Genomic DNA, 144,179 nt, shown 5'->3' with positions numbered 1-144,179 from the left:
GAAGACAAGTGAAGCTGCAACATTGTACTCCGGTTAAATCAGGGTATAGTAAGCTTGAATTTCAGGATACAGTAAGTTTGAATTTCAAGATAAAACACAAATAAAGTTCAGTATAAATCATCACAGGAGTCTTGCTTCAAAATGCGCATGCAGGATTCTATGTTCGCCTCTGTTTTCGAGTTGCTCGACTAGTTGTGACTAGTTGTCGAGTCATACTGGCAGGGTCGACTCAGCCCAGCGACTGTCGAGCGACTAGTCTCGGCTAGTCACGACTAGTCGTGTTTTCTGGGTTGAGCGACTCAATTTTTTTGGGCCCCATCTGTCATATGTTTTTTACTGTATCAAACCACCCCCTGGAAACCTAGATCGAACATGTTCCCCTCCCCCTGACCGAACCCTCTCCTAGGCAGCCGCCGTCGCCGCCCATGGTTGCTGGCTTGCTGCTCCTCCCCGGGTTGTTGTTATTGCTGGTCTGCTCCTCCCCTCCTCCTCTGGTTGCTGCTACTGGTCCGCTCCTCCCCTCATCCCATGGTTGCTGCTGCTGTTGGTCTGCTCCTCCTCTCCTCCCCTGGTTGCTGCCCTGACCTCCCCTGGTTGCTACTGTACAAATTTCTTACTAATTTGTTCCCTGGATAATTCCAATTCCTTGAGAACATGAATAAAATCAAAATTATCCAGAGGTATATCAACACCCATCATTGATGCTCTAAACATAATCTCCTTAGCTACTTAATTCCCCAACCCTAGCTACTTAATTCTCCAACCCCTTTTCTTGTCCAAAATTCTCCAACCCCTAACCCTAGAACACATCAGAAGGAAATCAAGAGGGGGAAGAGGGGGAAGTGGCTCGGGTGCTCACTGGGGAGGTTGAGGGCGACTTGGGGTAGCCCGAGCTAGTCGAGGCGGCGCGAATTCGGCGTCGAGCAGTGGCAATGGTGGCCGAGGCGGAGGAAATCTGCGGGCGTCCGAGGGCGTCCGAGGAGGCGCGGGGGCGGCGATGGAGATGGAGGCGCGGGGCGGCGTCGACGTGGGGCGGCGACGGAGACGGAGGCACGGGGGCGGCGGCGGTGTGGGGGCGGCGACGGAGACGGAGGCGCGGGGGCGGCGGCGGCGTGGGGGCGGTGACGGAGACGGAGGCGCGGGGACGGCGGTAGCGTGGGGGCGGCGACGGAGACGGAGGCGCGGGGGCGGGGGCGGCGTGGTCGGGGCAGCGGTGGGAATTAGCTAGGGGGCGAGGGAGAGGGAGGAAGGGGATCTGACGAGAGGGAAGGAATTAGCTAGGGGGGAATCTTACTAATGGCGCACCCACCGTCGGTGCGCCATTAGTAATCTTTTTTTTACATAGCAATGGCGCACCAGGCAGAGGTGCGCCATTAGTAATCTTTTTTTACATAGCAATGGTGCACCAGGCAGAGGTGCGCCATTAGTAATCTTTTTTTATATATAGCAATGGCGCACCAGCCAGAGGTGCGCCATAAGTAATTTTTTTTGTTGCATGTAATAATTTTTTAGAAAATGAATATGAATATGAAACAGTAATATTTTTTTTATAAAAACAGTAATAATTGTTGTTTAACAACAATTGTAGTCTACACTTTTTAGTATTATTTTTTTAAATGAAGACGGGAGAGGAGGCGGAGCTCACCGGGGAGCGGGGGAGGGTGCGGGGGGTGCTCGTCGGTGGTGGTGGAGCGGGGGAGGGTGCGGGGGGTGCTCGTCGGTGGTGGTGGAGCGGGGGAGGGTGCGGGTGGGATCGAGATCGAGATGGAGGGGGAATCAAGATCGAGATGGAGGGGGATCAAGATCAAGTGTCCTCATGAATATTCAATATTTTATGATATTGAATATGAAAAAATATCATCAAATTTGAAAAAATATTCATGAATTCAAAAAGTGCCCAAGAAATTTAAAAATATTCATGATATCAAAAAGTGCCCATGAAATACAACAGAGGAATGAAGACTACGATTTAAATACAGTCTATCTTAGCTAGCTATCTGTTCATAATCTTCTTGCCCTTCTTTTTCGCAAATGGAGTTCTTCGGTGGAACGGACGTCCTTTAGGTAGGGTGGTCCTGCTTCTTCTTGTGGTGTATGTTGCTACTTCATCGTCGTCGTCATGTTCGATCTTCGGGTCACCATACTTGTCGAAGTCTTGCTCATTGGCTACTCCATCCATTCCGATGATCTTCCTTTTGCCTCTCCTCATGACAACACGACTGGGCTTTGACGGGTCGGTAATGAAGAAGCATTGGTCCACTTGGGAAGCTAGTACCCATGGCTTATTTTTCGCAGTGACATTTGCACCCGCGGTCTTGGATTTGGCTTCGGGTATAACCATGGTGGTGAAATACTGGTCTTCTTTTAGGACGCTCCTGGCCCATCTGACACGGAACATCGGGACCTTCTCTCCAGCGTAGCCCAGCTCCCAGATCTCCTCGATCCTTCCGTAGTATCTGTCCTTGTCGTTACCGGTGTAGGATTCCATCGTTACCCTAGAGTTCTGATAACCATCGCTCTTCATGTCCTTTTCCTCGGTGTAGAATGTGTAGCCGTTGATATCTTACGCCTCATAGGTCACCAGGTTGTGCTCGGCGCCCTGTGACAAGGCGAATATGAGTTGTTCTTCCGCGGAAGAATCCTCATGTAAAGGGTACGACAGAAGCTTCTGCTTTAATTCGGATGTAACTTTTTGAGTAGATGATTTTTCATATAAAAAACTTTTTCATCCGAGTTCGTACGCAAAAGTTATGCCCAATTTACAAATTCTCGAGGGATTTCGCAAATAAAGTCGAAATTCATATTTGTAAATTTTCACAACAACTAGACCACATATCACATGGGAAACTTATTTTCTTTTATTTTTTTGACATTTCCATCATTTTTGTTTATTTTTTTTAAAACTGAAAAGGCGGTCCACTCCAAAGGTGCGCCATTAGTAGTTTTGAAAAAAATTAACAAAAAAAATTCACTAATGGCTCACCGTGGGAGTGGTGCTCCATTACTTGTTCAACTAGTAATGGCGCACCACTCCCACGGTGCGCCATTAGTAGTTTTGAAAAAAAATTAAAAAAAGTTTTTTTACTAATGGCGCACCGTGGATGTGGTGCGCCATTAGTATTTGGACACTAATGGCGCACCAACACATGGTGCGCCATTAGTATATAGTAATGGCGCACCACATGTCTGGTGCGCCATTAGTGTCAATTCCATCTATAGCCCTTTTCCTAGTAGTGAAGTTATTGATATGTACTTTACTAGTGTTTATAGCAACCCCTTAGTATTTGATACTGGTTTAGTTGCTAAGAGTAGTAACTCGAAACGGGAGTTGCAAAATAAACAGAGACTAGTTAAGGGTGAAGTGACGATGTGTGTTGGAAGTGGTTCCAAGATTGATATGATCATCATCGCAGACTCCCTATACTTTCGGGATTAGTGTCGAACCTAAATAAGTGTTATTTGGTGTTTGCGTTGAGCATGAATATGATTTGATCACGTTTATTGCAATACGGTTATTCCTTTAAGTTAGAGAACAATTGTTGTTCTGTTTACATGAATAAAACCTTCTATGGTCATACACACCAACGAAAATGGTTTGTTGGATCTCGATCATAATGATACACATATTCATAATATTGAAGCCAAAAGATGCAAAGTTAATAATGATAGTGCAACTTATTTGTGGCATTGCCGTTTAGGTCATATTGGTGTAAAGCACATGAAGAAACTCCATACTGATGGACTTTTGGAATCACTTGATTATGAATCACTTGATGCTTGCGAACCATGCCTCATGGGCAAGATGACTAAGACTCCGTTCTCCGGAACAATGGAGTGAGCAACTGACTTATTGGAAATAATACATACTGATGTATGTGGTCCGATGAATGTTAAGGCTCACGGCAAGTATCATTATTTTCTGACCTTCATAGATGATTTGAGCAGATATGGGTATATCTACTTGATGAAACACAAGTCTGAAACATTTGAAAAGTTCAAAGAATTTCAAAGTGAAGTGGAGAATCATCGTAACAAAAATAAAAGTTTCTACGATATGATCGCAGAAGTAAAATATTTGAGTTACGAGTTTGGCCTTCAGTTAAAAACAATGTGAAATAGTTTCACTACTCACGCCACCTAGAACACCACAACATAATGGTGTGTCCAAACGTCATAACCATACTTTATTAGATATGGTGCGATCTATGATGTCTCTTACCGATCTACCACTATCATTTTGGGGTTATGCATTAGAGAGAGCTGCATTCACGTTAAATAGGGCACCATCCAAATCCGTTGAGACAACACCGTATGAACTGTGGTTTGGCGAGAAACCTAAGTTGTCGTTTCTGAAAGTTTGGGGCTGCGATGCTTATGTGAAAAAGCTTCAACCTGATAAGCTCGAACCCAAATCGGAGAAATGTGTCTTCATAGGATAATCGAGGGAGACTGTTGGGTACACCTTCTATCACAGATCCGAAGGCAAGACATTTGTTGCTAAGAATGGATCCTTTCTAGAGAAGGAGTTTCTCTCGAAAGAAGTGAGTGGGAGGAAAGTAGAACTTGATGAGGTAACTGTACCTGCTCCCTTATTGGAAAGTAGTACATCACAGAAACTGGTTTCTGTGACACCTACACCAATTAGTGAGGAAGCTAATGATGATGATCATGAAACTTCAGAACAAGTTACTACTAAACCTCGTAGATCAACCAGAGTAAGATCCACACCAGAGTGGTACGGTAATCCTGTTCTGTAGGTCATGTTACTTCACCATGACGAGCCTACAAACTATGAGGAAGCGATGATGAGCCCAGATTCCGCCAAATGGTTTGAGGCCATGAAATCTGAGATGGGATCCATGTATGAGAACAAAGTATGGACTTTGGTTGACTTGCCCGATGATCGGCAAGCAATTGAGAATAAATGCATCTTCAAGAGGAAGACAGACGCTGGTAGTAGTTTTACTATCTACAAAGCTAGACTTGTCGAAAAAGGTTTTTGGCAAAGTTCAAGGTGTTGACTACGATGAGAGTTTCTCACTCGTATCTATGCTTAAGTATGTCCGAATCGTGTTAGCAATTGCCGCATTTTATGAAATCTGGCAAATGGATAAACAAAACTGCATTCCTTAATGAATTTATTAAAGAAGAGTTGTATATGATGCAACCAGAAGGTTTTGTCAATCCTAAAGGTGCTAACAAAATATGTAAGCTCCAGCGATCCATCTATGGACTGGTGCAAGCATCTCAGAGTTGGAATACACGCTTTGATAAGTTGATCAAAGCATATAGTTTTATACAAACTTGTGGTGAAGCCTGTATTTACAAGAAAGTGAGTGGGAGCACTACAACATTTCTGATAAGTATATGTGAATGACATATTGTTGAAAGGAAATAATGTAGAATTTTTCTGCAAAGCATAAAGGAGTGTTTTGAAATGAGTTTTTCAAAGAAAGACCTCGGTGTAGCTGCTTACATATTGAGCATCAAGATCTATAGAGATAGATCGAGACGCTTGATAAGTTTTTCAATGATTACATACCTTGACAAGATTTTGAAGTAGTTCAAAATGGAACATTCAAAAAGGAGTTCTTGCCTGTGTTACAAGGTGTGAAGTTGAGTAAGACTCAATACCCGACCACGGAAGAAGATAGAGAGAGAATGAAAGTCATTCCCTATGCCTCAGCCATAGGTTCTATAAAGTATGCCATGCTGTGTACCAGACCTATTGTATACCCTGCCCTGAGTTTAGCAAGGGAGTACAATAGTGATTGAGGGAGTCCTGGGTTAGGGGGTGTTCGGATAGTCGGACTATACTTTTAGCCGGACTCCGGGGCTATGAAGATACAAGATTGAAGACTCCGCCCCGTGTCCGGAAGGGACTTTCCTTGGCGTGGAAGGCAAGCTTGGCGATACGGATATGTAGATCTCCTACCATTGTAACCGACTCTATGTAACCCTAACCCTATCCGGTGCCTATATAAACCGGAGGGTTTTAGTCCGTAGGACAACGTAGACATCAACGATCATACCATAGGCTAGCTTCTAGGGTTTAGCCTCTTCGATCTCGTGGTAGATCTACTCTTGTACTACCCATATCATCAATATTAATCAAGCAGGACGTAGGGTTTTACCTCCATCGAGAGGGCTCGAACCTGGGTAAAACTTCGTGTCCCTCTCCTCCTGTTACCATCCGGCCTAGACGCACAGTTCGGGACCCCCTACCCGAGATCCATCGGTTTTGCCACCGACATTGGTGCTTTCATTGAGAGTTCCTCTGTGTCGTCACCGTCAGGATCGATGGCTCCTACGATCATCGATAGCGATGTAGTCCAGGGTGAGACCTTCCTCCCCGGACAGATCTTCGTCTTCGGCGGCTTTGCTCTGCGGGCCAATTCGCTTAGCCATCTGGAGCAGATCGAAAGCTACGCCCCTGGCCATTAGGTCAGATTTGGAAGTTTATACTACATGGCTGACATCCCTGGGGACTTGATCTTCGACGGATTCGAGCCACTGCCGAGCGCGCCGCACTGTCACGACGAGCATGATCCAGCTCTGCCACCGAATAGTGCCCTGGAGGCCGCACCCGCATCGGCTCCGACCCTTAATTCGAAGCCAACTGCGCCGATCGAGGATGGGCGGTTGGACGCCACCCCGGGGACTGCGACCCCAACGGCGATTGAGCCGAACACCAGCCCCATACTCTGCGAGACTCGTGACTCCAAGGAGCCGGACTCCTCTCCGGACTCCGAACCCTCCGCGCCCCTGCCGATCGAATCAGATTGGGCGCCGATCATGGAGTTCACTGCCGCGGACATCTTTCAGCACTCGCCTTTCGGCGATATCTCGAAGTCACTGAAGTCTCTCTCTTTATCAAGAGAGCCCTAGCCGGACTACGGTCAGCAAGGTTAGGGTACGGACGATGAAGAAACTCAAAGCCCACCCACCACCCACTTTGTAGCCACTGTCGACGACTTAACCGACATGCTCGACTTCGACTCCGAAGACATCGACGGTATGGATGCCGATGAAGGAGATGATGAAGAACCAGCGCCTATTATGCCCTGGAAAGCCACCTCGTCATATGACATATACATGGTGGACACCCCAAAAGAGGGAGATGGCGATGGAACAACGGAGGATGACCCCTCCAAGAAACAGCCTAAGAGGCGGCGTCAGCGGCGCCGCTCAAAATCCCGCCAAAACAAATACGATGATTCCAGCACGGGAGATAATAATACTCCGGAAAGTGCCGAAGAAAACCCCCTCCAGCAAGACTTAGCATAGGAGGATGGAGAAACCAGCCCTCATGAGAGAGCGGCAGACAGAGAGGTCGAGGACGATAATTATATGCCGCCCTCCGAAGACGAGGCAAGCCTCGACGACGACGAATTCATCGTGCCAGAGGATCCCGTCGAGCAAGAGCGTTTTCAACGCAGGCTTATAGCCACGGCAAGAAGCCTCAAGAAAAAACAGCAACAGCTTAGAGCTGATCAAGATTTGCTGGTCGACAGATGGACTGAAGTCCTTGCGGCCGAAGAGCATAAACTCAAACGCCCCTCCAAGAGCTACCCAAAGCGCAGGTTGCTACCCCGATTAGAGGAGGAAGCACTTGATGCGGCCGACCGGCCAGCTCGTGGCCGCGACAGAGAGGCCTCCCGGCCCTCCACTCAAGCCGCACCCCGTACCAAGGCACGAGAATATGCGCCGGACTTACAAGACATGTTGGAGGACAAGGCAAGGCAAACATGCTCGATCTACGGATTGCGTGGGTGCCCCATGACTCGAGACGGTAACCGTCACGCCGGCCACAAATTCGGCAGGGACGAACACAGCTCATTGGAGCTACGTCCTGATATCGCCTAGTATAGGGGCGCCGCACACCCACTATGCTTTACGAACGAAATAATGGACCATCAAATCCCCGAGGGTTTCAAACCCGTAAACATCGAATCATGTGATGGCACAACAGATCCTGCGGTATGGATCGAGGATTATCTCCTTCATATCCACATGGCCCGCGGCGACGATTTCCACACCATCAAATACCTCCCACTCAAGCTTAAAGGACCAGCTCGGCATTGGCTTAACAGCTTGCCAATAGGATCAATCATTTGTTGCGAGGACCTGGAAGACGCATTCCTCGACAATTTCCATGGCACTTATGTGCGACCCCCAAACGCCGATGGCCTAAGTCACGTAATTCAGCAGCCATAGGAATCGGCCAGGCAATTCTGGACACGGTTCCTAACAAAGAAAAATCAAATAGTCGACTGTCCGGACGTGAGGCCGTAGCAGCCTTCAAGCACAATATACGTGACGAGTGGCTGGCCCTACACCTTGGACAGGAAAAGCCGAAATCTATGGCAGCACTCACGACACTCATTACCTGCTTTTGCGCGGGAGAAGACAGCCGGCTTGCTCGTACCAACAATATGACCAAGAACCCTGGTAATTCGGACACCAGGGACAATAGTGGCAGGTCCAGTTTGGAGCGCCGCATTAACAGCGACAATGCTAAGGATACGACAGTTAATGCCGGATTCAGAGGCTCTAAATCCGGTTAGCAGAAAAAGCCATTCAAAAGGAATCCTAGGGGCCCGTCCAGTTTGGACCGAATACTCGACCGCTTGTGCCAGATACATGGCACCCCCGAAAAGTCGGCCAATCACACCAACAGGGATTGTTGGGTGTTCAAGCAGGCAGGCAAGTTAAACGCCGAAAATGAAGACAAGGGGCTGCATAGCAATCATGACGAGGAGCCCCGGCCGCCGAACAACAGTGGACAGAAGGGTTTTCCCCCACAAGTGCGGACAGTGAACATGATATACGCAACCCACGTCCCCAAAAGGGAGCGGAAGCGCGCGTTATGGGACGTATACGCGGTAGAGCCAGTCGCCCCAAAGTTCAACCAATGGTCCTCCTGCCCGATCACCTTTGATCGAAGGGACCATCCCACTAGCATCTGTCATGGCGGATTCGCCGCATTGGTCCTAGAGCCAATTATTGACGGATTTCATCTCACTAGAGTCCTTATGGACGGCGGCCGCAGGCTGAACCTGCTTTACCAGGATACAGTGCGGAAAATGGGCATAGATCCCTCGAGGATTAAGCCCACCAAAACGACCTTTAAATGCGTAATACCAGGTGCAGAGGCCAACCGTACAAGCTCAGTCACACTTGAAGTGGTCTTAGGATCTCCAGATAATTTCCGAAGCGAGGAGTTAATCTTCGACATAGTCCCGTTTCGCAGTGGTTATCACGCACTGCTCGGGCGAACCGCATTCGCTAGGTTCAATGCGGTACCGCACTATGCATACCTTAAGCTCACGATGCTAGGCCCTCGAGGAGTAATTACGGTCAATGGAAACACCGAACGCTCCCTCCAAACGGAGGAGCACACGGCGGCCCTTGCAGCGGAAGTACAAAGCAGCCTCTCCAGGCAGTTCTCCAATCCGGCCACTAAATGACCGGACACCGTCAAGCGCGCCCGGAGTAACCTACAACAAGACCGCCTGGCACGATCCGAGCAGGCGTAGCAATGCGTCCCCAACCCCAACCCTCGCAAAAAGGCGATGCCAGTACTTCGCGTACATAGCTACGCTCTAGAGATACCATGGGTACAGGGGGAGGGGCACCATCACGGCACGCCCAAAAATACGGCTTAAACCGTACCAGGGGCTGCCGATTTTTTTTAATTTTCTCTTACTTTTAGGACTCCATCCTTCGGAAGGCCTGTTCGGCAGTTCAATCGCCACACAAACGATGCAAGAACCAGGGAAGCAGACAAGCCATGCCGCAGTACGGAACTCCCAGGTGGTCTCTATCACGAGCAGTATACCTGTTCCGCATACTATTCCGTAGCTTGCCCCTGGAACGGACATGTTAACTAGTCCAACCTTCCACTTATCGCATTATTGGTATCGTTCTGGTTTGATCGCACGCCTTTTTAATAAACAATGCATAGCTTTCGTCTATTTTTGCATTACCTTTTTCTTTATATATGTTCCTTAACGACATGTTGCACCCGTACATGTTGGTACGGCCAAAATACGCCAGGGGCTTTAGTACCCCTCAATATGGTGTGAGAAGTCCGAACACTTTAACAAGTGCGGCACCCCGAACTTATAGCATTATATGCATCGGCTCCGAATCATGTCTTGGGTCAATAGTTGGGTTTGCGCGGCTCCTATGTTTTGGTGCCTTACGATCCGCTATATCGGCTAAGGTAGCACTAGGAGAACCACTGCGATTGTGCCCTAGTTGAGCTGGGTTGAGCACCTCAGTGGAGAAAGCAAAAACTGACTGTCATGATGAAGCGAGAGTTGGTCGCTGTTTGAGAGGTTTTTCGAGTCCCTAAAGACTTATGCCGCTTAGGGAGAGGAGCCGGCTCTGTCTGGCCAAGGCGTGGATAGCGCCCCGAACTCGGTCTTCTGAATACCAGGGGCTTCGCCGAAATTTAAAATTATAGAATTCTATGGCTAAGTGAGAGTGTTCACGCATTATAGTCCGATTGCCTTGTTCGTTGGGCTGAGCGCCTCCCTCGAAGGACCCAAACATGGGAAAAAGGGCGCTCAGGTTTATCCCCGAACACCCCAGCACTAGCGGCACGGGGGCAGAAGCCGACGACTCGCCATCTCTCAGAATTGATAAAAAGCCGCACAGAAGGTAATATTTTAAATTCCAACAGCATTGCTTAGCGCATATAAACACATTTTTAGCGCACAGGACAAAACGAGCAAGTTTCACTCAAAAATTACATCCCTAGAACATTCATCCGCCACAAGGCAGGCACCCTTCAGAACATCCTTATAGTAATTCTCAGGCTTGCGATGCTCTTTCCCCAGCGGTGGCCCGTCCTTCACCACCTTCTCAGCATCCAGCTTGCCCCAGTGCACCTTAGCACGGGCAAGGGCCGTACGGGCACCTACAATGCAGACGAAGCGCTTGATGACTTCGAGCCTTGGGCAGGCCTCGACCAACCGCCGCACCAGCCCGAAATAGCTCCCAGGCAGAGCCCCTCCAGGCCACAGCTGAACAATGAGGCCCTTCATGGCATGTTCGGCCGCCTTGTGGAGCTCGACTAGTTGCTTCAGCTGGTCGCTCAGGGGCACGGGGTGTCCGGCCTCAGTATACTAAGACCAGAACACCTTCTTTGTCAAGCTGCCCTCCTCGGCTCGATAGAATGCGGCGGCATCGGACACACTCTGGGAAATCTGCGAACGCTCCTGGAGAGCTTCGGATTCGGGTAAGTAACAAGTAACTCATGTTTATGTGTTTGCTTTGCATAAAGAATGCCTTACCCGCCGCTATCTTCTTCACCTCATCCAACTCCTGGAGGGTCTTCTGGGATTCGGCCTTGGCAGACTTGGGATTTTCAATAGCCACTGCGAGCTCGGACGCTCGCGTCTTGGAGTCAAGCTCCAAACTCTCATGTTTTTCCATAAGAGCCTGGAGCTGTTGCCGCACCTTGCCAACCTCGGCCTCATACCTCTCCCGCTCGGTGCGCTCCGAGGCCGCTCTCTTCTCGGCCTCGACCAGCGCTTACTTAAGGGTCGCCACTTCAGACGTGGCCCCTAAAATAGCCACGATAATCCTGTCATTCTTTGCAATTGCACCTTTTTATATATATTTAAAAACAAGGTATTTCTTACCTTCATTATCCTCGAGCTGCTTCTTGGCACGCCTGAGCTCTTGCTCGGACCGCTCAAGGTTCTTCTTTAGCGTGTCCACTTCCGCAGTCAGTGCGGCGGACGCACGCAGGGAAGCCTACATATGCATATTGACTCATTTTTGTTAGACTCCTGTGAATTCTATTTGATCCTCTATTCGGCTTTTCTTCCCGAACGCCAAACAAAGCATCAGGTGCTACTGTCTATGCGGTACTATTATTTACACATTCTTTACTTACCTCAAAGCCTATCAAAAGGCTAGTACAAGCTTCAGTCAGTCCGCTCTTGGCGGACTGAACGTTCTGGACCACCGCACTCCTAATAGTGCGGTGCTCCTCGTCGATGGAGGCGCCTTGGAGCGCCTCCAACATATTGTCCGGCGCCTTTGGTTGGACAGGGGCCGTCGGCACGGTGGACTTGCTCCTCTTGGAAGGAGGTCCCCCGCCGGACTCTGGAACCTTTGAAGGTTCCGGAGTGGTGTCCGGCTTAGAGTCGGACTTGGAGCCCTGAGGGGTTTCATCCCCTTTACTCCTGGAGTCCGGGAGGTCGCCTTGCGATGCCTCCAGGACCATCTCCTCCCGGCTTGGAACCTGTTGGGACAACACTTCGGTGTTGTCCATAGGGCGGGGGGAGGAAGCCGTCGGAAGTGAGTTCACATCTGACGAGTCCAGTGAGCCGCTCGACGACGCGTCGAGCCGGTCTTTGGGTGGGCTGCATGAACATATTCGACGTAAGGGAAAGCTATGCAACAAACGAATACTATGAATTACTCTGGTATCTGGATACTTACGATTTTACCAGGGGCTTCGCCCTGGGCTGCCACTCCTCTCCGCCGTCGGCGTCGGTGGAGTAGTCCGGAGGAAGGGTTTTCCCCTTCTTGGACCCTCCGGCCTCCCAGAGAGGGCGGCCTTCCTTTTCTTCTCTCCTCCCGCTGGAGGGGGAGAGTTCTCCCCTTCTTCCTCCTCGTCTTCATGGGAGGAATGCGCCTTGGAACCATCGGATGATGGATCCGACACCTCCTGGCGCCGGGCACTCTTTCGAGTCCCCGCGGCCTTTTTCGTGGCCTTCTTCTCCGGCACCACATATGGTGCCGGAACCAGCAGCTTCGCCAAGCGAGCGTCCGCTAGGCCTTCGGGCAAAGGAGCCGGACAGTTGATCTGCCCGGACATCACCTGCCAATCCTGTCAAAGGTAAGGGAGCTTAGATCCCGCATGGAGTCAAACTATGAAAAACTGATACCCTGTAAAAGGAAAAAAATAGCTTACCGCGAGAGCGTGACGCTGTGCACTGAATCCGCGATCCTCGGTAGCAGATGCGGGAGCCTCGGCGCCTTTGAAAAGCACCTTCCAGGCATCTTCATACGTCGTGTCGAAGAGCCTGCTCAGAGTTTGGTGCCGCGCCGGGTCGAACTCCCACAGGTTGAAAGCCCGTTGTTGACACGGGAGGATCGGGCGGATGAGCATAACCTGGACTACATTGACAGGTTTGAGCTTCTTGTCCGCCAGGGTTTGGATGCATGTTTGGAGTCCGGTCAGCTCTCCTTTTTTACCCCAAGACAGGCCCGTCTCCTTCCAAGAGGTGAGCCGTGTGGGGGGTCCGGATCAAAACTCGGGGCTTGCGACCGATTCGGCGTCGCGTGGCTCGGTGATGTAAAACCACCCCGATTGCCACCCTTCAGGGTCTCCACAAAGGATCCCTCGAGCCATAGGACATTTGCCATCTTGCCCACCATGGCGCCTCCGCACTCCGCCTGGTTGCCGCGCACCACCTTCGGCTTGACGTTGAATGTCTTGAGCCATAGGCCGAAATGGGGGCGGATGCGGAGGAAGGCCTCGTACACGACGATAAACGCCGAGATGTTGAGGACGAAGTTCGGGGCCAGATCGTGGAAATCCAGGCCGTAGTAGAACATGAGCCCCCGGACAAATGGGTGGAGAGGGAAGCCCAGTCCGCGGAGGAAATGGGGGAGGAACACCACCCTTTCATGGGGCCTAGGGGTGGGGATGAGCTGCCCCTTTTCGGGGAGCCGGTACGCGATGTCGTTAGACAGGTATCCGGCCTTTCTCAGCTTTTTGATATGTCCCTCCATGACGGAGGAGACCATCCACTTGCCTCCCGCTCCGGACATGGCTGGAGAGGGTTGAGGTGGGGAGTGCGGAGTTGGGCGCTGGAGCTCGAGTGCGCAAGAATGGATAGGCGAAGGAGGAAGAAGCCGTAGGTGAAAAGCTAGATCCTTATCCCCTTATATGGGTGGACACAACTACATGTCCCCCCAGCCTAGTAAAACTCGCTTATCTCCAAGCGCGTAATCAATGGCGCAGTTGGGTTACCCACGCCCGTATTGATGATAATCCCGGGATTAGGGGACACGATCTCTGCTTTAACAAGACGTGCCGAGGAAACCTCCTCACTTGACGCGCTGAGGTGGGATAATGAAACGACTCGGATAAAGGCTTGGTCGTGGTGTGTCACGCTACGGAATACGTCAGCAGATTAGATTTGTGTAAATATTATTCTCTCTATGGCAATATGTGGAAACTTATTTTGCAAAGCCGGACACTATCTTTGTGTTCAAAATCTTCAATGAAGTACTTGGAGGAGGAACCCGCCTTGCAATGCCGAAGACAATCTGCGCGCCGGACGCGTCGTCATTGAAGCCTGGTTCAGGGGCTACTGAGGGAGTCCTGGGTTAGGGGGTGTTCAGATAGCCGGACTATACCTTCAGCCGGACTCTTGGGCTATGAAGATACAAGATTGAAGACTCTGTCCCGTGTCCGGAAGGGACTTTCCTTAGTGTGGAAGGCAAGCTTGGCGATACGGATATGTAGATCTCCTACCATTGTAACCGACTCTATGTAACCCTAACCCTATCCGGTGTCTATATAAACCGGAGGGTTTTAGTCCGTAGGACAACGTACACATCAACAATCATACCATAGGCTAGCTTCTAGGGTTTAGCCTCTTTGATCTCATGGTAGATCTACTCTTGTGCTACCCATATCATCAATATTAATCAAGCAGGACGTAGGGTTTTACCTCCATCGAGAGGGCCCGAACCTGGGTAAAACTTCGTGTCCCTCGCCTCCTGTTACCATCCGGCCTAGACGCATAGTTCAGGACCCCCTACCCGAGATCCGCCGATTTTGACACCGACAGTGATTTTGGAGTAGATCACTGGACATTGGTCAAAAATTGTGCTTAGTAGAATAAGGATATGTTTCTCGATTATGGAGGTGACAAAAGGTACGTCTTAAAGGGTTACGTCGATGCAAGTTTTGACACTGATCCAGATGACTCAAAGTCTCAATCTGGATACATATTGAAAGTGGGAGCAATTAGCTAGAGTAGCTCCGTGCAGAGCATTGTTGACATAGAAATTTGCAAAATACATATGGATCTGAATGTGGCAGACCCGTTGACTAAACTTCCCTCACAAGCAAAAAATGATCACACCTTACTACTCTTTGGGTATTAATCACATAGCAAGGTGAACTAGATTATTGACTCTAGTAAACCCTTTGGGTGTTGCTCAGATGTTGATGTGAACTATGGGTGTTAATCACATGGTGATGTGAACTATTGGTGATAAATCACATGGCGATGTGAACTAGATTATTGACTCTAGTGCAAGTGGGAGACCGAAGGAAATATGCCCTAGAGGCAATAATAAAGTTATTATTTATTTCCTTATATCATGATAAATGTTTATTATTCATGCTAGAATTGTATTAACCGGAAACATGATACATGTGTGAATACATAGACAAACAGAGTGTCACTAGTATGCCTCTACTTGACTAGCTCGTTGATCAAAGATGGTTATGTTTCCTAGCCATAGACAAAGAGTTGTCATTTGATTAACGGGTCACATCATTAGGAGAATGATGTGATTGACATGACCCATTCCATTAGCTTAGCACCCGATCGTTTAGTATGTTGCTATTGCTTTCTTCATGACTTATACATGTTCCTATGACTATGATATTATGCAACTCCCGTTTACCGGAGGAACACTTTGTGTGCTACCAAACGTCACAACGTAACTGGGTGATTATAAAGGTGCTCTGCAGGTGTCTCCAAAGGTACATGTTGGGTTGGCGTATTTCGAGATTAGGATTTGTCGCTCCGATTGTCGGAGAGGTATCTCTAGGCCCTCTCGGTAATACACATCACTTAAGCCTTGCAAGCAATGCAACTAATAAAGTTAGTTGCAAGATGATGTATTACGGAACGAGTAAAGAGACTTGCTGGTAACGAGATTGAACTAGGTATTGAGATACCGACGACCGAATCTCGGGCAAGTAACATACCGATGACAAAGGGAACAATGTATGTTGTTATGCGGTCTGACCGATAAAGATCTTCATAGAATATGTAGGAGCCAATATGAGAATCCAGGTTCCGCTATTGGTTATTAACCGGAGACGGGTCTCGGTCATGTCTACATTGTTCTCAAACCCGTAGGGTCCGCATGCTTAACGTTACGATGACAGTTTCATTATGAGTTTATATATTTTGATGTACCGAAGGTTGTTCGGAGTCCCGGATATGATCATGGACTTGACGAGGAGTCTTGAAATGGTCGAGACATAAAGATCGATATATTGGATGACTATATTTGGACACCGGAAAGGCTTCGGGTAAGATTGGGACAATACCGGATCACTGGGAGGTTATCGGAACCCCTCGGGAGGTATATGGGCCTTATTGGGCCTTAGTGGAAAGGAGGGGAAAGGCGAAAGGGAGGGGGCGCCCCCCCAAACCCAATCCAAATTGGGAGGGGGGCCTGCCCCCCTTTCCTTCCTCCCTCCTTCCTCTTCCTTCCCTCTCCTACTCCTAATAGGAAAAAGGGGAGTCCTACTCCCGGTGGGAGTTGGACTCCCCCCCTTGGGCACGCCACCCTCCTTTGCCGGCCCCCTCCTCCACTGCTTTATATACGGGGGCAGGGGGCACCCCAGAGACACAACAATTGATCATTGATCTCTTAGCCGTGTGCGGTGCACCCCTCCAACATAATCCTCGATAATATTATAGCAGTGCTTAGGCGAAGCCTTGCGACGGTAGAACATCAAGATCGTCACCACGCCGTCGTGCTGAAGGAACTCATCCCCGACACTTTGCTAGATCGGAGTCAAGGGATCGTCATCGAGCTGAACGTGTGCAAAAACTCGGAGGTGCCGTAGTTTCATTGCTTGATCGGTCGGGCCGTGAAGACGTACGACTACATCAACTGCGTTGTTATAACGCTTCCGCTTCCGGTCTACGAGGGTACGTAGACAACACTCTCCCCTCTTGTTGCTATGCATCACCATGATCTTGCATGTGCGTTGGAAATTTTTTGAAGTTACTACATTCCCCAACATGGCGCACAAGGCAGGGGCTCGAATCCGTCGAGGACCAACTCTCCACGGATATCGGCCGTGTAGTTTAAGCTTCCAAACCTAACCTGATGGCCAGGGGCATAACTCTCGATCTGCTCCAGATGGCCAAGCGAGTTGGCCCGCAGTGCGAAGCCGCCGAATAAAAAGATCTGTTCGGGGAGAAAAGTCTCACCCTGGACTGCATCGCTATCGATGATCGAAGGAGCCATCAAGCCTAATGGCGACGACATAGAGGAACTCTCAATGAAAACACCAATGTCGGTGTCAAAACCGGCGGATCTCGGGTAGGGGGTCCCGAACTATGCGTCTAAGGTGGTTGGTAACAGGAGGCAGGGGACACGATGTTTTACCCAGGTTCGGGCCCTCTTGATGGAGGTAAAACCCTACATCCTGCTTGATTATTCTTGATAATATGAGTACTACAAGAGTTGATCTACCACGAGATCGGAGAGGCTAAACCCTATGGTATGATTGTATGTTGTCCTACAGATGAAAACCCTCTGGTTTATGTAGACACCGGAGGGGGCTAGGGTTACACAAGGTCGGTTACCAAGGAGGAGATATACATATCTATATTGCCTAGCTTGCCTTCCACGCCAAGCAGAGTCCCATCCGGACATGGGACGAAGTCTTCAATCTTATGTCTTCATAGTCCAACAGTCCGGCCAAACGATATAGTCCGGCTGTCCGGAGACCCCCTAATCCAGGACTCCCTAAACGTACATTGTTCCTTACAAGAAACCCCTAAGAGCATGGTTAATAGTATAGCCAGATGCTGGCTATAAGCCAGTGCCATGTCATCTACAGCCCATCTTATAGCCAACATGTACAATAATAGATCAAAAGAGTGTACTACTTTTTTATTTTGTGGCCCACTTCTCATTCTCACAAAGTGCCTAGGAGCACGTGCTAGAGCTGGCTCTTCATGAAGAGCCCGCTTACCTTCTCTCTCCTCTCCTCTTTCCTCCAACTAAGCAGAAATATACTAGTTTATTTCTTATAGCCCGCTGACTCAGCTCTATTGTACTTTCTCTAATAATGCAAGAAACCACTAAAATGCCAAGAAACTACTACCACTTGCATACGTGGCAGACTTAAGATAAGACTACCTTATCAACCATTGTACATGCTCTTACCAACAAAAATCCTCGAGTGACCTCCTACCTCCGGCACGTCCACCTAGTCATCCTTGACCATGGGACGCAGCTACTGCCGGCGGCAGAAGGTGAGGTCAAAATCGCCGGCGGTGCGGAGCCCATGTTGCGGCAGCCCGGATGCCAGCTCCGTCTGGCGCTCGTGGCCGCTAGCTAGCCAAGATAGCTCCGTCCAGCTGCTTGTCTGCAAGGTTTGCTAGCTAGATTGGCACGGCAGCGCGGCGGCTTGCTCGCGCGTGCTGCACTAAGGCCAGCCATCTAGCTCGAGCGAAGGCCAGCACGGCGGCTTGCTCGCTCGTGAGTCACGCTCGGGCCAGCCTGCCAACTCGTGCAGAGGCCAGCGCGGCATCCGGCCCGTCCGGCGGAGCGGCGGCCAACTCCCTCATCACCGGCGCCATCGACGAACACGCATCAGTACTGTTTGAAGTAATGTTTAGGAAAAATAATGATTTGAGGGGGAATGACAGGATAGAAGGTCAGATGTGGGTCCCTCGTGTCAACGGTCAAACAAAATGTGTTGGTATAAGCAGCCTCGTCAGCACGGACATGTGGGCCAACATTGTCATAAATGGGTTTAAACGAACCTAATCGGTAGGAGTACTAGGTAGTTTTTGGCATGGATTAAGAAATTTTGGTTATGTTTTTGCTATTTTTTCTACAATAGATTCTTCCTAGGGCTGGTTGAAAGTGTTAGTTTTTTGTTAAATACTCTACATATTGTAAGTAGGAGTGAAAGTTAAGCTTTGGAAGCCAATAAGCAAGGCTAGTTACATAGTGCATATGTGTACATGATTGAAAGTAAATATCAACCATGAGTGACTATTATCTTGATGGAAAACTCGACACTATGGAATACTAGGAAAAAATGCATGGTTGGAAATACTAGCAATGTTCATGTCCGTTGCAACGAATAATAATTAGAATAATACTTATTCACAAACATGGTACAAAACACTCTAATTTTGATATACATATGTCACTAGAGATACATTATGTTTCAATTAGAATATATTCCTTGGGCTATTTTGGTGAGGTCAGGGAGGGTTGGTTTTAAGATACTAATTATGGGTTTTTCTGCAAATTGGTAGACAAGTGGGATGTTGGTGAGAAAAGGCAACAACTTACCTCACAATCGTTAGATGTAGATCTAATGGTCAGAAACGACGGATGGCAGACACACCAGCATCACCAACTTAGTCTTGTGTAGGAGTACTAGCAAGATCCATGCATTGCACGGAACATCAAGATGCATTTTTTTATAAAACACTTGTTGTGATTGACCCTTGCGGGAGTAATCCCATGTGTAAAAACTAATGATATCTTGAGAAATATGAGATAAGGTGAAGAGGAGTGGGGTGTGGTGGTGGTTGGTGGTCGGACTGAGCGGAGGCATGGGGATTAACGACGCCGGCAACGGCCACCAGGCCAGTTTGTTCTAGAGGCTTCCTTTCTTAATTTCTCAACAATGAGGTTTGTTGGAGATAAGGATGAATGAGGGAAGGCCTTGTCTGCAAATGTGGAGAGGGGTGCGGGTATCTTTTAGTTTAATTTCCGTCCGTCAGATATAGATCGGACGGTCTATATTGCAACATGGCACACGTACCATCATCACCAACTTGGTTTTTATAAGAGAACAAATATAAGTATGGAGATACAAACATATTATTGATACTTGCTTCCGTAAACTAGCATCTACATTCTATTCAACGCCTCAGCATGTGGGGCCTTAGCACAATGACTTCTTGACTGTGTAAAACAAAGATTTTCCTGTCGCCGACAAGGAGGGGCTGACGGTGGCGCACTTTTTGGCTTGCTCTAGTCCTAGTAGTCATACTAGGTGGTCTAAGCATGTGTAGATTTATTCTTTTTCATGTCTCGTGTTTGCCGTACTGCCACGACTGTTGATGAATAGATGGTAAGTTATTCACGGGGAAACCCTTGTTGAGCGTGTTTGAGAGAGAGAGAGAGAGACAGTGTGCGTGTGTGATATGTTAGAGACTGAGGCAATGATAACAGATTCTTTGTGTCTATGTGTGTGGATGATAGAGAGAGACATGTACATGGGGCTTTGTGTTGTGTAACGTGGAGACACATATACATAATTAGAGAGTGAGTGTGAGATACACATGCGGACATGAGGAGAGATGAGGATCCAGATAAATGGGTGTTTGTGCGTGTCTGTGTGTGTTTGTGCACGCATTTGTGTGTGAGAGGGAGAGAGTGTATGTGGAGTAGAGAGACCACTGATGATATAAACCTAGTATAAGGGAAGGGGGAATGGTGTGACATGTGTAGTAGCAAGATAGCACGGGTGCTGGCAGGGGGAGCAGACTATTTGGAAGAGACATCGAGTGTGTCTGTGGGAGAGGGGTGTGACAGCGAGAGAAAGAGAGAGCTAGCGATGGAGAGAGAGAGAGGAAGAGAGGGGGCGAGAGGGGTCATTTGTGTGTTTGTGTCCATAAATGGCGAATAGATAGGGAGACAATGTTGATGTTGTCCGAAATTGGCCTATGAACGGAGACGCAAGGGAAGCAAGTCATCGTGTGTGTGATAGGGACTTCATGAGAGATCTAGAATAGATGGTGTAGAGAACAATGTGCGAAATCGAGAACGATTATACATTAGGGAGCTACGCAAGGAGTCACGCCATATATGTATACAGGGAAGGAGCTGGGGCGGGTCCGCATGTGGGAGAGATAGAAAGAGGAGAGTGGTGCACAAGGAGACAAAGTGTGCTTGTTTGCAGTGGGGGTGGTGTGTGAGGTGAGTGCACGAGAACCACATAACTACGGAGATATTGGGGGCAACGTTTTGTGTGTATGGGAAATATACACTCTACATAGTGCGTGTGCTTGGGTAAGAGAGATAGCGGGAGACCTAGAGAGTGAGGGAAGAGATGTGTGCATGCCCGAGAGACAAAGTGATAGAGACCTATGTTGGGGTCCGGACTTTACAAGAGAGAGGGGTGTTAATGTGCTCGTGTGTTGGTGTTTGGGGGAGAGAACGACTTCTCTATGTGTGTGTGTGTGGTGGGGGGGGGTTGACTTCAGATAAAGAGTAAGGTGTCTATATTTGAGGGACTTTAGCGTAATTGAGATATTGTGCACTCTTGGTTGATCAATTTGTTTCACAGTTTGTACTATGAGATAACGATACTTTTGAACATGTGTGATATACATTGATGTACCAGAATTACAAACCTAAGATTGGAATTTCGGAATTCGACTCCATCATTAGCTTTTGTAATTCATTTAAACGGAGGTACATTTTTTAAGCCGGGATTTCGTGATTTCAAATTCATATATCAAATCTAGAGATATACACATACGGGCATGTTCAAACTTTATAATCATCCACTTTATTCATACACATACACATTTTTGCTTTTGTCATCATATTTAGGATAAACACATTTGGAATTTCATTTGAATTGGACCGTATGATGGTATTTGCTTGTAGTAGCTCAATGATCCATATTTGAATTGAATGGACAATCTAAGTCTCGAGTTGGAGACATTGATTTTCAAAACTTGCACATTTTTTTGAGTGCAAAACAAACAAATTGTCGGCCATGATATCATACACTACAAAAAAATACACTTCCGTGATGATACGTGTTTGTCACAGTAGGTCGCTTTTTTGTCATGCATGTACATCCATGGCAAATTTATGACAGAATCAAGATAGTCATACCTATGCTGTCGTAGAAGTGTTCCATGACATTACCAAAATTATCATCACGGAAGTGTCCACTTCCATGACGATAAATCGCGCGTCACCGAAGTGCTTTCGTCAAGGGTGACCGACACGTGGCATCCACCGTAACGGAATGCCGTTAAGCTATCGGGTCAGGTTTTGGATCCGATAACCCGTTAATAGCCCCGACCAATGGGAAATTTCCACGTGTAAAATTCTTATTGGCCGAACGAAACATGTGTCAGCTCGTCAGTGGGTCAGATAGGCGCCTATGATATGTCGACACATGGCACGGCCCAACAGAGGCCCATTCCTGTGAAAAGGCCGGCCCGTTTGACTTGGTCAAAAGGTGGCGAGCCGGCCCATGGAAAGCCTGTTAACGGCCTATTCGCATATAGCCCATTTACAGCCCGCTAACCCAAGGCCAGTTACGCCCTATCCGAATTAGGCCCAGTAGCATCATCTGGGCCATCCAATACGATTCATGTCCGTTTTCACTTCTGGCCCATGTATGGCCCATGACGTCTTTCGGCCCATATGAGGCCCTTTGTAACTCTTGGCCTATTAACGGCCCGTGGTGAAACTGGCCCGTAATGAACAATGTATCACTTTACACCCATTAACGGCCCGTGGTGAAACTGGCCCGTAATGAATAGTGTATCACTTTATACCCATTAACGGCCCGTTGTTCCGTTGGGCCGTTTCGAGCCCATGTTATCTTTCGGCCTTCTCAGAGCCCATTTATTCTTGGGCTCATTTCCAGCATTCGTTTACTTACAGCCCGTTACTGCCATTTTCTGCTTGTGGGCCAAATTCAGCCCATGGTTACAGTCGGCCCGTTTGTGGTCCGTTAATACGTTGGGCCGTTTTCATAGCGTCATCAAATACGGCCTATTAACGATGGCCCGTTACGGTCGGCCCATGAACAGACGATTCCAACTCTAGCCCATTTACGGCCATAATGCGGCCTGTTATTGGCCCATGTTTGGCCAATCGATCATACGGCCCGTATAAGGACCATTGATGATATGGCCCATAGAAGGCCCATTGTTTCTACGGCCCGTAGAAGGCCTACTGTTTCTACGGCCCGCAGAAGGCCCACTGTTTCTATGGCCCGTAGGAGGCCCAGTGTCACTACAGTAAATATTAGCCCATGGTTATTGTGGCCTAGTTTTAAAAAATAGGTCATTGCAACCACTAGTTAACCACGGAAAAAGAACTGCAATGACTACAAGCAAAGAAATAAACAAAACAACAAGGAAATAAATAAGCAAGCATCTAACGCTAGGCTATCACGGCTATTACACATATTACATCCACTGGGCATCAAAGTTCGCCACCAGTGCAAATATAGGGAACAAAGCAGCATATCATATACACTGGCCGTCAAAATTGGCCACCAGTGCTAATAAACGTGGCAGCAAAACAAGAGCATAACTGATACAACTTCAGAAGAGCTCAAGAAACGTTATCCTGTATCCACCATGCTGGCAATAAGCTTAGCAAGCTGATTAGCTTTGTCCTGTTTGGTGCTAAAATCCTCCAACGCTTGCTGTTGCACCAGAAAGTATGCATCTGAATGCTCCAGGGACTTCCGCAGTCCTTCCGCTTCTTGTCGCAGCACAGCTGATCGATGTCTTTCAGCTTGTAGTTGAGACTCAAGAAACTAAACTGATTCAAACAATGAGTTTGAATAGCTTGTGCAAGCGGTAGTGGCCAGTAACTCCAACACTAAACCAAGACAGGATGTGTCACTATCCTGAACCTTATCTGCGTTACTTCCTTTACCGTTGCTTAATAAGGCACTCTTCCCCAATATTCTGTCAGCATTCTAAAAGAAGAAACAAGCAGACACATAACAAGTTTAGCATGTACTAGTATATGAAACTCATTTCGGTGAACCAGTTCATTAGTAAGGTGGACAGGATTAAACTACCAAGTCTTCTATTGCCAAGTACTAGTACATAATAAAAGCATCAAACAAACATCTATCTATGTCCTATGGTAGCAATGGAATCTTAAATTAGAATAGTTGTTCTTCAGGTCTAGGCACTTGTTCTACATGAACAGAGTACAGTAAGACACAAGAATATAATACTTAAAAATAGAAAATGAGCTCATAGACCTTACCACATTCTTGGTTCGGGACCAGTACAGAACAAGGCGTTCCCAGTCATTGTCCAGTAAATGTGTCTGAGGAGAACGTAAGGGAATTTGATGAGTTTCTTTGCCGGTGAAGTACGTTTTCTTCAGGTAATTCTGATACTGCCACCAAGCATTCTTGAAGATAGCAGAGGTATTAGCACAGGTTACCTCATCCTAAGTTTCCAAATCGGTCCTTCTCTATAGATAAAAATGGGAAAATTTGCTGTATTATAACCATCATGGAGGTAGGATGTATGGGACGAAGCAAAGTAATTGCCATGAATAACATTACTTACACATAACTCCTGGACAAACATCTGCAACTGGCAATTTCCTTCATCTTCAGTATAATATTTGCAAGATGGGAAGATACGCACATACGATTTAACAACATCAAATGCGATAGATGCTAAACTATGACTAGCTGGTTGTGCTTCCTCCACGGGAATAGGCGTACTAACTGGTGGAGTTGGGGTTCGCCGTGATAGCACTGGCCCTTTGGGCACTAGAGCTGCCTTACTAATTGTTCTTGTTTGGGAGCTCTGTGGTGGAGATGGTGCTATGTCAACAGGAACTGGGTTACTATCGGCTGGGGTTGGGGTTAGATTGGGTGAAGCTGATTCTCTGTCCATCGTAGTAGGGGTACAATCTGTGAGAGTTTGGGTTATGTGTGGTAGGGCTGGTTCTTGTGCATGTACAACCGGGGTGCTATCTCCACCAAGAGGTAGCACTTTTTTATTTGAAGACCGTGTTTTTAGTCCGCTAGATTCTGGCATCACCCGCTCCAATTCAAATGGCTGATAAACAGGAAACATAGTTGAATGTACAGACATTGTATGAGAGACAGATGCAATAGATAGTGTGGAAAAAAGAGGGCATGAAATAGTTGACATGTATATTGTTTAACTAAGACGGATAGCATGACATAATTTCACATATATGATGTCTCTTTAAACTGGATAGCATAGCATAACATAATTTAAAGATATGATGAATAACTAAACATGATCGCATGCCATAATTCACCTACATGTTATCTAAGTAATCAAGATCGCATCATTTAATTCACATATGTGATTTATATGCTAAACAGAGGGCATTCGATATGATGTCTGAACAAAGAACATGGTGTTGAATATTGTGTATATGATGTCTAAACTATGCAATGCAAGACACCGTATGCATGATATGAGCAGTATAACCGTGCCAAGTTAGAGCATACACCTCAGTGGGGGAATAGTACTGGTCATGTGTCTCTGAATCCATCTATGAGGAGCTATCGGGACCCAACAAGAAATCTGCTTCGACAGGTAGCACTGTCTGCTCTGAAGGCCTTGTTTTCACTCCAGATTTTTCCATCTCCCACCCAAATGGCTGATTCACAGGAAGAGTAGTTTAATGTACAAACATTGTCGACAAATGGAAATGTAATGAAGAAAAGGATGGGCAAGATATCATTCAAATATATGATGCCTGGTTAAACAGGATGGCATTGCACATTTCACATATATTATGGCTGGCTAAAAGACATGAGGCTGCATAATTCCCATATATGATATAGAAACTAAACACGTGGCATTACAGAACATGTCTAAACTAAGCAGATGACATATATGCTGTCAAAAGTAGGCATTGCAAGGCAACATATGCATGATATGACTAACATCATCATGCCAAGGTAGAGCAAACACCTTGGGGGGTAAATAGGAGTGGTCAGCGGCGTCCGAATCCTCCTTAGAACATATATCTTCCTCTGGATTACAATCTGGAGAGGGTTGGGGAGGGTTTGCCATTGAACCCACCATGGAGCGATGTCTGCATGACATTGTATTGCCGCGCAAAACTCTTCTCTTTTTCTCTACATGTTCAGCATGACTGTGTACAATATCTGACATGCATACGAAAAAAATATGGTGAGATTATGTAAGGAGAACATGCAGAAATTTAGAGTGATGGTAACAACCAGTGGATCGATGTTTTTCCGTTGAAGCAAAATAGCCCTAATGGATCGACGTGAATGTATAGTAATAAGTGATGCAACAAGTGTACAACCTCTTTGCCGTAGCCGTGTCGACCTCAGCATCATTGGGTTGGTCGCTAAAGCAGTTGAGGCAGAGGTGGCTGTCGGAGGTGTGGAGGAAGATCTGAGGAATCTATAGACGGCGTCCAGGGCACTGCTCTGTTGTGATGGATCGTTCTGTCGTTGGAGCAGCTCCGGTGAGCCGTAAGACGTCAAGGCTGAAGCAGCACAAGACAGACATCGTCAATCTCAAGTGGGATTCTAATAGCATCTCCAATAGATGATGTAAAATGGATGTAAAATTAACATCACCAAAACCACCTGACTACAACAGATGAGGTAAGAACTGTTGACTCAACATAACTGTCGAAACTGGAATTTACTGTGGAATCTGAATGCTACTGTCGAAACTGAATGCAATGGTAACAGAGAGGCACTTGACATGTAGTTTAGGGAGGGCCTGCAGTTCATCTTCAACCTGCACCCCCCCTGAGCCGCCAGCCACCACCGGCCGAACCGCCGGGCCCAGTGCCGCCTCGCCGCCCCAAAACAAGTCGCCATCGCCACCCCGGCCAGCCCTCTAGGCCCCCCGCCTCCCCCACCCTGAACCCTAAGATAGATAGTGTGGTACCTCTCCGGCGAGCCCCCGTCCCCGCTGCGGGTGGTGCTTCCTTAACTCCGGCGAGCCCCCGAACCCCTGAAAATCGACTGACCCAAAAGTCGATTCAGTCGACTGAAGTGTGGCTTAATCGAAGCAGAGCAGCAGCACGAGCGAGGGGGAGAGCAGCAGCAACAGCTGGGCGAGCGAGCGATCGAGTGAGAGCCAGAGCAGCAGCAGCAGATCCGGCTGGTATGGACGCCGCCGCCGAAGGGGCCTCGCACTGGGGGAGGGCCGCCGTGGAGATGTCGCCCGCGGCGCCGGCTTCAAGGTAGCCGCTCCATGGGGGTGCGGGATGGAGCACCGTCGGCGCCGGGAGGTCGAGTTAAGGAGAAGGTGCGATGCGATGAGTGTACAACCTCTTTGGCGGCGCCAAGTAGGCCTCGGCTTCGTCCGAGGAGTCAGTGAGGATGTTGCGGTTCCGGTGGAGCAGGTTAAGGCGGCGCTGCGGGGATGGAGGAGCTGTGATAGACGAGGCGATCGTCTGAGTAGCTCCTTGGAGGTGGAGGACGGGGCGGCTGAACCGGCGGGATGGCGAGATGGACGACGGATCCTCATCCGGGGAGGTGGACGAGGGACGTCGAGCAATTGCGGTGGACGACATCGTCGGGGAAGAGGCTCCGGCTGGGCAGCGGTGACGTGGCGGACAGAGGAGGGTGGGGTTTCGCGGCTGGAGCGGAGAGGTTATGGCGGCCTGGGATTTCGAATGGCGAAAAGGGGGCAATGGGAGGGGTGAAGCATGACCTAGGAACGCGCTTTTCGAAAATGTAGGGTGTGTTACAAAAGTACCCCCCACCGATTTGAACTAGTGGCCCTTTCGGCTCAGAGTTAGAAGGGGGATTTCGCGTGTCGGGATTTGGCAGCTGGAGGGAGTTTTCGCGCGCGTTGTAATTTCGGGATAACAAGGTGTGGGTTGTGAAGGTGCCAGTTTTGGGAGCACGATATCTGAATTATCGGGATATAACAAGACGCGGGTTGAATTTTAGGGACAAGCCTAACGTGTAGTAATATTGTACTTGTACGTACCAAATCAATTCGCACTTCTCTCAACCAAAAAGAAAACGAAAAAAATAAAACTATTCACACCACACAAAGAGAGAGTCTTGCCCCGTTTTACTATACAAATGCTATTCAAAGCTACTCCCTCCTTCCATCTATATAGGGCCTAATGCGTTTTTTGATGCTAACTTTGACCAAATATTAGAGCAATGATATATGACATGCAACTTACACAAAGCACACCGTTAAATTCGTCTGTGAAAGGTTCTTTCAGTGATATAATTTTCACATTGTGCGTGTCATGTACTGTTAATCTTGTCAATAGTCAAAGGCGTTCTTAAAAATCTCATTACGCCCTATATAGATGGAAGGAGGGAGTATGAATCCATGTCATGTCCGATTAAATTTTTTCGCTTGCTGTATAATGCATGTAACCTACTCATACCAACATTTTAGTGCATTCCAAATGTCTATACTACCGCTGCAATTCGAACTAAATTTGAATTCGTTTGTCTATTTTAATAAGAATCTACAATCATGATTGTTGCCAACTTCAACCATCATAGTTTCCTTGCTATCCGCCAGATATAAATCAGACGGCCTATAATGCAGGATGGCAGGCACACCATCATCAACAACTCCGTTTTTTATAAGAGTAGAGATAAAATATATTAAATGTAGTATTCCATGTTCATAACCACACCATGTGTATGACCGTTATATATATTCACACATCCGTCGGTTTGAAACACCATGATAAATTCTTCAAATATCCGAATTCGCTTTTTATAATGAAGTATATATGATCTCTAATCATCTTTTACACCCACACAACCATCTTATCTTTGTAGCTAGCGCTAACTTTCTCTTGTGCATGCACACGCCCGCATCCCTCTCACCCTCCCTCAGCATTCTCTAGCTCCATCGCGCAAATTCGTCTTTTCACTTTAGGTCGTTCACCCACGGTGTGTGTAGGCCCCCCAGCTCCTTCTTTACGGCACACATCGATCGATATGCCTCTCTAGCCAGGTGTGCCTAGCACAAACACAGGCCTCCTGTCTTCTCTTGTCACCGTCCATGCCTCACTCCCACCACTCTTTTCATCGTTCTCGTACTCGCACACTCCTCCCCCTCGATATAGTATGCCTCTCGTACCACCTCCTACATGCATCCCTCTATCTCCATCCTACTCCTCGTGCCTCATTTGCTTCTAACACACACATGCATGTATACCGATCGATCTCCCAACATATACCTAGATCGACTTTAACTACCCCCCCATCGATCGACGTACCTCACAAGTTATGTCTCTCCTTTCTCTTACAAAGGGCGATTGATCTTCCTATGTAGTTACGTCTGCTTACCACAGCCACATCGTCCCCCCTCATCATTCGTGCATGCCTCCTGACCCGTCTTTCACACGCATGTGCACAGACAACAAGCAGCCATCTCCTCTCTTATTGATATTGCGGGCGTGCCCTCTGTTTGTCTAGCAAGCCTATCCCACCATTTGTTAGAAGCAACTCCACTACCACCCCCTCCAACACTCTAGCTCTGTCTCTCTCCCAACCTTATTCATCTCCTGCACATATGCATGGGTGCCGATCGATCTCCCTTAATACATGAGGAAGATCGATCTCCTTAATACATGAGGTAGGCCTCTCTCCTCCTCCACACATATACCAGCCATTGTACCTCTATAGTTAATTGGGCCTCCCTCTTCCCCCATCACACACCGATAGTCGAGCGCTGCAGGTAGGTATCCATGCCACAGAGACAAACTGCACATGTCCCATCTCACGTTCCAGTAGGCCATCCACTCTATATCTTTGACGTGGCACACACAAATTCGATGGCACTCTTTATCGATCGCGCACGCACACACACACACACATCATCCCTCTCTTCGATTCTATGGACACCTCAAGCCGATGATACCTCCACTCTCTTCTCGTGGATCGCCCCCTCTATATATATGTTATATCCAGGACTCTATTTCACACACATTGCATATGTTAAATATTTTGATTGACCCCCCCATAAAAAACTCTCAATAACCCACACACTATATCTCTCTAGGGTTGTATCTCTCTCACACTACCCCACGTAGGTGGTGTACGTATACAAGAAGAGAATAGGTGCACCGTGCATGTACTCACGCTTCATGCCCAGCCACACCCGCGCGGGTACACGGTGGAGCTCATTTCTTTACGAAATGGTAGCCCACGTGCTAATTTGAACGCCTGTAGCGGTTGTTTACCTAGGGAGGTCATGTACCACGTGTGCACGAAACAAAGTTCGACTTGACACGTTGCCGCATTATTTTTAAATAAAGTTATAGCGCTCAATGGAACGTACACAGAATATAAAACGATTTTACGGAGGAAAAGATAGTCCGCTCTTCAGAGTATCTCACACAAGGCTCTGGTGCCTCTCTCTCTCTCTCACCATTGGTCACTGATCCGGCTGCATCCCGTCCGCCAGGGGAAAGGGAGTGCGGTGGCCTCTCTCTCTCTCACCGTTGGTCACTGATCTGGCCGCATCCCGTCCGCCGGGGGAAAGGGAGTGCGGTGGCCTTTCTCTCTCTCACCGTTGGTCACTGATCCGGCCGCATCCCGTCCACTGGGGGAAAGGGAGGAAGTGCATCGTTTCTCTGTTCGACGGCGCCGAGGCAGCACGTCCCGATCTGTGGTACACGCCGTTCTCTCTGACCAAGCTCCGGCGCGGCAGGGCCTACGCCACCTGCTCGCAGATTCCGCCTGCTGCCGCTCACCTAGTTACATCCCGACGACCTCCAGGTATCCCCTCCGGCCTTGCTCCACTGCCCGTTTTCCCACGTCGCTGCATGTGGATCTTCCATAGTTCTTTGCCCAAAACATAGCTCGTCCGGCGTACTTTCCATATTGCATTCTCATCCTCACACCGTTTTAGACAAACACAACTGTGTTGTTATCTTCCTTTAGGACAAGGAATATGCTTCTTTTTTGTCGTCGCATGTGTCATCAACTGTTATTGGCCAGTAATTGTTTCCTTTCTACCTCTTTTTTGCAAACAGGGCTATCCATTTCACCTCGTTTCTATTGCGACCTTTTGGTGAACTGCACAAATCACTTTTTTCTTAAGAGTGTTTTGTGCAGTTGTACTAAAATGTCACACGGGCAACGTTTCTACATTTCAGTGCGACTGCACAAAGGGAGATTGGTTTTGCTCTATCCTCCTCATCCAACTCTGAGCGTAATCTTCTCCAACTAGTTAGTCATAAGAGAGACTGCAAAGGTGACCGGCTTCTATTTGTGTGTTTATTGTTTCATCAGCGGTCCTCTATTATTGTAATCACACTTGATATCTTTGGAATAGGGACGCTCAACTCTATTTTAGTGGAACTGCACAAAATGATCGGAATGTTGCATGCTCCAGACAGCTACTTTTCATCCCAACATGCCTTGTTGATTTAGACAGAGCTGGGGGGACGTTGCTGCAAATGAAAGCATGGATCAATTTTAATTTAACACCTTCTCACAACTTTGTCTTCAGTTGTGATGTAATTATTAGCTACGATCTGCTAATAATTGACATGCATTAGCAAGGAAGTTAGTTTTTTATTGTTTCCGAAAGAGCATCGATGGCAAGACACGCGAAACAAAAGCTGAAAGCTCACACCATTGTACAATTTCATGTCGCTGGAAAATTATTTGAATAGTACGTCAATTATGAAAACAAATGATGGAAGCTTGATAGCATTGCTAGAAGCCTTTTCATCATCCGGGTCCATGTGCCATGCACAAAATTATACTCCTTCGTTCCTAAATATTTGTCTTTTTACAAATTTCAAATGGGCATATTTTAGAGTGTAGATTCACTCATTTTGCTTCATGTGTGTACTCCCTCCGTTCCCAAATATTCTATTCGTCTTAACAGATATTTCAACAAGTGACTACATACAGAGCAAAATGAGTGAATCTACACTCTAAAATATGTCTATATACATCCGTATGTGCCAGTCCATTTGAAATCTCTAAGAAGACAAATATTTGAGTAGTCACTCGTTGAAATCTCTAGAAAGACAAATACTCCAGAGTATATTTAAGAACCGAGGGGGTATTGCACAACCGCATGGGAGACTCAGCCCGGTCGTTGCGCCGCATTAATAGTGAGTAATGAGCAGTTAAATCATAAGCCCCACCTTTCCCACTGTAAGTTGCTCTGAAGAAGCAACCATCAATACGCTCTTCTTTGAATCCGCTCATACTACTGCATCCGTCACTGTTTATACAGCGCGCTTCAGAAAAAAGAAAAAAATCAGTGGGACCAAGGCGACTAGCGATCGGCCTGAAAAATAGCATTGGTAGTTATAGCACGTCGTCTATTACTAGAGGGAATCATGCATACACACATGCTTGCAGTGCTTCCACCCCGGGTACACACATGCATGCACTCCGTAGTAGTACAGTACATGGAGAGAAAATTGTGGACTTGATTGCGGTTACCACGCCCTAATTAATTGAGCATTAAACCAAACGCGTCTAAAGTCTCTCTATGGTGGAAATGCATTGAGAGAAATGCATCATAATGAAGTGCGCCCTGTAAACTGTGACGGAGGGTGGAGTAGTATGAAGGTGCAAAACCAAGTACGCGTACTACTGTGCTTGGCTCTTCGCCCCTTCGTGAAGTCAAACAATGATGGTACTCCGCATGTTGGGTACTACAGTATATGCCTCTGGTAATCTGACACCGAATGGACTGATGCATGTCCACCGAGGGTAGGTTGCATTAGTCAAAAGGCCTAAGCGAGCTTCACCTTGTCCTGCAAGCTTCTCCTTGTTCTGCGAGTTGACAGGACACACCAAAAAGTAGTGCTAGTCCATACTCCCTCCTTTCCGGTTAATATGGCTTAATCATTTTTGCGGGTAAATGAGAGAGCTTTATTCATATATAAGAATTCTTAGGACGATCAGCCAAGACACTGGTCACTAGGAAGCGAGGTACCCCGCAAAAAAAGAAGTAGGAAGCGAGGTGTTTCATGAAGCCAGCTCTCGGCCACATTCAAAGCGTAGCAAGCACGGTTCGCATGAAGTTGCTCCGCAAGGTTTGCTGACCTGTTTACATGCTGAATAGCAAAAAAAGAGGAAATATTACTAAGAGATACAATTTGTAACAGGATATGAGCCAGAATTAAGCGAGAATTGTTGCGAGTGTTCCACGCAATCAACTTCCAATATCAGATGCAAGAACCCTCGAAGAGAACCACATGTGTTGAAGATTGCTTTATAACATTTTAAAATTATAACAAGAGTGCAGACGCTCCTCCATTCGGTTCCTAGTACTAGTATAGTACGTACCTTTATGGGCTATAGTAGTAGTACTAGTAAACTTTGCGCTTGCCTGTTCGGGAAGTCGAACAATAATAGCACTAGTAGTATAGTGTATGCTTCTCGCAATCTGACACCGAATTAACTGTTGCACGTCCACCGCCTGAGTGAGGGAGAGCTTGCATTAGTCAAAAGTTTCTCCTTGTCCTGTGAGCCACCGCGCGCAAGCTTCTCCTGTCCTGCAACCTTCTCCTCATTCGGCAAGTTGACGGGACACAACAAAGTAATGCTAGTCCATGTTGCCTCCTCTCCGGTTAATATGGCTTAATTTCAAACGAGATAAATACACTGTCTGTCACTGTATATTTGTAAAAATACGGTCAGTGGACTTCATAATACGCTCATTGTGCTCAATATATATATATATATATGTATATATATATATATATATATATATCTTCCGGTGTTCATATGGTCACTAGTTCACCCTGACTGAGTATGTGTGTGCATGCACATGTAGGTTGAGCACTTGAGCGTGACCGTGTGTGTTCCGTCGTGTGCTCGGACATGCATGCATTAGGGCGTCGCGCGCGTTTTTGCATCCATGTGTATGTGTGACTGTTGCATACATGTAGGGGGAGTACGTGTAGGGGCCACTAAGGAGCAGTCAAATCACATAGTAAGTTAGTCGGAAGAAGCAACCATCATTTCAATCTTGAATGACACGTACGCAATATAAAATGGTTGATATGGAGAGAAAAAGAAAACCACTATATATACACTAGCAGGAGCCTAAGCTAAAAGCCTGCTTGCTTAGGTTGCTCTCTTCACAAGCATAGAACGACGGGCCTGATCCCGCAGCTGGGGGAAGGGAACAATGTTCTGCGTAGACGCGGTCGACATCGGCGAGGGAGAAAACCCACAGTCGGTGCGTCCCAATCGGGGGTCACCGCGGTATGGGCCGATGCCGCGTCCCAACCGCCCTTCTAGCTACAGCCCGACGTCCCAGGTAGTCCATCTTCCTTTTGGAGCCGGCTTGCTCCACTGCCGTAGCTCCATCTCCATGTCGATCTTTCTCTACTTCTACTGTCTTCTATTTGTGATGAGTTTATGTCTCATGAACTAGTGCCAGTACTATTATTCTAATCACACTTCTTCAATATCTTTGCCCTCAGGGATGCTCAGGTCGATTTTTGTGGAACTGCACAAAAGCATCGTATGACCCGAGGGTGCCAGCCGTCTTTCCTTCCCGACATGGAAAGTGCTATGGAACAAGAGGTACCAGAAGGTGGAGAACCAAAGAGTGATGCTTCTATTGTTGCTGACATTCTCACTAAAGAATCTCCCTCTAGCACATTCCTTCGACAGGTTCTACCTGGCTAGGAAATTAAATCATGTTTAGGGTTTAGGGTTTAAGTCATAGTGACCCCATATGTAGTTTTTCTATCGTACACACTCTCACAACTTTTTTCTTTAGTTGTGAAGTAAAAATTGGCTATGATCTGTGAATCATTGAGATGCATCAGCATGCATGTTAGTTTTCCTTTGTATTTGATGGAATGTTGTAACGGGGCAACCTTGGAATAGGAATGATAATGGAGTGGAAAAGTTTCCGTTTTTCCGGAGAAAAAATGGAAACGGAGAGAAACCAACGTTTCGTTTCATTGGATCGCGCCATCGAGCAAAACCAACGTTTAAATCACGTCTATCATGTTCGTGTCTCACCTTCCTCCACGGCTCGACCCCACATGGTCGCTCGGCATGCCACTCACCGCAAACCGGGTAGTATACCATAACTTTCCCGCCTGCTTGTCGATGCATCGCGCCATGGAGTACTAGCACTACTGGAAGAGATTGACAAGTTGGGGGAGGACAGCTAGCTGTAGCATGGACTCCCAAGAACTTACTACTGGAAGAGATCGCACATGTTGTATCGGCTATTGTGACCTTTGAACATGGAGCAGCCGCGTGCACCCGGAAGCGGCGCGGGCGACGCTCTCTCGGCCGGCGCGCCACAATCAATGCTGGCTCCAGTGAGAGGTCGCGTCCGCTCTGGCCGGGCATGAATGCGGCACTGACCGTTTCCGGCAGGAAGCAAGCGGGTGATGAAGAGGGTTCAGGTTGGTCAGGACCGGCCGTGGCAGTGGCCCGGACTTGCGCAAACAAGAGATGATGTACGTTAATATTTCTACGTATATAATTAACAACGTAAATAATGTGCCAGTTGGACAAATATGATTGGAGATGGAGAGGGAAATGGAATTTTACGTAAACACGGATATGCATGTCTATCTCTATGTGTGTGTGCGCGACGACTCTCGCGACCTGGAAGCAGGGGCGTCTTTTTGGTCGAGTTTTATTTCTTGGTACATTAGAAAATCAGTTTGTCTAATTCACATCTAGATGTTATTTAAGAATATCACATCTAAGTTCCCACAAGTATATAATGTAGCAACAAGAAACAAAAAAAACTAGGAAAAGACCACAAATAGAGTGGACATCAACTTATATGTGACATAACTATGTCACATCTAGATGTGTCCTAGACAGACCCTTAAACAATTGTCCGCTAGTTTCGTTTCTTTTTTCTGGGAACGCGCCTATTCTATTTAAAACCACCACTATGGAAAGATTTTTTTACTCCATTATAGCCTCTTGTTTGATAGAGTTTCTCGTGTCTCGCTCTCTCACCGTCTCCATATCAAAACAAGATGACAGTGTCCACTCTATCTCTCTCCTCACCGGTGGTCACAGATCCGGCCGAATCCCGTCCGCTGCGGGAGGTGAGGAGGTGCAGCGTTGACGTTGTCACCATCAGCGATGGAGGAAGCCGATGCGCACCGTCCTCTCGGAGTCGGTGCTGGCGCGGACAAAGATCCTCCGCGCCCTTGTTCCCTGCTGTCGTGTGGGTAGATCCCGCCCGCCCGCCTAAACGACATCTCACCCACCTGAGGTATAACTTCTTGTACTGGTCCAGCTCCCCAGGTCGCTGCGTGCGGGTTTTTCTTCTATGCGACTACTCCCCAGCTCCCCATGCATAGTAGCTAGGGTTCTTCGGCTGGTCCAACATCACCTAGTAGTACTATTATAGAGGAAATGCCACTCAAAAAGTTTTCCTGATTTATGCCTCGGTGGAGGTATACATGTTGTTTTGACAAAAAGTACATGGTGGTTGTGCGGTCATTGTCCATATGGTGGTAGTACTATCACTGGTTAAATGAAGAAATGCTTTTTTTCTTGGGTATCCTGGTTTAGTTCCCATCAATATAATTATGATGCTTCTGTTTGTTGGTGTACTTTTCATTAATTCTTATTGACAATTGAGATGTCATTGCTAACCCTTTTTTATATTTTTGGAAACAGCGATGCGTGTCTCCATACCCGGGCATGTCTTCCTCAATTTTAGTGGAACTGCACAAAATTGGATGGCCATTGTTGTTCCGCCTCACTGTCCTCTGCCACGTGGTTCTTCCTTCCTCGATCTTGATTACTGAGAAGAAACAGACCACAATGAGGATTTGTCGAACTTCTTAGGTGCCTCACCCAAACTTGATGCCAAATGGATGATGCATCACCATGATGACCTATCGATGCTCATGGTTGCGCCTCATGGTTGCGTCCGCTGGTGAAGCTGATCGATTTTCAACGAAAAACAAGCTGTCTTCCATCAGTGCTCTTTGCTTGTTACGCACAAAGATGATATCCTTCGTCAGTTCACCTTGGTTGCGTTGGAGACACAGTCATCTTTCACGATGGTGCAATTTTTGCAAGGGTTTTATGATAGGTGGGCCCAAAATGTGGCTGGCTCACCTGTCATACAGCCAAAAGAAGGTGCAGTGATGGCACCGGAGCTCAGTCTGTACTACGGTAGTATATATATAAGTGGGAGCATCAGCGCTTGTTCGCTAGGGTTTGCACTCTCCACACGCTCGCCGCACTACATATATGTTACACGCTGGAGGCTCAGCGTTCATTTGCTAGGGTTTGCTATATTCACAGTCTCTCACCCTCTCTTCACTATATCTAAACAAGACTGCGTTGGCCTCTTGTCTCTCTCTCCCCCCTCACAGCTGGAGAAGGAGGCGTCTATATCCCGTCGCACCGGGAAGGGGAGGAGGTGCAGCGTTCACTCTATCGCCTTCGGCGAGGAAGGCAATCCACTGCCGGCTGCGCTGTTCTCTTTCACCCAGCGCCTGTGCGGGAGGAGCCACCGACCCCTTCTTCCTCGCTGTCGTACGTAGTGTGGGCAGATCCGGCCTCCCGCCGCACGCCTTGCCACATCCCGACGACCCTAAGGTATAAGTTTCTTTGAAACCGTCGTTGCTCTAGCTACATGTGGATCTTTTTCGATCTGTAGTCGAATCTAGGTCTTGGTTCAAAGAGGAAAGAAGGGTGCGGTGGGCTGGAGCAAGAATCTAGGACGTGGTTCAATGAGGAAAGGAGGGTCGAAAAGTAGTATAGACTGGCTATCCAGCCGCTTTGTTGGTCAAAAAGGGAAAAGGGGGTAACCCGGTACAACATCTGTAAGGAACCGATCTCTGTTGAAAAGGCAAAGAAACTGGGAGTCGGGTAGTGTGTGCACAACTAGATTTGCTGCCCTCACATAGGAAGAAGGTTCAAAGAGAACAAATATGGGACCAGCGCATATATGCTGCTTGGCTACATACTCTGCGTCACCCATTTATACGTGTGGACGCACATGGTGCTGGCATGTCCCATGCAGCTATTTTGCTGTTGTTAATCTCAGAATTAACTACTGGTCTGTTTTAAAAGTATTTCCCTATTAATATCAATCAATGCAACCATTTTAGAAGTGCTACTGTCCTATACTTTGTTTTCCATCAAGATAAGGTAGATGCTTCTTTTTGTGGCCGCATGTTTCATCCTCCTTTATTGGCCAGTATTGTTTTGTTTTTTGCCTCTTAAAACGGGGATATCTATTCAACTTGTTGCTATAGAAAACTTAAATGTCACACCGGCAACTTGCTTGATTTCTATGCAACTGCACAAAACTTGATTGGATTTCCTATTCGTGTTGGTAGATTCGTATTTTATGTTGGTCGTCTCATGAAAGGTCAGTACAGCCCTTCATCCACATGATTGTGCAGTGTGCTTTGAGATGCTGTGCTACTTGTATTGGTACTGTTTTAAATAAATGATGAACTGAAGCTGTTGTATTGCTGTCTTTTCCCATTAAGTAGTGAACAAAAATGGGACCAACCCAGACATGATGGTTGTTGCTTTTTTACAACAAATTTAGCATCACCCCCTTTATAAGCCAGTAATTGATTCCACTCTCAGAATCAACTACTGAATCTTATTTCAAAACTGCAACACTTGTTAGGGATTGGCAGGATTACCATTTTTGTGGCCGCATGTTTCATCCTCCTTTATTAGCCAGTAATTGATTCCTTTTTTGCCTCTATTTATACAGGGATATCTATTCAACTTGTTGCTAGTGTGACATTTTGCTTCGCTATGCGAAACAGTTTGCTTGATTTCAGTGCAACTGCACAAAACGAGATTGGATTTCCTATTCGTGTTGGCAGATTCATACGTGATCTTGTGTGCGTCATGATAGGTTGGTACTTGCCTTCATCCACATGATCCTGCAGTGTGTTTTGAGATGCCGTGCTACTTGTATTGGTATTGTTTTAAATAAATGATGAATTGAAGCTATTGTATTGCTGTCTTTTCCCATTAAGTAGTGAACAAAAATGGGACCAACCCAGACATGATGCTTGTTACTTTGTTACAACAAATTCAGCATCACCCCCTTTATAAGCTTTGTCGTTCTTTATACATGTTGAAACAAGGCATTGTTAAGATAATGTCTTAGTCAATATGAATGAATCACACTGATGGAGAATTGCTACTCTCCTGCTTTGTTTCCCATTAAGATAAAGTAGATCAGTAGATGCTTTTCTTCTGGGAGTACGAGTCATCAACCGTTATTTCTTAGTAATTGTTTCCCTTATACCTATTGTTGCTTACAGGGATATCAAAATTAAAGCTCGGTTTTAGTCCAACTTCGATTTTAGTTGAACTGCACAAAAGGAGCCAATGTGTAAGGCAAACTGCTGCATTACTGGGTCTAGTTGGTCGTTCCACTTTGCAGAAAGAAGCAGCCACTGTTTGCGCTACATTACAGAAGGAATGACCGAGAAGCTTTACAGAGTATTATTAGACACCGGTGACATGACTAGTCTGTAGAGACCATTGGCAATTTAACAACACATGGAGTGCCTTGGCCAAAAAGTGCCCAAACAAGTACAAAAGCTACGACAGGATTCCACGAGCATCGGCATTACATATTTTGAATGGGAAAAGCTTGTCAAAGTTTAATCATTGATGTTAGCAAGAAGACGTTAGTTTAATATATTGGAATTGGAAAACCTTGTCAAAATTTGCTCATTGATGTTAGCAAGATGAAGACATGCATTTGATATTTTTGAGTGGGACGCCCTTGCCGTGAGCAGCTTTGAGTGTTTTTCCTATTCCTGTGTTCAGTTTAGAACTACATAGTTACTTGCTGAGATATTCCTGTTAAGAGTTTGTTCTGAATATTGTCTATGTAATGCCAGGCCTTGTGTTTGATTGCAAAGTTGAGCTTGGAATGTTGTGGCATGCGGCATCACGAGCTGTTCACCGTGCCTCCTGAGAATAATGCTTCGTATTGTTTTGCATGTCGATCTAATGCAAGCGATTTGCTCGTTAAGAAGATCATCCTTTTCTGTTGTTTCCGTTCTTAAGAAGTTCATCGTCTGATGTTTCATTCATAGCCTATACGACAAGTCGGGTAGGTTAGACGTGAAACCATATGATCTTCCGACCAACTCATGATATTAGGCCGTGATTGGATCGTCGTTTTCCAACCAAAACCGCTTGTAAAAGCGACGCTTGTAAATTAAAGCAGATGGTCTCGGGCGAAGGCGCTTGGTTGGTCGATTTCGACTAGTAAAATATTGGAAGTACTTGACACACGATAAAAACGCTGAACGACACTTGGACGATTGCTAATCCAGCCGTTAGCTATTGTTTCAGCCTTGCCCATGGATGGCATGATACGCACGTCGTGCATGTATCGTCTGGTAATGTCATCCATATAGCAGTGCTCGTAAAATATACACTAGTCTCTCAAATTACACGCGTAACCCGCCAGTTTTACTTACAGACCTCGGGCCCTCGGTTTCATTGCGCCTGTATTTTACGTGTTGTTTCCAAGCACGGCCTTACCGTTTCATGCCGTCTCAGTTTCTCGAAGGTGCTCATAGGTGTCCGATGATCCTGGCTTCCTGAATGAGTAGCGGGCGCTGTATTAGACCATCCATAGGGCCCGCGAGGCCCTCTTCGTTGTCCTTCGAGTTGTTGCGCTCGCCGTGGCGCCGAGCATTGTTAAGATCGTCAACGAAAATGAGGATTCAGGACATGACTTTATTTTGACTGGATGACACTAGGGACCTACTAGGGCCATAGCCGTACGTACGCAAGTGCCTCTTTATTATGTACAACTATATTTTTTTTTGCTTTCTTCTGGTTTCCTGACATCACGGTCCCACACCATTATCAACCTATGTCGTCAATTTGAACGAGAGAATTACACAAGGTGCGGCCGACAGCTGGGACCAAGCAGCTCGAGCAGTATTTGTGTTTTTGAGGCGCGAGCACTGCAGAGTTTTTCTTGGCGATGATTTCGTTGTTGTTCAGAGGAGAGCACGGTATTAACTGGGCGGGCTGTGGCCCGTCTAGCCCAGGCCAAATATCCAGCCCAGATACTAATTTTTTCAAGATGAAAATGGCTAGCCCAGCTATACGTCTTTTTGAGGAATACCCAGGCAAGGTCAACTTGTTATTCTCCGCCCCACTGGGCTGCAAATCTTTCCTAGGAGGGATGCATTAGGCTTAACAGGAAAATGGGCTTTAAAAAATAATAAATGGGATGTAATTATAAAAACTGGGCAGTAACTATAAAAAAATGCACCAAACACGAAAGTAGTTTAAAAATATTATTTATGGATTTTGAAAATCTTAAATTTTCATTGTTGCGCGCGCAATGTTTCATTGGATTTTTATGTAATATAAATTTATATTTAATCTGACTAGAAATTTCGGGATAAAAATATTTCGGAGCCCATCAAAATGTGGGAAATTTTATTGAATTCTGTCTTCAACGGTTGGTTGAAATTATTAATCATTGTCCTAGCTAGAAAATTGGTTGTACTTTTAACAAACTGTAACTGGGATGTTGTAAATTCCTTTAGAATTCCAAAATGGGCTGTACATTCTTACAAAATGCAAATGGGATATAAGTTCTCTACCACACACTTGTGGGCCTACTAAGTGAAGCGTCCCCTAAAAAAATAAGTTGACGCATATGCAAGGCTTTGCCAACTTATTATAGTCAACACACGGTTCTAGCAGCAGTGGCCGTTGGATGTCTATCCAAAGGATGTCGTGCTTCTTCTTCAATCTCGGATATTCTTAGCTTCGGCCGCCCAAAAAATGATTCCTCCCCCTAACATTTCGGGCGCACCATTTCGGAGGCTGACCTGTGGGCCTACTAAGTTGGAGCGTACCAAGGGCTTTGTCAAGTTAGTCAATAATAAACGTTTCTAGCTTCAGTGACCGTACAATGTCCATCCAACGGCCGTAGTGCTTCTTCAACCTCTGGCCTTCTTGGTCCAGCCGCCCAAAGCAGCGCCGGTCGTGCCGCCTGCTCCTGCCTCCCGTGGCCGGCTGTGCTACCGCGGAGGCCTCACCGCCCCCATACTACTCCCACCACTGGCCAGGCCATCCCTCCACTCACCCAGACCCCCGGTTATTCCGCGGCAACGACAGCCTCACACCGCAGCCGAACCAGTGAACCCTCGTACTCCTCTCCGCGCAGGCTTCCACTGTTGCATCTTCCCCGGCTCCGCGTCGTCCCCTTCCTAGGCCTCGCCGTCGTCCAGACCACCGCCCTGGTGCTCCTGGCGCGGCGTGGTCAACGTGGTCAACGACTGACTTCCATCGGAAGAGTACTGTATGTGGAGAGGCTGACAGCTGGGTCCAGGCGGCCGCAAGGAAGTGCCTCCTTATTACGCGCAAAATAATTATTCCTCCACCTTACAGCAGGGACCCACCGGACAGGCCACCTTATTTCACGAAAAAATGCTTCCCCCCTGACTGCTCGGACCCACCGGACGGGCCAGCGTATTTCGCGAAAAAACATTCCCCCTACTGTCAGCTCGGCCCCACCGGAAGTGCCTCCTTATTACGCACAAAAAAATGAATACTCCCCCTACTAGCTGGGACCCACCATGGTGGGAGGCTGACTTGTGGGCCTACTAAGTTGACTGGGAAGGGGGCCTTTGTCAACTTTAGTCAATATGAACGATTCTAGCTCCAATGACCCTACGATGTCCATCCAACGGCCGTAGTGCTTCTTCAACCTCTGGTCTTCTTGTTCCAGCCGCCCAAAGCAGTGCCGGTCGTGCCGCATGCTCCTGCCTCCCGTGGCCGGCTGTGCTGCCTCGGAGGCCTCACCGCCCCCTACTATTCCCCCCGCTGGCCAGGCCCTGCAGCGACGGCAGCCTCACACCGCAGCCGAACGAGTGAACCCTCGTACTCCTCTCCACGCGGGCTTCCACTGCCGCGTCTTCCCCGACTCCCCGTCGTCCCCTTCCTAGGCCTCGCCGTCGTCCACCGCCCTGGTGCTCTCGGTGCGGCGTGGTCAACATGGTCAAGGAATGACTTCCATCGGACGTGGACTGTACATGGAGAGGCTGACAGATGGGTCCACAGCCGCAGCAAGGAAGTGCCTCCTTATTATGTGTAAAATAATTATTCCTCCACCTGACAGCGGGGACCCACTAGATGGGCCACCGTATTTCATGAAAAAAAACGTTTCCCCCTGACTGCTGAGACCCACCAGCTACACCTTCGCACGCAAGGAATTGCGTCCGGGCAAAAAAACAAAACGATTCGCCCCCCTGACTGCTGGGACCCACCAGCTACATCTTCGCACGCAAGGAAGTGTCTGACAGTCGGGACACACCTGGTTGAAGCGTACGTAGCGTTGTCATTCTGGTCGCGAACGTGTATGTACATATATACTGGTCGATGTAGAGGCGCACACGTGTCGTAGTAGAGGCGTGCACGTAGCATGTACACGTACTTACAACGGTCAGGGTGCAAGAAAGAAAATATGGCCACGTATCTGTACATATGCTACGTCTTGAGCTTGCGTTGGTTTTCCTCGAAGAGGAAGGGATGATGCAGCAAAGTAGCGTAAGTATTTCCCTTAGTTTTTGAGAACCAAGGTATCAATCCAGTAGGAGGCAACACTCAAGTCCCTCTGTAGCGACCTGACCCGAATGGATCACGTCTACTGTGCTACGGTGTCATCCCTGGATCAGTAATGCTGACACCACACAGTACATCGAGGTTTTATAGCAGAGTTGCAATCACACACTTATTACATCGATGGCTCAAAAAGAACTTATTACAATAAATATGACTTAAGGCCATATTTTAAAGATAACAGCGGAAGACTTGGAAGATAAATGGGTCCATCAACTCCAGCGGCATCACTGAGTATAGAACCACGACCTAAACGCACCTCAATCGTCGTCTGAAAAGTCTGCAACATTAACGTTGCAGCCCGAAAACGGGTCAGCACATGGAATATGCTGGCAAAGTAACACATAGAGAGTAATGGAATGAAACAGCTATACTACATGCATATATGGCTGGTGGAAAGCTCTATGGTTACAGTTTTGCGTAAAGCCAGTTTTTCCCTACTGCAAAGGAATAAATTTTAATTAACTATCATGGTGGTTGTGAAACATTGAGAATGGTTGACAGCATTCTCAATCCCAATTAAAAATAACTAAAACCCAATAACATTAATTAGAAGTAACATGTTGAGATTCACAATGATATTCAAGTACTAGATACTCAAGTTGTCCATAACCGGGGACACGGCTAATCATGATTAGTTTGTTACTCTGCAGAGGTTGCGCACTTTTCCCCACATGACTCGATCGCCTCCGTTTGTTTTCTCGCACTACATGGTGTTTGAGAAACGGATGACCGAGACATAGTCTTTCAGAAGCACTAGCACCTTACATGTGGGGTAGACCGGTACACCTACATCCCCTACATCTGCTAGTCCACCCCGTAAGAGTTCGCACAACTTAGTCAACTATGCTAGAGCCCATAGTAGCATGTGGCTGCACACGGAAGTTTCTAGCATGAAAGATCTTATGATCCCTTTGAGCCTGGGTGGCGGTCCAAAAAAAACAGGCAAGTCCTGATAGACATCAGGTGCCTCAATCCACCCAGATGTGTGTTTAAGTTGCCACCTTAGATAAACCATTAAAATTATCAATCTCACATCTGTCATGGATATCACTCACCCAATCCACGTCTACTAGCAAAGCATGGCATAATAAGCAAACGTAGAAGTAACTCCCAAAGGTTTGATAATAATACAGGTAATAGGTACTACCTCATCTACTTCCCATCCCACAATTTAATTAGATCCTAATCATGCAATGTGTGAGGATTGATCTAATGCAATAAAACTGGGTTGTAGAAAAGGTATGATCAAAGTGTTACTTGCCTTGCTGATGATCCGCGAGTCCTAGGGTTTCGAAGTAACAAGCGGCGCAATCCGGGTAATCTATCGCAGACAAACAACAAGCATACAATAAGTACTCATCTAATGCACAAGTAAAACTCGAACGAGAGAACGAACCAGGTAGTTCAACTTAAGAACTCCGGTTGCAAAGAAAGAACGAAAAACAAACGGCGGAAGAAAACAACTCGGTTCTAGCAAGTTGAAACTAGGTCAAAATTTTACTGTAACAAAAGCTTGTTCAAGTTGATTAGACGGAACGGCGGTTTCGAGACGAAACTCCAGGCGCTTGAATCACCTGATTCCGATAAACGAGCGGAAAGAAAAAAAAGACTAGGAAGAAGATCGGATCTGAGATCGTGATCGCGGAATAAATCCGACGAAAAGAAAAAGAAGAATGGTTAAATGAACGGATGTTCATTAACCTAGAAGAATCCGGTGATCACGTTCGTTAGGACAAACGGTCCGGCGAACGGTCCAAAGGCAACTAAATCGGAGAAGAAAACGAATCCGATCTAGGGTTTCGGAGAAGAAAACCGATCGAAAAACAGATCTAGAAAACCGGAATGGTTTAGAGAAGAAAAGAATCGGAACGATTAGAAGAAAACGATCCGAGGAAAAGAATAGATGTAGCGCGGGGCTACCTTGGCGAGGTCTCCGGTGAGGGGCTCCGGCGGCGTCGGCGTAGGGCGGCGGCGTGGGCAAGGTGCGGCGGCGGCGCAGGTGTGGGGCGGCGCGGGTGTGGGGCGACGGCGGTAAGGTGCGGCGGTGGCGCGGGGTGTGGGGCGGCGGCGGCAAGGTGCGGCGGCGGCGCGGGTGTGGGGTGGCGGCGCGGGTGAGGCGGCGCGGCGGCGGTGACGCAGGGCGCGGTGTGATGCGGCGCGGCGGCGGTGACGCAGGGCGCGGTGTGGAGGAGAGCTTTGATTTGATGTGTTTTAGAGGGGGGTGCTTGGGTATTTATATTGGGGAGGGGAGGGGTTTACTTGGGGTAGAGGGCAAGGAATTAGAATAGGAGTAGGAAAGATCTAGAAAATAAACGGAAGTAGGACAAAAGTCCTACTAGGATTTCCTAAAAGAAAGAGGCGGCGGCTCCCTGGCGCCTGGCGCCTGCGCACGGGGAGGCTGGGGCGCTAGCGATGGCCTTGGCCTCGGCCGGCTGGTGGCTTGGGCCTTTGGCCCAAGGCGCTGCAGTTTTTTTTTAAATAGTTTCCTCGCATAGAAAAAAAACAAAAAGGGATCTAAACGAACTCCGAAAAATCTAAAGTAAATTTTCCCCGACTCCTAAAATTGAGCCGAACAAAATGAACTTTTCTCCGGACCTAAAATGCAATTTTTGAAAACGCGCATTTTTCCCTATCCAAATAAAATGCAAATAAACACCGGAAAGCAAAATTGATCTATTTATTATATCTTCATTTTTCCTAAATTTCGGAAAGTCATATTATTCCCTCTCTCATATTTTGACACCGGAAAATTTATTGAAGATAAAATAAATAAATCAAATGATCCTATTTTTCAAAATTCGAGAAAACTCTCAAATATGAAAATAATGAAATCTCCAACTCTCTCCGAGGGTCCTTGAGTTGCGTGAAATTTCTAGGATCAACCAAAATGCAAGAAAATATGATATGCATATGATCTAGTGTATAACATTCCAAATTGAAAATTTGGGATGTTACAAACCTACCCCCCTTAAGATGAATCTCGCCCTCGAGATTCGGGTTGGCTAGAAAATAGGTGAGGGTGGTCTTTGAGCAAATCTTCTTCTCTCTCCCAGGTGGCTTCATCCTCTGAATGGTGGTTCCACTGAACTTTCCAAAACTCGATAACCTTACTGCGAGTAACTCTACTGGCAACATCGAGAATCTTGACTGGCTTCTCCTCATATGTTAGGTCATCCTTGAACTGAATCGCTTCTAATGGCACTGTATCTCTTAGCGGTACCTCCGCCATCTCGGCGTGACATTTCTTCAGATGAGAAACATGGAATACATCATGAACTCCTGACAGTCCTTCTGGTAGTTCCAACTTATAAGCGACTTCTCCCATACGTTTCAAGATCTTAAATGGTCCAACGAAACGCGGTGCTCACTTTCCCTTAACTCCAAAGCGCTTAACTCCTCGAAGTGGGGATACTCGAAGGTAAACTCTGTCTCCGGTTTCGTAAACTGTCTCCTTGCGTTTAGAATCTGCATAGCTCTTCTGCCTGGACTGGGCTACCTTGAGCCTATCGCGAATCAACTTAACCTTCCGTTCAGACTCCTTAATCAAATCTGGTCCAAAGAATTGACGGTCTCCAACTTCGTAACATGATAACGGTGTCCTGCACCTCCTTCCGTATAAAGCTTCGAAAGGGGCCATCTTCAAACTGGTTTGGTAACTGTTGTTATAAGAAAACTCCGCATACGGTAAGTTTTCGTCCCAACTTGATCCATAATCTAGTGCACAAGCTCTCAGCATATCTTCCAAAATCTGATTGACTCTCTCGGTCTGTCCATCTGTCTGCGGATGAAAAGCTGTGCTGAACTCTAGTCTGGTTCCTAAAGTTTCATGCAACTGATTCCAAAACTTTGAGGTAAATTGGGTTCCTCTATCTGATACGATACTCCTCGGAACTCCATGCAAACAAACGATTCTAGTCATGTATATCTTTGCCAACTTAGCACTGGTGTAAGTGGTCTTAACTGGAATGAAATGTGCTACCTTCGTCAAACGATCAACTACTACCCATATCGAGTCATATCCGGCTTTTGTCCTGGGTAGCCCTGTGATAAAATCCATGCCTATCTTATCCCACTTTCATTCGGGTATCGGCAGTGGTTGTAACAGTCCTGCTGGCTTTTGATGTTCTACTTTTACTCTCTGACATACGTCACAAACTGCTACATACGCTGCAATATCCTTCTTCATTCTGGTCCACCAGAATGTTTCCTTTAAATCCAAATACATCTTGGTATTCCCTGGGTGAATCGAATATGGTGAATTATGTGCCTCTTGCAAAATCAACTTCCTGATCTCCGGGTCATTGGGCACATAAACACGGTCCTCAAACCATAGGGTATCGTGCTCATCCTCACGAAATCCATTTGCTTTTCCTTCGCTCATTCTCTCTTTTATAGAAGCAATCTCCTTGTCAGATTTCTGAGCTTCTCTGATCTTATCCATCAATGTTGATTGAATCTCCAATGCTGCTACATAGCCTTTCGGAACTATCTCTAAGCTTAGTTCACGAAGGTTTTCTGCTAACTCCTTGGGTATACTTCCCGTCATTATCGTATTGACATGGCTCTTACGGCTCAATGCGTCAGCTACTACATTAGCCTTTCCGGGATGGTAATGCAATCTCATGTCATAGTCCTTGATGAGCTCCAACCATCTCCTCTGTCGGAGGTTCAACTCCTTCTGAGTGAAAATGTACTTCAAACTCTTATGATCCGTGTACACCTCACAATGATTTCCCATGAGGAAATGTCTCCACGTCTTCAATGCATGCACTACGGCTGCTAACTCCAAATCATGCGTGGCATAATTCAACTCATGAGGCTTCAGTTGTCATGAAGCATACGAAACAACTCTCCCTTCCTGCATAAGCACTGCTCCAAGTCCTCGACGTGAAGCGTCGCAATACACCTCATAATCCTTGGTCTGATCTGGCAAAATCAATACCGGTGAGGTAACCAATCGTTTCTTCAACTCCTGGAAACTAGCCTCACACTCCTCAGTCCATTTGAACTTAGTATCCTTCTTCAACAACTCAGTCATAGGCTTCGCAATCTTTGAAAAATTCTCAATAAATTTCCGGTAGTATCCTGCGAGTCCAAGAAAACTCCGGATCTCTCCAACTGTTGTTGGTGCTTCCCATTCGGTTACGGTCTCAACCTTTGTGGGGTCAATTGCTATACCTTCTCCGGATATAACGTGTCCGAGGAATCCAACTTCCTTCAACCAAAACTCACATTTGCTGAATTTGGCATATAACTGATGTTCTCTTAGTTTTTCCAAAACCAAACGCAAATGTTCCTGATGCTCCTCTTCATTCTTTGAATAAACTAGGATGTCATCAATGAACACTACGACGAACTTATCCAAAAACTCCATGAACACTTTGTTCATTAGGTTCATAAAATAGGCAGGTGCGTTAGTCAATCCAAATGACATAACGGTATACTCATACAGTCCATATCTTGTGGTGAATGCTGTCTTAGGTATGTCCTGCTCTCGAATCTTCAACTGATGGTACCCTGATCGCAAATCGATCTTGGAAAACACTTTAGCTCCTTGCAATCGATCAAACAGATCGTTGATCATTGGCAGTGGGTACTTATTCTTGATGGTTACTTCATTCAATCCCCGATAATCTACAACCATCCTTAATGATCCATCCTTCTTTTCCACTAGAAGTACAGGTGATCCCCAAGGTGAGGAACTTGGGCGAATGTAACCTTTATCCAATAACTCCTTAATCTGATTCTTAATTTCCACCAAATCCTTTGTTGGCATCCTATATGGTCGCTTCGATATTGGGCCTGTACCTGGCAATAACTCAATCAAAAACTCAATGTCTCTATCCGGTGGCATGCCTGGTAATTCCTCAGGAAATACATCAGGAAAATTCTTTACCACTGGTACTTCCTCCTGCACAACTCCTGATAAGCAATTCACTTGTGTCCTGTTTGGCACATGCCGGGATACATACTTGATCCTTCTTCCTTCTGGTGTGGTAAGCAAAATTGCCTTACTGGCGCAATCGATGTTTCCTCCATACATCGACAGCCAATCCATACCAAGAATCACATCCAGACCTTGGGATTCCAGAATAATTAAATCCGTTGGGAATACATGCCTTCCTATACTCAATGGTACTTGAAAACATCCTTGTCTGGCCATGTATTCTGCTCCTGGCGAGCTGACTAGCATAGGTGTTTTAAGAATCCTAGTGGGCAGGCTATACTTTTCCACAAATCCCCTTGATATGTATGAATGCGATGCACCAGTATCAAAAAGAACGAGTGCAGTAAATGACTTAACCAAAAACTTACCGATTACTGCATCGGGCTGATCTTCAATCTCCTCCACATTAACGTGGTTCACCTGTCCCCTATTGAAAGGGTTCGGCTTCTTCCCAGAGCTTCCATTGCCATTTCCATTCTAGCCTTCAGGACATTCATTGGCATAATGTCCGGTCTTCGAACACTTGAAACAGGTGACTTGACTCAGGTCTCTCTTGGTTGGGGTTGATGGGGTTGTTCGGTTCTGGCCGTTGCTTCCTCCATTCCCATTACCATTCTTGTGGCCATTATGGTTGTGCGAGCTACCTCCTCCATGGGTGTGCTGAAACTTAAATCCCGGTTTAGGGGTAAAACGGGGCTTCTGCTGGGCTCCAGAGTTATACTTCCCCTGTCCATACTTCCTCTTACGGTTCTCAATCTGCTGTTGCTTCCCTTCAATCATGATGGCACGATCTACCAACTCCTGGTAGTTGTTGAAACTTGCTACCATCAACTGCATGCTTAGTTCATCATTCAATCCTTCCAGAAACTTCTCCTGCTTGGCTGCATCCGTAGCAACGTCATCTGGGGCATAACGGGCTAGCTTACTAAACTCTTCCACATACTGGCCAACAGTCCTTCCTCCTTGGCGTAAGTTGCGAAACTCACGCTTCTTTATGGCCATAGCTCCTGGTGAAACATGGGCAGTGCGGAAAGCTTGCTGAAACTGATCCCATGTGACAGTGTCAACTGGGTAAGTGGCTGTGAAATTCTCCCACCATGCTGCCACGGGTCCGTCAAGCTGGTGTGCGGCAAACTTCACTTTCTCACCATCCGTGCATCCTGCAGTGGTCAACTCCCTTCCTATCTTGCGGAGCCAATCGTCTGCTACTATCGGCTCGGTGCTACTAGAAAACACTGGCGGATTCAGCCTAAGGAAACGGGCTAAGTGGTCAACAGGTGGTGGTGGTGGTGGGTTGTTGTTGTTGTTCTGCTGATTCTGAACTAACATCTGCATCAATTGATTCTGCTGCTAGATCAACTGAGTGAGCTCCGGTGGAAATCCATTGTCACGTCTCGGAGGCATCTGAGGGTTTAGAAAAGACGAGAATTAAGAATAGAGGGGGTCTAAAGGGAAAACACTACCCATATGCACATGAGGCAAAAGCACACAATTCACTTCAATCAATCAAACAAGGGCTTACAAACGGTCTAACTATCGCAAAAGTGCTCGACTATAATGTGTTTACATGGGGAATACTACTACTATCTGGTGGTCATCTAGAAATTTGAACCGGTGGAAGACTCCATGATATCTGCTCCAGCTTCGTCTTCAAAGTCGGGTTCACTTGGATCCGAATCAGTGTCATTGATGATGATGTAGTTGTCCGGACATGCGACGTACTCGTCGTCCTCCTGGGATACTAACTTGCTCTTGAGTTCTTCAATCTCCTGCTTAAGATTGCAATTGTGCCTTGCTAGAGCTACGATCTCGTCCATGTAGTCCTTGCGTGTAGACTTTAGTTCTCCTTCTAGCTCGATGATCCTTGCCTTCGCATTCTTCAACTCTATCATGTCATTGCACATCTGGTTCTCGTGGCGTCGAATGTGCTGGTTTAACTCCTGGATGAAAGATGCAATGGATCTATCTTTCTTGGTCCTGACTAACTCCCATTGTTCATCACGGCGTCCGCAAATCTGGTAGATAGTGTCCTTGAGGTCTTCTTGATAAACTTCTCCAATGCGTCCTATGGTGATATGAGCTGCCATGCTCCTTCCTAGACTCCAGGTTGGTGCATTGAAAACACTATCTATGGGCTTCGTGATTGGCGCGAATGTTCTTCCCGGAACGTGAGCTTGAATCTTCCAGCGCTCCTCTTCAGGCAGAGTGGCGTTGAAGGTTCCCGTGAAGCTTGGTAATCCAATGTTCAGGTACTTGGTGACTTCCTTCAGGTGAAATCCAAATGGTGTGCCTTCATCCGGTTGAGCGTACTTAATCTTCGCGTGCGTCATCCTAATAGAGTAGAAAAGATGAGGAGTTAGAAAATGAGAAGAGAAGGGTGATCTATGGCTTTAACTTAGTGGTCGTGTCCTACAGTCAGCGTGTGCTCTGATACCATCTCTGTAGCGACCTGACCCGAATGGATCACGTCTACTGTGCTACGGTGTCATCCCTGGATCAGTAATGCTGACACCACACAGTACATCGAGGTTTTATAGCAGAGTTGCAACCACACACTTATTACATCGATGGCTCAAAAAGAACTTATTACAATAAATATGACTTAAGGCCATATTTTAAAGATAACAGCGGAAGACTTGGAAGATAAATGGGTCCATCAACTCCAGCGGCATCACTGAGTATAGAACCACGACCTAAACGCACCTCAATCATCGTCTGAAAAGTCTGCAACATTAACGTTGCAGCCCGAAAACGGGTCAGCACATGGAATATGCTGGCAAAGTAACACATAGAGAGTTAATGGAATGAAACAGCTATACTACATGCATATATGGCTGGTGGAAAGCTCTATGGTTACAGTTTTGCATAAAGCCAGTTTTTCCCTACTGCAAAGGAATAAATTTTATTTACTATCATGGTGGTTGTGAAACATTGAGAATGGTTGACAGCATTCTCAATCCCAATTAAAAATAATTAAAACCCAATAACATTAATTAGAGGTAACATGTTGAGATTCACAATGATATTCAAGTACTAGATACTCAAGTTGTCCATAACCGGGGACACGGCTAATCATGATTAGTTTGTTACTCTGCAGAGGTTTGCGCACTTTTCCCCACATGACTCGATCGCCTCCGTTTGTTTTCTCGCACTACATGGTGTTTGAGAAACGGATGACCGAGACATAGTCTTTCAGAAGCACTAGCACCTTACATGTGGGGTAGACCGGTACACCTACATCCCCTACATCTGCTAGTCCACCCCGTAAGAGTTCGCACAACTTATTCAACTATGCTAGAGCCCATAGTAGCATGTGGCTGCACAAGGAAGTTCCTAGCATGAATTATCTTATGATCCCTTTGAGCCTGGGTGGCGGTCCAAAAAAAACAGGCAAGTCCTGATAGACATCAGGTGCCTCAATCCACCCAGATGTGTGTTTATGTTGCCACCTTAAATAAACCATTAAAATTATCATCTCACATCTATCATGGATATCACTCACCCAATCCACGTCTACTAGCATAGCATGGCATAATAAGCAAACGTAGAAGTAACTCCCAAAGGTTTCATAATAATACAGGTAATAGGTACTACCTCATCTACTTCCCATCCCACAATTTAATTAGATCCTAATCATGCAATGTGTGAGGATTGATCTAATGCAATAAAACATGGGTTGTAGAAAAGGTATGATCAAAGTGTTACTTGCCTTGCTGATAATCCGCGAGTCCTAGGGTTTCGAAGTAACAAGCGGCGCAATCCGGGTAATCTATCGCAGACAAACAACAAGCATACAATAAGTACCCATCTAATGCACAGGTAAAACTCGAACAAGAGATCGAACCAGGTAGTTCAACTTAAGAACTCCGGTTGCAAGAAAGAACGAAAAACAAACGGCGGAAGAAAACAACTCGGTTCTAGCAAGTTGAAACTAGGTCAAAATTTTACTGTAACAAAAGCTTGTTCAAGTTGATTAGACGGAACGGCGGTTTCGAGACGAAACTCCAGGCGCTTGAATCACCTGATTCCGATAAACGAGCGGAAAAATAGACTAGGAAGAAGATCAGATCTGAGATCGCGATCGCGGAATAAATCCGACGAAAAGAAAAAGAAGAACGGTTAAACGGACGGACGTTCGTTAACCTAGAAGAATCCGGTGATCACGTTCGTTAGGACGAACGGTCCGGCGAACGGTCCAAAGGCAACTAAATCGGAGAAGAAAACGAATCCGATCTAGGGTTTCGGAGAAGAAAAACCGATCGAAAAACTGATCTAGAAAACCGGAACGGTTTAGAGAAGAAAAGAATCGGAACGATTAGAAGAGAACGATCCGAGGAAAAGAATAGATGTAGCGCGGGGCTACCTTGGCGAGGTCTCCGGTGAACGGGGCTCCGGTGGCGTCGGCGTAGGGCGACGGCGTGGGCAAGGTGCGGCGGCGGCGCGGGTGTGGGGCGGCGGCGGCAAGGTGCGGCGGCGGCGCGGGGTGTGGGGTGGCGGCGCGGATGAGGCGAGGTGCGGCGGCGGCGCGGGGTGTGGGGTGGCGGCGCGGGTGAGGCGGCGCGGCGGCGGTGACACAGGGCGCGGTGTGATGCGGCGCGGCGGCGCAAGGCGCGGTGTGGAGGAGGGCTTTGATTTGATGTGTTTAGAGGGGGGGGTGCTTGGGTATTTATATTGGGGAGGGGAGGGGTTTACTTGGGGTAGAGGGCAAGGATTTAGAATAGGAGCAGGAAAGATCTAGAAAATAAACGGAAGTAGGACAAAAGTCCTACTAGGATTTCCTAAAAGAACGAGGCGGCGGCTCCCTGGCGCCTGGCGCCTGCGCCTGGGAGCGCGGCGGTAGGTGGCTTGGCTTGGGCCTTTGGCCCAAGCCGCTGCTCAAATTTTTTTTAAATAGTTTCCTCGTGCAGAAAAAAAACCAAAAAGGGATCTAAACGAACTCCGAAAAATCTAAAGTAAATTTTCCCCGACTCCTAAAAATGAGCCGAACAAAATGAACTTTTCTCCGGACCTAAAATGCAATTTTTGAAAACGCGCATTTTTCCCTATCCAAATAAAATGCAAATAAACACCGGAAAGCAAAATTGATCTATTTATTATATCTTCATTTTTCCTAAATTTGGGAAAGTCATATTATTCCCTCTCTCATATTTTGACACCGGAAAATTTATTGAAGATAAAATAAATAAATCAAATGATCCTATTTTTCAAAATTCGAGAAAACTCTCAAATATGAAAATAACGAAATCTCCAACTCTCTCCGAGGGTCCTTGAGTTGCGTGAAATTTCTAGGATCAACCAAAATGCAAGAAAATATGATATGCATATGATCTAGTGTATAACATTCCAAATTGAAAATTTGGGATGTTACACCCTCGTACCTGCACAAAACGATAGCTACTTGCAACCAACGCGATTAGGGTTTGTTAATCCCTTCACGGTCACTTATGAGAGTGAGATCTGATAGATATAATATTTTTGGTATTTTTGGTATAAAGATGCAAAGTAAAAAGTAAAAGCAAAAAAAAAGCAAAGCAAGATTAAAGTGATGGAGATTGATATGATGAGAATAGACCCGGGGGCCATAGGTTTCACTAGTGGCTTCTCTCAAGAGCATAAGTATTCTATGGTGGGTGAACAAATTACCACTGAGCAATTGACAGAATTGAGCATAGTTATGAGAATATCTAAGCATGATCATGTATATAGGCATCACGTCCGTGACAAGTAGACCAAAACGATTCTGCATCTACTACTATTACTCCACTCATCAACCGCTATCCAGCATGCATCTAGAGTATTAAGTTAAAAACAGAGTAACGCTTTAAGCAAGATGACATGATTTAGAGAGATAAATTCATGCAATATGAAATAAACCCCATCTTGTTATCCTCGATGGCAACGATGCAATACATGCCTTGCTGCCCCTTCTGTCACTGGGAAAGGACACCGCAAGATTGAACCCAAAGCTAAGCACTTCTCCCATTGCAAGAACTACCAATCTAGTTGGCCAAACCAAACGGATAATTCGAAGAGACCTGCAAAGATAACCAATCATACATAAAAGAATTCAGAGAAGATTCAAATATTATTCATAGATAGACTTGATCATAAAACCACAATTCATCGGTCTCAACAAACACACCGCAAAAAGAAGATTACATCGAATAGATCTCCACAAGAGAGGGGGAGAACTTTGTATTGAGATTCAAAGAGAGAGAAGAAGCCATCTAGCTACTAACTATGGACCCGAAGGTCTGAGGTAAACTACTCACACATCATCAGAGGGGCTAGGATGATGTGGAAGCCCTCCGTGATGACGGCCCTCTCCGGCGGAGCTCCAGAACAGGCTCCAAGATGGGATCTCATGGATACAGAAAGTTGCGGCGGTGGAATTAGGTTTTTGGCTCCTGTTCTGATCATTTGGGGGTACGTATGTATATATAGGAGGAAGAAGTACGTTGGTGGAGCTCCAAAGGGCCCACGAGGCAGGGGGCGCGCCCTAGGTGGGCGCCCCCACCCTCGTGACCGCCTCTTTTGTTCCTTGGCGTAGGGTCCAAGTCTCCTGGATCACGTTCGGTGAGAAAATCACGTTCCCGAAGGTTTTATTCCGTTTGGACTCCGTTTGATATTGTGTTTCTCCGAAACACTGAAATAGGCAAAAAAATAGCAATTCTGGGCTGGGCCTCCGGTTAATAGGTTAGTCCTAAAAATAATATAGAAGTGGAAAATAAAGCCTAATATAGTCCAAAACAGTATATAATATAGCATGGAGCAATCAAAAATTATAGATATGTTGGAGACGTATCAGGCATCCCCAAGCTTAATTCCTGCTCGTCCTGGAGTAGGTAAATGATAAAAAGAGAATTTTTGATGCGTAGTGCTACTTGGCATAATTTCAATGCAAATCTTCTTAATTGTGATATGAATATTCAGATTTTAAAGATTCAAGACAAAAGTTTATATTGACATAAAAATAATAACACTTCAAGCATACTAACAAAGCAATTATGTCTTCTCAAAATAACATGGCCAAAGAAAGTTATCCCTACAAAATCATATAGTCTGGCTATGCTCTATCTTCACCACACAAAGTATGTAAATCATGCACAACCCCGATGACAAGCCAAGCAATTGTTTCACACTCAAACTTTTTCAAAACTTTTTCAATCTTCACGCAATACATGAGCGTTAGCCATGGATATAGCACTATAGGTGGAATAGAATGGTGGTTGTGGAGAAGATAAAAAAGGGGAAGATAGTCTCACATCAACTAGGCGTATCAACGGGATATGGAGATGCCCATCAATAGATATCAATGTGAGTGAGTAGGGATTTCCATGCAACGGATGCACTAGAGCTATAAGTATATGAAAGCTCAAAAAGAAACTAAGTGGGTGTGCATCCAACTTGCTTGCTCATGAAGACCTAGGGCAATTTGAGGAAGCCCATCATTGGAATATACAAGCCAAGTTCTATAATGTAAAATTCCCACTAGTATATGAAAGTGATAACATGAGAGACTCTCTACTATGAAGATCATGGTGCTACTTTGAAGCACAAGTGCGGTAAAAGGATAGTAACATTGTCCCTTCTCTCTTTTTCTATCATTTTTTTATTTGGGCCTTTTCGCTTTTTTTATGGCCTCTTTTTATTTGGGCTTCTTTGGCCTCTTTTTTTATTATTTTATTTTTCGTCCGGAGTCTCATCCCGACTTATGGGGGAATGATAGTCTCCATCATTCTTTCCTCACTGGGACAATGCTCTAATAATGATGATCATCACACGTTTATTTTTCTTACAACTCAACAGTTACAACTCAATACTTAGGACAAAATATGATTCTATATGAATGCCTCCGGCGGTGTACCAGGATATGCAATATGACAATGATGGAGTGTGTCATAATAAACGGAACGGTGGAAAGTTGCATGGCAATATATCTCGGAATTGTTGGAAATATGCCCTAGAGGCAATAATAAAATGGTTATTATTATATTTCTTTGTTCATGATAATTGTCTATTGTTCATGCTATAATTGTGTTATCCGGAAATCATAATACGTGTGTGAATACATAGACCACAACACGTCCCTAGTCGGCCTCTAGTTGACTAGCTCGTTGATCAAAAGATAGTCATGGTTTCCTGACTATGGACATTGGATGTCATTGATAACGGGATCACATCATTAGGAGAATGATGTGATGGACAAGACCCAATCCTAAGCATAGCTCAAAGATCGTGTAGTTCGTTTGCTGTTGCTTTTCCGAATGTCAAGTATCATTTCTTTAGACCATGAGATTCTGCAACTCCCGATACCATAGGAGTGCCTTGGGTGTGCCAAATGTCACAACGTAACTGGGTGACTATAAAGGTACACTACAGGTATCTCCGAAGTGTCTGTTAGGTTGGCACGAATCGAGACTGGGATTTTTCACTCCGTGTGATGGAGAGGTATCTCTGGGCCCACTCGGTAATGCATCATCATAATGAGCTCAATGTGACCAAGTGGTTGATCACGGGATCATGCATTACGGCATGAGTAAAGTGACTTTCCGGTAACAAGATTGAACGAGGTATTGGGATACCGACGATCGAGTCTCGGGCAAGTAACGCACCGATTGACAAAGGGAATTGTATACGGATTGATTGAATCCTCGACCTCGTGGTTCATCCGATGAGATCATCGTGGAGCATGTGGGAGCCAACATGGGTATCCAGATCCCGCTGTTGGTTATTGACCGGAGAGGCGTCTCGGTCATGTCTGCATGTCTCCCGAACCCGTAGGGTCTACACACTTAAGGTTCGGTGACGCTAGGGTTGTAGAGATATTAGTATGCAGTAACCCGAAAGTTTTTCGGAGTCCCGGATGAGATCCCGGACGTCACGAGGAGTTCCGGAATGGTCCGGAGGTAAAGATTTATATATAGGAAGTCCAGTTTCGGCCATCGGGAAGGTTTCGGGGGTCGTCGGTATTATACCGGGACCATTGGAAGGGTCCCGGGGGTCCATCGGGTGGGGCCACCTATCCCGGAGGGCCCCATGGGCTGAATTGGGAGGGGAACAAGCCCCTAGTGGGCTGGTGCGCCCCCCCTTGGGCCTCCCTTGCGCCTAGGGGTGGGGGCACCCCCCACTTGGCTTGGGGGGGAAGCCACCCCTTGGCCGCCGCCCCCTTGGAGATTCATCTCCTAGGGCCGGCGCCCCCCCAAGGCCCCTATATAAAGAGGGGGGAGGGAGGGAAGCCGCACCCCTTGCTCTTGGCGCCTCCCTCTCCCTCCGTAACACCTCTCCTCCCCGCTTGCGCTTGGCGAAGCCCTGCCGGGATCCTGCTGCATCCACCACCACGCTGGCGTGCTGCTGGATCTTCATCAACCTCTCCTTCCCCCATGTTGGATCAAGTTGGAGGAGACGTCTTCCCAACCGTGCGTGTGTTGAACGCGGCGGTGCCATCCGTTCGGTACTAGATCATCGGTGATTTGGATCACGTCGAGTACGACTCCATCAACCCCGTTCTGTTGAAGGCTTCCGCGCGCGATCTACAAGGGTATGTAGATGCACTCCTCTCTCCCTCATTGCTAGATGACTCCATAGATTGATCTTGGTGATGCGTAGAAAATTTTAAAATTCTGCTACGTTCCCCAACAATGGCATCATGAGCTAGGTCTATGCGTAGTTCCTATGCATGAGTAGAACACAAAGCAGTTGTGGGCGTCGATATTGTCAATTTGCTTGCCGTTACTAGTCTTATCTTGATTCTGCGGCATCGTGGGATGAAGCGGCCCGGACCGACCTTACACGTACGCTTACATGAGACTAGTTCCACCGATTGACATGCACTAGTTGCATAAGGTGGATGGCGGGTGTCTGTCTCTCCCACTTTAGTCGGATCAGATTCGATGAAAAGGGTCCTTATGAAGGGTAAATAGAAATTGGCATATCACGTTGTGGTTTTGGCTTAGGTAAGAAACGTTCTTTCTAGAAACCTATAGCAGCCACGTAAAAACTTGCAACAACAATTAGAGGACGTCTAACTTGTTTTTGCAGCATGTGCCCTGTGATGTGATATGGCCAAAAGGATGTGATGATTGATATATGTGATGTATGAGATTGATCATGTTCTTGTAATAGGAATCACGACTTGCATGTCGATGAGTATGACAACCGGCAGGAGCCATAGGAGGTGTCTTTATTTATTTATTTATGACCTGCGTGTCAACATAAACGTCATGTAATTACTTTACTTTATTGCTAAAGCGTTAGCCATAGTAGTAGAAGTAATAGATGACGAGACAACTTCAAGAAGACACGATGATGGAGATCATGATGATGGAGATCATGGTGTCATGTCGGTGACAACGATGATCATGGAGCCCCGAAGATGGAGATCAAAAGGAGCAAATGATATTGGCCATATCATGTCACTATTTGATTGCATGTGATGTTTATCATGTTTTACATCTTATTTGCTTAGAACAACGGTAGCTCAAATAAGATGATCCCTCGTAATAATTTCAAGAAAGTGTTCCCCCTAACTGTGCACCGTTGCGAAGGATCGTTGTTTCGAAGCACCACGTGATGATCGAGTGTGATAGATTCTTCGAATACAACGGGTGTAAGCCAGATTTACACACGCAATACACTTAGGTTGACTTGACGAGCCTAGCATGTACAGACATGGCCTCGGAACACACAAGACCGAAAGGTCGAGCATGAGTCGTATAGAAGATACGATCAACATGAAGATGTTCACCAATGTTGACTACTCCGTCTCACGTGATGATCGGACACGGCCTAGTTAACTCGGATCATGTTACACTTAGATGACTGGAGGGATGTCTATCTGAGTGGGAGTTCATTGAATAATTTGATTAGATGAACTTAATTATCATGAACTTAGTCTAAAATGTTTACAATATGTCTTGTAGATCAAATGGCTCACGTTGTCCTCAACTTCAACGCGTTCCTAGAGAAAACCAAGCTGAAAGATGATGGCAGCAACTATACAGACTGGGTCCGGAACCTGAGGATCATCCTCATAGATGCCAAGAAAGATTATGTCCTGGAAGCACCGCTAGGTAACGCACCTGTCCCAGAGAACCAAGACGTTATGATCGCTTGGCAGTCACGTGCTGATGATTACTCCCTCGTTTAGTGCGGCATGCTTTACAGCTTAGAACCGGGGCTCCAAAAACGTTTTGAGAGACACGGAGCATATGAGATGTTCGAAGAGCTGAAAATGGTTTTCCAAGCTCATGCCCGGGTCAAGAGATATGAAGTCTCTGACAAGTTCTTCAGCTATAAGATGGAGGAAAATAGTTCTGTCAGTGAGCACATACTCAAAATGTCTAGGTTGCATAACCGCTTGACTCAGCTGGGAGTTAATCTCCCGGATGACGCGGTCATTGACAGAATCCTTCAGTCGCTTCCACCGAGCTACAAGAGCTTTGTGATGAACTTCAATATGCAGGGGATGGAAAAGACCATTCCTGAGGTATATTCAATGCTGAAATCAGCAGAGGTGGAAATCAAAAAGGAACATCATGTGTTGATGGTGAATAAAACCACTAAGTTCAAGAAAGGCAAGGGTAAGAAGAACTTCAAGAAGGACGGCAAGGGAGTTGCCGCGCCCGGTAAGCAAGCTGCCGGGAAGAAGCCAAAGAATGGACCCAAGCCTGAGACTGAGTGTTTTTATTGCAAGGGAAGTGGTCACTGGAAGCGGAACTGCCCCAAATACTTAGCGGACAAGAAGGCCGGCAACACTAAAGGTATATGTGATATACATGTAATTGATGTGTACCTTACCAGTACTCGTAGTAGCTCCTATGTATTTGATACCGGTGCGGTTGCTCACATTTGTAACTCAAAGCAGGAGCTGCAGAATAAACGGAGACTGGCGAAGGATGAGGTGACGATGCGCGTCGGGAATGGTTCCAAGGTCGATGTGATCACCGTCGGCACGCTACCTCTACATTTACCTACGGGATTAGTTTTAAACCTCAATAATTGTTATTTAGTGCCAGCTTTGAGCATGAACATTGTATCAGGATCTCGTTTAATTTGAGATGGCTACTCATTTAAATCCGAGAGTAATGGTTGTTCTATTTATATGAGAGATATGTTTTATGGTCATGCTCCGTTGGTGAATGGTTTATTCTTAATGAATCTCGAGCGTAATGTTACACATATTCATAGTGTGAATACCAAAAGATGTAAGGTTGATAATGATAGTCCCACATACTTGTGGCACTGCCGCCTTGGTCACATAGGTGTCAAACGCATGAAGAAGCTCCATGCAGATGGACTTCTGGAGTCTCTTGATTACGAATCATTTGACACGTGCGAACCATGCCTCATGGGTAAAATGACCAAGACTCGGTTCTCAGGACCGATGGAGCGAGCAACCAACTTGTTGGAAATTATACATACTGATGTGTGCAGTCCAATGAGTGTTGAGGCTCGCGGTGGCTATCATTATGTTCTCACCCTCACTGATGACTTGAGTAGTTACGGGTATGTCTACTTAATGAAACACAAGACTGAGACCTTTGAAAAGTTCAAAGAATTTCAGAGCGAGGTTGAGAATCAACGTGACAGAAAAATCAAGTTCTTGCGATCAGATCGTGGGGGAGAATACTTGAGTCACGAATTTGGCACACACTTAAGAAAATGTGGAATAGTTTCACAACTCACGCGGCCTGGAACACCTCAGCGTAATGCTGTGTCCGAACGTCATAATCGCACTCTATTGGATATGGTGCGATCTATGATGTCTCTTACCGATCTACCGCTATCATTTTGGAGCTATGCTTTAGAGACTGTCGCATTCACTTTAAATAGGGCTCCGTCGAAATCTGTTGAGACGACACCGTATGAATTATGGTTTGGGAAGAAACCTAAGCTGTCGTTTCTAAAAGTTTGGGAATGCGATGCTTATGTCAAGAAACTTCAACCTGCAAAGCTCGAACCCAAATCGGAGAAATGCGTCTTCATAGGATACCCTAAAGAAACTATTGGGTATACCTTCTACCTCAGATATGAAGGCAAGATCTTTGTTGCCAAGAATGGGTCCTTTCTAGAGAAAGAGTTTCTCTCGAAAGAAATAAGTGGGAGGAAAGTAGAACTTGATGAAGTATTACCTCTTGAACCGGTTAGTGGCGCAATCAAGAAAATGTTCCTGAGGTGCCTGCACCGACTAGAGAGGAAGTTGATGATGATGATCATGAAACTTCAGATCAAGTTTCTACTGAACTTCGTAGGTCCACAAGGACACGTTCCGCACCAGAGTGGTACGGCAACCCTGTCTTGGAAATCATGTTGTTAGACAACGATGAACCTTCGAACTGTGAAGAAGCGATGGCGGGCTCGGATTCCGACAAATGGCTGGAAGCCATGAAATCCGAGATAGGATCCATGTATGAAAACGAAGTATGGACTTTGACTGACTTGCCCGTTGATCGGTGAGCCAAATAAAATAAATGGATCTTTAAGAAGAAGACAGACGCGGATGGTAACGTAACCATCTATAAAGCTCGGCTTGTCGCTAAGGGTTATCGACAAATTCAAGGGGTTGACTACGATGATACTTTGTCACCCGTAGCGAAGCTGAAGTCCGTCTGAATCATGTTAGCAATTGCCGGATTCTATGATTATGAGATATGGCAAATGGATGTTAAAACGGCATTCCTTAATGGTTTCCTTAAGGAAGAATTGTATATGATGCAGCCGGAAGGTTTTGTCGATCCTAAGAATGCTGACAAGGTGTGCAAGCTCCAACGCTCGATTTATGGGCTGGTGCAAGCATCTCGGAGTTGGAACATTCGTTTTCATGAGATGATCAAAGCGTTTGGGTTTACGCAGACTTATGGAGAAGCCTGCATTTACAAGAAAGTGAGTGGGAGCTCTGTAGCATTTCTCATATTGTATGTGGATGACATACTGTTGATGGGAAATGATATAGAATTCTTGGAAAGCATAAAGGCCTACTTGAACAAGTGTTTTTTAATGAAGGATCTTCGAGAAGTTGCTTATATATTAGGCATAAAGATCTATAGAGATAGATCGAGTCGCCTCGTTGGTCTTTCACGGAGTACATACCTTGAGAAGATATTGAAGAAGTTCAAAATGGATCAGTCAAAGAAGGGGTTCTTGCCTGTATTGCAAGGTACGAGATTGAGCACAGCTCAATGCCCGACCACGGCAGAAGACAGAGAAAAAATGAGTGTCGTCCCCTATGCCTCGGCCATAGGGTCTATCATGTATGCTATGCTGTGTACCAGACCTGATGTAAACCTTGCCGTAAGTTTGGTAGGAAGGTACCAAAGTAATCCCGGCATGGAACACTCGACAGCGGTCAAGAATATCCTGAAGTACCTGAAAAGGACTAAGGATATGTTTCTCGTTTGTGGAGGTGACGAAGAGGTCGTCGTAAAGGGTTACGTCGATGCTAGCTTCGACGCAGATCTGGATGACTCTAAGTCACAAACCGGATATGTGTACATTTTGAATGGTGGGGCAGTAAGCTGGTGCAGTTGCAAGCAAAGCGTTGTGGCGGGATCTACATGTGAAGCGGAGTACATCGCAGCCTCGGAGGCAGCACAAGAAGCAGTCTGGGTGAAGGAGTTCATTACCGACCTAGGAGTCATACCCAATGCGTTAGGCCCGATGACTCTTCTGTGACAACACTGGAGCTATTGCCCTTGCCAAGGAGCCCAGGTTTCACAGGAAGACCAGGCATATCAAGCGTCGCTTCAACTCCATTCGTGAAAGTGTTCAAAATGGAGACATAGAGATTTGTAAAGTACATACGAACCTGAATGTGGCAGATCCGTTGACTAAACCTCTCCCTAGAGCAAAACATGATCAACACCAGAACTGTATGGGTGTTTGATTCATCACAATGTAACTAGACTATTGACTCTAGTGCAAGTGGGAGACTGTTGGAAATATGCCCTAGAGGCAATAATAAAATTGTTATAAGTATATTTCTTTGTTCATGATAATTGTCTATTGTTCATGCTATAATTGTGTTATCCGAAAATCGTAATACGTGTGTGAATACATAGACCACAACAAGTCCCCAGTGAGCCTCTAGTTGACTAGCTCGTTCATCAAAAGATAGTCATGGTTTCCTGACCATGGACATTGGATGTCATTGATAACGGGATCACATCATTAGGAGAATGATGTGATGGACAAGACCCAATCCTAAGCATAGCTCAAAGATCGTGTAGTTCATTTGTTGTTGCTTTTCCGAATGTCAAGTATCATTTCCTTAGACCATGAGATTGTGCAACTCCCGGATACCGTAGGAGTGCCTTGGGTGTGCCAAATGTCACAACGTAACTGGGTGACTATAAAGGTACACTACAGGTATCTCCGAAAGTGTCTGTTGGGTTGGCACGAATCGAGACTGGGATTTGTCACTCCGTATGACGGAGAGGTATCTCTGGGCCCACTCGGTAATGCATCATCATAATGAGCTCAATGTGACCAAGTGGTTGATCACGGGATCATGCATTACGGTGGGTGAACAAATTACTATTGAGCAATTGACAGAATTGAGCATACTTATGAGAATATCTAGGCATGATCATGTATATAGGCATCACGTCCGTGACAAGTAGACCGAAACGATTCTGCATCTACTACTATTACTCCACTCATCGACCGCTATCCAGCATGCATCTAGAGTATTAAGTTAAAGCCAGAGTAACGCTTTAAGCAACATGATATGATTTAGAGAGATAAATTCATGCAATATGAAATAAAGCCCATCTTGTTATCCTCGATGGCAACGATGCAATACGTGCCTTGCTGCCCCTTCTGTCACTAGGAAAGCACACCGCAAGATCAAACCCAAAGCTAAGCACTTCTCCCATGGCAAGAACTACCAATCTAGTTGGCCAAACCAAACGGATAATTCGAAGAGACTTGCAAAGATAACCAATCATACATAAAAGAATTCAAAGAAGATTCAAATATTATTCATAGATAGACTTGATCATAAAACCACAATTCATCGGTCTCAACAAACACACCGCAAAAAGAGGATTACATCGAATAGATCTCCACAAGAGAGGGGGGGAACTTTGTATTGAGATTCAAAGAGAGAGAAGAAGCCATCTAGCTACTAACTATGGACCCGAAGGTCTGAGGTAAACTACTCACACATCATCAGAGGGGCTTGGATGATGTGGAAGCCCTCCGTGATGACGGCCCTCTCCGGCGGAGCTCCAGAACATGCCCCAAGATGGGATCTCGAGGATACAGAAAGTTGCGGCGGTGGAATTAGGTTTTTGGCTCCTGTTCTGATCGTTTGGCGGTACGTATGTATATATAGGAGGAAGAAGTACGTCGGTGGAGCTCCGAAGGTCCCACAAGGCAGGGGGCGCACCCTAGGGGGGGCGCCCCCACCCTCATGACCGCCTCTTTTGTTCCTTGGCGTAGGGTCCAAGTCTCCTGGATCACGTTTGGTGAGAAAATCACGTTCCCGAAGGTTTTATTCCGTTTGGACTCCGTTTGATATTCTGTTTCTCCAAAACACTGAAATAGGCAAAAAAACAGCAATTCTAGGCTGGGCCTCCGATTAATAGGTTAGTCCTAAAAATAATATAAAGGTGGAAAATAAAGCCCAATATAGTCAAAAACAGTAGATAATATAGCATGGAGCTATCAAAAATTATAGATATGTTGGAGACGTATCAGGCATCCCCAAGCTTAATTCCTGCTCGTACTTGAGTAGGTAAATGATAAAAAGAGAATTTTTGATGCGGAGTGCTACTTGGCATAATTTCAATGCAAATCTTCTTAATTGTGATATGAATATTCAGATTTGAAAGATTCAAGACAAAAGTTTATATTGACATAAAAATAATAACACTTCAAGCATACTAACAAAGCAATCATGTCTTCTCAAAATAACATGGCCAAAGAAAGTTATCCCTACAAAATCATATAGTCTGGCTATGCTCTATCTTCACCACACAAAGTATGTAAATCATGCACAACCCCAATGACAAGCCAAGCAATTGTTTCACACTCAAACTTTTTCAAAACTTTTTCAATCTTCACGCAATACATGAGCGTGAGCCATGGATATAGCACTATAGGTGGAATAGAATGGTGGTTGTGGAGAAGACAAAAAAGGGGAAGATAGTCTCACATCAACTAGGCGTATCAACGGGCTATGGAGATGCCCATCAATAGATATCAATGTGAGTGAGTAGGGATTGCCATGCAACGGATGCACTAGAGCTATAATTATATGAAAGCTCAAAAAGAAACTAAGTGGGTGTGCATCCAACTTGCTTGCTCATGAAGACCTAGGGCAATTTGAGGAAGCCCATCATTGGAATATACAAGCCAAGTTCTATAATGTAAAATTCCCACTAGTATATGAAAGTGATAACATGAGAGACTCTCTACTATGAAGATCATGGTGCTACTTTGAAGCACAAGTGTGGTAAAAGGATAGTAACATTGTCCCTTCTCTCTTTTTCTATCATTTTTTTATTTGGGCCTTTTCGCTTTTTTTATGGCCTCTTTTTATTTGGGCTTCTTTGGCCTCTTTTTTTATTATTTTATTTTTCGTCCGGAGTCTCATCCCGACTTATGGGGGAATCATAGTCTCCATCATTCTTTCCTCACTGGGACAATGCTCTAATAATGATGATCATCACACATTTATTTTTCTTACAACTCAACAATTACAACTCAATACTTAGGACAAAATATGACTCTATATGAATGGCTCCGGCGGTGTACCAGGATATGCAATATGACAATGATGGAGTGTGTCATAATAAACGGAACGGTGGAAAGTTGCATGGCAATATATCTCGGAATTGTTGGAAATATGCCCTAGAGGCAATAATAAAATGGTTATTATTATATTTCTTTGTTCATGATAATTGTCTATTGTTCATGTTATAATTGTGTTATCCGGAAATCGTAATACATGTGTGAATACATAGACCACAACACGTCCCTAGTGAGCCTCTAGTTGACTAGCTCGTTGATCAAAAGATAGTCATGGTTTCCTGACTATGGACATTGGATGTCATTGATAACGGGATCACATCATTAGGAGAATGATGTGATGGACAAGACCCAATCCTAAGCATAGCTCAAAGATCGTGTAGTTCGTTTGCTGTTGCTTTTCCGAATGTCAAGTATCATTTCCTTAGACCATGAGATTGTGCAACTCCCGGATACCGTAGGAGTGCCTTGGGTGTGCCAAATGTCACAACGTAACTGGGTGACTATAAAGGTACACTACAGGTATCTCTGAAAGTGTCTGTTGGGTCGGCACGAATCGAGACTGGGATTTGTCACTCCGTATGATGGAGAGGTATCTCTGGGCCCACTCGGTAATGCATCATCATAATGAGCTCAATGTGACCAAGTGGTTGATCACGGGATCATGCATTACGGCATGAGTAAAGTGACTTTCCGGTAACAAGATTGAACGAGGTATTGGGATACCGACGATCGAGTCTCGGGCAAGTAACGCACCGATTGACAAAGGGAATTGTATACGGATTGATTGAATCCTCGACATCGTGGTTCATCCGATGAGATCATCGTGGAGCATGTGGGAGCCAACATGGGTATCCAGATCCCGCTGTTGGTTATTGACCGGAGAGGCGTCTCGGTCATGTCTGCATGTCTCCCGAACCCGTAGGGTCTACACACTTAAGGTTCGGTGACGCTAGGGTTGTAGAGATATTAGTATGCAGTAACCCGAAAGTTGTTCGGAGTCCTGGATGAGATCTCGGACGTCACGAGGAGTTCCGGAATGGTCCGGAGGTAAAGATTTATATATAGGAAGTCCAGTTTCGGCCATCGGGAAGGTTTCGGGGGTCGCCGGTATTGTACCGGGACCACTGGAAGGGTCCCGGGGGTCCACCGGGTGGGGCCACCTATCCCGGAGGGCCCCATGGGCTGAATTGGGAGGGTAACCAGCCCCTAGTCGTCTGGTGCACCCCCCCTTGGGCCTCCCTTGCGCTTAGGGGTGGGGGCGCCCCCACTTGGCTTGGGGGGGAAGCCACCCCTTGGCCGCCGCCCCCTTGGAGATTCATCTCCTAGGGCCGGCGCCCCCCCAAGGCCCCTATATCAAGAGGGGGGAGGGAGGGCAGCCGCACCCCTTGCTCTTGGCACCTCCCTCTCCCTCCGTAACACCTCTCCTCCCCGCTTGCGCTTGGCGAAGCCCTGCCGGGATCCTGCTGCATCCACCACCACGCCGTCGTGCTGCTGGATCTTCATCAACCTCTCCTTCCCCCTTGATGGATCAAGTTGGAGGAGACATCTTCCCAACCATACGTGTGTTGAACGCGGAGGTGCCATCCATTCGGCACTAGGTCATCGGTGATTTGGATCATGTCGAGTACGACTCCATCAACCCTGTTCTCTTGAACGTTTCCGCGCGCGATCTACAAGGGTATGTAGATGCACTCCTCTCTCCCTCGTTTCCAGATGACTCCATAGATTGATCTTGGTGATGCGTAGAAAATTTTAAAATTCTGCTATGTTCCCCAACAGGAATGGCTATGGGAATGCCATAATAGGTAGGTATGGTGGCTGTTTTGAGGAAGGTATATAGTGGGTGTATGATACCGGTGAAAAGTGTGCGGTATTAGAGAGGCTAGCAAAGGTGTAAGGGTGAGAGTGCGTATGATCCATGGACTCAACATTAGTCATAAAGAACTCATATACTTATTGCAAAAATCTAGAAGTTATCAAAGCAAAGTATTACACGCATGCTCCTAGGGGGATAGATTGGTAGGAAAATACCATCGCTCATCCCCGACCGCCACTCATAAGGAAGACAATCAATAAATAAATCATTGTCCGACTTCATCACATAACAGTTCACCATACGTGCATGCTACAGGAATCACAAACTTTAACACAAGTATTCTTTAAATTCACAACTACTCAACTAGCATGACTTTAATATTATCACCTCCATATCTCAAAACAATTATCATGTTTCAATCTTTTCTTAGTATCCAACACACTCAAAAGAAAGTTTCACAAATCTTGAATAGCAAGCATATTATTATTAAGCAAATTACCATGCTAGTAAGAGATTCTCAAAATAATTTAAGTGAAGCATGAGAGATCAATAGTTTCTTTAAAACAAATCCACCACCGTGCTCTAAAAGATCTAAGTGAAGCACATAGAGCAAAATTATAATGCTCAAAAGATATAAGTGAAGCACATAGAGCAAAACTACATAGCTCAAAAGATATAAGTGAAGCACATAGAGTATTCTATCAAATTTTAATTCATGTATGGCTCTCTCAAAAGGTGTGTACAGCAAGGATGATTGTGGCATACTAAGACACAAAGACACAAATAATACAAGACTCTCCAAGCAAAACACATATCATGTTGGTGAATAAAAATATAGGTCCAAGTAAATTACCGATGGAAGTGGACGAAAGAGGGGATGTCTCCCGGGGCAGCCCCAAGATTTGACTTCTTGATGTCCTTGGATTATCTTGGGGGTTCCATGGGAATCACCAAGCTTAGGATCTTGCCACTCCTTGTTCCATAATCCATCACAAGAATTCACCCAAAACTTGAAAACTTCACAACACAAAACTCAAAATAGAAAACTCGTGAGCTCCGTTAGCGAAAGAAAACAAAAGACCACTTCAAGGTACTGTAATGAACTCATTCTTTATTTATATTGTGTTAAACCTACTGTATTCCATCTTCTCTATGGATTATAAACTATTTTACTAGCCATAGATTCATCAAAATAAGCAAACAACACACGAAAAACAGAATCTGTCAAAAACAGAACAGTCTGTAGTAATCTGTAGCTAGCGCAAGATCTGGAACCCCAAAAATTCTAAAATAAATTGCTGGACGTGAGGAATTTATCTATTAATAATATGCAAAAATAATGAACTAAATATCACTCTTATAATAAAAATGACAGCAGTTCTCATTAGCGCTAAAGTTTCTGTTTTTTACAGCAAGTTCAACAAGACTTTTCCCAAGTCTTCCCAACGGTTCTACTTGGCACAAACACTAATTAAACATAAAAAACACAACCAAAACAGAGGCTAAATAATTTATTTATTACTAAGCAGGAGCAAAAAGCAAGGAATAAAAATAAAATTGGGTTGCCTCCCAACAAGCGCTATCGTTTAACGCCCCTAGCTAGGCATAAAAGCGGGGATAGGTCTAGGTATTGCCATCTTTGGTTGGCAATTCTTCGATGAGGCATTTGTTTCCCTTAGGAATTTATTTCTTTCTAGTGATTATTAAACTTTTAGGCAAAAGATCGAAAAATTCATTTGTAGCAATTGGTTCCTTAATGATATCCAAAAGATTGGGATGAATACTTATAGATTTAAGATCCGCAGTTTTCTTAGATGATTCACCCTTATTTTTAGGAACATACATAAGCTTGGCAATTTTAGTAGGAAAACTTGGAGTATTCTTTACGGAAGAAAAAGCGGTTCCCAAGTTTGTAATGATACCCTCAAGTTTATCAATTCTAGTAGAATCTAAGTTCATCTTCTCATTAACTATGGGTTCTTTTTCCTTCATATTTTTCAAAGTCATTCCTACCTTAGATCCATATTGAGTAATTTGATTGTGGATCTTTTTATATAGATTTTCAATTGATTCAATAGTAGCAACTTTATTTTCAATAATTTCAAGTCTTTGCATAACATGCTCCAAAGTTAACATGGTTCCATTAACCAAAAGAGGTGGTGAGCCAAATAAATTTAGCATAGCATTATAAGAATCAAAAGTATGGCTACCCAAGAAGTTCCCTCCGGTAATGGTATCGAGGATATATCTATACCAAGGACTAACACCTACATAAAAATTGTGGAGAAGAACTAAGGTAGATTGTTTCTTGGTAGATCTATTTTGAGCATTGCAAATTCTATACCAAGCATCTTTTAGATTTTCTCCCTCCCTTTGTTTAAAATTTAGAACTTCACTCTCGGGAGACAACGGAGAAGATATGAGACTAGCCATGACGACAAGCAAACAAACTAGCACACAAGCAAACAAGAATAAACGGGCAAAAGAGGCAAATAGAGAGGGAGGATAGAGAGAGAGAGGGCAAATAAAACAGCAAGGTTGAAGTGGGGGAGAGGAAAACGAGAGGCAAATGGCAAATAATGTAATGCGAGAGATAGGGATTGTGATGGGTACTTCGTATGTTGACTTTTTGCATAGACTCCCCGGCAACGGTGCCAGAAATCCTTCTTGCTACGTCTTGAGCTTGCGTTGGTTTTCCCCGAAGACGAAGGGATGATGCAGCAGAGTAGAGTAAGTATTTCCCTCAGTTTTTGAGAACCAAGGTATCAATCCAGTAGGAGGCAACGCTCAAGTCCCTCGTACCTGCACAAAATGATAGCTACTCGCAACCAACGCGATTAGGGGTTGTCAATCCCTTCACGGTCACTTACGAGAGTGAGATCTGATAGATATAATATTTTTGGTATTTTTGGTATAAAGATTCAAAGTAAAAAGTAAAAGAAAAATAAAAAGCAAAGCAAGATTAAAGTGATGGAGATTGATATGATGAGAATAGACCCGGGGGCCATAGGTTTCACTAGTGGCTTCTCTCAAGAGCATAAGTATTCTACGGTGGGTGAACAAATTACTGGTGAGCAATTGAGACAATTGAGCATAGTTATGAGAATATCTAGGCATGATCATGTATATAGGCACCACGTCCGTGATGAGTAGACCGAAACGATTCTTCATCCACTACTATTACTCCACTCATCGATCGCTATCCAGCATGCATCTAGAGTATTAAGTTAAAAACAGAGTAACGCTTTAAGCAAGATGACATTATGTAGAGAGATAAATTCATGCAATATGAAATAAACCCCATCTTGTTATCCTCGATAGCAACGATGCAATACGGGCCTTGTTGCCCTTCTGTCACTAGGAAAGGGCACCGCAAGATCGAACCCAATGCTAAGCACTTATCCCATGGCAAGAACTACCAATCTAGTTGGCCAAACCAAATGGATAATTCAAAGAGACTTGCAAAGATAACCAATCATACATAAAAGAATTCAGAGAAGATTCAAATATTATTCATAGATAGACTTGATCATAAACCCACAATTCATCGGTCTCAATAAACACACCGCAAAAAGAAGATTACATCGAATAGATCTCCACAAGAGAGGGGGAGAACTTTGTATTGAGATTCAAAGAGAGAGAAGAAGCCATCTAACTACTAACTATGGACCCGAAGGTCTGAGGTAAACTACTCACACTTCATCGGAGGGGCTAGGATGATGTAGAAGCCCTCCTGATGACGGCCCTCTCCGGCGGAGCTCCGGAACAGGCCCCAAGATGGGATCTGATGGATACAGAAAGTTGCGGCGGTAGAATTAGGTTTTTGGCTCATGTTCTGATCATTTGGGGGTACGTATGTATATATAGGAGGAAGAAGTATGTCGGTGGAGCTCCGAGGGGCCCACGAGGCAGGGGGCGCACCTTGGGGGGGGCGCCCCCCACCCTCGTTTTGTTCCTTGGCGTAGGGTCCAAGTCTCCTGGATCACGTTCGGTGAGAAAATCACGTTCCCGAAGGTTTTATTCCGTTTGGACTCCGTTTGATATTCTGTTTCTCCGAAACACTGAAATAGGCAAAAAAACAGCAATTTTGGGCTGGGCCTCCGGTTAATAGGTTAGTCCCAAAAATAATATAAAAGTGGAAAATAAAGCCCAATATAGTCCAAAACAGTAGATAATATAGCATGGAGCAATCAAAAATTATAGATACGTTGGAGACGTATCAGGCATCCCCAAGCTTAATTCCTGCTCGTGTACATGGCTGGGTCGGAACAGAGAAACAGCGTCGTCGTCGTGTTCACGCGGAGGCAACGGGATGCGTCGTGTTCATGGGGAGGCAACAGAATGCGTCGTGTTCATCGGGAGGGCTTGGACGGAATAGACGATGGAAACGAGGCCTAGCGTACCGCAGTATGGAGGAAACGACCTTGTGTTCGACTGGCCACGTTTGAAACGGGATCCTGTTCATTGGGAGGGTTGTGGCATACCGCAAAACGAAGGAAACGGACCTCCTACGGTCGAAACGGGGGTCCTGTTGATTGGGAGGGGTGTGGCGTACCACGAAACTGAGGAAACAGACCTCCTACGATCGAAATGGGGGTCCTGTTGATCGGGAGGGGTGTGGCGTATGGCAAAACGGAGGAAACAGACTTGTGTTGGAGCGCTACAGTCGAAACGGGGGTCATGTTCATCAGGAGGGGTGTGGCGTACCGCAAAACGGGACTCCACAGGATACTGTTCATCTCCACCGTCGACCTCCTCCAGCCTCCATGGGCTCCTGTTCATCCAGCCTCCACCGCGCGCTACTCCACCGGTTACTATTCAACCACCCCTCCACCGTCTACTGTTCATCTACTCCTCCACACCACGGGGTCCTATTCAACCACCCCTCCACGGGCACCCCTCCACCGTCTACTGTTCATCCAGCCCTCCACACCACGGGGTCCTGTTCAACCACCCCTCCACCGTCTACTGTTCATCCAGCCCTCCACCACACCACGGGGTCCTGTTCATCCAGAGGCAATGCCACCGCTCACTGTTCATCCAAACCCCCCCTCAACTCTCACTGTTCATCCCATCGATCGGCTTCAGTTAGAAGCAGTATCGAAGGAATCGCTCGATCGGGTTCAGTTAACAGCCATCGATCGATCGCTCGGGTTCAGTAACGCGTAGCCTGCAGTGCAATCGCTCTGGTTCAGTTAGAGCCCAACGCCTTGCTCGGGTTCAGTTAGAGCCAACGCCTCGCACACACGCGCATACGTGTACGAGAGAAACGCGCATCGCTTGGCCCCCGACCTCCCACCATAACTGGGAACTCCCCGAAATTTTCCTCCCCCTTGCTTCTACCATGGTTTTTTCCGTCATGGACAACCCAAATAATGTCATGCAGCTGCGTCTCCGGCCCGCCCAGGACGAAAAGCCCATTTTCTGTCATGATTTTTTGTCATAGAAGTAGGAGCCCACCACATCTATGATGATATCGGGTTTTGTCATAATTATCGTCATAGAAGTGTCATATGTATGACAGAAAAAAATTTCGTTCGGCCCAAAATGTCACGGATGTGTCTTTTTTTGTAGTGTTGATGTGTACCTTACTAGAGCTCGCAGTAGCACCTTGGTATTTGATATTGGTTCTGTTGCCAATATTTGCAACTCGAAACAGGGACTACGGGTTAAGCGAAGACTGGCTCAGGACGAGGTGACGATGCGCGTGGGAAATAGTTCCAAAGTCGATGTGATCGTCGGCGGCACGCTACCTCTACATGTACCTTCGGGATTAGTTTTAGACCTAAATAATTGTTATTTGGTGTCAGCGTTAAGCATGAACATTATATCTGGATCTTGTTTGATGCAAGACGGTTATTCATTTAAATCAGAGAATAATGGTTGCTCTATTTATATGAGTAATATCTTTTATGGTCATGCACCCTTGAAGAGTGGTCTATTTGTATTGAATCTTGACAGTAGTGATACGCATATTCATAATGTTGAAGCCGAAAGATGTAGAGCTGATAATGATAGTGCAACTTATTTGTGGCACTGCCGTTTGGGTCATATTCGTGTAAAGCGCATGAAGAAACTCCATACTAATGTACCTCTGGAATCACTTGATTATGAATCACTTGGTACTTGCGAACCATGCCTCATGGGCAAGATGACTAAAACGCCATTCTCCAGAACAATGGAGCGAGCAACGGATTTGTTGGAAATCATACATACTGATGTATGTGGTCCAATGAATATTGAGGCTCGCGGCGGGTATCGTTATTTTCTCACCTTCATAGATGATTTGAGCGGATATGGGTATATCTACTTAATGAAACATAAGTCTGAAACATTTGAAAAGTTCAAAGAATTTCAGAGTGAAGTGGAAGATCATCGTAACAAGAAAATAAAGTTTCTATGATCTGATCATGGAGGAGAATATATGAGCGACGAGTTTGGTCTACATTTGAAACAATGTGGAATAGTTTCGAAACTCACGCCACCCGGAACACCACAGCGTAATGGTGTGTCCAAACGTCGTAATCGTACTTTACTAGATATGGTGCGATCTATGATGTCTCTTACTGATTTACCGCTATCGTTTTGGGTTTATGCTTTAGAGACGGCTGCATTCACATTAAATAGGACACCATCGAAATCCATTGAGACGATGCCTTATGAACTGTGGTTTCAAGAAACCAAAGTTGGCGTTTCTTAAAGTTTGGGGCTGCGATGCTTATGTGAAAAAACTTCAACCTGATAAGCTCGAACCCAAATTAGAGAAATGTGTCTTCATAGGATAACCAAAGGAGACTGTTGGGTACACCTTCTGTCACAGATCCGAAGGCAAGACATTTGTTGCTAAGAATAGATCCTTTCTAGAGAAGGAGTTTCTCTCGAAAGAAGTGAGTGGGAGGAAAGTAGAACTTGATGAGGTAACTGTACCTTCTCCCTTATTGGAGAGTAGTTCATCACAGAAATCGGTTCCTATGACACCTACACCAATTAGTGAGGAAGCTAATGATGATGATCATGAAACTTCATATCAAGTTACTACTGAACCTCGTAGGTCAACCAGAGTAAGATCCGCACCAGAGTGGTACGGTAATCCAGTTTTGGAGGTCATGTTACTTGACCATGACGGGCCTACGAACTATGAGGAAGCGATGATGAGCCTAGATTCTGCAAAATGGCTTGAAGCCATGAAATCTGAGATGGGATCCATGTATGAGAACAAAGTATGGACTTTGGTTGACATGGCCAATGATCGGCAAGCCATCGAGAATAGATGGATCTTCAAGAAGAAGACTGACGCTGATGGTAACGTTACTGTCTACAAAGCTCGACTTGTCACGAAAGGTTTTCGACAAGTTCAAGGAGTTGACTACGATGAGACCTTCTCACCCGTAGCGATGCTTAAGTCCGTCTGAATCATGTTAGCAATTGCCGCATTTTATGATTATGAAATTTGGCAAATGGATGTAAAGACTGCATTCCTGAATGGATTTCTGGAAGAAGAGTTGTATATGATGCAACCTGAAGGTTTTATCGATCCAAAGAGTACTAACAAAGTGTGCAAGCTCCAGCGATCCATTTATGGACTGGTGCAAGCCTCTCGGAGTTGGAATAAACGTTTTCATAGTGTGATCAAAGCATATGGTTTTATACAGACTTTTGGAGAAGCTTCTATTTACAAGAAAGTGAGTGGGAACTCTGTAGCATTTCTAATATCATATGTAGATGACATATTGTTGATTTGAAATGATATAGAATTTCTGGATAGCATAAAAGGATACTTGAATAAGAGTTTTTCAATGAAAGACCTCGGTGAAGCTGCTTATATATTAGGCATCAAGATCTATAGAGATAGATCAAGACGCTTAATTGGACTTTCACAAAGCACATACCTTGATAAAGTTTTGAAGAAGTTCAAAATGCATCAAGCTAAGAAAGGGTTCTTGCCTGTGTTACAAGGTGTGAAGTTGAGTAAGACTCAATGCCCGACCACTACAGAAGATAGAGAGAAAATGAAAAGTGTTCCCTATGCTTCAGCCATAGGCTCTATCATGTATGCAATGCTATGTACCAGACCTGATGTGTGCCTTGCTATTAGTTTAGCAGGGAGGTACCAAAGTAATCCAGGAGTGGATCACTGAACAGCGGTCAAGAACATCCTAAAGTACCTAAAGAGGACTAAGGATATGTTTCTCATTTATGGAGGTGACAAAGAGCTCGTCGTAAATGGTTACATCGATGCAAGCTTTGACACTGATCCAGACAATTCTAAATCGCAAACCAGATGCGTGTTTATATTGAACGGTGGAGCTGTCAGTTGGTACAGTTCTAAACAAAGCATCATGGCGGGATCTATGTGTGAAGCGGAGTACATAGCTGCTTCGGAAGCAGCAAATGAAGGAGTCTGGATGACGGACTTCATATCCGATCTAGGTGTCATACCTAGTGCATTGGGTCCAATGAAAATCTTTTGTGACAATACTGGTGCAATTTCCTTGGCAAAGGAATCCAGATTTCACAAGAGAACCAAGCACATCAAGAGACGCTTCAATTCGACCAGGGATCAAGTCCAGGTGGGAGACATAGAGATTTGCAAGATACATACGGATCTGAATGTTGCAGACCCATTGACTAAGCCTCTCTCACGATCAAAACATGATCAGCACCAAGGCTCCATGGGTGTTAGAATCATTACTGTTTTAATCTAGATTATTGACTCTAGTGCAAGTGGGAGACTGAAGGAAATATGCCCTAGAGGCAATAATAAAGATATTATTTATTTTCCTTATTTCATGATAAATGTTTATTATTCATGCTAGAATTGTATTAACCAGAAACATAATACATGTGTGAATACATAGACAAACATAGGGTCACTAGTATGCCTCTACTTGACAAGCTCGTTGATCAAAAAAGGTTATGTTTCCTAACCATAGACATGAGTTGTCATTTGATAAATGGCATCACATAATTAGAAGAATGATGTTATTGACTTGACCCATTCCGTTAGCTTAGCACTTGATCATTTTAGTTTACTGCTATTGCTTTCTTCATGACTTATACATGTTCCTATGACTATGAGATTATGCAACTCCCGATTACCGGAGGAACACTTTGTGTGCTACCAAATGTCACAACGTAACTGGGTGATTATAAAGGTGCTCTACAGGTGTCTCCGATGGTGTTCATGGAGTTGGCATAGATCAAGAATAGGATTTGTCACTCCGATTGTCGGAGAGGTATCTCTGGGCCCTCTCGGTAATGCACATCACTATAAGCCTTGCAAGCAATGTGACTAGTGAGTTAGTTGTAGGATGGTGCATTACGGAACGAGTAAAGAGACTTGCCGGTAACGAGATTGAACTAGGTATTGAGATACCGACGATCGAATCTCGGGAAAGTAACATACCAATGACAAAGGGAAAAACGTATGTTGTTATGCGGTTTGACCGATAAAGATCTTCGTAGAATATGTAGGAACCAATATGAGCATCCAGGTTCCGCTATTGTCTATTGACTGGAGACATGTCTCGGTCATGTCTACATAGTTCTTGAACCCGTAGGGTCCACACGCTTAAAGTTCTATGATGATCGGTATTATGAGTTTTTGTGTTTTGATGTACTGAAGGTAGTTCGGAGTCCCGGATATGATCACGGACGTGACGAGGAGTCTCTAAATGGTCGAGATGTAAATATCGATATATTGGATGGCTATGTTCAGACACTGGAAGTGTTTCGGGAGGTTTCGGACATTTACCGGAGTACCAGGGGGTTACCGGAACGTCATGGGGAGTATATTGGGCCTAATGGGCCTTAGTGGGAGAAGAGGAGGGGCGGCCAGGGGCAGCCACATGCCCCCTCCCCCTCTAGTCCAAATTGGACAAGGAGGGGGCGGCGCCCCCCTTTCCTTCTCTTCCTCTCTCACTTCCTTCTCCTCTCCTACTCCTACTAGGAAAAGAGGGAGTCCTACTCCCGGTGGGAGTAGGACTCCCCTCTTGGGCGCCCTCCTCCTTGGCCGGCCACCTCCCCCCTGGCTCCTTTATATACGGGGGCAGGGGGCACCCCATAGACACAACAATTGATCTGTTGATCTCTTAGCTGTGTCTGGTGCACCCTCCACCATAATCCTCCTCGGTTATATCATAGCGGTGCTTAGGCGAAGCCCTGCGTCGGTAGCTTCATCAACATCGTCACCACACCGTCACGCTGATGAAACTCTTCCCCGAGCTCTACTGGATTGTGAGTTCGTGGGACGTCACCGAGCTGAAGGTGTGCTGAACGCAGAGGTGTCGTATGTTCGGTGCTGAGGATCGGTCGATCGTGAAGACGTATGACTACATCAACGGCATTGTTATAACGCTTCCGCTTAATGGTCTACAAGGGTACGTGGACGACACTCTCCCCTCTCGTTGCTATGCATCACCATGATCTTGCATGCGCTTAGGAATTTTTTTTGAAATTACTACGTTTCCCAACAGCGTTGCCTAGCATTTTCACTTTCATGTGGGCCCGTAGTTGAGCAAACCGACAATTGGCAGACCGCACCCCGCCCGCCGCGTTGGAAAATAGAAACAAGGAGGGGAAAATCTAGCTGTAGCATGGAAGCCAAGAAATTTGGTGTCAGATGGCGCTCGTTGATAGAGTAGGAGGACTCTGTACTACTACTCCTACTAGTACGAAGTTTGTACTACAACTAGTACTACCACTAAACAACTACTAGGTACGTGCACGACATAACATCATACGAACAAAAAACAGGAAGATCTTGTTTTGGGTGATTTATCTTTTTTTCAGTCAATGTAGTACTACACTAAATATGATGTGGGGGGCACCCATGAAGCTTATGTGGCTTGGTTGGATGGCTAGGAAAGGCTAGAGAAAAATAAATAGATAATGTGTTTAGAGTGCACTCCACTAAATATATATACTATGGATCCATTGCAATGCACGGGCTGACACATTGGTAGTAGTAAGAAACAAATTCCGGGTTTGGCACGAGTTCGCATTGCGGGAGCACCACAAGGCCTGCCGCAGGAGTTACATTTCCCTCTCGGGGCCCATGAGATCGAGCTTCAGTGGCTTAGTGCACCAGCATATGAGTCATTGACAAGTGGACCTTAAATGCGGTTGGCCCATATGTCATTCTCATGGTGGTGTCGTGGTTCGCGACTCACTCGTTTGAGATGAACCGGTCAGTGGTGGCATGGCCATGGCGAGGGTGCCACAGCTGGGCGTCACGGCGTTACGAGGTGTAGATGGCCACACCAACGGGTACTACCTGTAGTATAGAAGTACCCCAGCTGAGGAGTGATGCCTGGGACGAAATGTGTCACGACCGCTAGATGAAAATTCGATGGTGCGGGAGTACGGATCGGAGCACAGGAGCGGAGCAGGCAAACCGCGTCCAATCGGGTGTGGTTGTGGTAGAAACTTGATGGTCGCCACAGTTCAGCTGGCCCACATGTCATGCACACAAAGGCAGGGAAGCGGTGGGGCCGAGAGGGATGAGGCGCATGTCGGGTGTAACACCCATGATGCGGCTATATCTCCCATGTGCCGGAGCACGACTTAGAGGCATAACCGCATAGTAGGAATGTCGCAAGAGGGATAATCTTTACACATCTGATGTACTGAATAAGAAAGGGATGATGAGTTGGTTTACAATCGCCACTTCACACAATACATAAATATAGCATTACATCATCCAGAATACAATCAAGGTCCGACTACGGAACCAAATAAAGAAAGACAACCCCAAATGCTAGATCCCCGATCGCCCCGGCTGGGCTCCACTACTGATCAACTGGAAACGAAACAACACAACGAACATGATCTTCATCGAGCTCCCAACTGAGCTGGGTTGCGACACCTGCACTGGCATCATCGGCACCTGCAACTGTTTGGAAGTAATCTGTGAGTCACAGGGACTCAGCAATCTCACACCCTCGCGATCAAGACTATTTAAGCTTATGGGTAGGAAAAGGTAGTGAGGTGGAGTTGCAGCAAGCACTAGCATATATGGTGGCTAACTTACGCAAATGAGAGCGAGAATAGAAGCAAGGCACGGTCATGAACTAGAAGTGATCAAGAAGTGATCCTGAAACTATTTACGTTCAAGCATAACACAAGAACCGTGTTCACTTCCCGGACCCCGCCGAGAAGAGACCATCACGGTTACACACGTGGTTGATGCATTTTAATTAAGTTAACTGTCAAGTTCTCTACAACCGGACATTAACAAATTCCCATCTACCCATAACCGCGGGCACGGCTTTCGAAAGTTCATAACCCTGCAGGGGTGTCCCAACTTAGCCCATCACAAGCTCTCACAGTCAACAAAGGATATTCCTTCTCCCGGGAAGACCCGATCAGACTCGGAATCCTGGTTACAAGACATTTCGACAATGGTAAAACAAGACCAGCAAAGCCGCCTGATGTGCCGACAAATCCCGATAGGAGTTGCACGTATCTCGTTCTCAGGGCACACCGGATGGGCAAGACATCGGGTTGGCATAGACCCTGGTTGCCTAGGGGGCGCCGGAAATCGCCCAGTTTGGACCAACACTCAGAGGAGCACTGACCCAGGGGTTTAAAATAAAGATGACCCTTGAGTCTGCAGAACCCAAAGGAAAAAGGCTTAGGTGGAAAATGGTAAAACCAAGGTTGGGCCTTGCTGGAGGAGTTTTATTCAAGGCGAACTGTCAAGGGGTTCCCATTATAACCCAACCGCGTAAGGAACGCAAAATCAAGGAACACAACACCGGTATGACGGAAACTAGGGAGGCAAGAGTGGAACAAAACACCAAGCATAAGGCCGAGCCTTCCACCCTTTGCCAAGTATATAGGTGCATTAAGGTAAACACGATATAATAATGATATCCCAACAAATATCCATGTTCCAACAAGGAACAAACTCCATCTTCACCTGCAACTAGCAACGCTATAAGAGGGGCTGACCAAAGCGATAACATAGCCAAACAACGGTTTGCTAGGAAAGGTGGGTTAGAGGCTTTTCATGGCAATATGATAGGCATGATGTAGCATGTGGTAGGTATCGCGGCATAGCAATAGAGTGAACAACTAGCAAGCAAAGATAGAAGTGATTTCAAGGGTATGGTCATCTTGCCTGCAAAGTTCTCCGAGTTGACGCAAGCTTGATCCTCGTAAGCATACTCAACGGGTTCCTCAATCACGTAATCGTCTCCCGGCTCTACCCAAGGCAAGAACACAAGCAAAGGAAACAACAATCAACCACGGTGCAATGCGCAAGAAACATGATGCAAAACATGGCATGACATGCGGGATGTGATATGCAATGCATATGCGTGCTTTGGAAAGGAAAGATTGAACCAGGCATCAACTTGGCAAACCATGTGTGCCGCTGGAAAGATGAGTTGATTTCGGACGAAATCGATATAAAGATCACCGGAATCGGATGCACGGTTTGCAAATGGCAAGGAAAACAAGAATGGCATAATTCTGCGATTAACAGCACAATGTCATCTAGAATGCAACAAGAAACTAAGCTACTGCGCTCCAACATAGCAACAAGGCACATGCAAGTGTTCTACTCAAGATTCTTGACAAGATATAAACACTAAGCTACGACTAAATCCCACAAAAGCAGGTTCAAACAAGCATGTCAAAAGTGCAAAAGATATCAGCATCACAGACTTGGTGAAAATAACACCATGCCAGGAATTAACATCAGGAAGCAATGTTTAGAGCAAGCTAACAACATGCTACAGGATCAGATCATGGCAAAACAAGGCATGGCATGAATCTACTCAAAGCATATAACAAAAGTCCCTTAAGGACTATAAGTCAAAAAGGATCAGAAGATATGATGGCACCCATGTAAACATAGCAAGTTTCGTTAACAGATTCAGACTTAGCAGAAAACTACACATGGCAACAACAGAAATATGAAGGCATGTTTGCGAGCGCGATTCACTCACCACAAGGCATTGCATGACAAGATAAGCATAGCAATAAAAATAAGACATGTTCATGAAGCTAACCAAAGCAAGAACAAACTCATAGCATGCATGGACCAACTACAACAACCTTGGCAAAATTGATTAACACGTAAACAATCTGCCAGGAACATTTTATAGCAAAAGTAGAGCAAATTGAGTCATGCTAGGTTACTCCATAAATGCAAACAAGGACATGGATGGATAGAGCATAACCATATGTCCAAATCGTCCTTACTGAACATACTCAAAAGAAGCATGGATCTCTCTAAAACAATATGAATACATGGCATAAAAATAACAGTAGGGAAATTACTTAGTGAAATTCTAAGTCCCTGAAATCAGCAATATCACGAGAGCTACTTTGCATGCTTGTGCTAGTCACCACATTGATCGCAAAAATACATGGCATACACCCCTGTAAAGATGGCATGGCATAGCCCAAAACACATGTAGAGCTCATACCTATATGCAGCACACAATAATCATGGCAAAAATGACAAATGCTCATAATTTGATAAGAATCAGCACCTAACATTTTATAGCACTCTTGCATCAACTATTTGGGCATCAATATGGACTCAAACAAGCATGGCACAATGGAACAAAATGAAGAACACATCACGATGAACATTTTGATATATCATGCGTGCGAAACGGAGCTACGGATGAGGAGTTATGATGCGATGAACAGGGCTTGAAAATATGCAAGAAAAATGACTTAGAGGAAAAATCTCACCCTCCGGATCTAGGGTTGACCCGGCACGGATGACGAGGTTCGCCGGATCTTGGGGAGGAGGTGGCCGGAGTTTATGAGGGAGAAGACGAAGAGACGTGGGGATGCCGGATCTAGCGTCGGCGAGAAGGACGGCGAGCTTCGTCGGCGGAGGTGAAAGGGCGTTGACCGGTGAAGCGGTTCGACGGCGGCAGCGGAGGACAGAGCAACGGGTCGGCCGCGGGCAAGCTTGGACGGCGACTGGGCGGTGGAGCTCGTGTGGTGGCTGCGGTGCGGTCGGCGCGCGGCGCGCGGGTGGGGCGGCAGGGCACGGCGAAGGTTGCCCGCGGAGGGCGGTGGTCGGGAGCGCCGGCGAGCAAGTGGACCGGGCGGTGGCGCGGGACTCCGGTGAAGAGCGGCGCAAAGTCCGGCGAAGGCGGCGGCAGGTTCGGGCGGATCGGGCCCGGTTCGGCCCGGCGCGGGCAGGACGCGGGCCTAGCGGGACGCGGTGCGGTGGGAGGAGAGAGAGGGACAGGTGTCGCACCCTGATTGGCGTGGGGCGGCGGCGCTGCTGAGGTGGCGCGCTCCTACTGGCCGGAGCGATGTGGAGGCGGCGGTGGACGTGTCCGGCCGCCGGGCGGACGTGTCCAGCGGTGCGAGGAGGTAGAGGGCTAGGGTTCATCCATGAAATTTTGGGGGTGGTGCAAATATATAGGTAAAGGGAGCTAGGAGAGTCCAAATGAGGTGCAGTTTTTGACCACGCGATCGTGATCGAATGGCCGAGAGGATGGAGGGTGTATGGATGGGTTATTGGGCCACTTTGGAGGGGTGTTGGGCTGCAACACACACGAGGCCTATATGATTTCCGGATTAACCGTTGGAATATCAAACGGACTCCAAATGGCACGAAACTTGATAGGCGGTCTACCAGTGGTGTACCAAGGCCGCTTGGCAAATCTCGGTCCATTCCGATAAATTTTAACACCCGCACACGAAAAGAGGCAAAAGGGGGCACCGGAGGACATAGGAGTGTCATATTGCAAAATGGACAACGGGGAAAATGTTCGGATGCATGAGACGAACACGTATGCAAATGAGATGCACATGATGACATGATATGAAATGCATCACATGAACAAAATGCAAAACGAAGAAAAAACCCAACCACGAGGGAATCTCATAACTTAGAGACAAAAATGGCAGGAGTTGGTATACAAATATGGAAAGTTGTATCCGGGGCGTTACAACACTCCACCACTATGAGAGGATCTCGTCCCGAGATCTAGGATGGCACCGGAGGAAAAGGAAGAGGAAGAAAAGAGGTAAAACTAAGTTGCTTCTTCGACAAATGAGTGAACCCAAAGAACCTTGCGAGGTTGAACAAATTTAAAGAAAGAATACCACGAAGATGAACAAAGTTGAAAACAATCCGTCAGAGAAGAGGAACAAGGAAGAACAAATTCGGATAGCACTCCGGTTGAAAAGAGATGCAAGACTTGAAAAGATGAAAAGAACTTGAGCAGAGGGCACAACACTCTGGTTAAACAAGATAGAGAAGGAAAAGAAAGATGTAATTTGGGCAGCATTCCGACTGTAAATGGAAGTAATTGAGCATGATGCTGACAAAACAAGAAGATGGTTTGAAGAGAGCAACAACACAATGCCTCCGGAAGAAGAAACAATGGAATGAAATGAACGGAGGGAAACAAGATCTTGGGAGAGCACGCTTACAACAAATGCTAGAACGGAGTTGTTGGATTGTCAACAACGAAAAGAGTAAGCTTGTTGTGGGCTTATGGAAAACACGTCGATATCTTGAGGTGAAATTCTACCACTAACAAAAACAATAGATTGGATTGATATCAACAAGGAGACGAGAAACTTATCTTACCGGGAGGATAAATGAAGAACTTAGGTCCTTTATGAGCACCATAAATAGCAACAATCCTTGGGAAAGGCTTTAGGTGAAACATGACACAAGATAACTCCAACGAAGAGATTGGTGGATTTAAAATATCTCATTCTTGACAACATGTGAATCATGAAACACGAGCTCAAATTGTCAAGAATGACATAACACCAGCTCAAAAGATAAGGGAGAAACAATTGCACTCTGGATTGCAAGATGAAGAATGCTTGAGCTCCTCTGAAAATAATCTTGATGAACACTTCGAGAAGGGATTAAATCCTTGATGAGCCGTCAAGTAGAGCCTCCATGAAGAACTCCGGTAATGAAAAGGATGATAGAAAGAAATTGAAGTTGAAAACACAAGGTGAAGCCTTGCGATGATTTAGATGAACCTCCGTGGTGATATAATTGAGAGAGCTTGGAACTCCGGGAAAAGAAAAGATGAAACAAATGAAACCAAGAATTTGATGAGCCTCCGGAATAAGGAATTGAATCATTTGGGTGAAACAGGAATAAGAATTACATTATGCTTATCCATCATCAATTAAATTGATGACCCACATTGGATTTGGCATACTACTTATTCTCGTAGAAACGAATAAGACAGATATAGCGCAAACTTGAGAAGGTCTTTAATGAACCACCGGTAGGATTGGAAAGAATGAATGAATTGATATGATAACCAAGGAAAATAACTCTTGAAGGAACCACCGTAAGAATTAAAAAATGAACGAAGAAAAGATAAAGAAACACCGGGAAGAATTAGAGAACGAATGAAGATACTTGAGAGAATTTGATGCAAGAGAACGAAGAGATCACGAGCTGATTAGAGAAAACTTGAATGATGCACCGGTAAGATTTCGAGAATGAGAGCTGAACGCTGGAATGAATAATTCTTCTGAAATGATGGGCTTCGGAGAATCAAACTGAAAAGACTCCTGAAATGCTCCGGATGGGTGAAAAGAATTCTCACAATCGAAAACAATTATGAGACAATGGCATGAAGCTAGAACCACGAATCTTCAAGAGAACATATATGATTTAAGAGAAACTCTTCTTCGGTCTACAAATCCGAGAATGACGACGAGAACACCAACAAGAATTGTTTAGACACTCTGGTTGAATCAAAAGCAAAGAGGTTCAGCCAACGATGAAAATAATTTGAAAGATCTTGGAGAAATACATATGACTTATGATAATTCATTCTTATGTCAAACTTGGAGAAGAATTTGAGAGTAACTCCGGGAAATAGAAGAGTCAGGTAAGATCCTGGGAAAAGACCTGTGGGTTATGGCCCACTCAAAAGATACACCGTTGAAGAATTTTTTTTAAGAGAGATTGCACCGGTTGAATTAAATGGCCAGAATGAGATAACAGCCTCGAAAGAGCTTGAACGAATACAAAGTGGAAACACGAATCTTCGAGGTATCTTCAGCACTCCAGAACAAATGAATAGAGAGAGGTGAATGATAAAGAGGTGCAACGTCATGGGAAAGCATTTGAAATAATGAAAGAAATATGATCAACACCAAAAACTTGAATTGAGTCCACCGGAGAAGAAAACAAACGAAGAATGATGAACTTGAGGCTCCGTTAGGATCTTCATGAGAATCACCAGGTAAGAACATTGACGGAAAAGAATGGAGAGACTTCACATCCATAAGATGGATACTTGATTAAGAAATCTTAGTCCTCGAAGAAAAAGGGTGGGAGGGCAGGAAAACAAAGGCAACTTGGGATAGATGAAACGAACACCGTTGCAAAGAACTTAGAATTGCTCTCGCGAATGTTGAAAATGATCGGATCTACTTGAAGAGAAGCATCCCAGTTCAGAAGAAATTGAGTTGGAAAACTCGATGAACAAGAAGGATTAGTATTCACATAGGAATATGAGAACACCGCTTAGGAAAGGTATGGAATCAACATTTGACATTGAAGCAACTCAAATACCACAACAAAACAAAAAAAAAGATTTGCTTGCAAATTAAGCCGGAACAAACATATGATAGATCCCATATCGTGTCATGTGTGTGTTGGAAAGATATCCTACGAGCTACTTGAATTCCCACTTATAAACTCCCGAAACTTTCTGGTTATGCAATCAGGTGTTGGGGATACAGGGGAAGCATAATATCTCACCCAAAACTAGCAAATCCTACATCCAGTTGTATCCATCCTTCAACACATAACCAAGAAACCTTCAGAAATCATTTACCTCAACCTTCGAAAAGCATCCCTTATACGAGTTATGGCAATACTCTCGAACTCCCGCCCCAGTACTGGGTGGCGTCGAGGTTATCTCACCAACAACTGCATAAAAGAGATTTTCGATGTGGGCGAACTCAGGTATTCCAGAACTGCAATGATAAAATTGTGACGACAACACCTCGGAGCTCAACTCCCCGGGACACTGCCACAACCCCTAAATGTCAGGAGGCACCAAGAACAATGCTCTCGTCACAAAACCATCGGAACGATTCCAAGATACCCGCGTGATCCTAAAAAAATTGTGAAATTTGAGAAGAGAAGAGTCAAAACTCTACGTTAGGAGGCCTCACCAGAACGACGAAGAGACTGAGGAGTAAAAAGAATCCTACTCTCTGATATATATAACCCTATAAGACTCAAAACATTTTTCTAGACTCAACAACGCCAGCGATTCGATCAAGCAGGGGGTTCCTAAGTCGGGGAAGGCTCTGATTACCAACTTTTAACACCCACGATGCGGCTATATCTCCCACGTGTCGGAGCACGACTTAGAGGCATAACCGCATCGTAGGCATGTCGCAAGAGGGGTAATCTTTACACATCCCATGTGTTGAATAAGAAAGGGATAAAGAGTTGGCTTACAATGGCCACTTCACACAATACATAAATATAGCATTACATCATCCAGAATACAATCAAGGTCCGACTACGGAATCAAATAAAGAAAGACAACCCCAAATGCTAGATCCCTGATCGCCCCGACTGGGCTCCACTACTAATCAACTGGAAACGAAACAACACAACGAACACGATCTCATCGAGCTCCTAACTGGGCTGGGTTGCGACACCTGCACTGGCATCATCAGCACCTGGAAGTAATCTATGAGTCACGGGGACTCAGCAATCTCACACCCTCGCGATCAAGACTATTTTAGCTTATGGGTAGGAAAAGGTAGTGAGGTGGAGCTGCAGCAAGCACTAACATATATGGTGGCTAACTTACGCAAATGAGAGCGAGAATAGAAGCAAGGCACGATCGTGAACTATAAGTGATCAAGAATTGATCCTGAAACTACTTATGTTCAAGCATAACACAAGAACCGTGTTCACTTCCCGGACCCCGCCGAGAAGAGACTATCACGGTTACACACACGGTTGATGCATTTTAATTAAGTTAAGTGTCAAGTTCTCTACAACCGGACATTAACAAATTCCCATCTACCCATAACCGCGAGCACGGCTTTCGAAAGTTCATAACCCTGTAGGGGTGTCCCAACTTAGCCCATCACAAGCTCTCACAGTCAACGAAGGATATTCCTTCTCCCAGGAAGACCCGATCAGACTCGGAATCCCGGTTACAAGACATTTCGACAATGGTAAAACAAGACCAGCAAAGCCGCCCGATGTGCCGACAAATCCCGATAGGAGTCGCACGTATCTCGTCAGGGCACAACGGATGGGCAAGACGTCGGGTTGGCATAGACCCTGGTTGCCCAAGGGGCGCCGGACATCACCCGGTTTGGACCAACACTCAGAGGAGCACTGGCCTGGGTGAGGGAGTCCTGGATTAGGGGGTGTTCGGGTAGCCGGACTATACCTTCAGCCGGACTCTAGGACTATGAAGATACAAGATTGAAGACTTCGTCCCGTGTCCGGATGGGACTTTCCTTGGCGTGGAAGGCAAGTTTGGCGATGCGGATATTCAAGATCTCCTACCATTGTAAGGGACTCTATGTAACCCTAACCCAATCCTGTGTCTATATAAACCAGAGGGTTGTAGTCCGTAGGCAATCAACTCCATATACAACAATCATACCATAGGCTAGCTTCTAGGGTTTAGCCTCCTTGATCTCGTGGTAGATCTACTCTTGTACTACCCCTATCATCAATATTAATCAAGCAGGACGTAGGGTTTTACCTCCATTAAGAGGGCCCGAACCTGGGTAAAACATCGTGTTCCCTGCCTCCTGTTACCATTCGGCCTAGATGCACAGTTCCTCCACTACCCGAGATCCATCGGTTTTGACACCGACATTGGTGCTTTCATTGAGAGTTCCTCTGTGCCGTCACAATCAGGAAGGATGCCTCCTCCCGTCTTTAAAGGCGGCACCGTTGCTAAGGGAGCCTTGGCTGTCGGCCAAACTCTTCGGCTAAGTGGTTTCCTCATGACCGCCTGTTCGGCTGTTGCGCCGACGGTGACCTCTCGGGTCATCAAAAGCAACCTACACGTCGGCTCGGAGCTCGTCGAGCAGCTAGATCCAATAGAGCTCTCTTCCGTAAACGAGCTCTTGGATCGCATCGCCGCCCTGGGGGTCGCTACGGATTACGACCAGGTTGGGCTTAAACCCGATCTAAGAGAAATTAACTCTCCCCAAGTCACCCACCACGTTGCCATGGTAGAGGCGCAGTGCGGCGACCCTTCATCTATTTTAAGGACTAGCTACGTCCGAATTCCCGACTCCTCCAAGCCGAATACCCGCGGAGAGGAGGATGTAACTCAAGACCTGAGCTTAGGATCAGTCAACAGGCTAGATTCGTTGGACAACATCCAAGAATCCGAACATCAGAGTTCGGAAACTCTTCGGCCTCCGATCTTGGATTGGGTGAGGTTTCAGATTCAACGACACCCACCCACCCGAACATAAGCGATCTCTCAGAAATCAGGTAGAGGCCCGAGGAAACAGCTTCCATCGGGGCACGACTGAACCCTGATGTAGACGTCGCACTGCGAGAGTTCCTACGAGAGAACTGGGACATTTTCGCCTGGCACCCTTCAGACATGCCAGGGATCCCACGCAGGCTGGCCGAACACAGCTTAAATATCCTAAAAGGATTCAAACCTGTCAAACAAGCCCTTCGGCGTTTTTCCGAACCCAAGAGACAGGCTATGGGAGAGGAGCTAGCCAAGCTATTGGAGGCCGGATTCATCAGAGACATAAAACATCTGGACTGGCTAGCAAACTTGGTGATGGTACCAAAGAAGGACAAATCCTGGCGCCTGTGTGTCGATTTCAAAGACCTCAACAAGCCTTGCCCAAAGGATCCCTTCCCCCTCCCTCGTATCGATCAAATTATCGATGCCACCGCATGACACAACTCGTTGTGTTTCCTCGACGCATACTCCGGATACCATCAAATCAAGATGGCAGAATTAGACCAAGCCGCAACAGCATTCATCACACCATACGGCCCATTCTGCTTCAACACAATGCCCTTCGGGCTGAAAAACGCCGGCGCAACATATCAGCGCATGATCCAGACATGTCTGGCAAACCAGATCGGCAAAACAGTGGAGGCGTATGTTGATGATGTGGTCGTCAAATCAAGACATGTCGAATCTCTAGTAGACGACTTGAGGCTTACATTCGATAACCTCCGAAAATATGACATCAAGCTCAACCGGGAAAAATGCGTCTTCGGCGTTCCCGCCGGAAAGCTCTTGGCTTCATTGTATCCGGTAGAGGAATTGAAGCAAATCCAGCCAAGATCCGAGCTTTGTCACAATTGGATATCCCAAAGGACCTCAAACAAATACAAAAATTAACCGGATGCGTGGCGGCTTTAAGCCGCTTCATCTCCCGCTTGGGAGAAAAGGCACTACCCCTCTATCGCCTCCTTCGGCGCACCGAACACTTCGAGTGGACGGAGGCTGCCACGTCCGGACTTGATGAAATGAAAGCCATATTGGCAACAAACCCAGTCCTGGCCGCGCTGAACACCGGCGAACCAATGTTATTGTACATTGCAGCAACACATGAAGTTGTCAGCGCAGTGCTCGTTGTCGAGCGAGAAACGGATGGACACAAATTCCCCCTTCAAAGGCCGGTCTACTACGTATCCACTGTCCTCACTCCATGCAAATCACGTTACCTGCATTATCAAAAGATTGCATACGCGGTATTCATGGCATCCCGGAAGCTACGACACTACTTTCAAGAGTGTTCCATAACAGTAGCCTCAGAAGTACCACTCAACGATATTATCAACAACCGCGACGCAACGGGCCGGATTGCAAAATGGGCCATCGAGCTTCTCCCGTTCGATATAACCTATAAGCCACGGCGAGCTATTAAATCGCAAGTTTTGGCCGACTTCGTCGCAGAATGGACGGAGGCCGAGCTCCCTAAAGAGTACGGCACATATTCAAACTGGATTATGCATTTCGACCGCTCCAAAATGTTGGTCGGACTGGGGGCTGGCATCGTCCTGACGTCCCCCACAGGAGACACAGTCCAATATGTGCTCCAAGTCATGTACATGGATTCCAACAATGCAGCCGAATATGAGGCCCTCCTACATAGTCTCCAGATAGCAGTATCCATGGGTATCCAGGGCCTAGAGGTATGCGGGGATTCAAACCTCGCGATATCCCAAATAAATGGAGACTTTGATGCCAAGGACCCAAAAATGGCAGCTTACCGCAACCCCGTCCTAAAAATGTCAGCTCGGTTCGAAGGGCTGGAGTTTCACCATATAGCCTGAGATAACAATCAAGCAGCGGACGTCCTGGCACGCATCGGTGCAAAACGCGATGCAGTCCCCCCCCAACATCTTTTTGGAAAGATTGTTCAAGCCATTTGTAGCATGGGAGGGGGAACCCGCAAATAACAGCCCGGACCTAGCCGCACCACTCGACGCCAAACATTCTGACACAATTGGAGGCTCTGCCAATGAAATTACACCTTCAGCCCACGTAATAATGGCGGTCATCGCCCCGTGGACAGAACCATTCCTAGCCTAACTTACTAGGCAGGAACTCCCGGAGGACCAAAACGAGGCCCGCTGCATAGTGCGGCGATCTAAAGCCTATAGAGTCCATGAGGGAGAGCTTTATAAGAAAAGCACTACCGGAGTCCTTCAAAGGTGCATCTCCAAAGAGGAAGGGCGGAACCTTCTGGCTGAAATTCATGCCGGACTCGGTGGTCACCATGCCGCTGCTCGGTCCCTTGTTAGCAAGGCTTTTCGTACAGGCTTTTATTGGCCGATGGCCCGGGCAGACGCTCAGGACCTAGTCCAACGATGCGCTGGTTGCCAACTTTTTGCCAACCAAAGCCATATGCCACCCATTGCACTCCAAACTATACCCATCACCTGGCCTTTTGCGGTCTGGGGGCTTGACATGGTCAGACCCCTTAAAGGTGGGACCGATAGGAAAAAAAACTTACTGGTCATGGTGGATAAATTCACCAAATGGATAGAAGCCAAGCCTGTTAAAACGGTCGAATCCGGACCTGTGATAGACTTCATATCCGGGGTTGTACACTGTTATGGCGTCCCCCACAGCATCATAACCGATAACGGTACAAACTTTACCGCCGACGAGGTAAAACTCTGGTGCAAAAACATGGGCATCAAGCTCGATTATGCTTCCGTCTATCACCCACAAACCAACGGCCAGGTCGAACATGCAAATGGTCTTATCATGAGCGGCATTAAACCCAGACTGGTGCGGTCCCTCAAGGAATCTAACACGCACTGGGTAGAGGAGCTCGACTCCGTGCTATGGGGGCTGCGGACCACGCCAAATCACACCACCGGATACACACCATTTTTTATGGTGTACGGCGCAGAGGCAGTTCTGCCCTGCGAGATAATTCATGACTCACCTAGAGTGCACATGTACGAAGAAAGAGAAGCCGAGCTCGATCGGCAGGACAACTTGGACGCCCTGGAGGAGGAGCGTGACATGGCAAAAGCCCGTTCCGCATTTTATCAACAGCAGGCCCGAAGATATCAAAGCAGAGAAGTACGGGCCAAAAATTACAATGTTGGCGAACTAGTTCTACGCCTGCCGGATAAGAAAAAGGACAAACTCAAGCCCAAGTGGGAAGGTCCATTCATAATCGACCAAGTCCTGACTGGCGGGGCGTACCGCCTGCGAGATGCGTCGGATAACCGACTCGAGCCGAACCCGTGGAACGCCACCCGTCTCCGAAGATTCTATTCCTAGCGCCGGACTCTGTGTTCGTCTCCTTCCTCTGTCCATTTTTTGCATTTTTCTGTCTTACATTTCTCTCCTTCCCCTCTTTTCTTTTATAGCCCTTAAAGGCTCATCTAGTGACGCGCCACTCGCGCTCATTAAACATGGGGGCTTCTTTAACAGAAGCTTATTTATACGGGCTTCACGCCCAACACATGCGTCAAACTTCCACATGTACCTTTTTCTTCACCATTATATGCATCGATATGACTTAAGTTTTGGCCAAGCTTGGTTGCCTGGCTCCTGTGCTTACCCCTACATTCCCGATTGTTTGGCTAGGCGGTAAAGGGAGCACCTCTGTGATTGTTACTGCCGGGTCAGCCGGATGTGTACCTCAGACTAGGTGAAGCCGAAAGCTAGCGTTCTGAAGGGAATATTCGGTCGGTGAGATAAAAGATGATCTTTTTACTCATTTTATGCGCCCCTAGATGCTTTTTCTGCGTCTTTTTACACAGTCCGGACAAGCACTTTAGGGCATGCCTCCCAGCGAAAGGAACCCCTAACAGAACTATTCTCTCTGGAAGATGTTTCTTACTAACCATATAATATAACATAACTAGTTGGGCACTTGTCTGATAAAGCACTAATGACCCCTACGCCTGGTCTCCACGCATACCACGGTTCTTATATAACCGCTATGGTATTCGGACACACTCCGGACCGTCAGGTCCCGAGGTTGAAGCAAAAAGGTCGGCAACGACAAACGATCTACAATCCGGCTAGAAGGCATTACACATGTCAATTCAAAATTACATAGTCATTCTGACTGATTGTATTCCTCTTCTATACCATCTAACAGGCTGTCTAATTTACAGTCCTGCTGGGAATACTTCGCGGCCAACTCTACTTGGCCGTATACTAAGCTCACAGGGATCTCCTTCCCGTCAGGCCCCACTGGTCCGACCTCGGCCATGTGGTTTGGGTCAGACTTCGTAAAACGGGTCTTCACCATGGCCCAGGCTTCCCTAGTGCCTTGTCGGCAGGCCGATATCTTCCACAACCGGAAGCGCCGCCGAGCTCCCTTCAGCTTCTCCGCAAGCTCTCCAAGGCCCTCGGGCATGGAGTGGGCAGGCCATAAGGCTTGGGCAACACCTCGCATCGCCTGCCGAATTCGCTTGTGCAGTTGCATGAGTTCGGGAAGAAGGTCACCCGTAGAACTGGGCATCTCCTCTGCAGGACGACCTATGAGCATACCTACAGACATTACTCTGTTAGTCGACTTCCTCACCGAACTCTCTTTTTTCAAAGTTCGTTCAAGCACTTACTGAATATGTCGCGTCGAAGCCGTTGATTCTCCCTCGTGGAGTCCGACAGCTGGCCACGAACATCTTTAAGTTCAACGTCCAGCCTGGTGTTGGCATCCTGAAGATGATTCTTCTCTTGCCTCACCTTTGTCAACGTACTCTCACCGGCCTTTAGTCGGTGTAAGAGTTGTTGCTTTTCCGGATCGAGTCCGGCGCCATCTGCAACATGACTTGTCAGATTTGCACCCACACCGCACAATACTAATCTTTCGAAGCGTATCTTACCTGAGGGGGTCTCTTTGGGATCCCTTGCTGCGGCTAGTGTGGCCTCTAGTTGGGCCTTGCACTTTTCCAGCTCCTGGGACAGTACGGTATTCTTCTCTGTAATAACCTGCTTATTAAATGATCCTTAAATCAGTTGCTCTAACTGTTTCAAGTCTCGGGGGCTACTGGTATATCTATATTTGACCAAAATTTCCTTACCCGTATGTCTTTTACATACTGCTCCGTGGCTCTGGCTAAACCATTTTGAGCGGCATGGAGGTACGCATCTCCCGAATTAAAGGCATCTAAAGCCTCTTGGGAGAAACAAGTATCGCGTAGAACTGTCCGGCGACGCCTGTGGTTCATGGCACTCTCCACTTCAGAATTTGTGGCAGACAGCCTGTCCGCATCCTCTGTCGGAGGAGCGTCCGGTGCGCGCCTTGTGCTCGCCTCCGCTTCCTGGCCAGACGTTGGAGCCTGGCTGGTGGGGGCGCGATTGGCCACCTCTCCGGATGTAGTCTGGCGAGGTCTCTTCGTTCTGAAGATAGCACGAATGTTAATATGCCCTGACAGAATAACACCAGGGAAACAGAGGGTGCGCTATACCTTTGCACTGGCATCTCAGTCCGGACTACATTCCTTTTTGCCCCACGGGGTCCTGCGGCCCCTCGTTGGCTAGACGCCGCAGGTTCGGCCTCATGCCTCGGAAATCTCCCCTGCAAAACACGGTTGTCGTCAGAAACACCGAAATACGTGAGAGTGGAATCTCTTTCAAGGGAACAAGACCCCGGTTTCTGTCACCTGGGAGGCCGGGATTAACCCTGGGTAATCCGCCGTAATGGCTACCAAGGTATTGTCCTTGCTTAGCTGATGGAACACCCCGTCGATAAGCTCCACCGATATGTCCGGATCCTCTTCGGAGTCCGGATTGAGGGACTGTTCGGGGTCCTCAGGCTGTGGAGGGCGGTTGCTTATATCCTTTACCTCCTGTCGCAGTTCCTGCATTGAAGTCGTTAGACTACCTATCTAACCATGGGAGTATAAAACAAACGGGCAAGCGCAATTATTTACTTACCCAACTTGGAGGATCATACATACTGAATCCGGCCCGCGGGTTGACGCGGAGGAATTCCTCCTTTTCTCCCTTGTACAAAGAGGATAAGATCATTACTAAGGCGGCGACTGAGGCCGGCCCCTTACGACCATAACGTGTGGCGTCATCCTCCCCGTAGAAATCCCACATGGGGTGGCCTCTATATTGAAGCGGCTGCACCCCCCGCATAATGCATGTGGCCATGACTCCAATCATGGTTAGTCCGGAATGAGCCAACAATCTTATCCGGCCCATCAGGTAAAGGACGTCTCTGTCGCTTTCTCTCTGAGAGCTCCGCGGATGCCAGCTCAAGCGTTTCTTCAATGGAGCACTGTTGAACTCAGGGAGACCGACCCGGATAGGGTCCGGTAGCGGGACGTCATCTATATAAAACCATTCTGAAGGCCAGTCCTCGGACGCCTTCTTTGGGGTTCTGGATAGGTATCCGGTCCCGGCGATGCGCCATACTTCAGCTCCGCCCACTTGGTATATAGACCCCTTTTGAGAACGGGGCACCAGGCAGAATAACCTCTTCCACAGCGCAAAATGAGCCTCAACGCCTAAAAATAGCTCGCAAAGGGCCACGAAACCCGCAATATGCAATACGGAGGCGGGCGTGAGATTGTGCAGCTGGAGGCCGTAGAACTCCAGAAGCCCGCAGAGAAATGGATGAATTGGAAATCCCAGTCCCCTTATTAGATAGGGGACGAGGCACACCCGCTCTCCCTTAGAAGGATTGGGGGTGCTCTCCGCTTGTTTTCCGCCATTGTAGGTGGCGAGACCGGCTCGGACCGGGACCATGTATGCCTGAGGGAGAAATCCCTTGGCCTGAAGCGACACTAACTCGCTATGCGGGATGGTGCAACTCTCCCAGTCCCCGGGCTTGGGACCGGAGGGGCGAGGGGAGGAGCTGCGACGGCTGGTCATGTTGGAATGGACCTTTGCTGGAAGCGCTCTGATGATTACTCGCGGAAAGGAGAAGATGTGGTTTGGACCTAAATCCCCATCCCGTTAAATAGGCGGCTCGTTTATATGGCTATGGGTGTGGATGTAAAAATGCCCCGGCTTTTCGCATTCGTTTGACACGTGGAAGATGGCCATTATTGGGCGTGGAAGCCGAGGAACACTACATTACAAAAAGCGGACATTATTCCTACAGGTACACAAGATTTGGAGAAGAACCCGCCTTGCAATGCCGAACAATCTGCGCGCCGGACTCGTCGTCATTGAAGCCTGGTTCGGGGGCTACTGAGGGAGTCCTGGATTAGGGGGTGTTCGGGTAGCCGGACTATACCTTCAGCCGGACTCCAGGACTATGAAGATACAAGATTGAAGACTTCGTCCCGTGTCCGGATGGGACTTTCCTTGGCGCGGAAGGCAAGTTTGGCGATGCGGATATTCAAGATCTCCTACCATTGTAACCGACTCTATGTAACCCTAACCCTATCCGGTGTCTATATAAACCGGAGGGTCGTAGTCCGTAGGCAATCAACTCCATATACAACAATCATACCATAGGCTAGCTTCTAGGGTTTAGCCTCCTTGATCTCATGGTAGATCTACTCTTGTACTACCCCTATCATCAATATTAATCAAGCAGGACGTAGGGTTTTACCTCCATCAAGAGGGCCCGAACCTGGGTAAAACATCTTGTTCCCTGCCTCCTGTTACCATCCGGCCTAGACGCACAGTTCGGGACCCACTACCCGAGATCCGCCGGTTTTGACACCGACACCGGGGGTTTAAAATAAAGATGACCCTTGAGTCTGCAGAACCCAAGGGAAAAAGGCTTAGGTGGCAAATGGTAAAATCAAGGTTGGTCCTTGCTAGAGGAGTTTTATTCAAGGCGAACTGTCAATGGGTTCCCATTATAACCCAACCGCGAAAGGAATGAAAAATCAAGGAACATAACACCGGTATGATGGAAACTAGGGCGGCAAGAGTGGAACAAAACACCAGGCATAAGACCGAGCCTTCCACCCTTTACCAAGTATATAGGTGCATTCAAGTAAACAATATATAATAATGATATCCCAACAAATATCCATGTTCCAACAAGGAACAAACTCCATCTTCACCTGCAACTAGCAACGCTATAAGAGGGGCTGAACAAAGTGGTAACATAGCCAAACAACGGTTTGCTAGGAAAGGTGGGTTAGAGGCTTGTCATGGCAATATGGGAGGCATGATGTAGCAAGTGGTAGGTATCACAACATAGCAATAGAGCGAACAACTGGCAAGCAAAGATAGAAGTGATTTTGAGAGTATGGTCATCTTGCCTACAAAGTTCTCCGAGTTGACGTAAGCTTGATCCTTGTAAGCGTACTCAACGGGTTCCTTGATCACGTAATCTTCTCCTTGCTCTACACAAGGCAAGAAAACAAGCAAAGGAAACAACAATCAACCATGGTGCAATGCGCAAGCAACATGATGCAAAACATGGCATGACATGTGGGATGTGATATGCATTGCATATGCGTGCTTCGGAAAGGAAAGATTGAACCAGGCATCAACTTGGCAAAACAAGTGTGCTGCTGGAAAGATGAGTTGATTTCAGTCGAAATAGATATAAAGATCACCGGAATCGGATGCACAGTTTGCAAATGGCAAGCAAAACAAGAATGGCATAATTCTGCGATTAACAGCACAATGTCATCTAGAATGCAACAAGAAACTAAGCTACTGCACTCCAACATAGCAACAAGGCACATGGCAGTGTTCTACTCAAGATGCTTGACAAAAGATAAACACTGAGCTATGGCTAAATCACACAAGAGCAGGTTCAAACAAGCATGGCAAAGGTGGAAAAGATATCAGCATCACAAACTTGGTGAAAATAACACCATGCCAGGAATTAACATCAGGAAGCAATTTTTAGAGCAAGCTAACAACATGCTACAGGATCAGATCATGGCAAAACAAGGCATGGCATGAATCTACTCAAAGCATATAACAAAAGTCCCTTAAGGACTATAAGTCAAAAAGGATCAGAAGATATGATGGCACCCATGTAAACATAGCAAGTTTCGTTAACAGATTCAGACTTAGCAGAAAACTAGACATGGCAACAACAGAAATATGAAGGCATGTTTGCGAGCTCGATTCACTCACCACAAGGCATTGCATGACAAGATAAGCATAGCAATAAAAATAAGACATGTTCATGAAGCTAACCAAAGCAAGAACAAACTCATAGCATGCATGGACCAACTACAACAACCTTGGCAAAATTGATTAACACGTAAACAATCTGCCAGGAACATTTTATAGCAAAAGTAGAGCAAAATTGAGTCATGCTAGGTTACTCCATAAATGCAAACAAGGACATGGATGGATAGAGCATAACCATATGTCCAAATCGTCCTTACTGAACATACTCAAAAGAAGCATGGATGTCTCTGAAACAACATGAATACATGGCATAAAAATAACAGTAGGGAAATTACTTAGTGAAATACTAAGTCCCTGAAATCAGCAATATCACGAGAGCTACTTTGCATGCTTGTGCTAGTCACCACACTGATCACAAAAATACATGTCATACACCCCTGTAAAGATGGCATGGCATAGCCTAAAACACATTCAGAGCTCATGCCCATATGCAGCACACAATAATCATGGCAAAAATGACAAATGATCATAATCTGATAAGAATCAACACCTAACATTTTATAGCACTCTTGCATCAACTATTTCGGCATCAATATGGACTCAAACAAGCATGGCACAATGGAACAAAATGAAGAACACATCACGATAAGCATTTTGATATATCATGCATGCAAAACGGAACTACGGATGAGGGGTTATGATGCGATGAACAGGGCTTGAAAATATGCCAGAAAAATGACTTAGAGGGAAAATCTCACCCTCCGGATCTAGGGTTGACCCGGCACGAATGACGAGGTTCGCTAGATCTTGGGGAGGAGGTGGCCGGAGTTGATGAGGGATAAGACGGAGAGACGCGGGGATGCCGGATCTGGCGCCGGCGTAGAGGACGGCGAGCTTCGTCGGCGGAGGTGAAAGGGCGTTGACCGGTGAAGCGGTTCGACGGCGGCAGCGGAGGACAGAGCAACGGGTCGGCCGCGGGCAAGCTTGGACGGCGACTGGGCGGTGGAGCTCGTGTGGTGGCTGCGGTGCGGTCGGCGCGCGGCGCGCGGGTGGGGCGGCAGGGCACGGCGAAGGTTGCCCGCGGAGGGCGGTGGTCGGGAGCGCCGGCGAGCAAGTGGACCGGGCGGTGGCGCGGGAAGGGCGGCGCAAAGTCCGGCGAGGGCGGCGGCGGGTTCGGGCGGATCGGGCCCGGTTCGGCCCGGCGCGGGCCGGACGCGGGCCTGGTAGGCCGCAGCGCGGTGGGAGGAGAGAGAGAGGGACAGGTGTCGCGCCCTGATTGGCGCGGGGCGGCGGCGCTGCTGAGGTGGCGCGCTCCTACCGGCCGGAGCGATGTGGAGGCGGCGGTGGATGTGTCCGGCCGCCGGGCGGACGTGTCCAGCGGCGCGAGGAGGTAGAGGGCTAGGGTTCATCCGTGAAATTTCGGGGGGAGGTGCAAATATATAGGTAGAGGGAGCTAGGAGAGTGCAAATGAGGTGCGGTTTTCGACAACGCAATCGTGATCGAACGGTCGAGAGGATGGAGGGGGTTTGGATGGGTTATTGGTCCACTTTGGAGGGGTGTTGGGCTGCAACACACGAGGCCTATACGATTCCCCGATTAACCGTTGGAGTATCAAACGGACTCCAAATGGCACGAAACTTGACAAACGGTCTACCGGTGGTGTACCAAGGCCGCTTGGCAAATCTCGGTCCATTCGAAGAAAGTTTAACACCCGCACACGAAAAGAGGTAAAAGGGGGCGCCGGAGGACATCAGAGTGTCGGATTGCAAAATGGACAACGGGGAAAATGCTCGGATGCATGAGACGAACACACGTACGTAAATGAGATGCACATGCTGACATGATATGAAATGCATGACATGAACAAAATGCAAAACAAAGAAAAAACCCAACCACGAGGGAATCTCATAACTTAGAGCCGAAAATGGCAAGAGTTGGAATACAAATATGGAAAGTTGTATCTGGGGCATTACATCAGGCGACGTCATGCCGTGGGTTGGAGTGGCGTCGTTGGAATCACGTGTGGCAGTGGTAGAAACATGATGGTCTCCGTGGTTCAACTTCCATGGACAAGTTGTCATGTCTTCTGACACATGCATTGCATACCGCTCACTGCAAGGAGCAGTAGTAGAGAAAACTTGTTCCAAACATACCAATTTTCCGATAAAATTCTAGAGATATCATTAGTTTTTACACATGGGATTACTCCTGCAAGGGTCAATCACAAAAGGTGCTTTGTCAAAAAATGCATCTTGATGTTCGCTGCAATGCACAGACATGTTGCTAGTTATAGAAGAAGCCCACACAGGCATCTTGCCGCAGGGAGTGCCACCGACCCAAACTCAATTTTTTCAGACGCTTAGGTGCACCGGATGCCGTACCACACTACAAAATGTAAAAAAAACTCCATTTTTTTAAAACCTGTTATCTTCAAACCAACCACACTCGTCCCTCACCTCATCAAAACAGCCCGAGGAATATATTTTGAGTCAAGCATGATTTTTTTACTGATATATGTATATCAAAACTAGAGTGTTTATATTTCAAGCCCGTGAACAAGTATTATTCTACTACATTGGATCCATAGCAATGCACGGGCCGGCACATTGGTAGTAGTAGTCTCTATCTGTGCTCTTATAAAAAACAAAGTTGATGATGGTGTGCCAGCCATCCTGCAATATAGGCCGTCCGATTTATATCTGACAGATAAGAAGGAAATTATGGCAATTTTGCAAAAAGAAACCCACACCCCTCTCCACATTTGCAAATAAGGACTTTCCTCATTCATCCTTTTCTCCCAAAAGATAAACTACTCATATAAATGCATCTTGATGTTCCGTGCAATGCACGAGCATCTTGCTAGTCTACTACTCTCATAAAAAACAGAGCTGGTGATGATGGTGTGCCTGCCATCCTGTTATATAGCCCGTCCGATTTATATGTGAAGGATAGGAAGGAAACTATGGCAATTTTGCAAAAAGATACCCACACCCCTCTCCACATTGGCAAATAAGGCCTTCCCTCATTCATCCTTTTCTCTCACAACATAAACTACTCATACAAATGCATCTTGATGTTACGTGCAACGCACTAGGATGTTTCCTTGGGGGTCTCTCCAGCGTGGCGTGGCCGTAGTTGCAAGTTCACGCCCCTTGACATGCCGACGTTGAGGGGCACAAGGATTTTGTCTGGTGAGCAGGTAACTGATGAGGTTTATCACGTAGTAAATGCATTCTAAAGACTACTTCTGTGTCCATTTCCTAATTCTCCTTCTACCCACTATTTCATAGGTAAGGCTTGGTGCCAGTGAATATTGGCTTGCATATGTATGGGAGGGTACCAACATCAATTTGCACAACATTTACAACTGTGACACCGTTCCCGTAGAACCTTTGTCCAACATTGGGATCAACCATGCAACGGGCCACCGCCTGAATTGGCACGATGGAACCACGGTGAGATTGAAGAAGATAGCAATCCTGGGAGCCCCGATAAGGTCGTCCACCAACCAAAATTAGACTCTCATCACGTTGTTCGACATCACGATTGCTTTCATGAACCCTGCACATGGCAGTCAAAGGTGGACCATGGTGTCTGTGGCTGATTTGTTGTCGTACGAATACGAAGACGTTGTGCTCCTTTCTAACGGCATCTTCATGGTGACAAACCAGGGGACTTGTTTCGTATGGGACACATCCTACGGTATACTCCCTCTCTTGCAGTTTATTTGTTTTGAATTTTTTGTCTTATAAGTTTCAAATTCAAATTTAGAGCTCCCCATCACATGTTGAGATTACAATGTCCATTAAATCGTTTCGTGCATCTACTAGTAAGAAAAAAAATCTCGAGTTTGGCACGAGTTCATGCAGTGGTAGCACCACAAGGCCTGGCGCATGAGTTACATTTTCCTCTCGGGGCCCTCGGGACTGAGCTTCAGCACCTTACTACACCTGCCTTTGAGTCAATAACATGTGGACCCGATAGGTGGCTGGTCCACATGTAATGCTCCCGAAGGCAGAGGGGCAGTGGGGCTGAGAGGGGTGAGCTGCAGGTCGGGGGACGTGTGGTGTCATAGGTTTGAGCGGCGTTGTGGGAATCGCGAGTGGCAGTGGATGAAACGTGATGGTAGAAACTTGATGCTCACCGCATTTCAGGTAGCCCACATGTCATGCACACAAAGGCAGAGGGGCGGTGCGACCGAGAGGGGTGAGGCGCATGTCGGGGGACGTGGTGCCGTGGGTTGGAGCGGCGTCGTGGGAATCGTGAGTGGATGTGGATGAAACGTGATGGTCGCCGTAGTTGAACTTCCATGGACAAGTTGTCATGTCTATGGACACATGCATTGCATACCATTCACTAGAAGGGGTAGTAGAGAAAGCTAGGTGGATAAATAGTTCCTTATAATCAAGCGGACCTACGCTGCAACTTGTTTCAAAGACATGCAAACCACCGAAATAGTCCATCTCTATCAATATATACACATAGGAAATATATATTTTTACAAGACAGGAAATAGTTCATCCATCCATAATGCCTTGCTGCTGGTGCAACTTCTTCTTCTTCTTGTTCTCATTTTCTGTGGGAGACGGCTTCGTAGCAAGCTCTCTGGACCTTGCAGCTATCTCAAAACTCACACGGGCATTGAGGGCAACATATTTTATCCACTCGTACGTCAAGGGATAATTCTCCAATCCAGATAACCTTAGTGTCAGCGTCTCGTCACCCTTCTGAAGATTTGTTCCAAGCACAAAATTTGCTATGTCGAATAGGGATGGTGCCGCCTTATCACAATCTTCTACATGAATATTTATTTTGCCTTGTACTTCAGCGATGCTTTTCAAATCAAGGTTGTACGGCTCCAACTTCTGTTTGTCCCCTGCGACGGTTGCCCCACAAAAGTATATGTCCTCCCGAGACAAGACTTCATGGAGCTCACCTGGTATGGAGGGCGCTTGTATGATGTGGTACACCAAGACATCATCTTTGAGGCACGGCTGAAGGACGGCGGCACATTGGATCTTCCCAGTGGCACACTCCGTGTACTCTGCGTCGAGACCGATGACCTTCGTCTCCACCTTTTGGAGGGAGTTGGATACATTGTTGATCCACTTCTAAACAACCCAAGGGTGGTCAGTGACAGTGCCAACTATGCTCAACGAGCCCTCGACAAGGACATGTTGGACGCTAAAAACCTGCATCCCGATCTCTTTAGCCATTTGGAACTGCTGATCGGAGGGCTATGGTTTGGAGAATTAGGATTAGATGGCTAGTCTAACTGAAGAATATGATTATTTAAAGGGGCTTTGGAATTACTCCAGGAGTATGTGAAGAGGTTAAAATAATGTGAATGTAGTGTGGTTTGGATGCAAATGAAGATGAAGGAGAGGTGAAGAAGCCGAGGAAAATTGATTCCCAATGGAGAAGTGTCAGATTCGTGGTTCCACGGACCCATGAGAGGTTCGAACTCTGGGGTGTGTGCGAAGAACTCTTCCTCCCCAGTCTGCCTGCCGACCGATCCCACGGCCTAGCTCGACGAACCTAATGGACAAGAGACATGGTCGTTTACCCAGGTTCGGGCCACCTTGCGGTGTAAAACCCTACTCCTGATTTGTGGTGGATTGGCCTCGAGGGGCTGCAGATAAACTAGTACAAGGGTAGAACCGCCTCAGGAGGAGAGGTGTTCTTGTGCTCGATAAGCTGGTGGGTGAGAGGATGATCTCAATCATCCGCACCCATCTATGGTGGTGGCTAAGTACTACTTATAGTGGCCTTGGTCCTCTTCCCAAATGCCCGGCGGGAAGGGATCCCACAACAGCCAAATTTGAAGGGAGACAACTAGTACATGCTATCCTGACAAAATTAGTCTTCGCCTGCAAAAGCTCTTGGTCGTGATGCCACGGTGGGCTCCGCCATGACCTCCGTCCTGGCGGTCTTTGTCTTCTTGCACTGGAATGGAAACCTTTAGCTGACTCCTCGGGACTCCGCGCCTGCGCTTGCCTCCTTAGCACCAAAGAGGAAACTGGTACACTGCGCCCGCTGGCGCCCGCCTGGCCTTGGTCGTTATGGCTCACGTCATCCGAACCTCGCGAGGTGCACCTTGCATAGATATCTCCGCTCCTCGGGAGCCAGCCTGGGGAAGCCGCCCCCCAGGGAGGTCTTGGTGTCATTTGCCTAACGAGGCTTGGCCCCTCCCGAGGTTCTTGAGTTGTTGATGTTGAAACTGGGCCATACCAGGCCATCGACAGAGCCACGCCGTGGACCGTAGGCAGGCAAGTCTGGGTACCCCCGTTCCCGAAACGCTGGCAGTAGCCCTCGGGCCCAAGTCATGCTCGAACTTGGCTTCAAGGCGAAGCCAAAGGGCATGTCCTGGGCGGTGCGGGTCCGAACCTCTTGCGACCTTGAAGGATGCATGGCACCCGATGGGACATGGGCGCCCCCACTTCCCCATGCAGCCTTGTTAATTGCCGGGCTTGGCGACCAATGTTGCCAACATAGCCCCGCCTTCATTGCGTGCCGTGTGCTCCCTTGGCTCCTTCACTTTCCTGAGAAACAGCAGCTCCCTTCCTGGATCTGACTCCAGCACTGGTCCTCCCCTATCGCTATGGCACCGCGGTTGAAGAAGAAGGGGAAAAGTTGCGCTTCGGTTGAACCTCCGTCAGCCTTCGAGCCCGCCCTCGAGCGGTTGTTGGTGGTCAATCAAGAGGGGCTGGACAAGCTCTGTCCGTTGCTCGCCGGCAATTCTGATGAGTGGAAGGCGATGGTGGTTTGACCTGCTTCCTGGGAAAGGTCGACATGGCAGCCACTAAGATCCCCATCCATCTTCATGCCCTCTTGGCTGGCCTGATCCCCTCTTTCTATGATTTCTACAATGCCATACTCTCGCATTACCAAGTCCACGCGCTGCATCTGGATCCTCAGTCCATCATTCTCCTTGCCATCTTCGCCTTCGTCTGTGTTGCCATGGTGGGCATTGCCCCTTTCATGGCCTTGTTTCGTAATTTCTTCTCGTTTCACCTGGTCAACGCCTGCCAGCGCTCGGGGTGTGTGGCATTCCAGGATGTAGCGGCGACAGCCGGCTCAGGCATCGACTTCAAACTCTCGCCAGCTGTAAGTGGATTCCGGAAGCGGTGGGTGTTTGTTGATGTCGGCGTGCTCAACTCCCTGGTCTTGCTTCCACGGGTGCTGGCCGTACCCAGCTCTGGTTGGGGGCACGTGGAGCTCGTCGACCATCGGCTTGCTCATGTCTGGCGCTGGCTGTCCAAGTTGAAGAAGCTCGGGGTGACGGCACCCATGGTGGTGAAGGAGTTTGTCCCGTGCCGCATTGCTCCGCTTCAACGTGATTCTCGACAAATGTGGGCCTTCACCGGCAGTGGGGACCCCATGAGGCTCCAGGTGTCCGCGCTTCCTCCTGAGAAATTGCGCACGGTGCTCGAGCTCTTGACGGGCGACCCAGCGCCAGCCATGCTTCCGGAGGAGGGCTGCCTCCTGTACTATTGCTCGAATAAGGAGGAGTTCATGAGGCAGATGCCCCATTTTGATGAGTGGGGGCTACGCCCGGCTGTCCTTGAAGGGCCCCGCGAGAACCCCGTCCTCGTGGTCCCTCTGCCCTCCGTCCCTGTGGCAAGCACCCCAGAGGTGGATGCAGGGGCAAGCGACGTCGAGTGCCACCAGGGGTGGCTACTGAAGAGACGACACAGCCTGGCGCTCCTGAGATGGCAGCCCCCGAGGCTCGGTTGAGCTATCCTGATAGGGCGGTGTAGCGACCCGACCCGAATGGATCAAGTCTCTGTGCTTAAGTGTCATCCCTGGATCGGTATGCTAACACACACAGTACTCGAGGATTTATAATAGAGGTAATTCACATGTAAAAGTAACGCAAATACTATTACCTCAATCCAAATAGCGGAAGTAACAAGGTTGTGGATTCCCATCAACACCAACGGCAAAGTTGAGTGTAGAAACCGTAACCCTAACGTATCACTTACTCGTCGTAAGAAATCCTGCAACATGAGACGTAGCAGCCACAAAGGGTCAGTACATTGAATGTACTGACAAATTCACACCATAGAGAGAAATGATGAACAATGGCTATCACTACATGCATATAAGGCTGGTGGAAAAGCTCTATGGTTATAAGGTTTTTGCGAAAAGCCAATTTTTCCCTACTACAAAGGAATAAATTTTTATTTAAATATTATGGTGGTTGTTGAACATTGAGAATGGTTGGCAGCATTCTCAATCCCAATTAAATAACATCATTAAACCCAACAAACTTAATTCAAAGTAACATGATGAGATTCACATGATAATCCAAGTACTAGATACTCAAGATGTCCATAACCGGGGACACGGCTAACCATGATTAGTTTATACACTCTGCAGAGGTTTGCGCACTTTTCCCCACAAGACTCGATCTCCTCCATTGGGATTCTCGCACTACATGGTGTTTGAGAAACGGATGACCAAGACATAGTTTCTCAGAAGCGCTAGCACCTTACGATCGGGTAGACTATTACACCTACTTTCCCCTACATCTGCTAGTCTACCACCGTAAGAGTTCGCACGACTTACTCAACTATGCTAGAGCCCATAGTAGCTTGTGGCTGCACACGGAAGTTTCTAGCATGAATAATCTCATGATCCCTTTGAGCCTGGGTGGCGGTCCATAAAAAAACAGGCAATCGCTGGAATACTCAGGTGCCTAAATAGGCAATCGCTGGAATACCCAGGTGCCTCAATCCACCCAGATGTGTGTTAAGGTTGCCACCTTAAGTTAACCATTAATTAACAATCTCACATCCGTCATGAATACTCTCAAACCCAATCCACGTCTACGAGCATAGCATGGTAATATAAGCATAACGTAATAGTAACCCCCAAGGCTTGAGTGCAGGGCAATAGGTTCCTACCTCATCAACTACTTCCCAATACCCACATGTTATCAATCCTACCCATGCAATGTTTGAGGGTTGAAACTAATGCATAAAAACTGGGTATGAAAAGGGATATGATCAAAGTGTGAACTTGCCTGCAATGTTGGTGAAGATGATTCGCACTCAAAACTCCTGATAGTTCTACTTGTCACACTCCGGTCAATCTATCGTAAGCAAGCAATAGTAAGCACACATAAGCAATCACTCAAAAAAATCAGTAAGAACGAAGAGGACAATTCGGAAAACATCAAAACCAAGAAAATAGCTCTTGTAACATAAATCAATTTCTAATAGTACCAAAATTATATGAATTTGGCCTTATTTGAAAGTTTAGGTCAAGAGCTTCGATTTGCAAAAAGAATCAACTCAAACGGAGCTACGAAGTTTGAATCTAAATCTGATCTAATTCAAATTTTAAAACTTTCAAAAACATGTTTGGGTTAGATTACTGGATAGAGGAGATCATAACGAAGAAGTGGGCATTGGTTTCATTGGATTTGGACTAACGAGTAAAAAGTAGTGATTGTTTTTAGATTAGGGACTAAACTGTAAATAAAACATATACAAAGAAGTCCTTGTCTAAATCTAACAGAAAAAGGAAAAGACTAAAAAGCGAACGTTCGTTTATAAGATCTAAACAGGGACGTTCGCTGTTTAATGAACCAAAAAAACAAATCTAGTCTAGGGTTTTTAAAAAAAACCGAGGTTAAAAGAAAAATCGGATCGGACCAGCGGTTTTATACCGGTTCTGAAGGTTTCGACGATGGCGGCGGTCTCCGGCGAGACAGGACGGCGGCGGCGGCTCGGGTCCGGCCGGGGCGGCGGCTCCGGTCGTCCATGAGGGCGGCGAAGGGGTCGAGGAGGGGCGGCGAGGCGAGGGGGATGGCGGTGTCGGCGGTGGTCAACGGTGACGGGACAGAGCGGGGCGGCGGCGGTGGATCTCGCCGGCGGTGGCGGGATGCGGCGCAAGTGCGGCGGTGCGGTGTGGCAGAGAGGAAAAGGCGGCGGCGGAGCTTATATAGAGGGGGGCGAGGGTTGCGTGGAGGACGGGGCAAGGCGGCGCGGGGGTGGCCGGGTCTGCCACGGCGGCGGTGGACGGCATGCCCGAGCGGGACTTCCGCTCGGGGAAGGAGAGGGGCGACGCGCTGGGCTAGGCCTTGGTCTGGCAGGAGCTGGGCCGGCCCAGTTCGGCGGAGGAGGAAGTTTTTTTTACAAAAAAACATTTTCCACACAAATAAAAACAGAATAAAACAAATATATTATATAGGCATATAATATATCAAAATTTTCAGAAAAAGATTTTCTATAACATGAACATTTTCCTAGCATTAAATAAAATACACACAAATTCTAATAATTCAAACAGTGCTCCTGCTCTAATAAGATCCAATAAAAACCATTTTACAAATACCAAAATTAATTCAAATTTATTTCTCTCCAATTTTCTGTTGTAGGGAATCATGTTACCCTAATTTCCATATATTTTATTTTTGGAGAAAAATAATTTGAATAAAACTCAAATAACCCAAATTGAAAAATAATTTCAAATGGATTTTCAATTTGAGTTTCTTTGAAACTCCCAAGTCATATTTCATATATTTTGAGGAAGTCATATCATCTTCTCTCGTGAAAATCATTGAGTTGCATAAAGTTTCAGAATTTGAAATATTTTCAAATGAAATTCAAATATTTTCAACACCCCTTTTCATTTAAATAAATGGAAGAAGTCATGTCATCTTCTCTCCGTGGTTTTGTGATGAAAAGTATTTGAATTCATGGAGATTAGAAAGCAAAGATGAAAGTTTGGGAAAGTCCTTTTATTCCCTCTCATTTAACTTTCAAAAAGTTCGGATTCACTCACTTTCAGTCAATCAATCACACAACAAGCAAAGAAACAATCAAATCTATCTATTTATTATAACATTCCAAAATTTAGAATTTTGGGATGTTACGAACCTACCACCCTTAAAATGAATCTTGTCCTCGAGATTCGGAGAGGCTAGGAAGAAAAATGTTAGGGTTTGGGGGTCTTCTTAAAATCCATCGATCCTCACAGGTGTCTGGGGTGCTACCACCCTTAGAAGCATGGTAACGGTTCCATCGAAACTCATATACTTCATCCATATTGTTAACAGTGTTGGTCTTCTTAGATCTTCAGGATAATTCCTTATTCGGGCTCTTCCGGTAGTGGCATAACCTTTACCACAATTCATCTGTCCTTTCATCTTGGTAAGGTTCTTCCATGACTGGGTCTTCTTAGCTGACGGGTCTGGCGCCAATACTAAACAACTATCGATATCTCATGATGGTCAACCATTTATGGTTTCTCCTGCTGGAAATGGGTCTGGGTTGATCCTCACCGTATAACCTACGGTGGGCAAAAACGGCCTTGTACAAGGGAAAAATACCTATACCATTCTAAGGCTTAAACAAGGTTTTGATCGTCGTCTCTCTACTATAGGTAAGTCACTCAGATTTACCATCCCATATAGCAAGGCGAATAACAAGAGTAAGTAGGTATGGTGATCAATCCATCCTGCACCCAAATCATTACCTTGTAAATGGTTTAGCGAATCTCGCATTCTAACACTCGGTCATCCTCACAAGCATTGCAGAATTTCTCTTGTCGATGAACCAAGTTTGGATAAATCCATTGATTCTGCAAGCCAAACAAACATCTATCGTTCCTTCACAACTCTCAGGTTTTTGCGTTACTCCTGTAAGATCGTTTGTCGATAAAATCGTAACTTCTTCCAGGGTTCTTTCTTCAGCAAGAATGTGATTGCTTCTTGGCAGGTCCTGGGGCCTGTGGGGTATGGCCCATCTCATCACTTGAAATCCTTGAACTCATCCTCGGGGCAACTAGTCATTATTCCAACATCCAGCTTCCAGCCTCCTAGCATACTTAAATTCCATCCAATTGTACTGTCTTCCTTCCTTCTATTGGCACCAAACTAGGACGTGATTACTCAGACTCATCATGGAATTTCCCTCGATCCATATTTCCAACATCATACCTCCTTTATATCCAATAGTAATTCATCTCTTCATCCTCGTGAGATATCTCTCATACCGAGATAAAAACTTATACTTATGAAGTCCATATTCTACTTCGTGGAACATCATTATCCTTTCCAGGGTCAAGCGTCCTTACAGGGGAATATTTGGCCATCTCTGCATGGCACTTCTTCAACTGGGAAATATGAAACACATCATGAACTCCTGACAGTCCTTCTGGTGACTCCAACTTGTTGGCCACTTCTCCCTTGCGCTCCAAAACTCGGTATGGTCTTACAAATCTCGGGGCTAACTTTCCCTTAACTTCAAATCGTTTAACTCCTCGCAGTGGGGACGAAGACATGCTCTGTCTCCAATCTCATAGATTACCTCCTTGCATTTTTTGAGTATGCATAACTCTTCTGCCTGGACTGAGCTACCTTCAGTCTATATCGAATCAACTTAACATTCTCTTCTGACTCCTTGATCACATTTGGTCCAAATACTGACGGTCTCCAACTTTATCCCACATACTCTTGGCGCATCACACATATCGAGACAAAACTCGTATTCATTTTATCCGAATTCCACTCAGTGGAGTATCCCTATCTTTTCCAGGGGTCAAGGGTTCTTACAGGGTACTACCACCCTTAAAATGCACAAATCTTCCATAGACCATATTTCTCATATCCTCAAAAATGGTCAAAATTCTTCTTCATAGGGTAACAACTCATAAAATCCATATCAGTACCAACGATGCTACTTTATTCATTCTCAAATGATTACAATCTCTCGCTTCTCCATTACATGTCTCAACTCAACACCTCAATATAAAAGAAAATGTTCCCACTTCTACTACTCCATTTCTTTTGTTGCAAACTCAACTATCTAGCACTAGTTTCCTTCTCCTTGGGGCATTCTCTGGCAAAGTGCCCTGCTCCATTACACCTAAAACATATTACTTCTGACAAGTCTCGAGGTTTCCCTTTTGGGCAACTGCTGAGGTAGTGCCCTGACTCCTTGCACCGGTAACAGGTGATATGACTCAGGTCCTTCCTGGAATCCAATCTGCTTCTCTTCCTGGACCTTTTCGTGCCGATCATGGCTTCTATTTCTTGTGGGTCATATTCTACTTCCTCCGTCGGGAATTCTAGGTGTCCTTCTTCTCCACATGAATAGCAAGACTTAGTGCAGGGTTTACTCGGGTCTTCTTTAGGTGTGTCCTCCACCTCTTCCCTCATCACGGGTTCTTCTAAAAAATCTATAAGGGCTCCTTCCTTTAGTTCTTTCTTCTACTGGATGGTTCGTTGTACCATGGGGTAAATGTGACACTGAGTAGGACAGTGGGTAGTCCCTTCACACAAGAAACAAGTAATCTGCCTAGTTGGGCATTCTTCAACTGGGTGACTTCCTTCACAATTAGGGCATTCATCCTTGTGTTCTTTATGGGTGTGTCCTATTTCTCCACAAATCTTGCATGCACAATATTTCTTCATATCCTTTCCATAAGGTTTCAACTTCTGGGACACAAATCGAGACTTTGGCAAGGTCAACTTAAATTCTTTCCAAGTGGTTACTCCTTGCCATCCATTGATGGTTTGGTACATCCTCCACCAAGTAGCGGCACCTCTTTCAAAGCATTGAAGAGCATGTTGGGTCATATCCTTTCCGACTATAGGGTTATTCTTCATGTGATCCTCCATGTTCTGAATCCATTGGTCCGTGTCCAATGGACTTATCGGTCCAGGGAAACATGAGTTTATCTCCATTCGTCCTCTATTGGGTCCATGGGTTTGGGGTGAGATGAGAGAGACAAAGGGGGATGCACACAATCCAAACAAAAGTTTTGAAAAGATAGATTTTTGTTGTGGATGTCTAAAAACATCAAACAAATGACAGCTCACAGCCATCGCATCTAGCGTAAGTGTATAATAGGGGTTTGGTCTTCTAAAGGTCAATAAATCTTTAATGTCGCCAAACTCTTCAAGTCTTGTTCATGCCTCCAATGGCTTCTTCTGATCATGCTTGTCCTTCTAAAATTCTTTTGCTTGATCATCTCTGTTGACGCGAAATCTCTCATGACATCCTTTAATATTTTTGGAGTTGCGGTACAGACTTCCAGGTTTCAACATCCTTGACAGGAACCATGGCACTACGGTCCTTCCGTTCCTGACGAATCTCCTGTATCTCGAGGTTTTGCTCCTCCAACTTGGCTACTTTCAGCTTCTAGGTCCTGAGTTCTTCACGAAATGCTTCCTTGTCTAATATGGCTTCCTGGAGCCCCACTTAAAATTCTTGATGTACTACTCCAGATCCTGGTGATACACCGGCTAAGGTTAAAACTTCATCTTTTGCTGATAGATGCTCCATCAGCCTTCTACCATCCAATCCTTTCGAAGAAATGCATGCTTAGCTCAGCTCGGCGACCATAGTATAAGTAGCGATGACATCACGAATAACCGTGTTTCTGCCCTTGTCATTGTCATGAGCTATCTTCCATAGCTGATATCTCCTGCATTAGGGTTTTCTTGACAGAACTTTGAGTTCTAATGCTCCATGTTCCGGTCTTTCTCTAACACACCTTGATCTCGGGTATTGACAGTTTCCATAGTCTGCCAAGTTCCATAAGGGTAGTCTTCCTAGTCATACTAATCGGGAAATTCTTCAGAGTCTTCAAATTCTCCTAGTCTTTAGAGTCTTCAACAGTTGTAGTTTCCATTATCATAATGTATGGTAAAATCCTCTTCATTCTGTAGTGGTCGTGGTTGTCCGATATCTTGTACTTCTTGGGGTGGTCTCATCCGTCGAATCTTCGAGTGGTCAAAAGGGAAAAGGGGTATGGTCTCATTAAAAGGGAATATTTGAATAAGCTCAGAAGAGAAGAGATGTAAAAGGTCTTTTTGAAAGGGAAAGTTGTAGAGAAAAATCTTTGCTATGGGCTTGCCAGTTTCTAGGGTCACGTCCTACAGTCAACATGTGCTCTGATACCATCTTGTAGCGACCCGACCCGAATGGATCAAGTCTTTGTGCTTAAGTGTCATCCCTGAATCGGTATGCTAACACACACAGTACTCGGGGATTTATAACAGAGGTAATTCACATGTAAAAGTAACGCAAATACTATTACCTCAATCCAAATAGCGGAAGTAACAAGGTTGTGGATTCCCATCAACACCAATGGCAAAGTTGAGTGTAGAAATCGTAACCCTAACGTATCACTTACTCATCATAAGAAATCCTACAACATGAGACGTAGCAGCCACAAAGGGTCAGTACATTGAATGTACTAGCTTCACACCATAGAGAGAAATGATAAACAATGGCTATCACTACATGCATATATGGCTGGTGGAAAAGCTCTATGGTTATAAGGTTTTTGCGAAAAGCCAATTTTTCCCTACTACAAAGGAATAAATTTTTATTTAACTATCATGGTGGTTGTTGAACATTGAGAATGGTTGACAGCATTCTCAATCCCAATTAAATAACATCATCAAACCCAACAAACTTAAATCAAAGTAACATGATGAGATTCACATGATAATCCAAGTACTAGATACTCAAGATGTCCATAACCGGGGACACGGCTAACCATGATTAGTTTATACACTCTACAGAGGTTTGCACACTTTTCCCCACAAGACTCGATCTCCTCCGTTGGGATTCTCTGTAACATCCCAAATTTTTAATTTGGAATGTTATACATTAGATCGTCATGCATATCATATTTTATTTTGCATTTTGGTTGATCCCAGAAATTCTATGCAACTCAATGACCCACGAAGAGAGTTGCGGATTTCATTATTTTCATATTTGAGTTTTCTCAAATTTTGGGAATAGGATCATTTGATTTTATTTATTTTATCATCAGTTGTTTCTATTACAAAAATATGAGAGAGGGAATAAAATGACTTTCCCAAAATAAAGAAATATTGAGGATTTAATAATAAAATCAAATAAGATTTTATTTTGGAGTTTTTCGGTGTTTTATTTGAATTTAGGAAAAATGTGCGTTTTTCAAAATTGCATTTAGGTCCAAAATAAATGTTCACCTTGTGCGTCTTGATTTTAGAAGCCCGCGAAAATTTATTTTGGAATTTTTGGAGTCCGTTTAGTATTTCCTTTTATTTTTCTTCCGAGTGGATAATTTAAAAAAAAGTGCGAACCGACTTAACGGGCCGTGTCCGACCTGGACACCGGCCCGAGAGGGCTTTATAAGCCGAGGCCCAGCCCCGGGGGGAAACCCCAACCTGCCCCAAGCCGCCGCCGTCGCCAGATCCCGCCGCCGAGGTCCGCCGCGCCTCGTTTTCCATGCCGTCGTTTAAAAAAAGATCGGTTTTCATCGGGTTTTTTTAGTTTCTTTTTTTTAAATAGATCGGTTTTTCCGGTTTATTTAAATAGCGAGCGTTCGTCCGTTCGTTCTAGTGAGCGTTCGTCGTTGTTCTTTTTCTCGGACTAAATCCGTGATTTTTCTAATTGCGATTCCTGATCCGATTTTCGTTTCAGTATAACTTTTCGCTCGTTTGTCGGAATCAGGCGATTCAAGCGCCTAGAGATTCGTCTCGAAGCCCTCTATCCGTTTAACCAACTTAAACAAGGTTTTGCTACTGTAAAATTTGCCCTAGATCCAGATTGCTAGAACAAAGTGTTTTCTTTCGCCGTTGGATTTTCGTTGCTTCGTTCGATTTGATTCTTTTTGCCAACCGGAGTTCTTAAGATGAACCTTCTGGTTAGATCTCTTATTTCAGCTTTTCCTGTTCATTAGATGAGTACGTATTGTATGCTTGTTTGTTTATTTGCGATAGAGTACCCGGAGTGCGCCGCCTGTTACTTCGAATCATTAGGTTTCGCGGATCATCAGCAAGGCAAGTAACACTTTGATCATACTTTTCTACTACCCAGTTTTATTGCATTAGATCAATCCGCACACATTGCATGATTAGGAATCTAATTAAATTGTGGGATGGGAAATAGATGAGGTAGTACCTATTACCTGTTAATATCAAACCTTTGGGAGTTACTTCTGTGTTTGCTTATTATGCCATGCTATGCTAGTAGACATGGATTGGGTGAGTGATATCCATGACAGATGTGAGATTGTTAACTAATGGTTTATCTAAGGTGGCAACTTAAACACACATCTGGGTGAATTGAGGCACCTGGGTATTCCAGGACTTGCCTGTTTTCTTTTGGACCGCCACCCAGGCTCAAAGGGATCATGAGACTATTCATACTAGAAACTTCCATGTGCAGCCACAAGCTATTATGGGCTCTAGCATAGTTGACTAAGTCGTGCGAACTCTTACAGTGGTAGACTAGCAGATGCAGGGGATGTAGGTGGTACGGTCTACCCGATCGTAAGGTGCCAGCGCTTCTGAAAGACTATGTCTCGGTCATCCGTCTTCTCAAACACCCTGTAGTGCGAGAAACCAAACAGAGGCGATCGAGTCTTGTGGGGAAAAGCGCGCAAACCTTTGCAGAGTGTAATAAACTAATCATGGTTAGCCGTGTCCCCGGTTATTGACATCTTGAGTATCTAGTACCTGGATTTTCATGTGAATCTCAACATGTTACTCTAAATTAATTTTGTTGGGTTATGTTTAAAGATGATGCTTAATTGGGATTGAGAATGCTGTCAACCATTCTAAATGTTTAACAACTACCATGATAGTTAAATAAATTTATTCCTTTGAAGTAGGGAAAATTGGCTTTACGCAAAACTGTAACCATAGAGCTTTCCACCAGCCAAATATGCATGTAGTATAGCTGTTTCATTCCATTACTCTCTATGTGTTACCTTGCCAGCATATTCCATGTGCTGACCCGTTTCGGGCTGCAACGTTAATGTTGCAGACTTTTCAGATGACGATTAAGGAGTTTTTAGGTCGTGGTTCTATACTCAGTGATGCCGTTGGAGTTGATGGACTCACTTATCTTCCAAGCCTTCCGCTGTTATCGTTATTAGATGGCCTTAAGCCATATTTATTGTAATAAGTTCTCTTTTGAGACACGATGTAATAAGTGTGTGATTGCTACTCTGCTATAAATCCTCCGAGTACTGTGTGGTGTCAGCATTACTGATCCAGGGATGACACCGGAGCACAGAGATCAGACCGTTTGAGGTCTGGTCGCTACAGAGATGGTATCAGAGCACACGCTGACTGCAGGACACGACCACTAAGCTAAAGACCTAGATCACTATTCACTCTCTTCTCTTCTGACCTCTCATCTTTTCTACTCTTTAGGATGGCGGATGCAAGGAACAAGTTCACACAACCGGATGAAGATACACCCTTTGGACGACACTTGAAGGAAGTCACTAGATACCTGAACATAGGAGTACCAAGCTTCACGGGAACCTACAACGCCACTTTACCTGAAGAAGAGCGCTGGATGATTCAAGTTCAAGTTCCAGGAAGGACGTTCATGCCAGTCACTGAGCCCATAGAGTTTTCTTTTGATGCACCAACTTGGAGTCTAGGAAAGAGCATGGCAGCACACATCGCCATGGGACGCATTGGAGAAGTCTACCGCAAGGATCTCAAGGATACTATCTACCAGATTTGTGGGTGCCGAGATGAGCACTAGGAGATGATCAGCACCAGGAAGGATAGATCAATCGCAGGTTTTATCCAGGAGCTAAACCAGCACATTCGACGACAGGAGAACTAGATGTGTGCCGACATGATAGACCTAAAGAAGGCAAAGACTAGAATCAAGGAACTAGAGGAAGAACTCAAGGCTACACGTGAAGATTATGAAGAGGAAATTGAAGTATTGGTGGAGAAGAATGACGACCTAATCAAGAAGATTAGAATATTTATGGGAGGCCCTACACTAGTAGATGAAGACGAAGAACCCCAGGAAATTAGCCTGCAAGACTACATCATCATCGACGGCACCGACTCGGAACCAGATAGCAGCAATGATGACTATGTTGATGAAACTGGAGCAGATATTATGGAGTCAACGACCGAAGAATATTTCTAGTAGACCACCTCATCAGTAGTAGTAGTCCACCATGTAAATATAGTAGTCTGAGCACTTTTGCGATAGATAAATCGATTGTATGCCCTTGTTTGATTGATTGAAGTGAATTGTTTGCTTTTGCCTCATGTGCATATGGATAGTGTTTTCTCTTTAGACCCCCCTCTATTCTTATATCTCATCTTTTCTAAACCCTCAGATGCCTCCGAGACGTGACCCCGGATTTGCCTTTCCACCGGAGCTCACCCAGTTGATCCAGCAACAGAACACATTGATGCAGTTGCTAGTCCAGAATCAGAATCAGGGGAACAACAACAATCCACCACCACCACCACCACCTATTGACCACTTAGCCCGTTTTCTTAGGCTGAATCCGCCGGTGTTTTCCAGTAGCACCCAGCCGATAGTAGCAGATGATTGGCTCCGCAAGACAGCTAGGGAGTTGACCATAGCAGGATGCACAGATGCGGAGAAGGTGAAGTTTGCCGCACATCAGCTAGAAGGACCCGCAGCATCATGGTGGGAGAATTTCACAGCCACTTTCCCTGTCGACACTGTCTCATGGGACCAGTTTCAGCAGGCTTTTCGTACTGCACATGTTTCAGCAGGAGCTATGGCCATGAAAAAGCGTGAGTTTCGCAACTTGCGCCAAGGAGGACGGACAGTTGGCCAGTATGTGGAGGAATTTAGTAAGTTAGCACGTTATGCACCAGATGACATCGCTACGGATGCAGCTAAGCAGGAGAAGTTTCTGGAAGGACTGAATGATGAGTTGAGCATGCAGTTGATGGTAGCAACCTTCAACAACTACCAGGAGTTGGTAGATCGTGCTCTTATGATTGAAGGGAAGCAGCAGCAAATTGAGAATCGCAAGAGGAAGTATGGACAAGGAAAGTACAATTCAGGAGCTCAGCAGAAGCCACATTTTGCCCCTAGTCCGGGAGGACATTTTCAGCATACCCATGGAGGAGGTAGCTCGCACAATCACAATGGCACCAAGAATGGTCATGGCAACGGAGGAAGCAATGGCCAGAACCACACCAACCCATCAACCCCAGCCAAGAAGGACCTAAGCCAAGTCACTTGTTTTAAGTGTCATAAGACCGGACATTATGCCAATGAATGTCCTGAAGGCCAAAATGGCAATGGAAGTTCTGGGAAGAAGCCGAACCCTTTCAACAGGGGATAGGTGAACCACGTTAGCGTGGAGGAGGTTGAAGTTCAGCTTGATGCAGTAATATGTAAGTTTTTGGTTAAGTCATTTACTGCACTCGTTCTTTTTGATACTGGTGCATCACATTCACACATCTCAAGGGGATTTGTGGATAAGTATAACCTACGAACCCAAGCCCTTAGGTCACCCATGTTAGTAACCTCGCCCGGAGCAGAGTATGTGGCTAGTCAATGGTGTGATCGGTTACCATTAAGGATTGGTAACTATGTTTTTCCCTCAGACCTAATAGTATTGGAATCTCAAGGATTGGATGTGATATTAGGCATGGATTGGTTATCAAAGTATGAAGGGAATATTGAATGTGCTAGTAAGTCAATTTTGCTTACCACCCCAGAAGGGAGAAGGATCAAGTATGTATCACGGCATGTGCCAAAGAGGACTCAAGTAAATTGCCTAACACGAGTTGTGCAGGAGGAAGTACCAGTGGTAAGGGATTTCCCTGATGTATTTCCAGAGGAGTTGCCAGGCATGCCATCGGATACAGATATTGAGTTTTTGATTGAGCTATTGCCAGGCACAAGGCCAATATCAAAGATTCCATATAGGATGCCAGCAAAGGATTTGGTGGAAATTAAGAAGCAGATTAAGGAGTTACTGGATAAGGGATATATTCGCCCAAGTTCTTCACCTTGGGGATCGCCAGTACTACTAGTGGAGAAGAAGGATGGATCGTTAAGGATGGTTGTTGATTATCGAGGATTGAATGAAGTAACGATCAAGAACAAGTACCCACTACCAATGGTCAACGATCTGTTTGATCGATTGCAAGGAGCTAAGGTATTTTCCAAGATCGATCTGCGATTAGGATACCACCAGTTGAAGAATCGAGAACAGGATATTCCTAAGACAACTTTTACCACCAGGTATGGGCTGTATGAGTATATCGTTATGTCATTTGGTCTGACTAATGGACCTGCCCATTTTATGAACATGATGAACAAAGTATTTATGGAGTTTTTGGATAAGTTCGTCGTAGTGTTCATTGATGATATCCTGGTTTATTCGAAGAATGAAGAGGGGCATAAAGAGCATTTGCATTTGGTACTTGGAAAGCTCAGAGAACATCAATTATATGCCAAGTTCAACAAATGTGAGTTTTGGTTGAAGGAAGTAGGATTCCTCGGACATGTTATATCTGGAGAAGGTATAGCAGTAGATCCCGCTAAAGTTGAAACCGTGACCAAGTGGGAAGCCCCAACAACAGTTGGAGAGATCCGGAGTTTTCTTGGACTCGCAGGATACTACCGGAGATTTATTGAGAATTTCTCAAAGATTGCGAAGCCTATGATTGAGTTGCTGAAGAAAGATACCAAGTTCATATGGACAGAGGAATGTGAGGCTAGTTTCCAGGAGTTGAAGAAACGTTTGGTTACCTCACCAGTGTTGATTTTGCCAGACCAGACCAAAGATTATGAGGTGTATTGTGACGCTTCACGTCGAGGACTTGGAGCAGTGCTTATGCAGGAAGGGAGAGTTGTTTCATATGCCTCAAGACAACTAAAGCCTCATGAGTTGAATTATGCCACGCATGATTTGGAGTTAGTAGCCGTAGTGCATGCATTGAAGACATGGAGACGTTTCCTCATTGGAAATTATTGTGAGGTGTACACGGATCATAAGAGTTTGAAGTACATTTTCACACAGAAGGAGTTAAATCTCAGACAAAGGAGTTGGTTGGAGCTTATCAAGGATTATGATATGAAATTGCATTATCATCCTGGAAAGGCTAATGTAGCAGCAGACGCATTAAGCCGCAAGAGCCATGTCAATACGTTAATGACGGGAGAAATACCAAGGGAGTTAGCCGAAAATCTTTGTGAACTATGTTTGGAAATAGTTCCGAGAGGCTATGTAGCAGCATTGGAGATTCAGTCAACTTTGATGGATAAAATCAGGGAAACTCAGAAAGCTGACAAAGAGATTGCCGCTATAAAGGAGAAACTGAGCAAAGGAAAAGCTAAAGGATTTCGTGAGGATGAGCACGACACCCTATGCTTTGAAGACCGTGTTTACGTGCCCAATGACCCGGAGATCAGGAAGTTGATTTTGCAAGAGGCACACGACTCACCGTATTCAATTCACCCAGGAAATACCAAGATGTATCTGGATTTGAAGGATATTTTCTGGTGGACCGGAATGAAGAAGGATATTGCGGAGTATGTAGCAGTTTGTGATGTATGTCAGAGAGTAAAGGCAGAGCATCAGAAGCCAGCAGGATTGTTACAACCATTGCCGATACCCGAATGGAAGTGGGATAAGCTAGGCATGGATTTTATCACGGGATTGCCCAGGACTCGTTCAGGCTATGACTCGATTTGGGTTGTAGTTGATCGATTGACGAAAGTAGCTCATTTCATCCCAGTAAAGACCACTTACACCAGTGCTAAGTTGGCAAAGATATAAATGACCAGGATCGTATGTCTGCATGGAGTTCCAAGGAGTATCGTATCAGATAGAGGAACCCAGTTTACCTCAAAGTTCTGGAAGCAGTTGCATGAGACCTTGGGTACCAGGCTAGAATTCAGTACCGCTTTTCATCCACAGACAGATGGACAGACCGAGAGAGTCAATCAGATTTCGGAGGAAATGCTGAGAGCTTGTGCGCTAGATTACGGATCTAGTTCGGACGATAATTTGCCATATGCAAAGTTCTCTTACAACAACAGTTACCAAACCAGTTTGAAGACGGCCCCTTTCGAAGCTTTGTACGGAAGGAGGTGCAGGACACCGTTGTCATGGGACGAAGTTGGAGACCGCCAGTTGTTTGGACCTGACTTGATTAAAGAGTCTAAACAGAAGGTGAAGTTGATTCGTGATAGGCTCAAGGTAGCCCAGTCCAGACAGAAGAGTTATGCAGATTCTAAACGACGGGAGACAGTTTACGAAATCGGAGATAGAGCTTATCTTCAAGTATCTCCACTTCGGGGAACAAAGCATTTTGGAGTTAAAGGGAAGTTAGCGCCACGATTTGTAGGACCATATCGAGTTTTGGAGCGTATGAGAGTAGTGGCCTACAAGTTGGAATTGCCTGAAGGATTGTCAGGAGTTCATGATGTATTCCAAGTTTCCCAGTTGAAGAGATGTCACGCGGAGATGGCTGATATACCGTTGAGAGACACAATGCCTTTGGAAACTATTCAGTTGGATAACGATTTGACGTACGAGGAGAAACCAATTAAGATCCTCGAGTTTGCCAGTCGAGTCACTCGCAGAAAGGCTATCAAGTTTTGCAAAGTTCAGTGGAGCCACCACACGGAGGATGAACCACTTGGGAACGAGAGGAAGATTTGCTCAAAGACCACCCTCACCTATTTTCTAGCCAACCCGAATCTCGAGGGCGAGATTCATCTTAAGGGGGGTAGGTTTGTAACATCCCAAATTTTCAATTTGGAATGTTATACATTAGATCATCATGCATATCATATTTTATTTTGCATTTTGGTTGATCTCAGAAATTCTACGCAACTCAATGACCCACGGAGAGAGTTGGGGATTTCGTTATTTTCATATTTGAGTTTTCTCAAATTTTGGGAATATGATCATTTGATTTTATTTATTTTATCATCAATTATTTCTATTACAAAAATATGAGAGAGGGAATAAAATGACTTTCCCAAAATAAAGAAATATTGAGGATTTAATAATAAAATCAAATAAGATTTTATTTCGGAGTTTTTCGGTGTTTTATTTGAATTTAGGCAAAATGTGCGTTTTTCAAAATTGCATTTAGGTCCCAAATAAATGTTCACCTTGTGCGGCTTGATTTTAGAAGCCCGTGAAAATTTATTTCGGAATTTTTGGAATCCGTTTAGTATTTCTTTTTATTTTTCTTTCGAGCGGAATAATTTAAAAAAAAGTGCAAACCGACTTAACGGGCCGTGTCCAACCTGGACACTGGCCTGGGAGGGCTTTATAAGCCGAGGCCCAGCCCCGGGGGGAAACCCTAAGCCGCCCCAAGCCGCTGCCACCGCCGCACCGCCGCCGTCGTCCGCCGCCGCCGCCGCCGGATCCCGCCGCCGAGGTTCGTCGCGCCTCGTTTTCCTTGCCGTCGTTTAAAAAAAGATCGGTTTTTGTTGGTTTTTTTTGTTTCGGTTTTTTTAAATAGATCGGTTTTTCCAGTTTATTTAAATAGCGAGCGTTCGTCTGTTCGTTCGTTCTACCGAGCATTCGTCGTTTTTCTTTTTCTCGGATTAAATCCGCGATTTTTCTGATCGTGATTCCTGATCCGATTTTCGTTTTAGTATAACTTTTCGCTCGTTTATCGGAATCAGGCGATTCAAGCGCCTAGAGATTCGTCTCGAAACCCTCTATCCGTTTAACCAACTTAAACAAGGTTTTGCTACTGTAAAATTTTCCCTAGATCTAGATTGCTAGAACAAAGTGTTTTCTTTCGCCGTTGGATTTTCGTTGCTTCGTTCGATTTGATTCTTTTTGCCAACCGGAGTTCTTAAGATGAACCTTCTGGTTAGATCTCTTATTTGAGTTTTTCCTGTGCATTAGATGAGTACTTATTGTATGCTTGTTTGTTTGTTTGTGATAGAGTACCCGGAGTGCGACGCCTGTTACTTCGAATCGTTAGGTTTCGCGGATCATCAGCAAGGCAAGTAACACTTTGATCATACTTTTCTACTACCCAGTTTCATTGCATTAGATCAATCCTCACACATTGCATGATTTGGAATCTAATTTAATTGTGGGATGGGAAGTAGATGAGGTAGTACCTATTACCTATTAATATCAAACCTTTGGGAGTTACTTCTGCGTTTGCTTTATTATGCCATGCTATGCTAGTAGACGTGGATTGGGTGAGTGATATCCATGACAGATGTGAGATTGTTAATTAATGGTTTATCTAAGGCGGCAACTTAAACACACATCTGGGTGGATTGAGGCACCTGGGTATTCCAGGACTTGCCTGTTTTCTTTTGGACCGCCACCCAGGCTCAAAGGGATCATGAGACTATTCATACTAGAAACTTCCGTGTGCAGCCACAAGGTATTATGGGCTCTAGCATAGTTGACTAAGTCATGTGAACTCTTAAAGTGGTAGACTAGCAGATGTAGGGGATGTAGGTGGTACGGTCTACCCGATCGTAAGGTGCTAGCGCTTCTGAAAGACTATGTCTCGGTCATCCGTCTTCTCAAACACCCTGTAGTGCGAGAAACCAAACGGAGGCGATCGAGTCTTGTGGGGAAAAGTGCGCAAACCTCTGCAGAGTGTAATAAACTAATCATGGTTAGCCGTGTCCCCGGTTATGGACATCTTGAGTATCTAGTACCTGGATTTTCATGTGAATCTCAACATGTTACTCTAAATTAATTTTGTTGGGTTATGTTTAAAGATGATGATTAATTGGGATTGAGAATGCTGTCAACCATTCTCAATGTTTAACAAGTACCATGATAGTTAAATAAATTTATTCCTTTGAAGTAGGGAAAAATTGGCTTTATGCAAAACTGTAAACATAGAGCTTTCCACCAGCCAAATATGCATGTAGTATAGCTGTTTCATTCCATTACTCTCTATGTGTTACCTTGCCAGCATATTCCATGTGCTGACCCGTTTCGGGCTGCAACGTTAATGTTGCAGACTTTTCAGACGACGATTAAGGAGTTTTCAGGTCGTGGTTCTATACTCAGTGTTGCCGTTGGAGTTGATGGACTCACTTATCTTCCAAGCCTTCCGCTGTTATCGTTATTAGATGGCCTTAAGCCATATTTATTGTAATAAGTTCTCTTTTGAGACACTCGATGTAATAAGTGTGTGATTGCTACTCTGCTATAAATCCTCCGAGTACTGTGTGGTGTCTGCATTACTGATCCAGGGATGACACCGGAGCACAGAGATCAGACCATTTGAGGTCTGGTCGCTACATTCTCGCACTACATGGTGTTTGAGAAACGAATGATCGAGACATAGTTTTTAAGAAGCGCTAGCACCTTATGATCGGGTAGACCGTTACACCTACTTTCCCCTACATCTGCTAGTCTACCACCGTAAGAGTTCGCACGACTTACTCAACTATGCTAGAGCCCATAGTAGCTTGTGGCTGCACACGGAAGTTTCTAGAGTGAATAATCTCATGATCCCTTTGAGCCAGATGTGTGTTAAAGTTTCCACCTTAAGTTAACCATTAATTAACAATATCACATCCGTCATGAATACTCTCAAACCCAATCCACGTATATGAGCATAGCATGGTAATATAAGCATAACGTAATAGTAACTCCCAAGGTTTGAATGTAGGGCAATAGGTTCCTACCTCATCAACTACTTCCCAATACCCACATGTTATCAATCCTACTCATGCAATGTTTGAGGGTTGAAACTAATGCATAAAAACTGGGTATGAAAAGGGATATGATCAAAGTGTGAACTTGCCTGCAATGTTGGTGAAGATGATTCGCACTCAAAACTCCTGATAGTTCTACTTGTCACACTCCGGTCAATCTATCGTAAGCAAGCAATAGTAACCACACATAAGGAATCACTCAAAAAAATCAGTAAGAACGAAGAGGACAATTCGGAAAACATCAAAACCAAGCAAATAGCTCTTGCAACATAAAGCAATTTCTAACAGTACCAAAATGATATGAATTTGGCCTTATCAGAAAGTTTATGTCAAGAGCTTCGATTTGCAAAAAGAATCAACTCAAACGGAGCTACGAAACTCAAGTTATGATCAAAAGATATTCCGCTCGAGTCCGGCCGGGGCGGCGGCTCCTGTTGTCCAGGAGGGCGGCGAAGGGGCGGCGCGGCGAGGCGAGGGGGATGGCGGTGTCAGTGGTGGTCAACGGTGACCATGACGGAGCGGGGCGGCGGCGGTGGATCTCGCGGGCAGTGGCGGGATGCGGCGCAAGTGCGGCGGTGCGGTGCGGCAGAGAGGAAAAGGCGGTGGCAGCGGAGCTTATATAGAGGGGGCGAGGGTTGCATGGAGGAGGGGGCAAGGCGGCGCCGGGGTGGCCGGGTCGGCCACGACGGCGGCGGACGGCGTGCCCGAGCGGGACTTCCGCTCGGGGAAGGAGAGGGGCGACACGCTGGGCTGGGCCTTGGCCTGGCAGGAGCTGGGCCAGCCCAGTTCGGCGGAGGAGGAAGTTTAAAAAAACATTTTCCACACAAATAAAAACAGAATAAAACAAATTATTATATAGGCATATAATATATCAAAATGTTCAGAAAAAGATGTTCTATAACATGAACATTTTCCTAGCATTAAATAAAATACACACAAATTCTAATAATTCAAACAGTGCTCCTGCTCTAATAAGATCCAATAAAAACCATTTTAAAAATACCAAAATTAATTCAAATTTATTTCTCTCCAATTTTCTGTTGTAGGGAATCATGTTACCCTAATTTCCATATATTTTATTTTTGGAGAAAAATAATTTGAATAAAACCCAAATAACCCGAATTGAAAAATAATTTCAAATGGATTTTAAATTTGAGTTTCTTTGAAACTCCCAACTCATATTTCATATATTTTGAAGAAGTCATATCATCTTCTCTCGTGAAAATCATTTAGTTGCATAAAGTTTCAGAATTTGAAATATTTTCAAATGAAATTCAAATATTTTCAACACCCCTTTTCATTTAAATAAATGGAAGAAGTCATGTAGTCTTCTCTCTGGGGTTTTGTGATGAAAAGTATTTGAATTCACGGAGATTAGAAAGCAAAGATGAAAGTTTGGGAAAGTCCTTTTATTCCCTCTCATTTAACTTTCAAAAAGTTCGGATTCACTCACTTTCAGTCAATCAATCACACAACAAGCAAACAAACAATCAAATCTATCTATTTATTATAACATTCCAAAATTTAGAATTTTGGGATGTTACAGGTGGCCGGAGAGCTGGCACGATCCGAGGCTCCCGAAGTCTCCGCCCCCGAAGCTCGAACAAGTAGTCTTGAAGTGGAGGCTGGGGAGCTGGCACAGTCTGGCGCTTCTGAGGTCGCCACCCAAGGGGCCCCGTCGAATGCCCCAGACGCTAACGGTCGCGCCCCGGGCTTCGGCCAGCTTCTCCTGAACCTCGAAGCACTATGTAAGAGGAAAGGGTCTCCATGCTACAGTGGTGATGCCTACCGGCCACTAAAGCAGAGGAAGTACATAGCCATAGACGAGTGAGTACCTTATCTTCGTGAGTTCCTGCGTGTTGTGTCCTTTCCCGATAATGGCTCTTCTGGATCCCTTCAGCTACAGCGGCGAGGTCTCCCGAGGAGCGGCCTCCACAAGTCCTTGGCTCGCTCCTGGTCTCGAGCCTGCCATGCCTTACCACTGCGCGAGGAAAAGGGCATGTCCAAGAGGCGGACACGCCGATGGGGGGTCTTGATCCTGTGTTCATGGCACCCTTCCTTCATGATCCGGCCTGGGGTGTAGAAGGCGTGCCGAGGGCTCCTCCACTGGTCATCATAGGTCGCTGGGTAACCCCAGCACTGGCTTCGTCTTCGAGTAGCAAGGCCATGCCACCCAGCACCTCCACCGAGGCCCGCAAGTGGGCGGGGAAGGCACCGGCCTCCAGCCCCCGCTAGGGGCAGGTAGGCCACCTCAACCTTCCCCAACAACTCCCTACGCGAAGGATGGGATTGGCCATGCACTGGAGCTCGCGTGCGGGCACGGTGTGCTACCTCTTGAGCACTGTGTTGGATTTCCCCGAAGAGGAAGGGATGATGCCGCAAAGTAGCGTAAGTGTTTCCCTCAGTTTTTGAGAACCAAGGTATCAATCCAGTAGGAGGCCACCCTCGAGTCCCTCGTACCTACACAAAAACAATAGCTCAACGGAACCAATGCGCTTAGGGGTTGTCAATCCCTTCACGGTCACTTACGAAAGTGCGATCTGATAGAGATGATAAATAATATTTGTGGTATTTTTGATATCGAGATGAAAAGTAAAAAGTAAAAGCAAAGTAAAAGAGAAGCAATAATAAAGTGATGGTGATTGATATGATGAGAAAGAGACCCGGGGGCCATAGGTTTCACTAGTGGCTTCCCTCAAGAGCGTAAGTATTCTACAGTGGGTGAACAAATTACTATTGAGCAATTGACAGAATTGAGCATAGTTATGAGAATATCTAGGTATGATCATGTATATAGGCATCACGTCCGAGACAAGTAGACCGAAACGATTCTGCATCTACTACTATTACTCCACTCATCGACCGCTATCTAGCATGCATCTAGAGTATTAAGTTAAAAACAGAGTAATGCCTTAAGCAAGATGATATGATGTAGAGGGATAGTTTCATGCAATATGATAAAAACCCCATCTTGTTATCCTCGATGGCAACAATACAATACATGCCTTGCTGCCCCTTCTGTCACTGGGAAAGGACACGGCAAGATTGAACCCAAAGCTAAGCACTTCTCCCATGGCAAGAACAACCAATCTAGTAGGCCAAACCAAACTGATAATTCGAAGAGACTTGCAAAGATAACCAATCATACATAAAAGAATTCAGAGAAGATTCAAATATTATTCATAGATATAATGGATCATAAACCCACAATTCATCGGTCTCAACAAACACACCGCAAAAAGAAGATTACATCGAATAGATCTCCACAAGAGAGGGGGAGAACATTGTATTGAGATCCAAAAAGAGAGAAGAAGCCATCTAGCTACTAGCTATGGACCCGTAGGTCTGAAGTAAACTACTCACACTTCATCGGAGGGGCTTGGATGATGATGTAGAAGCCCTCCGTGATCGATGCCCCCTCCGGCGGAGCTCCGAAACAGGCCCCAAGATGGGATCTCGTGGATACAGAAAGTTGCGGTGGTGGAATTAGGTTTTTGGCTCCTCTTCTGATCGTTTGGGGATACGTGGACATATATGGGAGGAAGAAGTATGTCGGTGGAGCTTCGAGGGGCCCCCAAGGCAGGGGGCGCACCCAAGGGGGGGGCACCCTCCACCCTCGTGACCACATCGTGGCCTTCTTGACGGAGGGTCCAAGTCTCCTGGATCTTATCTGATGAGAAAATCACGTTTCCGAAGGTTTCATTCCGTTTGGACTCCGTTTGATATTCCTTTTCTTCGAAACCCTAAAACGGGCAAAAAACAGCAATTCTGGGTTGGGCCTCCGATTAATAGGTTAGTCCCAAAAATAATTTAAAAGTGGATAATAAAGCCCAATAATGTCTAAATAGTAAATAATATAGCATGGAGCAATCAAAAATTATAGATACGTTGGAGACGTATCAAGCATCCCCAAGCTTAATTTCTGCTCGTCCTCGAGTAGGTAAAGGATAAAACAGAATTTTCGATGCGAAGTGCTACTTGGCATAATTTTAATGTAATTCTTCTTAATTGTGGTATGAATATTCAGATTCGAAAGATTCAAGACAAAAGTTCATATTGACATAAAAATGATAATACTTCAAGCATACTAACTAATCAATTATGTCTTCGCAAAATAACATGGCCAAAGAAAGTTCATCCCTACAAAATAATATAGTTTAGTCATGTTTCATTTTCATCACACAAGAATGCTCTCATCATGCACAACCCTGATGACAAGCCAAGAAATTGTTTCAAACTTTAGTAATCTCAAACCTATAAACTTTCACGCAATATATGAGCGTGAGCCATGGACATAGCACTATGGGTGGAATAGAATAAAATGAAGGGGGGTTATGTGGAGAAGACAAAAAAAAGAAAGTCTCACATCAACGAGGCTAATCAATGGGCTATGGAGATGCCCACTGATTGATGTTAATGCAAGGAGTAGGGATTGCCATGCAACAGATGCACTAGAGCTATAAATGTATGAAATCTCAACAAAAGAAACTAGTGGGTGTGCATCCAACTTGCTTGCTCATGAAGACCTAGGGCACTTGAGGAGGCCCATTGTTGGAATATACAAGCCAAGTTCTATAATGAAAAATTCCCACTAGTATATGAAAGGGATAACATGAGAGACTCTCTACTATGAAGATCATGGTGCTACTTTGAAGCACAAGTGTGGTAAAAGGATAGTAACATTGTCCCTTCTCTCTTTTTTCTCTCATTTTTTTGGGCCTTTTCTTTTTTTATGGCCTTTCTCTCTTTTTTTGGGCCTTCTCTTTTTTATGGCCTTTCTCTATTTTTTATATTCCTCACTTGGGACAATGCTCAAATAATGATGATCATCACACTTCTATTTATTTACAACTCAATGATTACAACTCGATACTAGAACAAAGATGATTCTATATGAATGTCTCCGGTGGTGTACCGGGATATGCAATGATCCAAGAGTGACATGTATGAAAGAATTATGAATGGTGGCTTTGCCACAAATACTATGTCAACTACATGATCATGCTAAGCAATATGACAATGATGAATGTGTCATGATGAACGGAATGATGGAAAGTTGCATGGCAATATATCTCAGAATGGCTATGGAAATTCCATAATAGGTAGGTATGGTGGCTGTTTTGAGGAAGATATAAGGAGGTTTATGCGTGGAAGAGTGTATCATATCACGGGTTTTGGATGCACTGGCGAAGTTTGCACCGACTCTCAATGTGAGAAAGGGCAATGCACGGTACCGAAGAGGCTAGCAAGGATGGAAGGGTGAGAGTGCGTATAATCCATGGACTCAACATTAGTCATAAAGAACTCACATACTTACTGCAAAAATCTACAAGTCATCAAAAACCTCGGCACTACGTGCATGCTCATAGAGGGATAGACTGGTAGGAAAAGACCATCGCTTGTCCCCGACCGCCACTCATAAGGAAGACAATCAAATAACACCTCATGTTTCAAATTTGTTACATAACGTTTACCATACGTGCATGCTTCGGGACTTGCAAACCTCAACACAAGTATTTCTCAGTTTCACAACTACTCAACTAGCATGACTTTGATATTATTACCTCCATATCTCAAAACAATCATCAAGCATCAAACTTTTCTTAGTATTCAACACACTCATACGAAAGTTTTATTATTAATCTTTGCATACCAAGCATATTAGGATTTTAAGAAAATTACCATGATATTAAGACTCTCAAAATAATCTAAGTGAAGCATGAGAGAACAATAGTTTCTATAAAACAAATCCACCACCGTGCTCTAAAAGATATAAGTGAAGCACTAGAGCAAAACTATAAAGCTCAAAAGATATAAGTGAAGCACATAGAGTATTCTATCAAATTCCAAATCATGTATGGCTCTCTAAAAAGGTGTGTACAGCAAGGATTATTGTGGTAAACTAATAATCAAAGACTCAAATCATAAAAGACGCTCCAAGCAAAACACATATCATGTGGTGAATAAAAATATAGCTCCAAGTAAAGTTACCGATAGAAGTAGATGAAAGAGGGGATGCCTTCCGGGGCATCCCCAAGCTTTGGCTTTTAGGTGTCCTTAGATTATCTTGGGGGTGCTATGGGAATCCCCAAGCTTATGCTCTTTCCACTTCTTGTTCCATAATCCATCAAATCTTTACCCAAAACTTGAAAACTTCACAACACAAAACTTAAAGTAGAAAATCTCGTGAGCTCCGTTAGCGAAAGAAAACAAAAGACCACTTCAAGGTACTGTAATGAACTCATTCTTTATTTATATTGGTGTGAAACCTACTGTATTCCAACTTCTCTATGGATTATAAACTATTTTACTAGCCATAGATTCATCAAAATAAGCAAACAACACACGAAAAGCAGAATCTGTCAATAACAGAACAGTCTGTAGTAATCTGTAGCTAGCTCAAGATCTGGAACCCCAAAAATTCTAAAATAAATTTCTGGACGTGAGGAATTTATCTATTAATCATCTTCAAAAAGAATTAACTAAATAGAAATTTCCAAATAAAAATGACAGCAGTTCTCGTGAGCGCTAAAGTTTCTGTTTTTTACAGCAAGTTCAACAAGACTTTCCCCAAGTCTTCCCAACGGTTCTACTTGGCACAAACACTAATTAAAACACACAAAAAACACAACCAAAACAGAGGCTAAATAATTTATTTATTACTAAACAGGAGGAAAAAGCAAGGAATAAAAATAAAATTGGGTTGCCTCCCAACAAGCGCTATCGTTTAACGCCCCTAGCTAGGCATAACAAGCAAGAATAGATCTAGGTATTGCCATCTTTGGTAGGCAATCCATAAGTGGCTCTCATGATAGATTCATATGGTAATTTTATTTTATTTCTAGGGAAGTGTTCCATGCCCTTTTTTAATGGAAATTGAAATCTAATATTCCCTTCCTTCATATCAATAATTGCACCAACCGTTCTAAGGAAAGGTCTACCAAGAATAATAGGGCAAGAAGGATTGCAATCTATATCAAGAACGATAAAATCTACGGGCACATAATTCCTATTTGCAAAAATAATAACATCATTAATTATTCCCATAGTTTTCTTAATAGTGGAATCCGCAAGATGCAAGTTTAGAGAGCAATCATCAAAATCACGGAAATCTAGCAAATCGCACAAAGTTTTGGGAATAGTAGAGACACTAGCACCCAAATCACACAAAGCATAAAACTCATAATTTTTAATTTTAATTTTAATAGTAGGTTCCCACTCATCATAAAGTTTTCTAGGGATAGAAACTTCCAATTCAAGTTTTTCTTCATTAGATTGCATCAAGGCATCAACGATATGTTTAGTAAACACTTTATTTTGACTATAAGCGTGAGGAGATTTTAGCAAGGATTGCAACAAGGAAATACAATCAATCAAAGAGCAATTTTCATAGTTAAATTCCTTGAAATCCATAATAGTGGGTTTAGCAACATCTAGGGTTTTAATTTCTTCGGTCCCACTTTTATCAAATTTAGCATCAAGATCAACAAATTCCGAATTCTTAGAACGCCTTCTAGGTAAAGGTGGATCATATTTAGTCCCATCATTATCAAGATTCATATTGCAAAACAAAGATTTAATAGGGGACACATCAATAACTTTTAGATCTTCATCATTATTTTCATAGGAACTAGAAGAACTGTTGGGGAACGTAGTAATTTCAAAAAATTTCCTACGCACACGCAAGATCATGGTGATGCATAGCAACGAGAGGGGAGAGTGTTGTCTACGTACCCTCGTAGACCGGCAACGGAAGTGTTGACACAACGTAGAGGAAGTAGTCATACGTCTTCCTGATCCGACCGATCCAAGTACCGAACGTACGGCACCTCCGAGTTCTCCACATGTTCAACTCAGTGACGTCCCTCGAGCTCCGATCCAGCCGAGTGTTGAGGGAGAGTTTCATCAGCACACCGGCGTGATGACGGTGATGATGTTATACCGACGCAGGGCTTCGCCTAAGCACCGCTACGATATGACCGAGGTGGAATATGGTGGAAGGGGGCACCTCACACGGTTAAGGAACGATCACGAAGATCAACTTGTGTGTCATGGGGTGCCCCCCTGCCCCCATATATAAAGGAGGGAGGGGGGAGGTGCGGTCGGCCCCTAGGGGTGCGCCTGGAGGAGTCCTACTCCCACGGGTAGTAGGACTCCCCCCACTTGCCTTGTTGGAGAAGGAAAGGGGAAGGGGAAACAGGAAAGGGGGGCACCGCCCCCCTCCTTCCTTGTCCTATTCGGACTAGGGGGGAGGGGGCATGCGGCCTGCCTTGGCCGGCCCTCCTCTTCTCCCTTAGGGCCCATGTAGGCCCATTAACCCCCAGGCGGGTTCCGGTAACCCCCCGGTATTCTGGTAAAATCCCGATTTCACCCGGAATGATTCCGATATCCAAATATAGGCTTCCAATATATCAATCTTTATGTCTCGACCATTTCGAGACTCCTCGTCATGTTCGTGATCACATCCGGGACTCCGAACAACCTTCGGTACATCAAAACACAAAAAACCCTAATTACGATCGTCACTGAACTTTAAGCGTGCGGACCCTACGGGTTCGAGAACTATGTAAACATGACCGAGACACGTCTCCAGTCAATAACCAATAGCGGAACCTGGATGCTCATATTGGTTCCTACATATTCTACGAAGATCTTTATCGGTCAAACCGCATAATAACATACGTTGTTCCCTTTGTCATCGGTATGTTACTTGCCCGAGATTCGATCGTCGGTATTCCAATACCTAGTACAATCTCGTTACCGGCAAGTCTCTTTACTCGTTCCGTAATACATCATTCCGCAACTAACTCATTAGTTGCAATGCTTGCAAGGCTTAAGTGATGTGCATTACCGAGTGGGCCCAGAGATACCTCTCCGACAATCGGAGTGACAAATCCTAATCTCGAAATACGCCAACCCAACAAGTACCTTCGGAGACACCTGTAGAGCACCTTTATAATCACCTAGTTACGTTGTGACGTTTGGTGGCACACAAAGTGTTCCTCCGGTAAACGGGAGTTGCATAATCTCATAGTCATAGGAACATGTATAAGTTATGAAGAAAGCAATAGCAACAAACTAAACGATCAAGTGCTAAGCTAATGGAATGGGTCAAGTCAACACATCATTCTCCTAATGATGTTGCCGGAGTTTCTGATCCACGGGCACCTATGGGACCGGCGGACCGGGTCCCTTTTGGTTCGGCGGGGGGCGGAGGTCGCGCAAAGAGCAGATCGAGGCGAAGCACGCGGGCGGCTGGTCGTGCGAGGGGCAAATCGAGGCGAAGCACGCGAGCGATTTACCCAGGTTCGGGCCGCACGGATGCGTAAAACCCTACTCCTGCTTTGTGGATTGGTATTGATTTCTAGCTCGGGAGCGAGACCGAGCGTGAGTGTGTGGAATAGCTCAACCCCGAGGCTCTCAAAATGGCCGACCCCCCCCCTACGTTGCACACGGGCCTCCTTTTATACTCAAGGGGTTACCGACATAGAGCAACGGGGGCCAAGGGCAAAAATGGAAAGGGTGCCGTGGATAGGCACAGCTAGGTGCTGTAGTAGGCACAACTAGCTGCTACAGTGTTATCATACCTAACCCTGACGGCAGGGGACAAGGGCATTAAATGTCCGTCTGTGTCGCCTAGACAGCACCGAAAGGGACTGCTAGGGACGCCACCGTCTTGCCACGATGGTTGTCTTGTCAGTGCCTGCGTGCCACCGCACGCCCCTAGCTGCACAGCCTCCTGCCACGTGCGCTCGGGAGGGGCCCCGGAGCGACACGTGGGTGGATGTGCTGGAGCGCGGGCGTGGAGTGGGGGCTTGCCGCGGCAAGCGCCTTGCCGCGGCCGTCGACTTGTCGCTTCCGAGAGCTTGTCGCTCACCGGGCCTTGTCGGGGCGCGTAGCGCGCCGCGACAAGTTCCTTGGGATGCCCTGGATGGCCTTCCCGGCAAGCGCCTCTTGCCGGGGCCTTGGGACGCTTCTGATGGCCTTCCCGGCAAGCTCCTCTTGCCGGGGTCTTGCCTTCTTCCCGGCAAGCTCCTCTTGCCGGGGTCTTAGCTTGAGTACTTTGTTCTTGAATGGTCTTCAAAGTAGCCGCGGAGGGTCTTGGCGGTCACCCGGCAAGCCTCCCCGCGGGAATGCTGCGACTGCCCGTGCACGAGTTCGGGGTACTAGGGTACCCCTACTCTAGTACACCGACAGGAGCCCCCGGGCCTGGGCCAGTCACGGTGCCGAGCGCTGTTGGGCCAGGCCCAAAACAGTGCACGGGCACGCGCGGCCTAGGTTATGCCAAATCTTCCTCCGCATCCACCGCGCCCTCCCCCCGAACGGCACACATTGAATGCGGCGTCGTGGGAGAGGTCGTGGGGGTTCCTTCTCTTGAATTGCGGAACGTCTGCCCCCTTCCCCCTTTATAAGCAGGGGAAACAGGGGCAGTTGGGCCACTCGCCCGTTGCCGTTCCCAATCTCAGAAATCTTCGCCGCCCTCTCGCCTCCCCAAAGCAGAGAGAGAGAGAGAGCAGCACTCCGCCCTCTCCCCGCCGCCAGCACCACCAACACCGTCGACCCCCTCCACTGCTTCCGCCATGGCTCCGAAAGCCGACAGGGGGAAGACCGTGAAGACGACCGAGGCGCAGCGGCTCGCGGCGCTGCGGAAGACGCGGGCCGTTTTCCCCCCCCAGGCTCGGCGCGAAGGAGCTGAGGGCGGACTATTCTCTGTTTTGGTCGGCAGAGACGCGCGCGCATCCGCACACAAGGGTTCTCCCCGCCGCCGCCTGTAAGACTGCCCCAAATGGGTATGCCTTCTTCGCGTTGTTCTTCTATTGCGGGCTCTGCCCACCCTTCTCTGATTTCTTCTGCAACATCATGAACACCTATGGATTCCATCTCCTCGACTTCACCCCCAACGCCATTCTGACGATGGCAGTTTTCGCGCATCTCTGCGAAAACTTTGTCGGAGTTCTTCCCAACGTAGCCCTCTTCCGCCATTTCTTCACTCCTCGAGTAGAGAGAGGAGAGCCTCTATCCGGTGGGATCACCTGGATCTCGAGGACCGGCAAGGAGACCTACCTGGAGGGAGAGTTCTGCGGCAAGTGGGAGGAGTGGAGGGCTGATTGGTGCTGGATTGTCGAGGAGAGTCCGCAGCCTTTCACCGCCCGGCGCCAAACCCCGGTGGCACGCGGCGATGACTGGAGCGACCTGGCCCCGGAGGACGACAGGCTGGGGATCGCCGTCACCAGGATCCTGCGCCTCCGGAATGCCGGGCTCACTGTCGGCGCGGTTGGCGCAGACTTCCTCCGCCGCCGCATCGCCCCCCTGCAAGAGCGGGGGAGGCCAACTTGGGAGTTCAAGAACGCGGCAGACATTATGAGGCTGCGGCCGGGCCTCAACTACAACTTCATAGTTCTGGAGCTCCATGCGATGCTGCAGGAGCTGTTCAGGTATGACCCCCAGCATCCCGAGGTGTTCAGGTTGCCGGGGGGCGTCGTACCTTTATGCAACAACTCCGCGCTCGACCGCGTCCGTGCAATGATGCCGGAATGCGACTCGCACGGGATTGTGCCAACTTGGCAGGAGCCTGCCGACGAGGTCGTGCAGCACTTCTTCGACAACTTGGTGGAGGTGGCAATCCGCCCCGACGAGAAGGACGGCCTCACCCGCGACACCACTGACGCGGAGATGGCGCGCATCGCCACCAGGCTAGAGGAGGCTGCGGCAGCCGCAGCCGTGGGCGAGTTTGGGTTCACCACCGCGAAAGCAGACGCGGCAGAAGTGGCGAGCTGTGGCGAGCAAGGGGAGCCTGCCGGCAAGGAGGGGCTTGCCGGGCAAGACGCCGAGCCGGGCGAGCCTGCCAAAGATACGGGCAGCTCGCGGCAAATCGACTCCTCTTCCTCTTTGCCTCCGGACAGCCCACCAAAAGCAGAGCCCCCAACGCCGCCCAAAAGGAGTCTCCGCAAGGTTGGCGATGAGGCGGAGCGGCAAGTGGGTCTACAGTCGCCATGCCGCGTGACGCGCTCGACCACGGCAAACACCGTTGCCGTGGGAGCGCCTCATGCCACGACGGCAACTGGAGCGGGGTCCAGCCGGACCATCGCTTCGGTCCCTGCCGCTTCCCGTGCCGCGCCGACAGCCGGAGCGGGGTCTTCTCAGACCGCCACCACTGCTCCCGCTAAGCGGCCAAGGGAAGCTTCTCCTCCGCCTCCTCGCTCTGGGAGCGCGCCGGGCTTCGATTTCTCCGCGCTGAGCTCCGACGAGGAGGATGAAGAAGAGTAAGCTTCTCTTGCTGCACTTGCATTTCTTCGGTTTTTGCTGTTGTTCTTGTTTCTCAATTGCTTTTCCCTGAACCTGCTCCTTTTTAGGACTCTGGCCCAGAGAGCGGCAAAGAGAGCTAAAGCCCCGGTGGTCATCATCGAGGACGCGCCCACTGCGACAACAGGTGGCGCGCCCGAGACAACATTGCCGGACCTGGCGACTTTCCTCCATGGCAGCCACCAGCGTAAGTGTGTGAACTATTTGCCGCGGTGAGGCGCGCATGGGTACTTGTCTTTGCTGATATCTGCTTGTTGCCTTGCGTAGGAGCAGAGCAGCCTCACCAGGAGCGTCCGGAGACAGCCCCCGGCATGCCATCTGCTTCGACTACGCCGCCCAGGGAAAATTCTCCGGCAAGAGATTCTCCGGCAGGGGGTGGTTCTCCGGCAAGGGGAAGCTCTCCGCCAAGGGACGGCACCAGCATCCCCCCAGCGGCAGAGACCATGGCCACCGAGCCCAGCGCAGGTAATCTTCTTGCTTCAAAACTTCCCTTGGGTTCTTCTTCTTCTGATCTTCTTGAGTTTTTGGTTGGATCTTGTTTGACTCTTCCCCCCTTTGCCGGCCATCAGACCCATCCGCTACAGAGCGGATGGAGACCAAGGTCGCCGCCGAGGACGTAGCCGGTGGTGGCGACGCCGCCGGTGCCGAGGCCGCCAAGGCTGGCGCCGCGGCGGCTGGCGAGGGATCTAGCGATCGTACTGACGGCCCAGAGGTCGCAGGAGCGCCAGGCGCTGCACCGTCCGCCTACCCGTCCACCGAGGCCGCATCACCAAGCACCGAGGAGCCCCAGCCGGGCGTTTACTTGAAGGCCGGCGAAGGCGTCTTCATCAACCTCCCCTGGGCGTCAAGCTCCAGGGCGCCGGTCGAGGGCGAGGTCTTCGACGGGGAAGTGCTTGCCTCCGCGGGGTTGAAGCTGGTCGACGCGCCAAGCAGTAGCAGCGACGAGCCCGAGGAGGAGCAGCTTCTGCGCAGGTTGATGTCGCTCTACCGCGCGCGACAAGCCAAGCTGGAGTCCCGCGAGGCGCTTGTCGCGAAGGCGGGAGCAGACATTGAGAAGCGCGCAAAAGAGCTCGCGGGTTTCCACCGGGAAGCCGTCCGATCCTTGGCAGTGGAGCGGGAGCAGCTCGCCGAGGCGCGGAAGGCCTTTCTCCTCGAGAAGGCCAAAGCCGATGAGCTGCAGCGACTTGCCGCCGTGAAGCTAGCTGCGGAAGAGGGCGAGCAGGCGCAGCGGAAGGTCAACCTCGACGCTCACGAGGAGGAGCTTGCCGCGCGCGAGGAGAAGCTGGGCGGAGCCCTCAAGCAAGCGGAGGACGCTGCCGCCGCTGCCGAGGCCGCCAAAAAGGTGCTGGAGATGAAGGTGGTGCACCTGGAGGCTGACCGCAAAGCATATGGCGAAGAGCTCAGCGCCGCCAAGGACTCCAACGCCGCCCTCGAGTCAAGGCTGGTCGCTTTGACCAAGGTGCTGGACGGCGCCAAGGAGCGGGAGGCGGCCCTGAAGAAGGAGATCGATGCCGACAAGGCGTTGCTGGAGAGTGCTGCCACCACCCAAAACGCCTTTAGGGACACGGTGGAGCACTGGACGGAGAGCCTCGTGAACGCTGCCGGGGACATCGACAAGGAGCTGGCGCAACTGGGGGTGGAGGACTTCGGGTACTCCTCGGATGAGAACCTCCAACCTAGCGCCAAGCTCACTATGTTCTTCCAAGGCGTGGTGACGGCGCTCCAGCGGCTCCGGGATGAGATCCCGAAGCAGCTGGCCAACGAGTCGCGCGAGATCTGTGCGGGAGCCCTGCAGAAGGTGTTGATGAAGGTGGCCTTCCGCAATCCAGGCCTCCGCCTCCACAACGTCCTCAGATCCTTGCCGCCTGATATCGATCAGGAAGAGCTCAAGGCCCTTGTCGCACCCATTGTGGACAAGGTGAGCGGGATCAAGAGGGTTGAGGGCGACCGCGTCGACTAGGCCGCCTGCTTCCTTCTTTACTTGTCGCTGCTAGCTATGTCATAGAAAACATTTATTAGAGCTGCGACAAGCTATTTTGTAATATAACTTTATCTTGGGTAGCCATTGCAATGTTATTCCCTTTACTTGACTGCTCCCTTTCTATGTTTTTACCCTACGCTTTTAGGGAACTTGCCGGTGCAGGCACCCGGGCCGCGAGCGCTGAGCGCGGAACTGGCGGTGCCGCTACCGGCAAGAAACCTTGTCGCAGCCAGCTGCAGCTCACTTAAGTTGCTGAGCGGGGCTCGAAGCAAAGTAAGGGCGCGGCTAGTTAAGCAACTAGCCGCAGCTAACTTACGTTGTTGAGCAGGCTCAAAACAATGCAAGGGCGCGGCTAGTGTAGCAACTAGCCGCAGCTCACCTAATGTTGTTGAGCGAGCTCGAAACAACGCAAGGGCGCAGCCAGCTACAAGTTGGCTCCTCCGCGCACAAGTTTCCCATACAAAGTGCAGTCGTTCAAGGGAGATAACTTGAAATTTTAAAAAATTTGGGTGCTCAAACTTTGGCAACTTAGCTTTTCTGTCGTTTGCTTCCCGGCAAGACGAAATTCTTGAACGACGCCTGGTCCATACCCTTTTCTTCTCCCTTCCCCCCGGCAAACTTGTGGGCGAGGGATCCTTTCTTTCCTAGGAAGAAGGAAGAAAAGAAAGAAGAGAAAATAAAGATATAGAGCCTTGCGGCTCGTTATCGCTTACCGTGGAGTAGGTGCTGCACAAATGTCAGATCACATATGCCCGAAAATAGAAAGCATAAAATCGACAAAATGTGCGCAGCACGCGAGCTTTACTTGTGCATGGGATCTGCGCCCAGCCTCGTACAAAGGATTACATGCAACAGCGGCAAGACTTTGTACGAGAGGTGGTTGCCGGAACGGGTTCCGACAACCGCGCCTTACGGGTAAAACTTACGAAGATGCTCGATGTTCCAGGAGTTGCTCACTCGGATGCCATCTTCGGTCTCAAGGCGGACAGCGCCGGGCCCAGTGACTCGTTTCACCCGGTAAGGGCCTTCCCACTTCGGCGTCAACTTTGTGTGTTTTTACCCCACGCTTCTAGGGAACTTGCCGGCGCAGGCACCAGGGCCGCGAGCGCTGAGTGCGGAACATCAGCAGGCTGCTGGCGGTGCCGCTACCGGCAAGAAACCTCGTCGCAGCTAGCTGCAGCTCACTTAAGTTGCTGAGCGGGGCTCGAAGCAAAATAAGGGCGCGGCTAGTTAAGCAACTAGCCGCAGCTAACTTACGCTGTTGAGCAGGCTCAAAACAATGCAAGGGCGCGGCTAGTGTAGCAACTAGCCGCATCTCACCTAATGTTGTTGAGCGAGCTCGAAACAACGCAAGGGCGTAGCCAGCTACGAGTTGGCTCCTCCGCGCACAGGTTTTCCACACAAAGTGCGGCCGTCCAGGGGAGATAACTCAAAAATTAGAGATCTGGTTGCTCAGGCTTTGGCAACTTATCTATCCTGGGTGTGTGACGTGCATGGTGGTCTTGGGCGCTCCGAGATCCACCAGCTCGATCTTGATCCAGCGAGTGCATGGTACCGTGAGTACCATGGCGCTGCCGGTCCCGCGCCTCCTGAGATGGGCGCGGTGCATGCACGGACGCCGAGGTCTTGGAGTGCGCCCGGTCGTTGTGGGAGCCGGCCACGCCGCCGATGGGCAGCGCAGCCTTGCCCTGGGACCTGGCAGCACCGTGAGTTCCCTCGTCGATGCGTGCCCTTCCGCCGGCGCCTTCCCCACCATCCATTTGCTCCGGCGGTGGGTGGCTCGGCGCAGAAGGAGCAGCTGCCTCCGAAACTTTCTTCTTCGGCGGCATGTTGATGAAGATGATGAAGATCGCTGAAGAAGATGAAGATCTAGCCCGCGAGAACACGGGATCTGATTCACACAACTTCGACGCCCCCTACCTGGTGCGCCAGAGATGCCGGGGTTTCTGATCCATGGGCACCTATGGGACCGGCAGACCGGGTCCCTTTTGGTTCGGCGGGGGGCGGAGGTCGCGCAAAGAGCAGATTGAGGCGAAGCACACGGGCGCCAGAGATGCCGGGGTTCTTTCTGATCCAGCGGCACCTATGGGACCGGCGGACCGGGTCCATTTGTGGTGGGTGCGGCGGGGGGCGGAGGTCGCGCAAAGAGCAGCGCAGGCGAAGCACGGCGATTGGCTAGTCGTGCGAAGGTCATAATCGAGCGAAAGCACGCGAGCGATTTACCCAGGTTGGGCCGCGAGATGCGTAAAACCCTACTCCTGCTTTGTGGATTGGTATTGATTTCTAGCTCGGGAGCGAGACCGAGCGTGAGTGTGTGGAATTGCTCAACCCCGAGCTCTCAAAATGGCCGACCCCCTCTACGTTGCACACGGGCCTCCTTTTATACTCAAGGGGTTACCGACATAGAGCAACGGGGGCCAAGGGCAAAAATGGAAAGGGTGCCGTGGGTAGGCACAGCTAGGTGCTGTAGTAGGCACAGCTAGGCTGCTACAGTGTTATCATACCTAACCCTGACGGTAGGGGACAAGGGCATTAAATGTCCGTCTGTGTCGCCTAGACAGCACTGGAAGGGACCGCTAGGGACGCCACTGTCTTGCCACGATGGTTGTCTTGTCAGCGCCTGCGTGCCACCGCACGCCCCTAGCTGCACAGCCTCCTGCCACGTGCGCTCGGGAGGGGCCCCGGAGCGACACGTGGGTGGATGTGCTGGAGCGCGGGCGTGGAGTGGGGGCTTGCCGCGGCCGTCGACTTGTCGCTTCCGAGAGCTTGTCGCTCACCGGGCCTTGTCGGGGCGCGTAGCGCGCCGCGGCAAGTTCCTTGGGATGCCCTGGATGGCCTTCCCGGCAAGCGCCTCTTGTCGGGGCCTTGGCACGCTTCTGATGGCCTTCCCGGCAAGCTCCTCTTGCCGGGGTCTTGCCTTCTTCCCGGCAAGCTCCTCTTGCCGGGGTCTTAGCTTGAGTACTTTGTTCTTGAATGGTCTTCAAAGTAGCCGCGGAGGTTCTTGGCGGTCACCCGGCAAGCCTCGCCGCGGGAATGCTGCGACTGCCCGTGCACGAGTTCGGGGTACTAGGGTACCCCTACTCAAGTACACCGACAGATGTGATCCCGTTAATCAAATGACAACTCATGTCTATGGTTAGGAAACATAACCATCTTTGATCAATGAGCTAGTCAAGTAGAGGCATACTAGTGACACTCTGTTTGTCTATGTATTCACACATGTATTATGTTTCTGGTTAATACAATTCTAGCATGAATAATAAACATTTATCATGATATAAGGAAATAAATAATAACTTTATTATTGTCTCTAGGGCATATTTCCTTCAAGAACATGCTTTTATAAAGGCATCTTTCTTAGCACGCATCCTAGCGGTTCTTTCTTTGCACTTGTCAATGGAAATTATCATGGCTTTGAGAGACTCATTGATATCATGCTTAGGTGGAATAGATCTAAGTTTCAAAGAATCAACTTCAAGAGCAATTCTATCAACGTTCCTAGCCAAATCATCAATCTTAAGCAATTTTTCTTCAATCATAGCACTAAAATTCTTTTGCGAAGAACTACATTCTTTAATATTAGATTCAAAATAAGAGGGCATCTTATTATAATTTCCATAAGAATTGTTGTAGGAATTACCATAATTATTAGAGGGATTACTAGGATAAGGCCTAGGGTTGAAGTTTCCTCTATACGCGTTGTAACCAAAATTGTTCCTACCAACAAAATTCACATCCATAGATTCACTATTATTCTCAATCAAAGTAGACAAGGGCACATCATTAGGATCAGAAGAAACACTCTTATTAGCAAATAATTTCATAAGTTCATCCATCTTTCCACTCAAAACATTAATTTCTTCTATCGCATGCACCTTTTTAGTAGATCTTTCAGTATGCCATTGAGAATATTAATATTATGTAGGAGTTTAGTAGCTTCTCCTAAAGTGATTTTCATAAAAGTGCCTCCCGCGGCCGAACCTAAAAGATTTCTAGAAGCAAAATTCAATCTGTCATAAAAATTCTGAACAATCATCCAGAAATTTGAACCATGAG

Source organism: Triticum urartu, chromosome 4 (assembly GCF_003073215.2).
Source record: "Triticum urartu cultivar G1812 chromosome 4, Tu2.1, whole genome shotgun sequence".
Taxonomy (NCBI): domain Eukaryota; kingdom Viridiplantae; phylum Streptophyta; class Magnoliopsida; order Poales; family Poaceae; genus Triticum; species Triticum urartu.
The sequence above is the reverse complement of the archived record's forward strand: the minus strand, read 5'-3'. Positions refer to the sequence as shown.